Genomic DNA, 144,179 nt, shown 5'->3' on the forward strand with positions numbered 1-144,179 from the left:
GCTGAACCTCCACGGCAGCCCAGAGCAACGCGCCCAGACCGAGCGCCGCCTGCATCCGGTGCGGAGCTCCGCCCCTCCCCTCTGCTGCTCCCCCAGCATTAACTCCTTAACTGCTGCATGATGCTCTGATGTGGAATACCGGCATCAAAACCACAAAACCACAACATTCCACCCCTTATTCCACATCATCACATCATGCTTAACACATATCTATACATAACCAAACAGTAATAACATAAGTTACATAGAAACATATATATATATACATACATACACACGTAATTACAGACTGCATTCCCCCAGCATCAAATTCCCTTGTGGGACACACTGGACGTCCCCATTTTTATCCATTACCCACCAGGTGCACCCAGGTCCCTGCGCAAAAACGGTTCCACGGAGGGGTTTGCCCTTTCCAGAGGCTGGAAGGACCCACACCGCTTTTCCCAACATGCTCCTCACATGTACCACAGGGACCTTATCTCCCTCTATGGTCTGTAGGGAGCCGGACTGTGTAGGACCCTCTCGGTTGACTGATCCCCTAGTGTTGACCAGCCAGGTGGCTTCTGCCAGATGCTTCTCCCAGTGCTTGAATGTCCCACCACCCATTGCTCTCAACGTGGTTTTTAACAACCCGTTGTAGCGCTCGATCTTACCAGCAGCTGGTGCATGGTAGGGGATATGGTAGATCCATTCAATGCCGTGTTCTTTGGCCCAGATATCCACAAGAGAATTTTTGAAATGAGTCCCATTATCGGACTCAATTCTCTCTGGAGTGCCATGTCTCCATAGGACTTGTCTCTCGAGCCCTAAGATGGTGTTTCGGGCGGTAGCATGGGGTACTGCGTATGTCTCAAGCCACCCAGTGGTCGCCTCCACCATGGTGAGCACGTAACGCTTACCATCGCGAGTTCGTGGCAAGGTGATATAATCAACCTGCCACGCCTCCCCATATTTATACTTTTCCCATCGCCCTTCCTGCCAGAGGGGTTTCATCCTCTTGGCCTGTTTAATTATGGCACATGTGTCACAGTCATGGATAACCTGTGCAACGGCATCCATAGTTAAGTCCACCCCTCGGTCTCTAGCCCACTTATAGGTCGCATCCCTTCCTTGATGGCCTGAGGTCTCATGGGCCCACCGAGCCAAAAATAGCTCTCCTTTGTTCTGCCAGTCCAAATCGATCTGAGACACCTCAATTCTGGCAGCTCGATCTACCTGATGGTTATTTCTCTGCTCTTCAGTAGCTCGATTCTTGGGCACATGAGCATCTACGTGGCGCACCTTTACACCCAATCTTTTTGTTCGGGCAGCAATGTCTTTCCACAGTTCAGCAGCCCAAATAGGTTTACCCTTCCGCTGCCAGTTGTCCTGTTCCCACTGCTGCAACCACCCCCATAAAGCATTTGCCACCATCCAAGAGTCAGTATAAAGATATAGCATGGGCCACCTCTCCCGTTCAGCCACATCTAAGGCCAGCTGGACAGCCTTTACCTCCGCAAATTGGCTTGACTCTCCTTCTCCTTCGGTGGCCTCTGCAACTCGTCGTGTGGGGCTCCACACAGCAGCCTTCCATCTGCGATGCTTCCCAACAATACGACACGATCCATCAGTGAAGAGGGCATACGTCTTTTCATTCTCTAGTAGTTCGTTATATGGTGGGGCCTCTTTAGCACGTGGTATCTCCTCTGATGGGGATGTTCCAAGTTTCTTGCCTTCAGGCCAGTCCATGATCACCTCCAGGATTCCTGGACGGTTGAGGTTCCCCATCCGAGCTCGCTGTGTAATCAGTGCAATCCACTTACTCCAGGTGGCATCGGTAGCATGATGGGTGGGGGGAACCTTTCCTTTGAACATCCAATTCAGCACTGGCAGTCGAGGTGCCAGGAGGAGCTGTGTCTCAGTACCAATTACTTCAGAGGCAGCCCGAACCCCCTCGTATGCGGCCAAAATCTCCTTTTCAGTTGGAGTGTAGCACTCCTCTGAACCCCTGTACGCTCTGCTCCAAAATCCAAGGGGTCGGCCTCGGGTCTCCCCAGAGGCTCTTTGCCACAGACTCCAAGTGGGACCTTTCTCTCCAGCAGCAGTGTAGAGGATGTTTTTCACATCCTGTCCCAACCGAACTGGCCCCAGGGCCACAGCACGGGCTATCTCCTGCTTAATTTGCTCAAAGGCCTGCTGCTGTTCAGGACCCCATGCAAAATTATTCTTTTTCCGAGTCACTTGATAGAGGGGGCTTACTATGAGGCTGTAGTTTGGGATGTGCATCCTCCAAAAACCTACTACACCCAGAAAAGACTGTGTCTCTTTCTTGCTAGTGGGTGGTGACATACTGGTGATTTTGTCAATCACATCTCCTGGAATGTGATGACGTCCATCTTGCCATTTTACTCCCAGGAACTGAATTTCTTGGGCAGGTCCCTTCACTTTGTTCCGTTTAATAGCAAAACCAGCACCCAGAAGAATTTGGATTATTCGCTCTCCTTTTTTAAAAACTTCCTCTGCTGTATCACCCCACACAACAATGTCATCAATATACTGGAGGTGCTCAGGTGCCCCACCCTGTTCCAGTGTGGTTTGAATCAGCCCATGGCAGATGGTTGGGCTATGTTTCCACCCCTGGGGCAAACGGTTCCAGGTGTACTGAACACCCCTCCAGGTGAAAGCAAACTGTGGTCTGCACTCTGTGGCCAAAGGAATAGAAAAGAATGCATTGGCAATGTCTATAGTGGCATACCACTTGGCTGCTTTTGACTCCAGTTCATACTGCAGCTCCAACATATCTGGCACAGCAGCACTCAGTGGGGGTGTGACTTCATTCAGGCCACGGTAATCTACCGTCAGCCTCCATTCTCCACTGGCTTTACGCACCGGCCATATGGGGCTGTTAAAAGGTGAGTGAGTCTTGCTGATCACTCCCTGGCTCTCTAGCTGACGGATCAAGTTATGAATGGGGAGCAAGGAATCCCTGTTGGTGCGGTACTGCCGTCTGTGCACTGTTTTTGTAGCGATAGGTACCTGCTGCTCTTTCACTTTCAGTACCCCCACAACAGACGGATCTTCTGACAGGCCAGGTAAAACAGACAGCTGCTGAATGTTGTCTGCATCTACAGCAGCTATTCCAAAAGCCCATCGGTACCCCTTGGGATCCTTGAAATGTCCCCTTCTGAGATAGTCAATACCGAGTATGCATGGAGCCCCCTGTCCAGTCACTATGGGATGCTTCTGCCAGGTTTTACCGGTGAGGCTTATTTCTGCCTCCAACACAGACAGTTCCTGAGAACCCCCAGTCACTCCAGAAATATGAATCAACTCTGTCCCTTTATAACTCGAGGGCATCAGAGTGCACTGTGCACCAGTGTCCACCAGTGCCTTATATCTTTGTGGCTCTAATGTGCCAGGCCATCTAATCCACACAGTCCAATACACTCTGTTATCCCTTTCCCTCCCCTGGCTGAGGGCAGGGCCCCTCTATTGGTTACCTGCAGTGACGGGAGCAATTTCATTGGTGGCTGATCTCTGCTGTAGTTCTCTCACCCGTGCTCGCAGTGCAGGAGTGGGTTTTTTATGCCACTTCCTCATGTCCTCTCCGTTTTCTCGTAAGAAGCTCCACATGGCCACACGTGACATGATGTTACTGCTGTCATTTGCTCGTGCAGAGGGGCGGTTGCCTTTAGTGGCCGAGACTTTCAACAGTTTGATAAATTGCTTCATCAGATTCTTTGCGTCATGCTCGTCTTCATCAGGTGTTTCCAATACTGACACAGGTTCATCCCTATTCATCAGTAATGACAGTTCGTCCAGTATAGTTTTCTTTATCTCACCTACTTCTTCTGCTACTATAGCTGCAATGGAAGCACGTGATGGTGGAAACTGTTGTTCAAAGTTTTGGAGAGTAATAGTCAATTCATAAACTGGGAGTCTCCTGTCTTGACCCTCGAATCTATGGAACATTGCTACCAGTGTACTTGCGTACCTCTCTGGTGCTGTTTTTGAGAGCTTGCGATATACATCAGGTGTGCACCTTACTCTATCAGGATCACGGTCCTGGTGTGGATTGTTAGGGACGAAATTGGGATCATACAGCATCTCTACTACGGCTGTTTCTCTCAAAAACTGGATGCCTTTCTCCACGGTGTTCCATCTTTCCACTTTAGGCTCCAGATCATCTTTGTAAGGGTATCTATCCTTTACAGCCACTAGTACTCGTTCCCAGAGGGTAGCGACTCCATTCAGACATCTGCCAATTCCTCTGTCGATAGCTGGGTCTCGGGCAATGCTTGCCAGTTGGCGGGCTTCGCTGCCATCTAGGGACACACTGCTGGCACCGCTGTCCCAACACCGCAGCAACCAGGTGACAATAGATTCACCCGAGCGCCGTACAAACTCCTTTCTTGAACCTTGTATTTCAGTCATCTTTAGGGGCCGACGAGTAGTGGTAACAGTGACTCCATCATCATCGCTGTCTTCTCCATGTCTCTCACTTTTCTTAGTGGCCTTTTTAGGTGGTGGTGGTGGTGGTGGTGCTGAGGAGGGCCCCTCGCCTGGATCTTCCTTTTTTTTCTCTGTTTCTTCTTCTTTCCGTTCTAGGCGCGAAGATGGCCGTGTCCATTTCTGGCCTTCCACAGGGGCAACCGACACTGATACCGGTGCTTCCTGTGATTGGTCAGGTCTTACTTCGAGGTTTTCATTTTTGCTTTGGACCTTGGTTTGGAAACCATTTCTCTCAAGAACATCAATTATGGCTCGATAAGCACAAGCCAGACCCCAAACAATACATTCCTTCTCAGATCGTCCTGAGTCACATGACTCCTTACCTAAACACTCACTGAATTTCTCAGGGTCCCACAGGTGCTCAAGATCAAAATTGCATAACACCGGGGGTCCCCACGCTTCTAATTTCTTTCCTAATTTTTTCCACCTTCCCTGCCATTCAACACTCTCTGGTTTTGAGGAAAGCTTCCTCCACATGATGTAAATTACTATTGCAGAGAGTGCATTCAGAAAAACAGATAACACAGTTGCCGGGCTGACATCTTGAATATAGGTAAAGACCTGAAAAGAGTAATTGGAAACCGTTCCAAATGCCGCATAATCCGTCACGTTAGCCAGGGTGTTTAGGTAGGAGGCATGTAACCCCCTCAGCACACTAAAGTAGCTGTATATCCACACTACTCCGGTGCTGAACGCGAGGAGCTTAAAAAGACGCCAGCATGCTATGAGGTACATGAAAAACCTTAGTCCTCTCTGCACCAGATTTACAATGGAGTGCCAATACTGCACTGCCCGCATTCTCCACCAATAATTGTCACGGTGTTGTCCGTGACAGTGACCCAAGGGAAAACCGAGAAGGGAGAGGGGAGAGAAAAAGAAACTGCGTCAGTGGCCGCGCGGCCGCCCGAGCAGAGCCGCGCTCCGGGAGGGGGAGGGGGAAACGGCGGGAAGAGATGGGTCTACAAGAAAACAACGGCACGATCTGAGAAGGAGCGGTAACTTTACTAAATCTAATAAAATTGAACAATTGAAAGAGAGATAACAATTTCCAAACCAAAAGCTGTGAGCTTACGCTAAGGAGGACCCGCAGGGGAAGCACACGTGCTGAACCTCCACGGCAGCCCAGAGCAACGCGCCCAGACCGAGCGCCGCCTGCATCCGGTGCGGAGCTCCGCCCCTCCCCTCTGCTGCTCCCCCAGCATTAACTCCTTAACTGCTGCATGATGCTCTGATGTGGAATACCGGCATCAAAACCACAAAACCACAACAAGCCTTCAGCAGCGTTCTCAAGAACTGCTGTTTCCTCCAACCAGATCTACTCACCACGTAACAGACAGATGGGCTCTGCTGGCACACGGGACTGGCAGGGTGCTGCAGCTGAAGGACCATGGACACAGAAAAATTTCCCATTAAACCAATTCTTAACTTTGAGCCACAGCTTACGGACACATACTGATCACTGCTATCTCCATGGTTTCTCGTGCCTCTTTTGGATGCAGTAGCACTTTCTGGTCACCCTTCACCATCTCCTCTTGGGAAACAGCAAGGTGCATTTGCAGAACCTGGCCTGATAGCTAAACCTTCTGCCACAGGGCACAGCTCAGCCAACTCATTGCTCTACTCACTTTCCAAAGCCTCTGGGAAGCCTCAGGGAGATTAAATAATGCGAGAGCATCAAATGCTGAACCTACAACTCCTTTAACATCCCCACTCTGTTTTCAGCCTCATCACATGGTGGGGTGAAGAAGAGAGATGTGGTGTTGCTGAGGTTTGCCTTGCAGTTGTGCGTCAAGGCAAAAGGAACAGGAAAGTGCTCCAATGCATGGGCACCACGTCAGCAAAACCCATTTTCTTCTCCCTTCTTAGAGACCCAGAGCTCTCCCAGATCTGGGTATGTAATGCAACTACCTAGGAATAACTTGTTTGTACAAGGAACAAGAGCACTGGCAGGGGAAACCACAAAAGAGAGCCAGGAGAGGAATGTATTGCAGGCATCAAGGTGATCTGGGCTGCGGGTTTGCTCCTGTACCTTGCTACATTACTGTATGTATCAGTGGAAAAGAAAACCATGGCAACAGAAACTTCATTCGTACTTCAATTTATTGCCATTGAGATATTTGCCAAGTGCCAGCTCCCTGGGAAAAATGCATTTTTCATCAGCCCTGCACAGAAATTAGCATCAGAAGAATTAATGCACTTAATAACTGTCAAGAAACACTGAGAAATGTGCCTGAGACGTGAAGACAACTGTATTTATGAGTCCCTTCAACCTCTAGCAAACATCAGCTAACTGGATAAATGTCAGTGCAGGTTTGAATCATGATTTGGTGTCATTTTGAATTTAAGTGAAGCAAGAGTTTTCTTTATTTAGCTAACAGTGGAAGTGACATAATGAATAAAGGGCACAAAGCTCCAGTTTGTGCTGCAGATCTCTGCCTTACACCTAGAAGAAGATGAGGGCATTTTCCAAATGGGCCAAGACTTAAAGAAAAGTGCATTTTGAATCAAGTACCTGAATGTGTGGGCAGCCATAGGAGATGAAAGCCTGAGTGCTCCGAGCCCACTCCTTGTCCTAGCCCATGGTTCACCTCCTGCCATCTCACACCGCCAACAGCACAACTTCTCCACATTGCTAGTATCTCCATATCAAATCTTGCTAATCTGCAGTGATAGGAAACTAACGACAAGCTGCCCGGAGCATCTGCAGGCTTTGCAACCTTATCTCGAGAGAATCTGTGTCTTGGTTTTGGCTCAAGGACAGAAAGAAGTAACTTTTTTTCCCAACACTAATGGTGAATCATAGCTAATACATTAAATATACAGCACTCAACCTTCAAATACAATTAGAATCACTACAGGTAGCATCATCTCTCTATGATTTTTTTAAGGAACATCAATCTCCGGGTGTTCCTTTCTTTTTTTTTTCCCCCTTTAATTTAGCCTTGCCAACAGACAGCAACGCCTACTGTCAGACACGCAGCACAGAACCACGTCCTGGGTTTGCTTTCAGAGCCTACAGAGACTTTCTGAAACGTGGGTTGCAAGAGGCCTGTTTTCCCATCTGAAACAACAGCTTGTTCCTGAATATCTAGAGGATGGTGCTTTCAGATGCATCCTGGTTTGGAGCCAGACTTCCTTCTCCAAAGTGTCAAACACCATTTGCTGGCTCTTAAGGCTGCACTGCTGACATTCATGCCATGTGTCAGCCTGTGAGCTTGTAACAGACTGACCTCTTTGGGCTCATGGTTTGGAAGGGAACGTTATCTCAGTAAAACATTCAAAATGGCATCTTTAGTATGAGAAAAATAGAAACTGATTCATTGTTTAGCTGATGGGAGGAATTACTTCCACCAGGGCATGATTCAGCAGGATTCATCCTATGCCTGTAACCAAGGAGAAATCATTTAACATTACCTCTACGTACTGGGGAGTCCTGAACTAGCTGAAGCCACATGGCATTGCCATTGCTGAGGAAAGCCTCTGCTTTGTACACTTTGATGATGGACAAAAGCAAAACGTGAGGATGTATCAGAAACATACTTTACAGAGACAGATGGTGTTCCTTCATGCGAAGTTTGTCTTGGAAAGCCTTTCCAAGGGAAAAGATTGGAAAGAAGCAGGCTAAAGCAGGCGTGATCTTACAGAAATCACAGAGCACCATTTCTAATGGGATCCTGATCCAAAGTGCCTCATGTGACCACAAGACACAGTCTATTGTTCTCATGGCACAGCTGTGCCCAGAAAAAAGGGGCTTGCTGACACTGATCCAGTACAGGATGGATAGTGTGGTGTGGCACAAAGCAGGGCACATGCAGAGCAGCCCTATGGGATGCACCGCATTACAGATTCACAGAGTGAATACTCGGAAGCACTGTAATTGCTATCTGGGATGCATTATTGCCATATGGAGGTTTTAATAGAGAGTTAAGAGCAGCGCTGACCTTTAAATACCCTTACGCATTCTAAGGCTGCACTGGATGATTTTACACCAATTATTTATTAGCATTATAAGTAAATGAGTTATTATCATTCATGAATTCTGTAACAGTCAATTTGTTTCTCTGCCCAGAGCCTTGAAGTGCCTATTTCACAATTTCTTAGAGATGTAACCATAGGAACTAAGTGGTTGGCAACATAAACCTTCATAATTAATGATCATAAGCTTTCACCCTATTGAGTGATACTGAAATGCATACAGAGCCCATGGACCACACCTCAAGGGCCACGGGGCCCCGAAGGCAGCAGAACATCAGCTCACCGTATGTAACACTTGAGTGACTGCCTTGGCTCAGCTGTGCAGTTTCAAAACTCTCCCACAAAGATGCATTCTGTGAAAGGGAAGATCACGAAGGCAGATTTTCTGCCCTGGAAAGCAGCAATCCCTCTGAGCCGTAATGGAGAACAAAGCAGTGCCCTTGACCTTCTCGCTGAGTATCACAGAGGAATGGAAGCTGGCAAGGGACAGCAGTTACCTTGGGGATAGCCTGCCCCAGAAGCACTCAGCATGAAGTACTCAGGAGTTCTGTTGCAGGCTCTTCACGCAGGGCCAAGAGCAAGGCACTGCTTGAATAGCATCAGTGGGTATCCTTTCTGCAGCCCAACCAAGGTGCATCACTCACTTGCAAACTGGCTCAGCCATTACTACCGGTGGCCCACAATGTTCTTTGGGGAAAAAAAACAAAAAGGGGGAAGAAACCTATAGAGGTACCTGCAAGATTCCCAGCAGAGTTGTGAATTGTGAACAACTGAGAGCAAGGGGATGCCTGTGCTGATGGGAACAGCCCCACAAAGGATCAGAATAGAAGTTTTCCATCAGAATGTTTCCTGAGGGAAGCTTGACAACGGCCACAGCTTGCTTCCTTTCACCCACTACAGAAAAGTGCAGTGCTTTAGGAAAGAAGTGGTATAGGCTGTGTATACTTCCTCCCATAGATACACAGACCAATAAATATTCACCTAAACTTTCTCTATGCGGCACCTGGCAGTAAGGAGCCCCCATTTCACTGCTGTGGTGCAATAACCTTAACAACGGAGAAACACGCTTGGATATTTAATTACATTAAGTAATTTAATCCTTTAAGCAGGTTGCTGGTTATCTTGATCATCAGAAACACTCAGAATCCTCTGTGTCTAAATGTATCCACCTCCAATTCGGTACAGATACACAGGCACTAGCAGATAACATTGTCACACAAGATAATAGGCTCCTGCTGCTTGATAAACACTTAGAGGAAGATGCACATTTGAATTTTTATTCTGTTGGTTTTAATGAGATGCCATCAGCTGAAGTTTACCCCCATATTTAGATGTCATTAAGAGAAGCTCTTCATAATCATAACAATAAAAACGTTCCCAAGAATTTTTAGAGTAATTTCTACTGGAAATAGGTTTTCTTGCAGATATATTTCCTAGCAGACTTCAAACAGTACTGTACTGGTGAAGAAGGAACCAAAGGCAGCAAGGATGGGCGAGAGGGATCTCATAGAGCAGCCTGGGATGGTCACCTGCTGAGGTCAGGTGTCTCCCAGTCAAGCAGGGTGTAGCCTGTGCTCCCTTCATCATAAGATTGCAAGGAGACTTTAAATTAACAGTAACTGACCATCATATCCCAATGTTACACAAAACAACAGTGCAAGATCCTGCTCTGAATTGTCACAAACCATTTGCTCCTTGTCAATCAGCCCCCAACTAAACAGTTTCAGCCAACAAGAGCTGAGCTGCAAGCCCAGCCACTGTCACAAGGGGCAGCCAGTGGATCCTCTACTGCTCCCCAACAGCAGGAGCCCCCCGAAGCAAGAAAAGACTCAAATCAGCCAGGTTTACTGCTTCTCCTCTCTGTCTGCTCCATGCACTGCCAAATTCACATGCATCCAGCTCTGCATCCCTGGAACTTTGGTAAGATCTGTACATTTTAGGATCTCCAAATCTCATTTTCTCCTTCATATTCCAATAGGGATAACTCAGAGTAAATAATGATTTGTCCACATATATATTTTTCTATCACTTTACACTCTAAGCAACTGCCTGTGGGTACCAAAAACACATTTAAATGTATGTAAACCAAGTTAGCAAATGTCAGCTAGAGGTCCTAAGTACAAGCTGTGCCTCTCAGCCTCCAGGCTAGAAATCTAAATAAACAGATGTTCTTTGCACTGTGCCCTGAAGATTAAATTTAGCCTTTGTTAGACAAACAAAGGACGCTGGTATTCTTTTCTATATATGATAAGCATATGGCATATATAATCAAGGCTTGGACTATTTGATACATTTTAGGTTAATGACTTTAGCTGAGGAAAGGAAGTTTTAATACCTCCAGGAAAGGAGAAACAGTTTTACACATTTTCTAAGCACACAGCCTACTTTACGCATGTCTCCAAAGTCAATGCATGTTAGCAGGCTCCTAACACATATGTCAGCTTAAGCTGAAGATAGGAATGATAGAACTTTTCCAGACACTATTTTCCTCGTTACCTCAATATGGTGGTTACCTGGAAATGTATACCCAGCCAGGGCTGTGTCAGCTTGTTGCAGCACCCGTATCTCTCCTGAGCAACAGAGCTTGGCTTGCATCATGAGAATGTGGGTCCCAGAAGTTCATGTCCCTTCTGTGAGCTGCAGTCAGCGAGATGCACCTCTGCAGGCTCCAAAACATCCACACCTTTGAGAAAGGCAAAAATATCTCAACCACAGATTTGTAGAACCACAGAGGTTGGAAAAAGTGACATGTAGGCCAGCCACTGTTTTTCTGCATGTGCTCCTCACACCCAGGGGAACTGTTAAAATATCAGATAGGGAATAAAGAAGGCCTAAAGGCTTAGAGGTTCCTCTAGCTGGTGGAGGAATGGCTTACAGTCTAGTGCTTACCAAGAACGTGAAAGAAAATTTCTGAAATGATCTGTAGAGAAAACTGCCACACACCCACAAGCATAAAACTTGAGGAAGTTGGGGAGAGTCCCAGCCACTGTGTTGTTTTTCCCTGAAAATAGGAATACCAAATATACTGAAGGACTATTTGCTCCTACAGGTCTGTCAGCAGGGTTTCTGCTTGTTCTTGAGCTCCTTTTGGGCTTTGCAGTATGAAATCAAGGCACATGTTCATCTTACCATTTTTTTCCCCCTGAGTACTTGCATTTCCTCATATTTCTCTAGGCTGAGGCTGTTTAACTCTTGTCCTGCTCATGATTCTGTTGTGTTCTAATTTATCCTGCATGTCTTTGCATTCCTTATCTGCAAACTTCTAACCCAGGCACACAGATATTTTTTCCAGTTCAGCAATCAACAACATGAATACGAGCAGTCCATGTTCCTGCTGTAACATGCTGGTTGTTGTAGTGGTTGTCACCCACACTTGACTGCTTTAATTTACCCATTTTATTTCTCTTCACATAACTAAGTGAATTCTTTGTGTCCTTGGGCCACGTTTGGTGACCTGGGAGATTATTTTATTGTGTGGCTCTTTACAGAATGCTTCTAGTTCTGCTAAATTAGTTCCATATTTTCTCAAGGTCTCCTAAAGACATTCTTTTGCTATGTATTTCGCAAAGTGAGGAGTGTTGTTTTAAGCTGTGTGCAAGGTGGGAAATGAGAAACCCCTGGAAAACAGAGGGATGACTGAAAGGAATGATCCAGCATCTTCAGATGATTCATTTTGCTGCACGTTCAAGGACAGCAGATGCTACTTACAGGGGAAAAGCAGAGGAATGCGTTTGTTCTTTCCTTCAAATGCCTTTTCTCCTGTTCCTTTCAGCCTCAGGGAGACAGGAATGAGGTGGATGTAGTCTGCCTCTGCCCCAAGCCTCTCTGAGTGCTTTATGACATAGGAGCAAGGAACAATGTAGATTTAAAGGAGGTCAGAGAAGTAGAATACACAGCATACCACACCACCACCCATCATGAGGGACCCTGAGGCCAGAGGCTGAACAATGCTGCAAGAACAAGGGTCGCAGAGCCAGGAAAGCCATAAGAACAGTTATGTTCCTTGCAGCTTTGGAGTTACACATCATTAAGTAATCCAGAATGACTTTTAGGGCCCATTGTTATTCAGCAGAGGCCAATCAATAGAACTTTTTAATGTTTTGTCATGTTGTTTCAAGAATAATGGATTCGGGTGCAGAGACAAGGCCTTGTAAACCATCTGCAATAAGATACTTTATATTAGGAAAGTAGAGAACTATGATTGTTGATCATCTAATTAAATTTCAGGCTAAGTTTGCTGTAATTTGATTTACTGATGTGTTCTGAGTGAATCACAAACATTTTGAAATAAGAGGCTAGTATGACAACTGTGCACAATGATACAGAAAATAAAGGCTTTTTCCATGCCAATTGGAAATAAATCCACAGTTATTTAAATAAAGGCATGAATTATTTATAGAACTTCTGTGGCACAAAGATGCTGATGCAAACACTATCATAGCAGAGAATATAAAAGCAAAAGCTAAATGTGTGACTTAACTGCCAATGATTCTGTAACATGTCTAAAGAAATAGTACTTGGTTAACTACAGCAAGCTACATACATATATTAGGCAAGAGTTTTCCTATATTACGTTTGTGCAATCAACTGGAGTACATCAGTATCATCACACTAAGTAAATTTCTCCCAAAATGAAATCTTCATTAATGTTATTATATAGAGAATATATCTTTTGAAAACATTCAGCCAGACTTGCCCATTTTCACCAAAAGATCAATTTTTTAATGCTTTCCACTGAAAGGGAGCATTCTGCAAGATTAGGAAAAGTTGAAATCAGTTCAAAAATACATTTTCTGTAGGAATTAATTCTTGTGTCATGAGGATGATTACTCCTTTCAAAGCACTTCTTCCATGGTTCTGTTGGGAGTTGGGCTTAAGTAGGAAGTGATCTCATCATTTCCTCCTTTAAACATCTGTAAACAATATAAATGCAGCAGGACATTAGATCTGGATCAGAAATCTCTGCAAAAGTATTCATTGATATTTTGTGTAAATTAGAGCTAGCTCCATTTTGTGTATGATGCTATCTGAGCTCTTCACTCCCTGAAAACAATCTGGAGCTGCAGATATTTCTGCTAAATGGTGGCTTTAGGTCTCCCTTGAGCTTTGGGATCACAGCCCTCATGAGTTGCAGTGAAATATTGGTTCAAATCAGTAAATAAACCTTTCAGATTCAGAAAGCAGATTCAGAACAGAATCCATGGAAAAGGATGAGAACCACACTACACTGCTTCAGAGTCCCACTGCTAGGATTGTATTATTTCAATTATAAGCTGCCCTGCAGCTGTTAATAAAAGAAATGAAATGATAGCCTCGAGGTGTTGCACTTGCTGCATCTGTAGTATTAAGCAATGGTCTCGTCCCATCTGTAGCAGGGCATCACCTAAAGAATAACCTTTTTCTGCAACACAGGGCTTTTAAGAGAGAAAACTGATCCTCCAGTGCTCACACAAAGACAAAGCTGCTTCATAGGAGCACATCAGTGAAACATAATTTCCAGGGGAGCTCTTAATTGACTGCACTTGTGGAAGATGCATCAAAATGTCCCAAAATGAGCATGTTGTGGCTTTTTCAATTTGCTGACAGTTTGCCTGCAGGTAAACCTCCAGCACACTAATAGTTTTTCTTGGCCAACATAACCAATATAGATTTAGTATCTCTCTTTGCTAAATAAGAGGAACATTTACGATAGCTGCTGGCTAGAAAATTAACCAAGTGAACTCTTCAATTTCTCTGTCCCTCTCTGTCTCCCTCATTAATTTTTTATGGAAAGCAAAGACTAATTCTGTCTCTCTGCTTGTAATCACATTCAAAACATGTTCATGACTCAGTAATCTCCTTATGAACATTGCCGTACTCTGCAGTAACTCTGCAGACGCCCACATTTGGGGAGGTCTGAATGCACACACAGCTTGCGGTTGCCAAAAGGATTTTATTTTTCCTTATAGTTTTTGTCATTTTAGACTCTCCCTCCGTTATGAAAGCTAATGAGAGGAACAGGAAAGCCATCAAACCAAAGTTAGAAGTCATAAGAAGCTATTCACCATGCTGTAAAACTACGCTAAGCAATTTCTAATGGCTTTACTCAAAAAATGCAATTGCTGCTGGTGCCATATCAAAACGGAGCCCAGCCTGAAAGGACAGATGTGCAATCCCACACTCGTTCCCTCAATGCAAGGGAAGTCCGATCCAAATTTGATATTTTGGCTTGAGCAAATGCAAATAGTGCTGTTCCTCTGCATACAGAACATGCTGCGGATGAGGCTTCATTATGAAATTACACTAGATCCCAAGATGGTAACATTCTGAGCATCATAATTACTCCTCCAACAAGCAGCGGGTTGCTGTCATACAACAGGGCTGTCCAATGGAGCAGTAGCTTTGCTCGCAGTTGTTATTCCTCATTCTGTCCCAACAAAGGGCTTCTTGGGAGCAACTCTGAGCAGGTATCCACCTCACCTGCCCACCAGCTACTGGAATAAAAGATGACCGAGGTGAACTCATTTAATGGCAGCACCATAACTTGTGTGCCCCTCACAAACAGAACAAGCAGAAGGCAGTGAAACACAAGGGACAGCTTCGTGGGAGCACCAGGCGTGCAGCTGGGTTCGCCATGGTTGTTTGCATGGCTTAACAACCCTGCTAATTCTACCTAAGAGAGAAATGGTGAAGCAAAGAGATAATTATTCCCTGTTAAGCAAATGAGCTTTTAGTTACAGACAGATTTTAGACCACAAAAATAAAAGAGATGAGCACTGATCTTCTTTCCTCTTCTGATACGTAATCAGTAGAAATGCCTTCCCACATTTGAAATACGCACCAAAATCAGCTGTCTTGCACCCTAATCAATATGTCTATTGATTTACTGGGGGAATCTGTGGACATTTGCACTGCCAGGAGAGTCTGTAGCAAAAACGGAACATTTCTACTTCAATCCTTACTCTACACACAACAAACATACATGTATGTGTCGCACTGAGCTCGGGTGTTCTCTTGTGCTTCCTGCAATCACAGACCCCAAAGCATAATATTTTAGAAAATAATTTGTCGTATCATCAAAAGAAAACAAACACAGCCTCCCCAGCTCTGCTCACACAATAACGCACAAAAAAGGAAAGGATTTCTTTACCCTAAAGAATGACCCATGAGTTGCCTAAAAATAAGCATGTGAAAATAAACAACACAAATGTGAATGAGAGAGAATTCTAAATGAGACATTTGTTAGATCCAGGAAGGTGAAGAAATAAGGCAGCAACACATGCCTGCTTCTCAGAACTAATCCTGTTGGACGTGATGTGTTCATCATTGTGAGTTTACAGCTAGGCAGGGATTTGCTGGAAAGATATGGGCATGGGGACACACAAGTGGGTCAGAATGACACATTTCTGCATGCTGAATCCCATCATTTCTTAACAATCACCTCCTGGAGAAAGGGTAAGGACAAAAGCATTCTGCTGCCAGCTAAGCAAAAACTCTCCTGAAAGTTCTTGTGCAGAATGTACTGTACTTCTGCTTATTTACTGTTTGTTTTATTTTGCTAGCCACAGTATTTCCATATTAATGGAGAGCATGCTCATTTTGGGCTTTAAAACTGGGTCAGCACACCCAGAAAATTCACACCAAACTGAAGCTCCTGAGCACAGATAGGCAGAGTTGTCAAAATACTCTCATCACTGAGTAAATCTGTGCTGAGAGCAAAATCAACAGCCTGGAAAACACAAGTGCCCTGCAAGCTATCAATTAGCCCTTACATCAGGAGAAACTTGTGTCAAAATGAAATTACTTCCATCTTATGGGAAGAAATTCAACTCTGCTCTGACTTACAGAAACTGGCAGCTTAGGAAAGACTCCATTTGTTGGAAGAAAGGGAAAGGTCTGTGCTCTTTGCTGAGCTCTTATAGGGCACCTCCTATACCCACAGTGGGTACAGTTGTAGCTTACAGATTTTCTGAGATGCTGAAGATTTCCCCTCCTTCACCAAGACCACACAAAAGTGGTTTTAGGAGCTGTTTTCATAAAAACCATGAAGTCCAAAGTCTCACTGGGACAGCAATGTGTTGGACATTGGGCTCTCCTCTCAAACCCTTGGCACAAGTCAGTTGCAGTGAGGTCATAAAGCAGTTCTCCCAGACCCTATACCATTGCCTGGCCAGAGCTATTAACAGTTCAGGGGAATACACTGTCTTTTGGGGAACTGATTTTTCATAAAGAAAATACCTCTTCAAATCTCCAGACATCTTACTGCATGGGGTACATGCAGCACCTTCAGAAGAATCAGGGCAGCATCTCATCCCAGTGCATCCGTGTGGCTTCTGGGTGCAGTGTCAGGCAGGGTGACAAGTGTGGGAAAGCACAATTCAAAATGCACAAGGAAGACAATATTTTCAAAATTTGGGAAGTTTCACGTGCAATGGCTCGAATTGGACTTTTGGTCTTTTCTGAGCTGCTTTTACAGCCGATAATTAAAGAACTTATTTCATTTAGCTAACCCTCATGGAGACATATGCCTCAAAACCACAATGTTTCATTAACTTAAAGAAAATTGACATCTGTTTTCTTTTTTTTCCTGATAAACTCAGACAATTTGGAGCAGATCTAGGATAAGAAAATATTTGAAGCACTTTTATCCCAGGTTACACTTATCAGTTGTGCTTCCAAGCTCCATACCAAACACGGAGCCAGATGGTGTTTAGCAGGTGAACTTTTCTCTCCTGTGGATCTTTGTGCAGGCCTATGTAGGCAGTAATGAAGTCCACATAGAGTGCATGAATCCAATACTCAGTGGGTGTTTCAGTTGCAAAGATCAAACCTTCAAACTGAAGAGTGGGTAGAAAAGACTGTTTTATTACCCCTAGTTCTGGGAGGTGTGTTACTAAACTGCTGCAAGTTATGCTTAGGTAGGAAAAAGCATCCTGCTCATGACTGAGCTGCAAGAGTGAACTGCTGGACAGAAAAGTTCCATAGAAATCCACATAAAATGTCCCATAGGTCTGAGGGAAGTCAGGATTTCCTCCCAAACGACTCCCAGTTCTCTGCCTTCCTGCTCTGATGCTTTCCTGCTCTAGTCTTTTTCTCTTCTTTTACACAACATCCTCTAAGCTGAATTTTTCCCCTATTTACAATGGCACAATTACAGTACAATGACACTCTCTGCTTCTTCTCCTTTTTGCCTCTCAGCCTATGGAGTAACTGAAGAAAATAAACAAATAAGACATTACTGGATAGTACTTTCCCAGTCAAAGAAGGGAAGAGAAATCAAAACCCACCTCCCTTTCTGCAGCCAAGAACCTACCAACAGTTTCAGTCCTAAAATGTAACTGAAGTCACAGACATGAAATTTGCTCAGATGTATTTTCCCACTCCAGTCCTAATTTAGTGTTATTGGCTGTCTGTGACTCCCAGCCCCAGGTCAGGCTGTCCAGTCTCCCAACAGCCCCAAAACACATTTCTGGTTGAATGTCTTATGGACACTTTGCCTCAGGCCCAAGGGGATTTAATAAACAGGAAAATAACCCTTTTGAAACACACAATGGCTCTCAAGCTACTGGAAGGAGTAAATGTAAATTGAAGCATCAAGATCAATTGATTAAAAAACAAAAAACACCAAAATGATTTCAAGCAAGACATTTTCAAATAAGATATACATTCCCCCTTCTAGTTTCAGTATTGCAAGACAGGACTACATCTATCAGGATGGCACATGGGATGCACGGGTCAGAAGAGTTCAGCCTTAAATTTGTAGGAAAAATGATGCTGTATGTATTTTCCACTTCTTTTCTGCGTTAAACTCTCCACCTTGAGATATGCAACATTTACCAGCTTACACATCTGACATTTCCTGCAGTCCTTGCTTTGAGCTAATGCCCGTTCTCCTTTTGTTTTGGATTATTTCAGAGCATGTTAACAAGGAAAAAATAGAACTGGCCAGGAAAATAAATTACTTTTTGAAAAAGATCACAGCAGCTCAGGCATGTTTGTAAGTAACTGGATAGAAGAAGGCAACAGCAATTGCAAAGCACAGGCCCCAGAGTACCCAGACTAAGTGACTGTGCATTAGAAATTAGGCTTTATGTGCTTCCAAAGGCATCAATTTCTCTTGTGTTAATGGTTAATTCATGTCACCTATTTAACGTTTAAGAGATCACTGTAAGTTGCTTGCAAAAATACAATGTTGATGAGCTATTGTCACATCACAGTACTTTCAGGAAAGACTTGGCACTAAAGCTAGGAAACTGTCCCCTTACCTATGTCGACAGGGAAGGCTTGAAATACCAAGGTCTATTTTTCAGAGAAATGCTGGACAGGTAATAGCAATCCTGATATGGCATAGCATTGTGTTGTACCTTCATCAGAGCTTTGCAATGGACAGGAATGAGGTGCACATACAAAACGCATGCCATTAACTAAGGGCTTGCCCCATTTGAAGAGGCTGAGGCTGCTCAGCTCCACTGAAGAAAGCTTTTGTGCTGCCTCCAAGTGTACAAGTTTTTATTGGCAAATTTAAATTCTTCACTTTCCACTGTTCTGCAAAACAAGAATGGGCACTGCCCAATGCAAAGTAAACTGATTTTAAGGAAGCATTCAAACCTGGTGGAGCTGAGCCCCAGAGTTCCTTGACACCAGGGAGAGGGCTCAGGTGAAGGGTTTCCCTTCCTCAGCTCTTCTGCAGATCTGCTGGGTACAAATCACACTCACAGACTTCCTTCTTTGCTCCAGTTGCTCAGTTCACCCACCCACCTCCCCTAACTGGCTCTGCAAGAACACCAACAGCAACAGAAATAGAGAGAAATGGCCTCTCGGTGAAGAAAAATTTTCAAGAAGGAAAAGATTAATGTGGAACAGCTGTGCTGTGGAGTTTATGAATAATTTGCTGAAAATAAACTTTAATGGCAAATTAAGAACAGAGATTAGCTCTGCAGCTCTGTGCTCTCAGTGTGTAACTTGGTTGCACAGCTCGGCACCAGGAACAGCTCTGCTGGCAGCATCTCCTCGGGAGCAGACAGCAACATGGGAACTGCTTTCCCACAATCTGCTCAGCTCTGGGCAGGCTTTTGCTTTCAGAAACCCCAAATGCAGTGAGCCCATTCAGGAAGAAAAAAGGAAACAACAGCCAAGTGCATCAGCTCAGCTCTTCTTTTCCCCTCCACATCGCTCCCAAGGGGTAATATGATTTTTGGGCAGCTGTCAGATGCTATCACTCATGTCAGGAAAGTTGTGGGCTGCCCAGTTTAGCTGTTGCTTTACAAGATGGATTTGTTTTCCCCTGTCGCATTCAGGATGGCATCACCCCAGTCAGACCAATGCTGGGTTTCTCCAGTGATTTCAGCTTCCATCCCAGATACTGCAGGAAGCTGACAACTAACTGGCAGCGTGGACCCCATGGGCCATTTTGAATGCATTTTCTGAGCTTGTCAATACCCTGAACTCTACAGCTTGCATCTCCTATATATCCAGCAGCACTAACTCCAGCTTCGCATCCTGCTTCCTGCTCTGATCTCAGGTAAGGCAGTTTGCACCCTGCCATGCCTTGCCCTGCATGGAGCATCTCTTCTACATCCAGTGATGCCCATTTTTTGGCTCTATTCACTCAGAAAATCTCATCCTGCAGGAACCCATAGTTTTGGGTTCAGCACCACACACACACAGTGTGTCATCTTCCTCCCTGCCCAGGGAGTGGTGGGGTCACCATTCCTGGAGGTGCTCCAGGAGTATGGAGATGTGGCACTGAGGGACATTGTTGTGGACATGGTGGGGATGGGTTGGATGAGATGATCTTTTCCAACCTAAATGATACTACGATTCTGTTGCCAGGGCCTAAGTATATTGGAGGGGCTCCCACAGAAGCACTGGGTCCCTGGCCATGGGGAGTTTCCCTGCTGCACACTGTGTGAGTGGGATCTGTGAGTCAAACCCCTTCGTTCCATCATCAATTTCTCCCACAATGGCTGGGCACTGACAGGGAGAGGAATGAAAACACAGAGCTATTCTTTCTCCTCTGAAAGGATAAAGGCCAATAAAAAATGGGTATTGGCAGTCTGGCATGAATTACCACATGGACTGGTGTTCTGAAACATCCCAGCTTTGCCAACATGCCTGACTGCTTTGTGGACATTGAATAACACGACCCCAGACACAACAGGAACTGCTTGTGCCTACAGAAACGATGGCAATTCATTTTGTGGCTCATTCAGCCAGCTCCAATCACTGCTTCTGCTTCAGTTAAGAAAAGACATAAATCTGCCTAATTTTTCTCTCTGTAGTTCACATCAGATGATCTCCATTTACTGACTGTGATTGATAAATGAATTAATTGCATGGCATTCATTCCTGACACCAGTTCAGAATGCGTAAACTGGAAATAAGTCAGTGGGAACCTCTAAATCTGGAAAATAAATGATGGATTATTCAAGAAATTTTTTGAGCTCAATACCGAGAGATTTTCGGGCTCAGTACCAAGAGAGGATTGAAAGCCCATTTAACCTTGCAGAGTTCAAATCTTCCTCCTCTAACACCCTCAGCCATCATAAGGGATCACCAGAGTTGCATGGCCAAACATGAAAGCCCATTTGGATGTACATATTGCATCTGGCAGAAAAGATTTCCCACGTTGCTTCTTGTTTTTCTGACTTATACTGCCACTCCAAAGAAACAAAAGATCTTTTCCTTCCTTTTTAATATCCAGCCAGCAAGTAAAAAAAAATGCTTCCTCTTCAGCACTAAGCATTAATGGCTTTTTATGTCTAATTGCAGATTAAAAGAAAAAAGAATGAAGAATTAGAATATAAAAGAAGAGGTCACCATTGGGAAAAGGCAGTAGTGAAAGGCTCCCAATAAAACCAAGCTCATGAGGAGATGGCATTTGCTCCTTGACTAACTCAGAGGCACAGGACAAGTTGCAGTTGAGAAGCACCCTGATTAATGGAAAATGGTTCCTCAGAGCCAATGAGTCACTTATTATGAAACATGAAGCACATCCAGTTATCCCAAACTGGAGGACATATGCTAGCTGCTCAATAAGTGTTATTATGGTGTCTCCTACGAGTTTTATGTATGCAATCAAAACATCTACATCGAGTTCTGCAAGTTTTAAGCATCTCCATAAGGCAACATAATGACCTTCACACACGCACACAAAAAAAAAAGTTAATAAAGGCCAATAATAATCAAGTTTTGCGTCAGCGAGGTACAAATATTAACCATATGCAAATTGCACTGATAAATCTGAAGGGAGCAGGCAACAAGCAACACTTTGCATAGTCACTGAGGGTGTTAGGACCAAACAAAAGCATCAAGAAAGGCTCTGGATGCTACACTTCCAGGACAAGTCATAGGGTAAACACACATCTTGAGTGGGGAAACTAAATGTGTTCATAGGTCTCTGTAAAAACAAAACGAGCAGAGCTGTAATTCAAATGCCACTTAATTTTTATGACTTTAACAGCTGAACAAATGCCCTTTCCCATGATTGGTTAGAACTCCTCTAATGACACAGAATTAGGAAAGGTGTTTAATAAATCAGTGCCACCCCCAGCTCGCTGGGCTGACTGGTACCATCGTGCACGACCTTGCAAGCTATCCTGCTGGGAGCTGGGAGCATGCAGGGGTGCAGAAAAGTCAGGGCAAGGAGAGCAGCATGGGGACAACTGCTTGCTGCAGCACTGCCTCTGTCTTACTGCATGTTCCTACTGAACACTTGTTATGGGCTCTGGGCAAGAACATCAATCACTGGTAGGAAAGACTAGCAAAGTGCTCCCTTTTCCTTTTCTTTTTGGTCTCCTCTAAAGTGATCATATAAAGATGTACAGGTAATCTCAAAGCTCCTCTACGAAAACAAGATTTGATCTATCACTGCATTCACTGGATGTTTGCCACCAGCTAGCAAAGGGCCTGAAAGGTTTTAAACTAAAAGTGGGAAGATTCAGATAAGGTGTAAGGGAGAAATTTTTCACTGAGAGAGTGGTGAGGCCTCAGCACTGCTTCCCAGAGCTGTGGGTGCCCCATTTCTGGAGGAGCCATGGGCCATAGGTGGGGCAGTGGGCAGCCTGAGCTGGTGGGAGGTATCCAGCCCATAGCAGGAGTGGGACTGGATGGGTTTTGAAGTCCCATCCAACCTGAGCCCTCCAGTGATTCTTGTATTTTCATGTATTTAATACACAGGGCTTCTATCAGCAACATTTCAACTGGTTTTCTTTGAACTGTACTACTAGCTTTATAGAGTAGCAAGACCCACTTCTTTTGTAAATAAAGAAAACTGGAAGAAAAAAAATAAACAAAACCCAACATCTATAATTAAATGATTTTCCTCTTCTTTGTTCCCTCTTTCCCCTCCTGTGCTCCAAGGATGTAGATATCCCAGAGGAGGACCCTGGCTCTTGAACCAGCATGGAGATCAGTCAATGGAGAGAAATTTCAACAGCAGAAGCAAGGTCACAGTCATTCCTAGAACACGAGACCACAAGTTAGGTTTGACCTGCCTTATCTGGATATTCCTAGCCGTGCCACAGACCAACCAAGGATCACCCCAGAGCCAAGCTGCTCGATTCAAACAAGAAGAGGGATTTCATGAGTATGTTATCACATGCAGGATGACCCATAACTGGGACAAGACAACCAATCCATTATCTCTTCTCCCTGAATAGAAAAGGGAACCACACACCACACCCATGGAGAGGAGCCCTAGGCAGTTTCTATCCGTATGCCTTTGATGGTATCAGCAGAGCTATACAATTGGATGCTGACAGCTTGCACACAGGTTGTGGGCTGTAGCAACAGCCCAGTGGCATCAAACCTAGGTTTAAGACAACTCATTTCCTAGCCTGCCTGTAAATCTAGCCCTTGCTCCACTTTGAGCTGAGGGTGAGGTGACACTTTGGAGACACAGACTGAAATCAGTGCTTCCAGAGGCCAAGCTGCCTGCAACTGCAGCACAGCCATGATTGATTTTCCTTAGGGGTCTTCCAGGCTGCTATTCTGGGCCTATAATTACATCTCCAAACTAAGTTGCCTGTCAAGATCAAGTCTACTTTCCTGATGGTGCTGATTTCCTCTTCCTTTCATATTGAAAAATAACACATTTAGGATGGGGGAGAGCCTTTTTTCAGATTTTTCTTTTTCCATCTAGGCTGCATAATTTTAACCTCCAAACTAGGTCAGCACAGAGAAGGAGCATTTAACTTAATCTGTTACAGTGATTAACAAAGCTGTTGTATTGTTAGGGACTAAATATGAAGAGTTTATAGAAATATCAACTCCTTGGTGTAAATGGATCTTCGTTGGAGCCAGGAAGAAACAGACAAGATACAGAGGAAGAATAAAGAAAAGAGCCTGACAGAAGCCCTGGCATTCTGAGCATCCAATCACTCCTTGGGATCTGAAACATTGCTATCCCATCCATTAAGAAACTCAGCACACTCACAGCTCACACATCCCAGTGCAAATGATGATGTGTCAGAGGTAAGGAAAATCTTGAAAGACTCCAAGACTAAATACATCAGGCCTCAGTTTTTCTCTTGCTAGTCCTCTTTAAAAAAAAATATTTTAATTAATCATAAAACGTATCATGGAGCCCTTTAACATAAATAAAATTGGACACTAAATCTTTTGCTCTCTCCCTCTCTTTCTGTCACTTATGGTCACAACTGAGGATACCTCAGGGTGGGTTTGGGTGTTTCCAAATGAGTCCTTGCACCTATCCTTTGTCCATGAAGCATTAAGTGTAAGTACAAGACTACTGGCTGGAGATGTTTGAGCAGACACTCTCTCACTGCTCCAACCTGCTGTAATTCTGCTTTGGCATCATTTCCCCTTGGTTTGGCAGTCACTGCTCTATGGGCTTTTGGCCTTTTTTCTTATTTAACTCTTCAGTTGCTCTTGTTAAGAATCTCAGTATGGGGAAACAAGAAACAAGCACTCCTGTGCAAAGCCCACCAGTTGTACCAAGATCAGGGAGATGGTTGTAGCACCAAAGCCCTGGTGACTGTCCATTCTGTGCCCTCTATGACTGAGGTGCCAATTTGCTGCCAGGTCCCACTTGCTCTTCTGGCTCTCCTCATTGCCTCAACAACTCCAAAATGCTGGATGCTCCAAAATGCTCTGGATGGCAGAAAAAAGCCTGGAACTCACTCCAGCTTCCTGCAAAGCACAAACCTCCATCTACTTCCAAAGGAGAAGGAGCTGACCTTCAAACCTCACGCTGCGTTCTACCTGGAATAACTCAGAACTCTATTCATATAAAGAGTTTTGAGGATATTAATCACATACAACAAAGGACACAGTCTGTGTGTTTGTTCACTGCCTACTTATTTCCCCAAACCCCCAGTAAATAATCTCTTCTCACCTGCTGGTGCCTGGGGAACAGATACTCTGTAGGTGTAGCCTCGTTCCTTGCCATGTTTTACACCTTGCAATCAGGGATTTCACTGCCTTTGTAGATCTGTTCTGAAAAATCCGCGGCTCCTTTTAGGACTAAAATTAAGCCTACTTCACTGTGCATTTAATTAACTTTTATTTGCTTGACATTTCATTTTTATTATTTTTAAGCAGTCTGGGACTCTTGGCATTAGGAGTACATGTAAACTAATCCAACTGATAGACTATCTTTGAAAGATTGTTTTTTTTTTTTTTTTTTTTTTTTTTTTATCATGCCACTAGGAATATTTTTCTTGTAAGAGGAAATGGCTGCAAAAGTTCACCTTGATTACCTCAGTCAGACTGACACCATGCGAGGCAATAACAGGGCAGGAGGAAGCACCCTGCTGAGAGCACACGGACACTCAATCAGACACTTTGTGCTTCTGGTTTAGCTCCTCCAGGTACCAGTAAGGGAGAGGAGTGACTGCAGAATATTTATCTTACTGGAAACAACACATTTATTTCCTAAAGTGTTTTAAAACCTGCTTTTAGGCTGGCTCCCCGTGGGATCAAAGAGGAAGCAGTAGGTGAACTCTCCTGCCCAGTTATTTCCACGTTCCTCCTCCCTGACATGGTGAGTGGGTATGGTGAGGGTGGGCTGGCAGTTGGACTGGATGATCTTAGTGGTCTTTTCCAACCTTAATGACTCTGGGATTCCCTCTCTCCTCTCTCTTGGCACATGTTGGGAAAGGTCTGGTGCCTCTCAGATACAAAGCCTCTTCTATCTGGATGGAAATCAGTGGCCATGTGGGAGCATGACCACATCTTTGCTGTGAGCACTGCAGGAAGGGAGCAGGGAGAAGATCCCATCCCCCCCTCAGAGTTCACCGGAGAGGAAAATTCACTGCAACAACACCCCACAGTGCTCCCATCAGCTCCTTGCTCAGGTGTGACTGACCCAGCAGAAATAAAACAAAAAAACACAATTTATTAACATGAAGAGTAAGCTACTGGGAGTACAAAAGGCACTCTGTCCCACAGTCAACTTATTTTGATGATAACTTTATATATACCCATTTTATATACATATAAACTACATATATACTTAATAATCTGAGAAGAATAGTTTAGGAGAAATTATGTGTATCATGTTAAAAAAAATAATCTAATTAATAAATATTCTGAGCATTAATCAAGACATCAGCTTGATCCCAGGGATGGAACACCTCCCTAATAGAAGAGGATGAGAGCAGGGGCTGTGTAGCCTGGAGAAGAGAGGGCTCTGGGGAGACCTGAGAGCGATCTGTCAGTATCTAATGGGGGGTGGGTTATAAGAAGGAAGGGAACAGATTCTGCAGCAGGGTCTGTTGTGAGAGGACAAGGGGAAATGGTTTCAAAATAAAAGAGAGATATAGACTGGATATAAGGAAGGAGTTGGGTGTGGTTTTTTTTTTTTTTTTTTTTACAGTAAGGGTGGTGAGATGCTGGCATAGGTTACTCAGAGAGGTGGTGGTGCCCATCCATGGAGACACTCAAGTTTAGGGGATGGGGCTGTGAGCAACTGATGGGTTTGTGGGCATCTCTGCTCAGTGCAGAGGACTAGATGACCTTTAAGAGACCCAACTCAAAAGATTCTATGATTCCAAGAAGTGCCTTCATGAAAATCAAGAAAAATGACAGACCTTTTATGTTTATGGGCAATCTGAACCCACAGAGTTCCCTCATCCATTTTGAAGGTCTCATAATTCAGCAAAGAGGGGAAACCTGGCACTTACTGAGCATGAGATATTTTTGTAATGGCACAGTTGGTGTGCATTACTTCTTTTTAAATATTTTAAGAGTCTTTGGCTAATGGACTATTTAATTAAAGAGAAATAAACATTAGTTTTCAATTTATGGGTAAGGAATACCCTTACGGGGATGGGTTTCAGGATGTGATCCTCACTGCCTTTGCAGATTTATCACTTGTACCAGACACACAGAATATAAATAGCATCAGTCTTAGACTGGTGGCACCCACTCAGTCTTCTATACTTCATAATGTTCTACTGCAATATCAGTGCTCTCTGACAGCCTGGTGCTGAATAGCAAGCATCTTTTTCTCAGCCGAAACTAAAAATGGTTGGGAGATGAGCAATGAGGTGCAGTTGTCATTATTTAGACATACAGACTACATATTCAGTTTGGATGATGCTAAAACTGGCGTATTGCTTCCCAATAATAGAAAATAATGTTTAATAAACACTGAGTTTGTAATCATTGGTTTTAGTCGTGACTTTTAATTTCTATTTTGCTTCTATTTCCTATAATCTAGTGGATCCAAAGTGACAAATTCAATTTGTAAATCCCACCCTTTACTAAAAATTTATATTTCAATCTGCACGGGAGAGAAAAGGAATACAGTCACATGCATCACTATAGACACACCTGACAAATGAGCTCTTTAAAACTTCTGATGTCCACACCCCCACCAAAACCAAGCTATTAGGGGACAGCCAAACTTTTCCACAGCCTGACAGCAGTTTCAGTCTAAACTGAGAGGAGATACCTCAGAAATCAGGGATGCTTCCTGTATCTGGTGGAAGACAGAGCTGAGCTTTTCACAGAGAAGCTTCCACAAGCAAAATTGAGGATAACAGGTCACAAAGGGACTATGCTGGCCACTAATGGTAACTGAACACAAATGAGTACCTACACACGGTTCCCACAGCACGACCAGTTTGACATAGAGAAAGGATCTCTGAATGAGGTCTGAAGAAACTCAGGTATTCCCATGCAGAGAGTAGGAATGAGCCTGAGCCATTGCAGAGTGGATCCCATGCAATGTCACCATGGGCTCCTGGGGAGGGGGAAGAGGAGATGTCCCCACAAAGATGCATTCTTTTTGTCCTTCAGGAAGCACAAGTTTGCTCTGCTTTGGTCTCCAATGACAACAGATCACACATACTCTTCACTTTGATGGTGCATTCCAAAGATGGGAGCAGAAATCTCTCCCGGGGGACCCTCAAGCTTCAAGTATGCTACCCCAAGGTGTCATGGCCAGATTCTGAGGCCATTTGACATTTTTGTCACCTGCCTCTTGAAACACTCCATAACATTTCCACTTCTGCCCTTAAAGTTGAGGTTTTCTCCCACCTGCTGCACGGCTCAGGTGTCCACAGGTAACTTGGAGCCCTGTATCTGCAGTGCAAATTGTTCCTCCCCTCATTCAGCACCTTGCAATAGCCAACATTGATTTTCAGAGCTTACAGGACAGTGTTAACCAGGAGCTGGTTCTTTCTAGGGGATTTCTGCTGGTTGTTTTTCTTCTCCTTCTCTTTATTTTTCTCTCCTCAAACAGACCATTGGGATAGAGTGCTGCAGCACAGAAACACTTTGTTTGGGTGCCAAATCCTCATTGCAGCAGGGTGTAGCCAGGAGGCTCACATCCCTCTGCCAGAAAAAATCTTTGCTTTTCAGTAGCTCTCAACCCCCAGCATCCCTATAGTAAGGCAAAGGCAGGAAAGAATAACCTCATTCCCACTCTAAAAGCATTTGTTCCCTCCCACTCCTCTGCAAGCTGCGACTCTACAAGACTCTTTCCAGCTCACAGACATTACCCTGGCCCACATCTTCCCCCACAGAGCCTGAACAAAACCAGCCTCCTATTTCCCACCTTGGCTCTGAGCAAGGCTTTTTAAAGCAAAAACAAAGCCAAGGCATGGAAGGAGGACGAGCAACCACACAGCACAGCCATCCTGCCTGCTCCTCAGCACAGCTCCGAGGGAAATGAGGATCCTGCAATCCTTGCCAGCTTGCCTTCCTCCTTCAGAGCAGATTAGGGACCCAGAAACAGAAGAGACTTTTACTTGCTACTTCTCTAGAGAGCCCTTGAGTCTCTCTCTGAGCAGCACACATTTAAGAGCTGGACAAGGCAGCCATTTGATTTCTTCTTAAAGCAATCAGTAGCTGAGGCAATTTGAGAAAAGGGACGTAATTCTTGTAAAGGCAGTTTCTGCCTGGACAAATGCTGCTAATGGGAGAGGCACAATGAAAACTGGGAAAATAATCTTCTGCTTGTTAGGAGGGGTGAGGAGAGCAGAGGCTGCAGCAGCACTGCGCCCCACGGAGGAAGCATCTCGTCCAACAAACCCCACTGCATGCACATCCTCTCTCAGGAAGAAAGCTGATAGTTGCCTTTATTTCCTCCCTTTTTTCTTCATCACCACATTTTCCTGCTTTTCTTTCCCCAGCATGGAAATAAAACCACCACAGTCATGCACCAGCAGTGCAGATCAGAGTGCTTTACCCCTTGTACCAAAGACCATTTCCAATCACTGGTTGCTCAGACACCCTCAGGAACAGCAGGGCTGCACAGTCCCCAGGTCCTCTTCAAAGCACTCCTCTCAGAAACAAGAATTTCACAGAGCAATACAGCTCCATCTCTGCTCTCTAGTAGCACTTTCCTGCTTGGAGGTGAATAAGTTGCTCCTCATTTCCCATCCCTGTCCTCCATTTGCAATGCGCAGCTAGCTGACAGTCCAACACAGAATAATTGAGGTGGGAAAAGACTGCTGAAATCGTGCAGTCGAGCCATCAACCCACAACCACAAGCAGCTTGCTGGTGGAAAAAGTCTGAATGGAGCAAATAAGTAGGAGGAAATACATATATATATATGAGTATAGAATCACTCAGGTTGGAAATGACCTTCAAGTTCATCAAGTCCAACCACAAAATATTCTCAGCTTGCTCATCTTATCATGTTATTTTAAATGAATACCCATAAACATGTTGAAAAACAAGGAAAAGTAGAGGAAAAAAAGGAAAAAAAAAAAAAAGAAAGCTGCTGGAAGAGTTTGGTACAGGATTCATGAGACAAGACAGGAGCATGGGGCACAGCTAGAGGAGAGATGCAGCACCACAAGGAGCATGGTGCTCTGCAAGGTCTTCTGTGGGTCCCACAGAGCAGCAGCCAGTGCTGTAGCTTCTGGAAAGAGATTTATCAAGCGAAGAAATCTTTCATCAATGCATCCACCCAGGAAGGAGCAGGGCAGGAAAGAAAAATTGCCACTATGCCTTCATCACTTGGTAGTTGCTGTCTGTTGCTAATTTCAGCAAGTTAAAAAAGGCTCATCCTCCTTTCCCCTGCCAAGATGCCTGCCTCCTAAAAACTGACATAAAGAGCTGAGAAAATAAACCTCAGTGCACCAGGTGCAACTCTGATCTGTGCTATTCTGGATGAGAGCTCCGCCAACAGCAGTATAAATACAGTTTTGTAACAACGCATTTGTGGCAAAAAAATAAATTTATAAGTTCCCAGAAAAGCACTAAAACTGCTTAAATCACTGCCTCAAGTGCCCATGTTTTTAACGCTAATAGCTCAAAGAGCATCAGACAAAACCACGGGGCACACAAAGCCCAACAGTTTGGAGTTCCCCATTCTGAGGGTATTTGGAGATTGCACCTAGCAGAAAAGCTGGAAAATAAGCCTGACTGTGATGCTCTCTCTTTCTCCTTGAAATGCATGGCTCTGAGGATCCAAGGTGCTCTGATCCATCCAAAAATAGCAGAGGTTGCATGGCGGTTAGCAGAGCTGATGGAGGCACCAGCCCAGACTGCAGCCACCACTGGACTCTACCCCACATTGGTGAATGGGAAAATGGTGCAGACCTGACTCCTGTGTGTAGCAGATATACCCCTGAAACCACACTGGAATTTGGTGTTTGGACAGTGTTTCTTCTTCCATGTGACTACGGGAACAAGGTGTGTTTTGACAGTGAATTCGAGGGGGTTTTGCCTCTGCTTAGTGCCCCCATTACATCCATCAGTGAGTCCTCTCCTGAGCTCCACAGGGGTCGGGGTATTGACTTCTCACCAGGCTCTACCAAGCTGTACTAGTGCTGGAATGTTTTGAGAAAATATACCTCTTCAGCTGGCAAAATACAGGGCAATGACGTGTAGTGCCAGCATAACTGCCTTTGCCAATTGAGTTTATTCTGCTAGCTGAAACAGTTTTGGTGCTGCATTTGTGTTTTGCTACAGTGGCCAAACTTCTCAGCACAGACAATGCTGAATTCTCAGCTCTCAGTTCTGCTATGTCATGGGAGCAGATCTGGTCCTGCCACAGCCCCTCTGTCCCTCGGCGTCCCTACTCCCAGTGATGGGGAGAACTGACCTCCAGCACGTCCCTTTGAGAAATGTTCTTTCACGCAGCATATTTCACCCAGCTGTTGGCTTCAGGCTGCCCTTTCCTTCTTGCTCTTTCGAGAGCAAAAAATATTACCCAGCAAATGCAAACATGAATCCCTGTGTTAACACCATCTAAAAAACATTATCTTTTTACAGAGGACTTCAAAGTGAAAAAGGATTTTAGTTTTCCCAGCAAGGAGAGTTATAATCAATGTTAAGCAGTTGAGGATTTTTCCCCTAGCCCTCGATTAATGAGCATGAAATACCATTTACCTTATAAACTACTCTAAATATCTAAAATATGTTAAACCATCTTTTGGTTTCTTGTTTTCTGAAGCACAAAGCTTCAGTTGAATGCAATTTGTACCATCAGCAACCAGAGCTCTTCTGCAGCTGTCACTGTTAGCATTACATTCATTTGAACAGTAATGAGGTGACACTGACTTATGGAACTCCTTATAGTGTTCTAATACTGCAATCATTCAGGTGTTATGAACCTGTAGGAATGTTAAGGCAGTTAAACTGCTCTGCTCAGATTAAAAGGCAATACTGTTTCCAAGGCATTTTCGACCAGGTAAATTTAATCACAGTTTAAGCAACAGATGGTACTCCTGCACTTCCCCTTAGATCTTAGAGGTCTTTTCCAACCCTAATGGTTCAATGATTCTCTGTCCCAGGCACACGCAAAGGGCCAAGCATTTGGTTTGCATTACCCAGATGAAGCACCCTCACTAACAAAGGTGAGATTCCTGCAGTGCAGTTACAGTTTGGGCCTCCCATAGCATGCCCACAAAGGACTCTTGGTAAACTCCTGTCCCCCCTCCTGCACTGTCCTACAGTTCCCATGCCCCTATCTACACAGCAGCGGTAGCACGTAGTATTCCACTCCCAAATGTGCCAAAAAAAAGTCAAGAGAACTGTTTACTGAGAGACATAGATGTGTTCCAACACTGAACCAGTGGACAGGCTCTGCATGAACCTCCAGCCATGAGCACATCAAACACACACTGAGACGAACGGGGCCATTTTTAGACTTTGTGCCAAGAAGGAAATCTGTGCTTCCTTCTGACTAGAGGAGGATGTAAATATTCATGACAAAGCATGACCAAAAAACTACTAAATATTTTAATCAACTCAGTCGTCATGTGAGACAGAAGTAATTTTGCCTCTCGGGGCTGCATGGATGGGTGCACTCTTGCTGCCTGATGTAGCAGCAATCATCTATTTAGGCTGCTTTAGCTTAATAGCTAAAATTCTGCTCCTCCTCTGTTTAGGAAAGAAACTGATATACATTTTTAAAACCTTAAAATAGAAAGAAGCTAGTAACAGTCACAAATAGGGAAAAACAGAGCATTCAGAGCAAAGCACAGCCTAGGGTAATCCAACAGGTTTTAGAGCATTCCCCCTAATACTGCCCAATGCTTTCACTCATTTAAAATATCTCTTTGAAGATCCCTGCAGTCCTTCCTGATTTTTGTGTTACATACAGGATGCTTATATTATTCCCTCTCCAGATCATTAAAACAGGTGTTGAACAGCTTGGCACCCAAAGCAGGAATGCCAAGTCCTGGCTGCCAACCTTTGCCATGAGAAAAACAGCATCTATTTAACCTCAACCTTTTGACTGTGATTTCCTCCTGAATTTTTGATGTTCCTCTTTCACCTTGTGGGCTCTTTATTTCTCAAGCACTCTCTTGCAAGCAAAGCTAAACACCAGCCTCTGCCATAGTCCCTGCCTAACAGCAGCCCAGGGAACACTGCACCTTACAACTCCAGATATTTTCTTTTATAAACATTGGAGATGCTTCCCTACCATTCTTACTACTCTCACCTGTCTTTCTTTGCATTTATTTTCCATTTTCTATCATTTTCTCATCTGCCTTCCTACTGCCCTTGCTTCACCAAATAAAGAAGGGCAAGCAAAAACCCACCCCTCATTAAAATATCTCGATAGCAAAGAGCCTGAAAACAGATGGCCAATCCAATAACATAGTGCAGAACACTTCATTTTCATCATCTTTCAGACAAACCTCATTTGGCTCTTAATGGTAAATAATAATGATTAAATCCACAAAATAAGTTAAGCAACAGGGGAGAGCAGAGATAACAGAAGAAAAAGAAAAAAGAAAAAAAAAGCTACAACAACTGTATTTTCAGCTGCAATACAAAAAGACATAAAATATCCCCGAGCTCTGGGCTGCTTTCAGAGATGTGTACAGGGAAGCTGTCTCAGCTTAATTATTGCCCTGCTGCCTCCTCAAACTCCACTGACATCCCATAGCAGCCTGTAATGATGCCAAGATGGTTGGTATCACTTTTCCCCCCACTTCAAGGTTTCCCTTTCTTAAAGACAAATCCCCAACTTTACATTTTCTTGGCCAGAGCAGGAAAATTTCCATTGCAGAATCACAATTGCTGACAGCTTGAAGTGAGCTTCCACAGCCATAGGCAATTAGTAATCTTACAGTCATTACCAGGTTCATGATTTGTCACGTTTTTCCTTTTTTTTTTTTATTCTCTCCATATTTGTAGATTTGAGTGTGGATGAAAAGCTAGGAAAAACGTGCCACTGAAGGCTGGAATAATATAGAGTCAATAGAGAAGAATATTGTAGAGCAGAAAATACCTTTGGAGTCTGTAACCCAACCTCTGCTCAAAGCAGGGGCCAAATTCAGCACTGGACTAGTTTTCTCTGAGTTACATGCTCATACAGAACATTTCCATTGGAAACCCCATTTTGGACAATATTCAGGCAGCCATTTACAAATTTCAGGTCCAGCAGATGTGCTGCCAGTCCAAGCAGATTTTCAGCTTTACTACTTTGTTCTCAATCAGTTTCCATACAGCTTGAATAACAGAGTAGGGAGAAATATATGACTTTCATTAACTCAGACACTTGTTGCAAAGAAAAGTAAAATAAAACAACCATTAGAACTGTTTAAAAGGGGTCTTGCCACAGAGCATTTGCAAAACAGACCAAAAAAGTCCTAGGTACCAATGGGGACCACACTTAATGCCCATCTCCATAAAAATAAATGAACCTGAAGGCATAGGTAATTAATTTCCATGCAAATGAGACACAACATTAGCAAGTTTTGGCTCAGTCTCCCTAATCCTGAAGTCAGTCGGCACCTTGCCATTGGCATCATTGGCAGCAGGACCCAGTTCCCAGTTCAATGTGAGGCTCATTTCCATCCTGAAGAATGGGCTGTGCCATGGGTTGTGCACATGGGGATCCAAAGCTGCACTCAAAGTATGCAGAGCCCATGGGGACAGGGGTCAGTGTCACGCATAAGCATGCATCACAGATCACTGGTCCTTCTCCAGCACGGCTCAGAATCATCTGGTGCCGTCCAACCTTCCCTCTCTTATTTAGACTTTTTGGGGACAGAGCTCCAGCTGGGGGCCATGGGACCCCTGTAATCCCCTGCCTGGAAACACACCATTTTTGGTACCTACATCGCAAACCCCAAAACATGTTTGTTCCCATAGCAAAGCAAAACAGCATCTAGCTTCTGAAGTGAGTTTAGAGCTCAGAATCCTATTTCAGGTCTCTGTTCAAAATCCAACCATTCTTCAGACTGAGGTAAGGCAAAATAAGAAAATAAAGCAAGCAACCAATAAAAGCTAACAACAAATACCAACAACAAATACATCACTTTTTCCATAGTTGTTTCCCATTTCATTCTTTTTCACCAACACCTCCAATGTCAATTTTCCCTCTCAGATCTGCCAGCTCCCTCCAGCAGCAGCCAGACTTGCAACCCATCAACAAGGTGGCAACGAGCAAAACCGACCACTTTACTGCTTTCAGGTTTGCTGGGTTGCAAATTAACAAACAAATGAAATTAGTTGAATCAAATCTAGGGCTGTGTCTAGAATTGGATGTTTCTCTGGCAACATGGAGAACCTGGTAAACTCTATTTTACCTGTGAGAAGCACAGCCCCTAAATGGTAAAACTGCACAAGAGGATAAATCAGGCATATCCTCTCTAGGTGATCTGTCCCAGTTCTCACAGCACAGCTGGAAGGGGAACCATCTCCTGACCTGGACCTTTGTTAATGAGCCCCAGCTTCCCAAGGCACACAGTCAGAGGTGGCCAATGCGTATTTGGAGTCAGCATTCGCAGGGAAGAATGCATACAGTGAAGCCAAATTAATTAGAAAACGTAAAAACTGACACGATGAAATATTAGAAATGAACAAAAAGGGGTTCAAAACCATCCCTTTTGCTGCTTCTTACTGAAAATTCTTTTAGGATATCATTCTTCAATGCAATTTTAATCATCACCCGGTAGAACAATTATCCAACTAAAAGATTTAACCGTGATTAAAGACTATACAGTCTGCTGAACAAACACATGCTTGGCCTTGCTTGAACTGAATTTCAATTCTTCCCACGTTCGGTGCTTTACCTACACATTTTCCAACAATCAGTCTGGCAGGTGCTAGGCAGCATCTCATACCCTTTCACACCCAATTTACAATTTGTCACATCACTCCCAGGAGGACCAGCACAGGTTTCTTTGGCCTGGCCCAGCCCATACAATTAGCTCATACCACGCTTTATGTTCTCATTTAGACAATTTATTTCTTTCCCAGTACAAAATCCAAGGCAGCCTAAAACTACGTTGATACACGTACAACACAGCATCAGGGCACACCAGCTATGCCCCTTTGACATCATTATGAATACCTGTATTCAGCAGACTGAAATGGAGGCCAAGAGCACCGAATTTCCATTTTCAGACATACAGCAAGAGCAGCACATCTCAGCAGCACGCTCAGCTCTGCCTTCAGACCAGGGCAGCATCTCACAGCTGAGGGCTCGATGAGCTCTCACACCTGGGGCTGCATTGATATACATCCTGGTATGCTGATTGACCATTACTTCCATCTGCCCACAGAACAATGCTGATTGTTTGCTTTTGTTTTCTTTCCCTTTTTTTCCCCCTATTGTTATTATTTTTTTCCTCAGCATTTAGAAATTCATGAAACAACAACAGAAAATGTGAGTACGTGGAAAGGGAAAACTAAGCTCACCTTTGTGACAGGAAAAAGGAGATGGGAGTGAGCAGAAGCACAGCAAAGCACCCACGGCTTGGAAGGGCTTCTGAAAAGGATGCTTTGGGGACTCAGCCCTATTTGCACCACCTTCTTGGTGTCAAAAGTATCCCAAGTTCTTTCCTCAAACACCCTGAGGTTGAGGGCTCTCAGCAATATCAGTGAGAGAAAAGAAAGGGAGAGAAAAGAAAAGGAGAGAAAACAGAAGGTTTTTGTTGAAGTTCCTGTATTTAAATTGCAAAGGAGTGCCCTGGTTACAGTCGCACTCTGAGCACGTGGGGACTTTTTAAGTGACTGTTTCAATGAGGGGAGGGGGGAAGGTCCCTGTGTTTCAAGATGGAATCTCCATTTCAAGACAAAAACCAATTTTCTGATTAGAAAAGCTCTATAGATATTTTTAAGTCTTGCAATCACACAGAAAATTTATGTCTGTCTTTTTTAAAAATAAGTTTCTGTCACAGAAAACAGAAACTTCGATTTCATTTTGTTAGAAGAAATCATGTATTTATTTTAAACTGAAAGCGCACAACAGTTAGTGAAGGTAAGAGTTTGGATTTGCTTTAATCAAGCTCCTTAATGAACACAGTGTGAATCTGGGAGGCTTTGAGATGGGGCAGTGCTAATTGGATCAGAATGAAAATCACTACACCCACTTTACACGTTGCACATTACAGGATTCTTTCGTTATTGTGCTTGAGATTCAAACACCAACTCCATGTCTTGTAAGTCCCAGTTTGCTTTGAGGTCATCCCAGCATTCATTTACCAATATATTCAAGACTCCCATGCAAGTGCTCTGCTGTGTCTGGAAAAGATGAAAGAAGGATCAAATTTACCATAAGCATCCAAACTTAGCTTGCTATATTGTTAACAAGAGCCAAAACTATTCAAAGATCCTCACTCGTTGTGTTAATCCATGCACTCAAACAGGACACATGTGCAAGAGGTGCAGGTATGTATCCTGTATTCAATACCTAATTTTTATCTTTGTATTTTGCCACAATAGACAAATTATAGGGTGAAACACTGATAGGTAGACCCCTGCTATGTGCCAGCAAAAGATCAAATTTATATATGGCAAACTAATTGTGTAGATGTAACGAAGAGTATTATCATGTGAGTAGCAACTTTTTTTTTATCTCCCCTTAATTCATTGACTAAAGCAGCACTCGGGGTAGATGCATTAAATCTTCACGAAGGTCTTGTGCCCACAGGTATTTTGTACTTCATGCTGCAGAAAATTTAATCAGATCAGAGGATCAATGAGCTGACAACAGGAACGACTGGCTTAGACTTTTAGCTAGGTGATATCCAAGTTCTCCCTGACTTAACTGTACCTTTGACAGCTGATTTTTATTTTCTGCTATTCTATTCAATGCTTGCTTTATAATTCTTTTAATTTATTTGACGTTGAACAATTGATTAATACTACTGCATGAGAAACAACTTCTGAAAATGCGATGAATACATACAAAAAAATTTTGCCTGAATTTTCACCATCAACGATGATGAAATCCCAGTGAAGCTGTGAGACCATGGCACGCCCCAACAGGGTGGAGAACGGTGATGAGAAATCTCCATGTTTTGATACCACTGAGGTTACAACGAGGCACGGTTACAGTGCCATGAACTTAAACCTTGGACAGTACAGAAGTGCAGAGCCATTTCCCAGAGCTAAAGCCCTGTGCAAGGAGACAGTTTTAAGACCCTGTATGATAAATAGCATCCTGGAGGAGATGAGTGCCAGCTCTCCTCACCACGCACAGCCTCTCCCAGGTAGGCATCCATTGCTGACCTTTCAGTGGACAACTGGTGAACGGACCCACCGACTTACCCAAAATAAATGATAGAATGAATTAAATTATGAGCCCGTACAGCAGCAAAATGTCAACGTGCCAATAGGTCCTGAAGGCTTTCCATATGACTAAGCAACTCGTTCACATCCAGAAAATGTCAGTGTCTTGTGGCAAGAGTGATGGGCGTTCAAAGCACGGTTGGTTTAGGGACACGCAAACACACATCATCCCAGTCAACATTACCTGCAGCCACACATGCTTCTGCCTAGGCAAAGCCCAGCACAAGGTAGAGCTAATCCACTGGTGAGGACACTGAGAAGCACGAGTGCAATCTGGAGAAGTGCAGCACAGGGCTGTAACTTTGAAGTATTTCAGAAAATGCTCAAGTGGGCATAACAACGCAAGGCCGTGCCACAGTGCATCAGCTGAGAGCAGAGAAGATTAAACTGACAGTCTATATTCTGATTTATCACATAAAAATGGCAGGCTTTTTCTTCATTTGGCTTGATAAACAGCTCTTCTACTCGACTTTTTAATTAAATTGTGAAGACTATTTATTATACAATCATAATTTTTTTTGTATAACCAGTTATGTTATTGAGGGATCTGAGAGCAAAGGCCAAATAAAAGAAAAACTAATAAAAATGTATGTTTTTCTCCAAGAAATCAATAGTAATTTAAGTATGCTGGTGGTCACAATTCTATTTGGGGAAGATTGATCATCTCCCAGGTAGAATTTTTAAAGATTTGGCTGGCTCCTTCCATTTTCTTAGAACTGCCATCTTTTGGAAAACTGACAGCAAAATACTAAAACAAGTTGATTTTAAAATACCAGGCTTTGAAAATCACGGCTCAGGTAAGTGATGGGGAACACACATTTGAACAAAACTGCACCAAAACGTGATAAGAAAGGTGAAATGCAGGCAGACAACATACTGCATACATTCAGCAACAGCAGTGATCTGCAGTGCCTATTTCTGCACATGTGAATTCATTGCTGTGTAATGAAAATCAGTGCACGGTAGAAGTGGATCTGTACTCACATTTACACATCTGTAGCACTCGTACAAAATGTCCATTAGGGTGCAGTGATGTTGGGAGAGCTTTATGCTGGTTGGAGGAGAGCTGAATTGTGGAAAAATCCTGCAGAACAGAGCACTGGATGTAGAACCGAGTACAAGTGGCTTCCACACTTTTCTCCTCTGCCTTATAGATGTACAGATTATTATATTTTAGATATGTATCCCAGTACAGTAAAGAGAAGAGTGGGTATAAAAATATTAAAGTTAAGAAAAGAAAAAAGAAGAAATGACAGCAGCTGGGAATGACTCACTTTCCTTCAGCATACCCACACGTACGCAGGGCTCTTCCCCACAAGGACCACGTCTTGACAGACACAACAGATGAAACATAATTTCTTACTCATGCACACAAATAAGTACCAAATAGATCCAGAGGAAGCGTTACATCTTATGAAATATTGGGTGTGCCAGTGTAGGGCGTGCAGCTTACGGGGTCTTGGCTCATTTAGTCTTCATCTGGAACACTGAAATTATTGTCATACTCAAACCCTGGAAGCTGTGGCTTACAGGAACTATATTTGAAAGCAAATCAGCTCAGAGCAGTTCTCTTTCCCTGAACCCATTTCTTGAGCCTGCAGCCCAAAGGAGCAGCTGGGTCCCAGTGCACCGATGGTTAAAAGGAGATGCAGGAAGGCAGGATGCTTGGAGGTACCCAGGACTTGCAGCCATCCAACTGGCAAAGCAACAAGCAAGGCTCAGGCACCTTGGCAGAAGTTCTTAAATTAGTGCTATCAAAGGAGGACGTGTTTCATCCGAATATTGCCCTTCAGCTCTAACAGGAAGATACACAACAATAGTCTGATTTGCAACAAATCCTTCAACACAAAACGCTGAGCCAGCAGGGCTGTTTGCCTGGAAGGTTGTATGAAAGATTTGTACAAACAGCATCAAAGATGAAATGAAGTGTTAACTTCTGGATTATAATTAATCCCTCTGGAAATAATCATTTATTCAATCAACAAAATAAGATCAGTCACATTAACCTTGAAAGATCTACTAATAGCTGCTCTCCACGTTTCACATACAGATGATGAAGTTTAGCACCAACTGTTCCTAGAATCTGTTTCTTCACTCTATTTTCACCATGGAGCAGTAAGAAAATATCCTCAGGCCTTTTCAGTGTTTTGCTTACATGGAATGAAAGAATCTGGGAGCTAATTTTCTTCTCACATGGACACGTTTATCTCAGGCCCAACTTTTCAACTTCAGCAAAGCTGCTGTGACGCAAGTAAACATGGAGAGAAAGCACACAGGGAGGGGATTTCTCCACATGCCAATACAGAGATTTAGAAAGGCTAATTCAATGCACCTAGTGGAACTGAGTCCCGATCGGTGACCACCCCAGTGGTCTCAGTGTCTCCAATCACACAACTGGCACAGGTTTTGAACTCTCTTTGCCTTGAAAGACATCATGAGAGACAGACTCAGCATTTTCAGCATGTGCTGCTGGGCTGTGAAGCAGGGCAGTCGTTACTTTTTCTTTCTTTTTTCTCATCACCCATCAGGTAACTGTGTCTTTCATAGAATGATAGAATTGTCGAGGTTGGAAAAGAACACTATGATCCCCAAGTCCATCCCCAACCCACCCCACCATGCCCATAACCATAGCCCTCAGTGGCACATCCCAAGGTTCTGGAGCCCCTCTGGGGACAGTGACCTCACCAATCCCTGGGATGGTGTTCACAGTTCATGAAGAGCCAAGAGTGTTGAACTTCAGCACTGAAGCCATACAAATCCCAAAAGCTCAGCTCTTGGGTTTACAGTCCAGATCTGACTGAAACAAAAAAGAAATTTCATTCCTAAGCACTAAGGATCGAACTGCACTGATGTCTATATTTATAAACATATAAATATATAACTCATATATTTATAAATATATAAATATATAATTCATATTTCTGAAGGATTCATTTTGGGAGCTCTTGGAGAACAACTTCAGAAGAAAGCAGACTTGAAAAGAGAAAAGAGAGTTCAAGTCAATAACAGAGTATCTTTATCATCTATATATTAAACAACTGCAACTTTCTGTCATGTTTTTAAGAGATTACCTTCATTCGCCAGCTGTGCGTTTGTGAAACACCTTTACCCTTCAACCCCCTAGAAAAATTATTAAATTTAAGAGAATCCACCTATGTTCTAAGGCTGAGATTGCAAGTCCTTATGTTTAATAGAAACTACAGCTTATAAACAATAATGGTATTTAATTTGCATTCTGTTCACTATTAAACTGTAGCTTTATTAGAATAGCATTGCTGGCTGATGTTTTTATCTTTTAGAGTCGTCGTCATGATAAGAAAAACATGGAAAGCAGATGAAAAACAGAGAAAATATAAAAAGACAGAGCATAAGCAAAGTAGGCTGAATATTTGATTTGTGTTTGGGGAAAAAGCATCTCAGATCTCTGTAAAGCTCAAATCCCTGCTCTCCCTCTCTGTGAGATTCCAAGAAGTGAAAAGAAGACACTGGATGTTGCTGGTTCATTTCCACGCCTGTTAAACACCCATATGGCTCAGCAGAGACTGTCAGTGGGTGTACACACAGTGCTCCAACAAGCTGTGCCCATTGGCACTGGTGGAGAAGCTGCCTCGCAGCCCACCTGACTCCTCCATCCTGAGATGGTGGGACCATTCCTCCTCCTCTTCCTGCTCTCTCCTTCTCAGATCCAGCCAGGTTTGGTGGCTTGGGGCCAAATGTTTGTGTTTCATCAGCTCACATCCCCGACCAGGAGATCATGCTTCTGCACTGAGAGGGTCATCTTAAATTTCTGTTAATGAAACCAACACAAACATCAAGACACGAAGTTATAGCACTGGGCCCAACATAGCCAGAACATCTCGCAGAGGGGAAGCAGGGGTGACTGAGGATGGAGGTGGCTAGTAGGGTGGGTGAGCCACACAGCCCTCTGGAGCCCACAAACAGGATGACTCCAGTACTCACTGCAGCATGAGACAGCTGAAGTGCAACTTTTTTTAGGAGACTGGAGCATCCCAGTGGCATTCGCAGCTCGTTCATGCAGGATGATCCATGAGCCTGCAGATGAAAGACCATTCCTGTCCCGAATCAAGGTGCAGGAGTCTGTCTGAAACAGGAGGGAGACAACAGGAAGCATTGTGAAGTTACTCTTTGAATTAGAAAGGGACATGCTACTGAACAAGTGAGAAGTCATAAAGCAGCCTTATCAGTTCTGACTCTGCAGAATTTGTCATTAAATTCTCCTTCAGCTTTGACCATAGATGAAGATATGCTCGTATTCATTTAGTCATCTGTGTTGCTTGCTGGATGGAGTATGGAGCATTAGCTTACCTTTGCATAGATGTCACTGACTTCAGGGCCCTATGTAGCCATGGCAAGGAAAATGAAGCAAAGAAAATGTCTCTGTTTGCTAAGAAATCAGTTTGCACTGAGAGAAAACTATCATGATTTCTTCATCTTTCTGATGAATGATGGCCTGACTGGGAGACTGAAGTGTCCACTGAATTAGCATTTATGCCATCTGAGAATGGCTTTTCCAGTGGTTCCTCTGTGCCTAATCTAGAAAGATGAAATGTCTCTTAGGCCCTCCTTAAAACAAGTTCCAGCTTTTCTTGTCGGAAATACTAGAAAGAAATAAAACTCCTTGGTTCTTGCACTCTTTCTGGTGAGGACTGATGCCATCTCCCTTTCCCTTAGATCTGCAGCACAAGGTGGATCTGCTGAAGGGTTTTGCAGAACAGAACTTTATAGGATAATGACAGACCATGGTGCACAGCGGGTGCGCTCTCAGCCTTCACTTGGTAGCAAGAGCAAAAATGTTCCATCACCTTTTGAAATCTTCTTTTCAGCAGATCATATCATCTGCTCAGAGGCAAGCTGGTGCTTGGAAGTAGACCTAGTAGGAAATCATCATGGCAGAGAAATCACGTCTATACCTCATTATAACTTGATTAATTGATTTGCAACTAGCCAGTTGCGCTAGGGTCCCACAGGCCACCAGCAAGGTCGGATGAGCCATGCTGTGAGGATGATGCCTGGAAGAGTTGTTCCAATGCAGAAGACCACGTCCTGCCCCCTCCAAACCCTCGGATCACAGCAGCCTCTGCCAGGCTCCAGCTGTACTTTGCCCCTTTCCAGCAGTGCTCAGTAGTTGGTGCTCACTTCAAGGTGAGTTCTTCCTTCAGTTTTAATTTGACTGTGTCGGCATGTTTTTGTGCTCACATTTGAGTGAGGCTAATTTTACACGGCACCGTGCCAGTTCAGGAAACCAATACACAAATTCGTAATTATTCATGCATAATTCAGGAATTATTTGCATACAGTAAACAGACCATCATACTGATGAAGTGTCAAACGATATAAAGCGCTAATGAAAGAAAGGAGAATAGACAAGATCATGAGACTGAGAAAGAGGGAGTGTAAATCTATCCTCTAATGAACTTTAGAAAGTCTCTCCTGTGCCTGGCAAGTGACACCCAAGGCACCATTAAGCACAGCCCCAGTGCAGCACGAATATTCCCTGGGAGCAAAGATACGATTTCAGTCTGACCTGGGGTTCGTGTGGTACTCTTTCAATCTAACTAGAAATCAGCTCTTCCAAGACCCAGCAATTCCAAAGGCCCACCGTTGCCAGAGGTGAATGTTTCATTATTAAAGGGCTCCTGGGCTGTCTCAGGAGGGCACCTGTGCTTTCCTGGCCCCTCATTATGCATTATGGATGGGGAGAATCTTTTAATCCTGTCGCTGCAAGAGCAAACATTTCCCTGCCTCACCCGAGTCTCCACCTTGCCCTTATCCACAGCTTTATGAGTGAGACAAAGTTCCCATCTCTGGCAACAGTGAAAGTAGTCTACACTGCTATGAGTGCTCGTTAACAATGTGGTATTCAGCGAGGGAGGAAAGGAGAAATGGATTCACACTCTGATCCTGCAGCCCTGATTTATTCGCATTGTTTTACAGCGAGCACTGCAGTCAGAGGAGCGACCCAGTGCTTACCACGAGCACACTGTTCTCAAGGGAAAAACAATCAAGGTTTCAGCCAGCACTAAATTATTCCTTTTTAAGCAAGCAGGCTTCCCTATTATCACCTTGAGCTTTAAAATTTTCATCTTTCAGAAAAAAATGGCTTTTAGCTTTCAAGATTCAAAGTAAATCTGTCTTGTTTTTAATGTGCTTTCTTTTGTGTGTGTGCATAGATTAATATTTCGACCAAACTGTAGGCCTAAGCTATTTCAATATCCATCTTAATAAAATCCTTGGGGAATGTGTTGAAAATTGCAGTGATGTCTTTTTAAAGAAGTTCTGGTCTGGAAACTTTATTCTTTTTTTTATCGTCATTGTCAACGAGCAATTTTTCAGAGCAAGGAACTGTGCAGAAACCAATTAGAAAGTGCAGTTCCTGCACAGATTTACCAGGTACGACAACGCTGCTTTGTGCACATTAGAGTTTGCATGAGATTAAACAGATGTGATAATGGATTACCTCTGGTAGCAGCTCAGAGAAGCCCATTTGCAGTGCATGGGACCCACAGGTGCTGCTGGAATTTCTAGCCCTTCTATATACACACATTATTGGTTGATCTGTCATCGATTATGTTTCATAAAAGACCTGACTTGGCTATCTGCTTCTATTGAAGTGGAAATCAGTGGTATCTCCCCAGCCTTCATATGGATTTATTACACCTTCTCTGCACTGAAAACATACCTATTATTAACAGAGGGCCAGTTGACATTGTCACTACATAGAGGTACCAAAACATTCATTATCTCTAAGCGTTCTGATTATATTACAGTTTGCTCATTTCTACTCTCATACCAAGAGCAGCAAGCCTGCATTCAGAGGACAAAAGCAGAGACAGGCTTTCATTGTGTGCACTCCTCTTAGCTTGCTTGCTTTTTAAGCACGTAGGCTTTGTGGAGAGGCAATATTATTTACAATCTGTGCTTGTTGTTGTGTTGTTTTTCTGCCCATGAATGGACTGCCACGGGGAGCTGAGACTGGGAGATAAATACACAGGCTGCAGTAACTCCAGAGAAGAGCTGACAATCTGCGTGTCGCTCTGTTTCACGCAGTTGTATGCATGATAAAGAGGATCTTTTATGGTGAGGATGGGCTAGGAGAAAATGTTCTAAGCACAACGCATGGCAGAGGGAGAGAAGGAGATGAAGTCTGGAAGAGAAAGCACTTTGTACCACAAGAAAAGATTTCAGCTTGTCAGAATGAAAGACAGGCATTTTCAAAGCACGTAATTTCTGGAGAATTACATGGGATGTGGATGGCTTCAAGGCTACAGCTCTGCCACAGATAAGTTGCAAGGCCAGAGCCTAATTTTATCCTGCGATGTAACTGTCTGCCCAAGGCCATTAGCACCTCGGTTTCCTTGTCTCCCCAAAGCCGTGGACAGCACGAGAGCAGGGAGATTTGTGATTGCTCTGTGACTTTTCTCACTTTGGCCTCGTGAATTGTGTGGGTGACACGGTCACATTCACAAACATCGCTCCCAGCAGCAGCGCAGCGGTCGTCCAAGGCTTTTTAAGATGTGGTGAAGGTGATGAGGGGGAAGGAAGCAAAGCTGAACCTCCTGTGGCAGACACGAACAACGGCAACGACAGTAAAAGCCATTCTTTACAGTCATCCCAGAGAAGCTTCAGCTTGAAACCTAACCACTTCAGGGCAGAGCACAGAAGTGCAAGGAAAGGAGATAATGGGAGCAGTGGTTTTGTACTCATGAATTCAAGGTCACCCTCAGCTCATCTGTAATGTGTTTGGAATCGCTCTGGGAGAGCCATCGGGTTGAAATATGACTTCTGGCCAAATTACCCAAAATAAAGCAAAGAAAACAGCAATTACATGACAAACAGACAGGGAAGGGGAAAAGGAAAAGGGAAGGTGAAAAGGAAGAAGTCAAAATCCTCATAAATATATTTTTTTCACCACAAAACTAAACCTATGTATCACAAGAGCCACGTGGAACTGAGCATCATGTGTTGATGGGTTGGATTCACCACTGCTGCCTGGGGCCACTGCAGGAAATTTCAGGTTTGCTGTCACTGCTGTGTTTCAAAGTCAGCTCAAACCGAGGTTAAACAGAGAGGTAAATAGTGGGAGGGAGGGAGGGACAATCCCAGTGAAACTCGTGGTAGGATTTTTGTACCCTGCAAGCCCTTTCTCTTCTGTTTGTTAGCTTACCCATAGCAGTACTAAAGCAGTTTCCTACCAACAAGATCAGAGACTTGTCTACACAAGATCACTGCTAATTCCATCCACCAAAAGTATTGACTGCTGCTTGGATGGGGTCACGCCTGGAGCAGCCAGGCAACATTGTAAAAGACAAATTAAGTCTCTGCTGACACCAGCACAAAGAGAGCTTTTCCTCTCAGTGTAAGGCTTTGCAAGAGGCCGCTAGATTGAATAGGAAAACAACATACTGTGAACATGACCTTTGGGCAAAGGAAGAACCAAGGACAGAACTGCTGCATCCCATGGCCTGAGGAGGTATAGGGTGGGGCTGAGGACCCCTCTCACTTCCACAGTGTGGAGAAAAGAGACCAGCTCAAATTTAGAGCCCTAACAGAGCTGACATCATCCTCCAGCCCTGAGTTAGAAACCCAGGGCCAGCACATGCACTGAATCAGGTGTTGCCAATAAACCTTAAATTCTCTTCTGCAACATGAGGGCTTCACCATCTTTCCAAAGTAGCCTACACTTATTTTGCTTTGTACTTCAGCTTGTATTTAGCTATTCTAAAATCAGCTTATCTTACACTAGTCCAGTGCTGATGATTATAAATTATAAATCATGCTGCTGCTGATCATAAATTCTTCATGCTATTTTCAAAGTAGGAAACTTTCTCAAGGTGGGAGTCCTCTCCTATAATCCTTTTACCTTAATCAACCAAGCTTGTAAACATATTATAAAGCAAACAATCAGAAAACTGGTATCTAATCTGTCCGACAAGGTTATGTCGCCCTCTTTTAATATTTTACTGGTTATGAAGTAGGATTTAAAATAAATGCCTTCAAGGTACCTTCAACCCTAGCAGATGGCAGAAATTGCAAAGCAAGAGCTGTAATTGAAAAATTCAGTACCAAACTCATAATTTACTGCCTCCCATGTCAGCGTTGGAAAGAACGAGAGAGGTACCAGTAAGGGATGGTGAGGAAACCCATTTTCTAGGCTGACAAAGCTGATGGACAACTGCTCCTGTCTGAGAGGCCTCTGTGCAGAATGGTCACATCCCACTGCAGTGGTTTTGGAAGCCTCCAGTCTGCTCCATTGTTTCCAGGACTGTATCCAGGGGAGAAGAAGGAGCTAAACCATAAGGATCAGCCCTGCATCCTCCAGCTCTGCTCCTTGAGGTACCTACTCTCTAACAGCAACATGGACAGAGAAGGCATGAGCAGCACCTTACCAAGCTTGTCTGCAGGGGCTGGGAACAGCAAGCCTGGCTTGAAATAAAGGCAGAGGGACCTGGATCTGTATTTGGCTGCTGTGCATCTAGAGGCTCCTTCATCTTTGCTTTTGCAGCCATGTCCCATCTGCTGGCAGCCTCCAGCATGTCACACAGCAGGGCTGGAGTGTCAGGAAAGCAACTCCAGAAAAACGGTATTGGCAACTAAAGGAAGTGTCACGGGGGAGGTGACTGGGCAAGTGGTGCTGGGGAACAGGCAGCATTCAGGCAGGAGCAATTCTGGAAACATCCGCAGAGCGGGTAAATGCCAGGAAAGAGCATTTTCTTTTATTGGCCCCTTTATTTTTATTTTATTGCATCTGAAGTATGCAATAAAAAGAAAAACATTTGGGGCAATAAAACAGACACAAAGAAATAGGCTGGCATCTTCTGAAATACTGAAATACTGCCGGGAGTGGGACCTGTGCACTCTGAGGAAGGAGCAGGGTGCTGGCATGATGGAACAGAATCTGTGGGACCATGCCTGGCAAGCCCTGCAGCATCCCTCTGAATGAAAATCAGACACCGTTTACCCTTTGTCACTGTCCCAGTTCCACAGCCCTTGCCCACAGGTCCTCATGGTCAGTGAGGAACACCACATTGCCTGGGGAAACGGATGAGGGGTGACTGCTGGGAGCAGCCCCATGTGCTGCAAGTCCCAGCCATGAGCTCAGAGATAACCCAGCAGAGACTCTGTGCAACTGCACTGCAGCATCAGGAACCGAAACAGCAAAATTCCACCCCCGGAACAGTAACAGTTCATTAATATCAGCATCTTTACTGCACTAGAGAAAGTTTGGCCTCGCATCTGAAATACCCAGGGAAGTCTTTCTTATTATTCTTTCTTTATAGGAATTATTGAGGTACCAACAGATTGATGGTGCAGGAGTGCCACAGAGCCCAGTGAGGGTGTTTGGATCCCAGCTCCCATCCTGCACGGTGGCAGCACTCTGTGTCTTAGCAGGACCAGAAAGCTCTAGAAGTAAAAGGCTTCAGATGAGACTCTGTTTCAGAAAGAGCTCCATGCTGAGCTCAGTAACTACTTGCAAGAGCCTCATTTATAGGAAAGACATGAAAAGCAATTTCTGCCTATGCACATGGGACATGGCTGCGTGTAAGGCATACCTGTTATCTCCAGCTGGAACTGATACACCTTCTGCACAGATCATACACACTGCAGAGCTGTAAAAGCCTTTTGATTTGGGAAAATTAAAGCTTGGCTGCAGTGTGCTAATGATCAGTCATTACTTGAAGATCCCAGCATCAAAGCCAAGGGAGAGATCCTTCAGCAGGGTGAAAGCACAGAGGTATCAGGGAGAGGCATGATGACCTTTCCTGTGGAAGGAGAGAGCTCACATTCAAAGGCTGCTGTTCTGTGCCCTGGAAAGCAGCTGAAATGAAAGAGGTGATCAAACAAACTACTGATAGAGCTGCAGACTTGGGGATGGAGCTATGTCCCTGTGTTTCTGGCTCCCTGGCACAGCTCTGCCTTGTGCAGAGATGACGTTCATCAGCTCCAGGAATGGGAGCCAGCTGGACTGAGCAGGGGGATGTGATGGGAACTGGTGTCCATAAAGTTTGATCTTCTCCCTCCATGCAGTGCTACTTTCCCCTTATCTAGCCCATGCAGGCGCTTTCTGCCAGATTTTTCCAGCAGCACTTTCAACAACAGGCAGGTATCTGTTACCCAAACCTCCTTTTCTGTTCTGCCCTTGGGGTAATAAGGAGAAAATCTACCCCCATCAAAATAAATCTCAAGTGGGAAGCACAGGCTCTGCACCAGGTGCTTGTCTGAGGATTGCCTCCAGCTCCTGCTGAGCAATGCAAGGAAGGGAAGGCTGCAGCAGGACAGCCCTGCCCTGGGGCTGCAGGAGGTTTGAGAGAGCATGGAGGGGCTGCACAGGGGCCAGGCACCCCACTGGCAATGGCCACGTAGAGGGCAGGTTACTCACTCAGGCAATCTTCCACCTGCGTCATTGAATCCTGCTGATTTCTGCTGTAAAAAGACCTTCATAAATCCAACAGTGGAGCAAAGAACGTAATTAGCAAGCAAATTACACCTCACAACATGATGAAGAGTGAATAGAGGAGAGGTAACTCAGTGAGATGATCTATCTGCAAATATGTCTCCTGTAGGAGCAGGCTACGTAAACTGTTTCTCAGAAACCTATTGCATCCGTGTGAGTCAGAATGGGCTTGAAAGCAGCAAAAAGGTAAAAGTTCACCAAATCCTAATTGGCAGCAAACATTTGATCAGGCTCAGTTCTACTGTTGTAACTACAGTGTCATTAACAATGCTGCCTTTCTTGTGGACTGGGTAGAAAAATGTGAAATAACATCCTCTGCCATCTTTAATTTGACCAGACAGTGTACAAGACCAACTCAAAATGCTGATCTCCAGTAACCACACATCAGTAACCAAGAACGTGAAAGAACCAGTAAGAATATTTAATTACACTAATGGCTGTCCAGCCAGCAACACCTAATTGAAGTAAAACTATGCATATGCAATTAGAAGGCACAACCTCAGGGCCATGGTATCATCAGACACTGCATGTCAGGCTTTTGTGTGAGACACAGCTGATGGCACTCACTTGTGTATGGCACCAAGGAACTGCCAGAGCTGGAATCACAGTTTTCACTTCCAGCAGCTCTTGCTGTTTATGATAGCCCTGATCTTTTTGTCATACGTTTGCAGATCCCACTGCTGCGTGCAGATATGGCACTAAATCCATCAGAAAGCATTACACAGTATAGCTCTTGGCAACTCCCCATCACATCGACCAGCCAAATCAGAGCTCTAAATGAGAACAACTCGGATCATATGTTTCACTAATTATGCACAGGAAGATGTAAACAAGCTCCGTTAAGATTATTATGCACGAGCTCATGTTTGTGCACAAATCACAAATTACCTATAGCTGCTTTTCTTGGATAAATAATGTTGGAACAATAAAGCTGACATCTTATGCCCAAGCCTATGAGTTCATTGTGGCTTTCAGAGAAATTACCCTTAGATTTATGATCTTATTAACCCGTGACCCTGAAAGATGTCTAATGAGACCTGTTTATCACCCTGGTCTGGAGGCTGAAAACAGTCCTGTTCTTGATCCAGATGACTCAGTGCAGAAGCATTACGAACTGAATCCTTAACGAGGTGGCCTGAATAAAAAAGTCCCATATTTATATCCCTGTGGATGATCCCGTGTTGCCCAGGAGAAAAGCTCTGTCTCAGGAGAGAGCACAGTGGGTCACCTTTCCTTTTCCTCTAACAGTGCCCAAACAGATCAGGACAGATTTGTGACTTACTAATTAACTGTAACATCATTTTGATACTATTTTCTTCTGGACTCTTAGATAACAACTATTTATCCCCATGTCACACTGCAAACTGCTTTAATTTGCTCCTACAAAGCACTCCTCCATCTTCCTAACCCAGCCATTGCAAAAACATGCAACTGCAGCACCACTGAGTGCCCAGTGACAGGAGGGCCTGGGTGCTAACCCCAAACCAACCCACACCACCATGAGCCGCCAATGCTGTTGAGTCAGAACAAGCATGCTCCTCCCTACAGATGTGTTCAGGCACTCATCATTCAGTTCTGGCTAGAGTAATATTCTCAGAAAGAATGGTGATGCCAGCGGGGGGGGGGGGGGGGGTAGGGTCACTGTTCCTAGAGGTGTTTAAGGAAAGGGTAAATGTAGTGCTTGGGAACATGGCTTTGTGCACAACTTTGGTGACAGGTGGACTAGAAGACCTTAGAGGTCTTTTCTAACAATTCTATCATTTGCAAGTGGCACTGGTGTTCTCCTTGACCATGACATTCATGGCCTTTTAACTATATTTTAGAATGATATTAATGTCTCTGCTATTAGGTAAGGCAGAGTTCTATTCCATTTAATCTTACTCATCCATCATCTATTTAACTTTGCATATTGTCATTCAAAGCAAGTATTTTAAAATCAAGGCTCCATTAAATCTATTCAATTATCTGTTGTTATGGGTGACTGTTATCACCGGCTCCAATAGCTTTTAATAACTGAAAAAGAACACTATGAAAATAAAAATACAATTGTTAACCTTGGAGTATCCCTAGGCCCTCATTTTAAAGCAGCTCAGGCATTAATTCTGCGGCTTATAAATAAATGATTATTAAAAAAAAGACCCAGAAAAGTTGTAGAAACAGACAACTAAGCAATGTCTTCCATCATTGATTTTGCTTTTTTAAGCAGGTAGGTCTTTTTTTCCACGCAGTGCACAGAATGGCTTTGATGTTTTATGTAATGCTGTCACTCATTGAAAGGCAACTTGAAGTTCAGCATAAAATTCAGACTGCTCAGAGCCCAACCTCCCAGCCTCCGTGCTCCTATTTAGGAAGTGTTTTATACTTAAGAGTATTAATATTACTTGAAAACTGTTCAGAGGATACACAATTGTGGTGACTCAGTCTTAATCACTTTGCAATTAGATTTGGCTTTAGCAACTTCAAAGTAAGGGGAAATATTGGTCTATTTCCTTATTATTCTTACTCCAAGTCACGCTTGTAAAAACTTCAAAGAGTTTTAAAAAACAGCCTGATTTCATACGTAATTAGCTAAGGAACTGATACTTCCAAACAGAAGCCTAAAACAATAGTGACTCCCTTTCAGACATCTGGCAAGGAACACAATGAGGCACAGACAACAGCACGAATTAGCTGATACCAAAGTCACCTCCCATTTCTCCTGAGAGGGAAAGCTTGGGGGCAGACACCATGCTGGCCACACTTCTTCAGGCTTCTCACGTATGCCAGGAGGTCAGAGGGATGGGAAACGGTCACGAGATAGGTGGCTAGACACAGAAACACATTTTAAACAGGGAGATGCAGGAAAAAAAGCACGCTCTGGAGGAGGATACTCTCAAGCCTTCTCTCTGGAGGCCAAGGGTACAGCATCGTACAGCAGAGCTGATTACAAGGCTGACTGGAACGTGATGCTTAGATACAGTGGGTGATTTTTTTCTGTGGGAGAAGTACAAACCCAGGACTTGCTATCACTTCTTTTCATCATGCTGGTCCATGCCACTCCACCCAAACAGCCCCAGCTGCTCTCCCGTGGCTGGCAGTGGCTGCACAGCACAACCTCCATCACCTCAGCTGTTCTCTAGTACAGGAATGAATGCCAAATTCTATTAAAGCCTATTTTCCCGTGGTTTCTCCATCCCACGGTGCAGAGAAGAAAAAATAGCATTGGAGAAGATGCACACGTGAGATGAGATGAACTAGGGACGATGTGAACAACGTGAAGCCAGGTCCTGACTAACCTTCCTGCTCACAGCGATTACTGCAGAGTGCAGCAGAGGTGCTGCTGTCCCCTGAGTACCTGCAGTCACATCTCATTGCCCTCCAGCCAGATCAGCCTGCAAGAAGCTCTTCAATCACACAACCTATACAAAACAATTTGGTTCCACAATGGTGATGGATCTGTCCTCTGACTAACCTTATTACTTTACCCCCTTGCCGTGAGAACACCTGGACTGGACAGCTTCAGATTTATCCATACACCCTCAGTATTTCATTAATCACTCTATTGCTTTATTGATGTTCCCATATCAGACAATTACCTCCGTCCAAAGAACACTTTCTAATTGTCAATACGTGTGAGGCTGGGCATTTGTGATAAATCTAATTAAGAGGACAGCACCTCTGTTGCTCTACCTGAGCATAATAATCATCTGCAACACAGCAAGAGGGGGAAACAACGTGGAAAGCAGAATCAAATCCCATATCTTTTCATCTACGGAAATCAGGCCAGACTGAGAGTGCATCATTCCTTATAAGAGAATTGGAGTATACATACCTGCCCTCATCTATCCAGAGCGTGGCAGTCAGTGAAATTTCTCTGTAGGATTCACAGCTCTGAGGTGAAGCAGTTGGGAATGGAGAGTGGGAACAGCTCTGTGGGGTCAGCATTACCGGAGGGAACAATCCCATGTGTGTCCACTAAAGCCTGCTGGCCCAAGAAGCAGCTGTGATGTTTGAGGAATGCGTCAGGCTCACGCTCAAGACAATCGCTGTCATACAAAGCAAGATGTAAGATGAAGTGGATGAGGTGTAGAACTGCACTGTACAATTAGGATTTGCTTTTCTTTTTAACCTCCAAACTGCTGAACCGAGGGCCGGAGGAATGGGGGTGATACTGGAGGGACTGACAGAGCTGAAGGGTGTGCTGAGAAGAGACGTGGCCCCACATTGGGTTGGTAATTTGGTAATTACTGCCCCATGCCCCTGGGAAGGGAAGTAATAAGAAAAACGTGTTTCATCTCCTGAAGAATGAAGATCTGCAAAAAAGAAAAATGTAATCAACGATGCAATTTGTTCCTAATTCAGAAACTTTCGAGGTCTGCTGCTGCAAGATAGATTTTAATGAAGCAATTTCTACCACCACGCTGAAGAGCAGAGACATATGGGCCAGGAACAAATTGAAAACCACTCCACCAATATCACCCACCACAAAGAGCCATTGGTATCGCTGCTGAAGTGTCTCCAATGCGCACAGCTCAGCATTTATTATCCACGACGATGCTGTGCTAACCAGCCCAGCGTGGTCAGAGCAGTGCTGGCTCATTGCATAGTGCTGAGCCCGAGGGCCCAGATGCCATCTGAGCTCCTCCATGCAAGGAGATACACAAGACATGGAGTTTGAGCTGCTCCCATTTGCCTCCGAGAAAAACTTGGTGTCTAAATAATCATGCAGTGGAGGAAAATAGGGGGTTTTATCACACCAGCTGTCTGCAAGGGCTCTGAGAGCAGAAGGCTGCAGGATTCATTTGGCTCAGCCACGGTATCACTGGGGTACCACCAGTCCCTGCTGGGAGCAGACAGAGCTGCCCAGCCCCGCTCGTCACCACACACCTCTGGCAGAGGGATCTGCTCATCAGGAGCTACACAGGGAGAAAATCAGGTGCTGTTTTTAACTAAAGAACACCATGATTTTTTAACTGCATATAATGTGATTTTCAATGAAGATCAGAAAGAGAAAAGTACGACAAAGCAGCACATAAACAGATATTAACTGAAGCATTTTTACTGGGACCTCAAGCACAAAGAAGTTTTTATAAATATCTATGGAAAAATTACTGTTATTCTGGACCAGCTGTAGAATCAGCATCAAGCAGCAGATTTTGCTGAGCATCCACTCTTCTGGAAATGTTTCCCAGGATAGAAAGCAAAACTCCCCAACTTCTCAGCACGCTGAAATCGCCAATTTTGCCCAAAGAAATCTACACTTTCCTCCAGCACTTTCCTACGTTGGTCAGGTGATCGAAATATAATAGCTAAGTCCATTAAAGCATTGCCTTTAGCAGGTTTATGTCCCAGCCATTTATTTGCTATTTTTGGTGCCTGCACGGACTCAATCAGCACCTTGATTCTTCTAAAACAAAGAGAAATGTTAAATTTTTATCTGTTTTAAGAAATCCAAATCACAGCGGGCTCCATGCAGAAGAGGAGAGCGATACAGAGAAAGATATAAAACCTAATTAACGACCCTTGGCTGATGCAGAATTGAAAACCAATTAAAAGCTTCTTTTTCCTAGAGAAGTCCCAAAAGAAATCCCTACATCTTAATTTGCTTCACTCCTTATCTCCGTGGTGACAGGTCTCTGAAGCAGGAGGATAAGTGAGGGGTGGGCACGAGGGCTGCCTTCCCCTCCGCAGGCAGAGGCCGAAGCACGAGCTTTAATTACAGAGTGCCATCAGATAGAAAGCACTCTTAAAACCAGACTGCTATTTCTAATACACACGCTTGGATACCATGATGTTAAGTATAGCTTTGTGGCTAACGAAGGATGACATTCAGTGCAGTCCATGCCCTAAGTCCAGCTCCTTGTGCCTACAGCTTCAGCTGTCCCCACCTTGGGCCACACTGGGTCTACCAGCAGCACAACAAGGACATAAACCCACACATTCAGCTTTATTCTGAAAACAAAAACACTGTAAAAATGAGTTCACTTCTATCCTGCTGCTTGGGGATCGTGTCTCAGCGTTTTGCCAGGCTCTTGGTAGTACTTTGGTTTATTACTGCAGAGAATTGTGGAGGAGAAAGGCTGGGAGAGCTCAGACTTTTTACTTTTTACAGGTTTATATTTAATTTAAGAATCCAATTTAATTCCTCCATAGCTTGCCTTCTTCTTCTTCTTCTTTCCCCTTCTTTTTTTTTTTTTTTTTTTTTTTTTTTAGGGGGGGAGGTTTGGGGGAAGGTGGTGGGTTAAATTAGATCTTAATTCCTTCCAAACTCTTTGAATGAATTTATATCCATGGCTATCCAGAGAAGATGAGATTGGAAATTACAGTTCTGGAGACACCAACCAGCACAGAGGTAATTAGAAACCCTTTCTTCTTTTTCTTTTTTTTTTCTTTTTTTCTTTTTTGTCATTTATTAATTTTGACACTTATTAATTTTATTTAATACTACCTTCTGTTCTGCGTGACTATCTCATTACAGCACGGATTCAAGAAGTCACCACCACAACAAAATGCAGAGACATGAGGGAACTCACAGTCCCATGCTCTTCTTCCTTTGAGTGCTCCCTTATTTCCTATTCCTGCATTCCTTTATCCTCCACAATTTCACCTCTCCAGCATAATTTTCTCCCCAGCCAAAACACCCAACCTTCCCAAGCTGAGCTAAGATCCACGGCCAGGTCATAGAACCACGGACCTGTTGGAGTTGGAATGGACCCTTAAAGGACACCTGGTTGTGCACTGAGCAGGGACACCCGCAGCTCCACCAGGTGCTCAGAGCCCTGTTCAGACTCACTTTGGTGTCTCCAGGGATGGGGCACCACCACTTCTCTGGTCTGTTCCCCACACGGGCACTGGTTAATCATGAAGAAATAACACAGTGGCGCTAGTTACTAGTACCTATATTAACCAAATGTTTTCCTCTTGCCTTTACCTGATGGACATCCCATATTAAACAGCTGGAATCAATACAGGAATACAAGTACCAGACAAGGATCTTCCACACCATACGTGGGGTTTCTGCTCACTGCCTTGCCACTGTCAGGGAAGGGTGACACAGACAGCATTAATGTGCATGCAGAGCTCACTGTGCAAACGAGATCAGCAGCACAGTGCTGCTGTCGGAGATGTAAAGACTGCAAATCCTCACTGAGCAAGTGCTGCTGTTACAGTGTTAGCCATCAGCAAGCTGTGACCCTGAGGTCTCACCCTCTGGTGTGCGGGGCAGTGTGCTGCAGTGGTCATTTTGCTTCGGATGGGTATATCTGGAACAAGTCCACAGGGGTCATTTCCAGCAACCAGGCTGAGGAGCACTCTGATCAGCAAGCTTGCTGCACTTATTACACAAAAAAGGCAGCTTAAAATTGGGGAAGGCAGCTTTAATCCTACTTGAGGAGGAAAGCCATCAGGAGTTCATTTAGTGTGGTCCGAGGGAGCTCTACATGAGAGCTCTCATGAGGTCAGGCAACAGAGAGCCATTTCCAGTTGGAAATAAACCCATTTTACAGTTACTGCTAAACGCCTGGGTTTAATTATTTTAAAGGAAGGATTTTTAAAGGCCTCTTTTTTTTTTTTTTCATAGACCTCCCAGTCTCTAAGCAGGTCTGTTTCCACAGTGACAATTCAGGACCTTCTCCAAAGTAGGTCAGGTTCAGAGCTCAAGGGCCCAACACCACCAGACCATCCAGGCACACCAAGACCACCAGCCTCAGGGGCTCTTTGCACATCGAAAGAGCCTTTTTAAAACCTCCTAAGTTAATTTTCCTTTGTGCTGAGCCTTTGTTCCTGCACAATAGATTGTCCTGAGAGAAGGATGGAGAGGCTCTGCCTACAGATTTGTGCATTGTAAGGTCACAGCAGGCTTTCTTTCCCTGTCTAAGGCACTAATAGCATAGCCAGACAAACTAAACAACATAAAAAGTCTGGAGTGGACAATTAAATACAATTTCAAAGTGATACTTATCCTCCTTGGGAAGAGTGCTGGATTTACAATGCCTAATCCTGTGCATTACATCTGTACGTTGTATCAGGATATTTAATGTAGCCACACCTCCACTCGGTGGTCTGGTTAGTCAATCTTTTTGCTAAAAATACCCTCGGTTCATCTCTGGGAAGACAGTTGTTCTCATTAGGAAATCATGCTTGGCCTTATCTAGTGAAACAGCACAGACTAATACATGAAAGACATCAAAGAAATTGAACGAGGACTTCACGCCTTTCTGAGTGGGATCCATTATTTTGGATCCGAGCACCTGATGGAGTGACCCCACTCAACGCAGGAGCTGGGCTCGCTGGCCTTTAAGGATCTCTTCTAACTCAAACACAGCCATGATTTCCTTTTTAGAACTTATTAGCTAAAATACCCACAGCACTACATGATGCAAAAGCCATCAACAATTTCATGCGTGTTCAGGTTACACTGCACCCCTCACTGAGCTCAAACCATGGCAGCTCACGGAGGTCCTGCAGCCACGTGGATCTGGCAGGGTTACATGCCAGCTGGGAACAACACAAAGCGCTCCACTTCTACACCAAATTCGCTTGGGGTTCTTCATTTGCAGCTTCCCAACATTTCTCCAGTAGAAGATCCTGTCTCTGAACCACTGGCAGCTGCTGGGTGAGTTTCCCCAAAGGGTTCGTTCCTTTCACGTCATCACTGCAGAGATTCCAGTCTGGGGAAACAGCACAAGCTCCGTGCAGCCCTTTCAAACAATGCCTTCGTTTGCAAGAGGGTACATTATAGAGGAGTTTTATTTAATGGAAGAGTTAAGGAAACCCAGGTGTATCACACTCTCATGACATCACCTAGTCCAAGCAGGAACCCACCCCTACCACCCCATAACCTCGTCTCCCACCAGGACAGCCCCTCACCTCAGCTCATGGGCTCTGCTCAGCATTAACCCATTTCCAGGGGACAGGAGCGAGATGAACACAGGGTTTGATGTTCATGCAAACCCAATGCTGTGCGGAGCATGGGGTGGAAAACTCAAGACTGTGGGTCCCTATAAAAGGCAAATTCTCTAATTTTTAACTTGTTTACTAACTGACAGACTCATTTTATACTGCTCGAAATAGCAACTATTTCATTTTGCTTCAGCCAGTGATACTGAAGCTGGAATTTGTCCCAGCGACCATATGGCAAGCATCATCTCTATCGAGTTAGCTAGATCCCAGAACATCCATATTTATATAGATACAAATATGGAATATGAAAGCAAAATGTGATTCCTTAAGAAGTCTTTTTTTCTGGAGTTATCCTAAGCCACAAGATGCATGGCTTCTCACGCCATATGGTGTTAACACAAGACTAAAAAATTCATCTTGATTGGGAATAGACAGCAAAAATGAGGAGGGAAAGAACAGATCTCTGTAAAACTCCCAGATCTAATGTTCTAACACGAACATGTTTACAAACAGGATGAGTTTTCTTCGGGGAGGAAGCAAGGAAGGAGGGAGCAAACAGGGCTGCATCTTTTTTTTCCTCATCAGCAGTGCTACAGAGGACATATGCTTAGTGACATGAGGAGGTCACAGTCATATTCTCAATGCTCGGCCTCTGTGTGCCCCAGCCTGCTTGGAGTAAGACAAAATGATGTAAAATATTTAGCAGCTGAGCAGGAACTGGAGAGAAAATCTGATCTGCTCCAAAATCAGTGACTGAAGAGCACAAACACAGTATGGTTTGGCCTAGAAATCCTCTCACACGCAAACACTGAGCTGAAGTCCAGCCTATGTTTCAGAGAGCCAAGATTCAAATGATTCCTATGAACAAATGAGGATTAAAATAAATGAAACCTCTCTCCCGGGGAGCTGAAGGGATTTGCAGAACCAAGCCCTGCTTGCTCCTGCTCACACAGGGCAGGCACAGCTGCCACTGGGGCTTCCTGCACTCCTCCCTCCACCGACTCCATCTCCCTGAGGCTGAGGAAGAGGAGGCTGCACAACAGCCATGGGCATCACAGAGCTGCTCCCACAGACACAAAGAGCACAGTAACGCTATGTCAATAGTGCTGGCAGAGCACATTCTCAGATACAAGATCCTATTTTTCAACAGTCATCACCATGAGCTGTGCAATTTCATCAGCAACAAACAAGAGCTGCACGCCACCACTGATGCCGTGGGCCAACAGAATAAAATGAGAGGCATTACTTTTGGAACAGACCATACATATCTCCTCCCAGTCAGTAGCTGATATTTCCTTTTCTTCCATAACTGCAGGCAGCTGGCAGGATAAATCCCAATCCCTACTACCTGCTTTTATCCAGATACTTCCCTGATTCAGGTACTGCAAAATGAAAGTGAACATCTTGAGATCTGAGAAGGAAGCAGCTGCTTATTGTCCACACTGCTGGCACGAGATACCACAGTGGGCTTATTCTTCATCCAAACTAAAGGAGACACCACCATACATCCGTATATCTGCAGCCATAGACTCAGACATAGAAGTTCTGTTGTGGTACAGTCAAAAAACATCACAAGCAAAACCATTTTATACAGCTTTACAGAAGAAAACAGCATTATTTGGTGAACCTTTGGTGTCTGCTTTCCAAACCAAGCGAGCAGACATTGACTAATGTAATTATGAACATAAACTCAGGGGGAGATATGAGAAAAACCCAAATGGAATATAGATTTCAAGGTTCTAAGCTGCAGCCTCTAAAACCCTGTAAGTGAATGAGGAGAGGGATGAGTACAAGAGAACAACATTTTGATACCTGGTGCTTTGCACTCAAAGAGCATCCTTAGGGCCACGAGCACTGCCTGGCTGCACCCCAGTCCCACCAGTTTTGCACTTCCACCTGCAATGATCTCGCACAGCTACACAGAATTCAGTTTTATTTTTCTTCTTGTTTTTTTTTTTTTTTATTAAGAGGAAGAACTGCTTTTGATTTTAACCAAAACAGTTATTAAAACCTAGGGCTTACACATACATTTTGGTAGTGATCATAACTGGTAAACTGCATTAAGAATAAATATCAATAGTTCAAAAACTGACACTGTAATACTGCTGCTTGATTCATCAAGCAAAGGACAAAATACAAACAGCATACTCCCAACAAGTCTATTAAGCTTTACATGGTTATCAGTAATACGCAGCACAATAAAATAAGCAGATTTAAACAATTTTCCCCAGATGATGCCCCTATGACCGTGTTCATTAGGAAAAACACTTGTAACACGATGGGAAGTTCAGGAAAAACATGATGTTATTAGCCTCAGGGAAGCACTCAGCTACCATTTATCAGCAGTGCACTGTATTCTGGAGCAGATAAAAGACTCCATACAACTTGCACGGCTGCACGCAATCAGTAGTTGTCCAAGGAAAGAATTAGGACAATTTTTGTGGGGTTCCCCCCCCCCCCCATAGTCCTCAACGATAAAATGGACACGTCAGGCCAAAATAGGTTCTTAAAAGTAGGTCAAAAATACCCAGTCACGATCGCTTCTGCATTGGTTTCCTAGCAAATTAATCTACCCACGCAGATATACGTAATGCGTATCCTGGTGACGGTGAGGCAGAGGAAGAAAACCAAGTACATTCATGAGGTAGCTTAGACTGAATAACTGCAGTTAAAAGTTTTATTGAACAAACGAAGGTAAAACGTGGTAGTCCAAGTTCACTGAGCAAAAGCAGCTCTCCTGCTGAAGCTGCACGTTGTGCTGAATAACCCTATGAACAGAGACTATACAGAGGACACGTTATGCAAGTCGTCTCAACAGTGAAGGAGAAAAGGTAGACTCAATTTCAACTGATGGAACAGTTTGGTCAAATTCAGTGGCTTAAGTGAACGTTTCTAGCCCTTATCCACCTATATTCAGTACAGATGTACAACAGAACATACAGCTGCACCGAATTTCCATTAGTTACAGCGTGTGCTCCCACACAAGCAGAAGCCAATTCCTGAAGAGACTCAAAAACACCCAAGTATTTTTAACCCGTTGCTCGAAGCATCACTTAACTGACTCAGGAAAAACCTCTCCTTATGTTATAAAAAACTCCTGACCCCTACAAGGTCTGCTTCCTGTATAGTACTAATGTTTAAAATTCTTTATTTCTTCCCTCTGCCTAAGAAACTTCATATGCTCTGAAAGAACCCACAGATTCAGGTGGGTCAACAGATACGTCAGAAATGCTCTGAAAAGAGGGAGGTAGCTCAGGTCCCTTGGCCACCTTGGGACAGTTCACACTGATGCAGTCTACCTCCCTTTGTAATTTGCAGTCAAAAATGAACAGGGAAAGGATTTCAATGATGAAATTTAGTGAAAGAATGCATTCAATACAAGACTCTTCAAATTTGACTCACTGGGTTTCCAAATTCAGTTGCGAGGTACCTCACACCCAATGCACAGTAGTAATAACGTACCCAATTCACACATTTTACCCACAGTATCTTCTCATTCGTTAAACGCTTCGCTTGGGTGAGTACAGGTGTTTTTCTGTTAACCACTTGACAAACATCCTAGGCCAAACAAACAGCACAAGAAATGTCAACATCGGGTTTTTTTTTTTCCCAGTAATTGTACCAAATGCTGTAGGCTAAGCCTAACAGAAACTACTGAAGAAAAGTACTAGACTCCATGATGCAGTGCAAAGGTGTTACTACAACACTGTAAGTCAAGGGATGCTCCTAAGGTGCTGAAAGAGGAGATTCTCTGGATGGTGACCCCGTATTGTCCTCTGGTGGGAAAACAGTAAGAGTGCAGGCTCGAATGCCACCGAGAGATTCTGGAAGGTCAAATACTTTATGCCACTCATCTTTTTCTGGATCGTATTTCTGAACTATTTCCACCATACAGCGGTTATTCCAAGAATATCCTCCAACTACATAGATTTTATTTTCAAAGACAGCAACCCCAACATCACTTTGCCCACGTAACATGGCAGCAATTGGAGTCCACTGGTCTAGAGTTGTTGAGTAATATTCACAGCTTAGAACATCATCATAATCACTTGTTCCTCTAAAGTGATTTCCACCTATAACATAGAGCTTGTCTCCTACAGTACACATGCAGTGCAGACCTCTGACTGTCGTCATCGGAGCTTTCTGAGTCCATTTGTCTGTGTCAGGGTCAAAACACATAAGTTCCTTCTGGAAAGTATCATGGGTAATTCCCCCTAAAAAAGAATTAGACATATTAGAATAGTGCTTACCATAACAACTAATAATTAACTGCAACAGCATTTATATTATTAATTCCATCTTAGCTAAAATTCCTTCACATGGGCTTAGATTAGTACCACATGCAAACTCCATTTCTAATTACATTTTAATGTACTTTCTTCCTTCAAATCTGAATACAGGAACCATACCTTCTGCAGTACTTCATAATATAATAAGATTGTGGCAGATTAGAAGAGAAACTCGTTACCCATTCTTCATTCTGGTGAAAGTATTTGTTCAGCTTGCTAATATTCTTTCACACCGTGAAGACAGAAGACCATTTCTCTTCCAAGTTTTGATTCAATGATACTACATCTTAAGAGGTCTTTACCACAGACAGAAACCTTCCAACAATTTAAACCGAGGAGAGGACATTTCAGATATCCTCACAGTAGTAAGTGCCTACGGTTCTGTATATTTTCACCTTCTTAGTGGTTCCCTGCAAAGGCTGCTGGAGAGGCTTCCAAGGAAATCGTGGGCTGATTTCCCATCAGCAGATGAAGTGTCTCCACCCTCCTGCATTCTGACCTGCCTACTGATCATGCAATCAAAGTTGGTAGGCATACTGGCTATGGCTCGTTTCAGACTGTAATACAACTAGCTGAGGTGCTAAAAATGCACACAATGCTGCCACTGAACAACCTCCTGCTGTGCTAACCATTCAGCATTGAATTACGATCCCTGGATTAACTGACAGATCACACAGTGTTTACAGGCACCACGTAAGGAGGTACTTGGAGAGTAAAATAACTTCAGGAGAAACAGAGGGACTGCAAAGCCCTGACACTTCTTGACAGCCGTGGTAGTGACAGGGCTTGGTGGCCTGTCAGAGAGCAGAGGCCTTAACGTCATGATGAAGAAATGACAAAGAATCAGATCTTCATGTTTTCATCCCTTACGTGTCTCAACTCATGGAGATAACTGAGGGTTATAGGAAGAGGGAAAGAAAAATGTGGGAAATCTATAGCATTTATAGGAACAGTCACATCAGGGAGGCACACACACACGCTCTGCCTGCAGTAAGACAAGCAGAACAAGAAAAGAGCACAAACAGCAGAACAGTGATTACAAGCTAGCTTGATGGATTTAAGCACAGAAACACAAGTGTGAAGCTGTACCTTATGGTAAATTTTGAAATAAATTCCTCCTTCTCTACTAGCACAAAGCCCCTTCCATGCAAATTATCTGGAGAATCAGCTGGCCTCAGTGCACCACGTCACAGCTGTCTACAGATGGATAATCTTTCCCATTTCCTGCCCAGAATTTCAGCTTAGAAATTAGAGGATACCCCTTAAAACAGCAACAGACCATACAGAGGACTACATTCTTCTTTCACCTTCTGTGATCACAGAAAGGACCTGTGGATGACACCAGACACTAACCTACAGGATCTAGTTTTTCCCATTAGCAGTGAAAAACATCTCTACTAGCCTTGCTCCAACTTGACCACCAAGTCTGAGACTGAACCTTCCTTAAGAGAGCACATACGAGACTTTCAGAAACCCTACTCCTCCAGTTTTAGTGAAGAACAAAGTGAAGCTACAACCTGGGTGATATGAGACTAAGTCTTTTACACTGAAAGCATAGATAACCTTGGTAAACTGTGATTACTGTCAGAACTTATCCCATTGTGTCAGCTCAATAAAGGCAGTCTTCAAAACACCAAGATATCCAATCCTTTCAAATCATATCAATAAGGATGTGTTTAGTGGTCATTTGTTTAATGGTTATTGTATCTTTCTGTGGCACTAACGTGGCATTCTGATAGCAACGTGATAGCTAAGTGAATAATTGCATTGCAATTTGAAGCTGTTATTATCTAAATGTGAAACATTATCGGAAATCACTCTCTGGGACTCTGCACTATAGATGTCATTTGTTCAGCTTCATACAAATGTGTGTCACCATTTGTATCATGGCAAACACACTGCAAAAAGACATTAATTCACCATTTTCCATGAAACAGGAAAAGTCAGATAAGCAATTGTTTCATGGAAATAACACGATCCCATGGAATTACCTGAAATATACATTAAACCTCCATACACAGTTCCAGCATGACCATAGTGGGGTTCGTTCATTTTTGCAACGTAGCTCCATTCGTTCATTCTGGGATTGTAGCATTCCACAGTGGCTGTTTAAAACAAATGAGAATATGAATGTTGAATCTAACATGGTAATTTGGCTTTCAATACAGTCGCAGTGGCATTAATATATTCATAAATGCAGGAAGTATTAATAGGAAACATTGTATAGCTGACAGTTAAGGGAATTACTGAATATTATGTATAGAGACAATACAAAAAAGCCTCAAGCATCGTCCTGGGGGAACAAAAAGGAAGGAAATCTTGCATTCTTGCCTTCCATTCATCCCTCTCCCAATCCTATGTGATACAAAACCTGCCCCAGAGCTAAAGAACCCTGTCAGAAGCAGAGCTGTGGGACAGTGCCCAAGCTGGGTGCATCCAGCTGCTCCACTTCTGCCTCTTGGATAGCTTCCTTCAGCATCTGCTGGGGGAGTGACAGAGAACCTGAGCAAGCTGTAGAGATTAGCAGCTTGGATATTACCATATGACCACACGAGGATCCTGAAGAACCTGTAATACAGTGACCTTCCAGGCACTAAGCAATTACCAATGATTGTGTTAACCTAGAATTATTCAAATCTCTTTAAATAATTAAAATTAAGAATCAGATGCTAAAGCTTATTAAATAACACTTGAGAGAGGTGTTTGTGGACTATGCACACAAAATACAATCTGTGGCATTTTACTTGCTTCAGAACAAGCTTTCATTCAATCAAGTCCCAGGCAGCTATATAGAATCAGCAATGGTGACTGACAGTGCAGGGTTTCCTATCAACAGAGAACACAGAAGCTGATCATCTTGATGTTATAAAAGCAGAAACTCATTACAGCATCGCTACAAGGCTGCAGTGGTAGTGAAGCACAGCAATCAGGTCAATAACACTGATACAGTGACTACAAGGTACCTTGCCCTAAACTGCTGATCTGCCTTTAAGAAATCCTTTGGAGAGTTTCGGAAGAGATAAATTAAACCACAGCCTCAGATTACCTCCAAAAGAACCCTGGTCAAGGAAAAATTAGTAAAGCCTGTGTTACAGTGGTCTTCTGAATCACCTTTTGATCCTTTTAAAATGCATAGCCTCCTTACTGCTGCAGAACAGGGTACTCTGCATCTCCATACAGTTAGCACCCCAAGGAGACCACACGCTCCAACTCAAAGCTTCCAGTTCAAGTGTCAGGAACACCATCTGAGAACTGCTTTGGCACTGAGCAAGATTAAAAAAAAATGACACTGCTCAAGAGAATTGTTAAGCTGCTCCAGCACTCCGGGCTTTTTCAGCTGTCCCTCCCAAAGGAGCTGAAATTTAAATGTGCAAGATGGACAAAAAAAAATACAGAAGTGATATAAAGTAAGTGAAGTGTCCCTGTGCACTACTTCAACGACCTGTCCAGGGGGTGGTCAGGTTTCCAGGTTCACTCTGAGGGGTCTCTCCCTCTCTGAACTCTCCTCCTGCCACCCAAGCCTTCTTACACAACAGCCCCATCTCAGCCATTGGAAATACATCTTTCATACTACGTACACAGAGACAGTGAAAAACATGCAGGAGAAAAGAAAAAGCATTCAAGCATTCTCCTGCAAATAAAAGCTTCAAGTCACCCTTTATTTTCACTTGAAGTCCAAAGTCTCTCCTTACAAAGCTTGTTGTTTTTTTCCCCATTTAATATCCTGCAGACTTGTTACACCCATCAGGGATTTACACTGGCATAACATTAGTAGTGCAGGAGACAGAACCTTACCCAGTTGAAAGTACATACACAAAACCAATTCCATAAGTTGGTTATAAACCCAATATCTCAATCCAAACTGTGTTTGAGTAGTGGGATCCCAGTACTGTGCACAGTATCTGCCCAGCTCTCAAAGGCTTCCAAGATCTTTGTGTTAACATACTCATCCCCTCCAATACTCGTTTTCTGAAGAGGAAAGCTCCTTTCTACTCTGTTCTACTTTGCAATCAGAAAAGCAAAGATATGCAGAAATTTCAAGAACAGAAGATCAGATGTGAGTAATTATAGGTGTCCCAGTTGCACCCCGACAGCAGACCCTCCCGACCTCCTGCTAGCTGCCATAGTGCACCAAAATCATCACTTGCTTTCACAGAAACAAAGGCATCCTCTTTCCCACAGTGCTTACACTTTGCACTGAGGTGAGGAACTTACATTTCTAATGCAGTACAGAAGCAGGAAAAGCACAGCATGTACAAAAATCACTAAGCCATCAGCAACCAGAACATGACAGTGTAATAAGGCATTCAGCAGTGGGCAACTGTTTCTCTCAAACTGCTCTACGGGCCCTAATTGAGAGAATCTTTAGTCAGAAGGCCACTATGAGACACAAGGAGAAGACACCTTGCAAAAATGGGTACACATCACTCAGCTGGCATTGCTACTGCCACACCGTGAAGACATCAGCTCTCTAAGGAAAGATGCTGTTGAGCTCAAGACCCCTTACTTCTGACGAGGCTTCAAAATTCTCCTGAACACCACTACACATCAAGCTCTGCTTGACAGAATTTCAGACAAACCATCCGAACTCCAATCTCACATCCACCGTGCTATAAACCACGCTAATTACTTCTGAGCTGAGAAAAGCCTACTGTTCTGCTTGGGTTTTCTGCACTGTCGTGCTGCTGCTTCCCAGCAAGGTCATTCCATCTTTGCTTTAACACAACATCCTGAAAGGGAAAAAAAAAAAAACACCCTCCAGCATTGCTTAAAGGTGCTGTTATTTTAAGAAGCAATTCTGTATATCACCTCTGGATTGAACACAGTTCACAGAGCAGTTCACTCAAAAGAACTATGTTATTGAACCAAAGTGCATATATTTTTATAGGATGAGACAGATGGTTTCACCTCCCAAGAGCATGAATTATTCAAATCAGATTTTATTTATGTTCTAACAGTGAAACTCCTGCTCTGGTCATTACCAATAACACAGGGAAGACAGGTCTCATTTTAAAAGACACAAAGCTTTGGCAGTCCCAGAGGATGCTCAGTCTGCCCTCACTTTATTTTGCCATCTGTGATGCTATATTTGAGGAGTATATAGATATTGACCACTTTGGCCTGTAGTTTCTTAAGGGTCTTGAGGTTTATTACAGCTGCACACTCAGCAACTGTGCACAGTATCCAAAAACTTGGAATTTTCAAGTTATATTTCCTACAACATGGGTTGCTGCTGTAGAACTCAAAGCTCACTTTGTTAAGCAGAGCCCTAAGTAATTTGGCTCCTAGCATGGTGAGAAGTCACTCTGAAATGAGCTTTTACACGAGGTCCTTTGGTTCTCAATTTGGTCTGATATTTACAGGACTACACAGGCAGCAAACAGCCCAACAGGGTCACAATGCAGATTTTTTTTCTTACTCAACAACATACATACAAATATGTATTATATATATATATATGCATTTACACTGTGTTTATTATTACAAAAAATCAAGACACTGCTTGAAACTCAGAGTTAAGCATCACAGGGGCTACCTGGAAAATAAATGCCTTCCCTGTTACTGGGCAAGGGGTCAGGACAACACATAGCCAAATCTCCCTAAACTATGAGTAGTCTTCTGCCTTTATTGCAGCATGATGAATCTGTGGTTCAAACACAGCCCAGCATCCTCCAAAGCACTCAGGAGAATCTCACAGTGAATGCCAAACTTCAGTCAAGTCAGACAACAGCAGAGACAACAGCAGAAACATCAGGAAAACAACTAACTGCAAAGTTCCCTATGCAAGGGGCAGTCTCCACCAGCATCAGGCACAACTGAGCTCTTCCAGAAATAAAAACATACTAAAGCATCCACTTATTACTGCTAAAGCACACAATACTGAAGTAGGAAGTGATATTTAAAACATCCTCAGAAGACCGATCATTTGAGAACTGTTTGGGGAAGACTTGCTGTAGAGTCTCAAATAAATATATAATCTTTATTGCATGACTTTGTCAGGAGGAGGGGGAAAAAAAAGAAATTCGTTTTGGTAACTTGAATCCTTTGGCCCTCTTCCGTAAGAGGTGATCTTCTGGAAAGCTGGATTGAGGTTTCTGTAATTTTTCTTCTTACAACAGATTGAAATTAGTTTGAACCCAAGGGCAAGTTCCTTAATACCTGTCCAACACACACCTGACCTTCTCTTGTATGAAAGCTTGAAGTTTTTCTGCTCTGATGAGAATGGAAAGTTTAAGCTGGATTTCATCTTCCAGCTGTCAAGGTTTATGAAAGAAACATGAAAATGAAAAGTGACTTGCCTCACAATTAACAAGAAAAGAAACCGAAGCCCTGAATCAAAGCATGAGACAGCTACAATACTTAGCATTTATGGAGCTCTTCCCACAATGATCCAATGACATTTCCCAGCTCTGTGAGGAAATCGCTGCAGTATTTTAATGATATCTTTACAGAATCCTTTTAAACAAGTGAAAGATTTTGTGTTTTAAAGTTGCAGAAGAGTTGAGGTCAGCAGACTGATACTGCTTGATCTGATTTAAGAGAAACACTGCACTAAAAGCTTGCTTTAAGCACTGCTTGCAATGGCTCAGTAACAGCCAAGCAACTTTTTCCACCAACATTCTTACAATCCTATTCTACACCATCAGTACAATACATAAGGTGAGTAATCTGACTGGCTGATATTAATTAATATCAGCAGAAAACAGCCCAATGAATGTCAGGATTTCTGACATTCAAGGCAAGGAGAAATACACATGAGCTTACACAACTCTTACAGGGTACTGAACTTGTTTCAGGTAGATAAAGGGACCTGTATGAGAACCTCCTGATTTGCATAGGAATACTGGTAAAGAAAATGAGTTTTTGCCGACTAGTTTCCAATGAATGTTTTTGGAAAGCATTTTAAAATCTCATTTCAAGGAGATTGGATTTTAAACCTCAAGCAGAACTAGTTCTGCATTGGGTCATACTAGCAGAATGCATTGATTCCTAAAAGCTTGCCATAAGATCACAAAGCAGCATTCATCTGAACAGATGAGATGCATTAGTTGAAAATTACAAGCTGCTACAGAACAAATTCACTTCTGCAGTGCTTCAAGTAAATACTTATTTACTGGTATTTATAAGAAGGAGGGCTTAGCAGCTACTAAAGAAATAAGGCAGCTGAGTATTGGGATAAAGCAGCAAACAGAATAAGGAAACATTATACCCATATTAGATACATTACTATGCTAAATGCCAAGCATAATCACTGTAACATTTCAATTCTGTAGCATTGAGACAAATTCACAAGAGTGTACAGTCCCAGATTTGGGTGTAAACTTTTAACACTTTTGTTTTGGAAGACTCAGTGGGTTCACAGGGGCCATCCACTATTGATATTTTAATTTAAAAGTTACCATGAAATTGTTTAATTTAAACTTTGAGGTGTAATATTAAGAACCATTTGACAAGGAGTGAGATGAAGGAGGGGAAAAAACAGTCATTCATGCTAATGGTACATTACCTGCGTAGTCACAAGAAAAAAAATAACATTTTAAGTGGTTTAAGAAGCACAGAATGTCAAGACATCCAAAACTCATTAGTCTGCATTAAAAGACAGCCCAACTAGCATTTCAAAATGACTGCTCCAGGAAATGTGCTCCTTTTAAAGCACAACCTTCCCACAACAGTGAGTTTCAGTTGGAACCTTTCAGAGGAAGTTGCATCTTCCTCAAGAGTGAAGAGGGTTGGGTTGGTTTCTCAGCTCAACTAGTGATTTTTTTACATAGCTGTGCATACACAGCTCATACGTACTACTATAGATGCAGATACACTGATGACAAAGTTGAAGGGATTGGATATTTTCCATCAGGACGTGAGATGCAGATATCTTTAATTTCTCTTTGTATGGAATTCCTTCTCAAACAGCTAGCAGCATCCAGACAAATGCATCTATGCACTTCCAGAAAGAAGCTGCATGCCAACAAGCTCTGCCTTCTCCCCCTCATTCACGGGGCAGCGGATTACTTCAAGGACTAAAAAGAAAGGCAAGGAGTCACGGTTCAAGACAAGTGCTTACCCAGCTCACCCGCTGCATTTCGACCACCAACTGCATACAAATGTCCTTTGAGAGCACTTAGGTGGAAGAAGGTGCGCTTCTCATTTAAGGACGCGACCTGCATCCACTTGTTGTAGCGGGGATCGAATCTGAAGACTGTGTCAACTGCTGTCTTTCCTTTGGTGTCGTAATTGCTCTGGCCGCCAACGACATAAAGAAAGTTTCCAATGACAGCAATGCCATGCTGGTACCTTGGTGCATCCATGGGAGCTAATGATTTCCACTCGTGGGCTTTTTCGTCATACATCCGTAGCTCTTTGCTGACAACCAGCTGCTGCCTCAGCACTCCCCCCAACGTTACCAAGTGAGTGCTGTCTGATCGAATGGCAGTTCTCTCTGACTGCATAACTGGTTGCATGTATGGCATCATTTGGTAGTTACTGGCTTCCAACAGCAAGTTTACACAGGTATTGTCAGTTCTCATGAAGTCCACTGTTTGAACGTAGTTAATGAGATCCTGGGGTGTCATCAAAGGAAATCTAATGTTCTTCATTAGCTTTGCAGCATATTCCATTCGAGGCTCTTCAAACCGCAGCCAGCGACAAGCTGCCTTGAAGAGTTCAAGTTCAGTGCAGTGCTTAAGGCTATTACTTGAAAGCACAAAGGCAAGACGTTCGAAGGGGAGTTTCACAAATTCACCAGTACTTAATAACGCAGGGAAGTTCTTTAGGATGAAATTATTAACATATTTATCCACTTCTGTGAGATTGTATGTGTTGGCGATTCGCCCAACCTCAACACAATTTTCCAAGGAAACCTAATAAGTAAACAGAAAGAGGAATCAAAACAGATCCTTAATTTGGTGTCTAAATGATGATGCTGAATTGAATGAATTCTATGGAATCAGCAGTATTTTCATCATTTCACAACGCTCCGGGTGATTTTCACATGAGCAAATAAATATTCAATTGATGTATATATTCATGACCGCAAGGGGAGAGCCAATGTCAGATGCATTACGCAACGATGATACATAGCAATTATACAGCACTTCACCTTTGAAATGCTGTGCAAATGTCTTTATAAGAAAGAAACATGGAAAATACAGTTAAAGGAGAGTTGATTAGCCTAAGGTTGCAGAAAATTATGGAAAAAGTAGGGCTTGCTTCAACCTTATTAAACTTCTACTGTCATAATCCCTTCTCCCATGAAAGGCTGGGATCTTCTGAGGTCCCTTCCAACCTGCAAAGTACTCTATGATGCAGCTGAACAGAAAGGCACGGTTACCTCTACAATGCTGTGTATTATGGACAATTTATTTACAGGCTTAAATCCCATAAATATAATCCTCAGAAATTAATAAAACTGCAACTTTACATGTCTGGTCAACGAAGACTGACTGAGTCTTACATGCTGTTCAAATTACAGATGTAACAATCAAAAATAACACAAAGCTAGCAATCTTTTAGATAACTAGCATAGGATTTCCCCTAGAAATAACCAATGCACAAAGTTCTCTGGTGTGGATCATACCCTGATTGGATTCAATACTCAAATGACCATATCTTGGTATTCACACCTTTTCCAGTGCTGCTGAATCTGCCTTTCTTACATCCTTCTTACACTTCAAGATTCAAGACAAAGGGAGGAAAAGATGGCAGGGATGGAAAAGAACAAAGACATTAGCAAATTCACTCATTCCAGTTCTGCAAGACCTACATTACATATGCCAAGCAAGTCCGTTCCCAGACACTTCTTGCCAAGAAGTGCACCTTGTTTTTGCATTCAATATTCTACCCCAAACTTCTTTCACACACGCTTCACAGTCTCCTTGCAGAGGCAAGCCAACATCATGTCCAACTCCACTCAATGCTGACACTTCAGGACAGCTTTAGGATCATCTTACTTGTAATTCCAGAAGAATTTAAGCTTCCAAATCTTGCAGTTACTAAAAGAATGATTGTGACTCAAAAACATTCAAACATGTTCTGGTCACGACAGATTACATATTAGCACTACATTACTTCAATCTATCATTAACCTTTAACAATAGGCAATTCCAAAAGTTAATGAGTATGGGAAAAGCAGACTTCTTTATTCACAGGAAACTCATCTAACTTATCCTAGAATTGATATCTGCAGTCACAGTCTTATTCACAACTCTGACACACCTTCCTAGAACCAAAGGTTCCAGTATCTTATTCTTATCTCATTCTTATCTCCAATACAAATCAATCAAGTCCTGTCTGCAAGATGAATGTGTGGCAGTCTGTCCGGATTTTTATTATACAACATACACAAATTATTACTGAAGTAGGAGACCACACTGTTTATATCAAAACAATCAGCTAGCAATACTAACAAAACATTCTGTTACTCAATAAACACTTTGGTCTGTCTTCCAGCTGTTACTGAGAGACAGTACCAAATCACTGTGCATTTCCTTTAAGGCCCTTATAACACATATAAATAGAAGTAACAGCATAATGCGAATTAAGCAAATGAAACTGGAGAACCCTACTCCTAAAATTTCATTCAAGATGGATAATAAAAATAAACCATTAGAAAAAAGCCCTTAAACTGATTACATACTATATCATAACTTTTACTCCTTCCGTAACGTTACGCCATTTAAAAACTTACTTTGAAAATACACCTACTGGCACCCAACTATAGAGACAGCAAGCTTTCCACATCAAGGTAAGTAGAAACATTACTGCATATTCAGAAAAGACATACTTGAAGGAGGAAGAACAAGCAAAAAAGAGGACAGAATTGCATAGCACTGGTACCAGGCATTCAGTTAGCAGTGGAAAATTTACATGTTGCAGAATGCACATCCATTTTCAAGTGCCCAATATTCAAGACTATTTTAGGCTTGTCCCAGTGCTTGCATCCCAATTGATACATCATAACCAAGCTACGTGATAGATCTATGCAATTGAATATATTCCTGGAATGCCTGCACTTGAGAAATTTATTGACATATCACATGCCATTAATGACAGATGAAAATCACATCAGCATTTCCCAGTGCCCCCTGACTTCTCATAAAATCTATGCTATACTGCTTTAATTAACCTAATGGGATTGGACAGTAATCAGGGATCCTTTTTGCATTGCACTTACAAGCCCTCCCCATTATACTTATGAAATTAGGTATTTTTTAGCTTATTCTCACTAAAGCTACCACTCAAATCTGGTATTATTTAGTATTTAGTATCTCAAAGTTCACTTTCCTCACCAAAAGAACACTATTATCAGCTTCACTCCACTCTGTGATACCAAGGCATCCCACTAATTCATACTGCAAAAACATTTACAGTAAAAAAAAATATACTAGAAATTCCAAAGTCCTGAGTCGAAATCTTTCAGAACAAAATGCAATAGTTACTCACACAAATATACAGAATTGGACAGGTTAAGTTACAATAAAGGTATTTGAAGAAATTACTTGATTGTTCATTTTCCAGAAGTGTGACTTATGCTATGATACTTATGAGAGGTGCAGAAGTTGTTCTCTGCAGGAGTCAGTCAAACAGGAGCTCATCAAGAAACAGAAGGAACTGCTACTGCTGGCCATCCTACTGAAGTGAATGGGAGGAAGGGAAACACCAAAGAATGCAACTGTTTGTACAGTCTATCCAGTAAATAGAAAAGGTAATCACATAGAAACAGCTAAAAAACCATAACTGAACAAACACCGAAACGACGCTGTACGGTGTTGAGAACTTTGGGTAGATCGTATTTTTCCCAGGCATTGGCTACTGTGCAGAGCCACTTGGTCACGTTACCCATTGTTAATTGCTCACTATACAGCAGAAATTCCAGAAAATACTTAAAATGTCAACTCAGTACTATATCATTATAGCCTGAAAAAAAACTAATGCAAAAGTGCCCTTAGAAACAAGCTGACTTAATTCTTTGGAATTTCAGAACAGTCACTTCTCAAGCTCCTGTAAAAACTTAACTGATGATAAAATACTACAGAAATGGATATGGAGCAAAATGATTTGAAGTCCAAGCACCCCACAGAACAACTCCATTTTCTTTGCAACATCACCCCAAGTTCTCAAGTCACATACCACAAAATATTTACATATCTTTTCACTTCAATAACTTTTAAGCACCACATTAAAGGCTGCATAAAGAATAAGTTTACTTAAACTTGCATTCCTCTGAAATACCAAATTTTTCTGTGAACTCCCACATATGCAAGTGGAAAACTAACAGTACAGAAATTAGACCAGCTCTGAAAATGGAATTTATCATATTCCCACATTAGGAAAGGCCAGTTTCTGGTGCCTGGCAGAAACAGCCCCAGTGTCAGGTCCCACTCTCCCACAGAATGGGGACGATCCTGCAAGCAGACAAATGAGGAAGGTTGTTCAAAGAGCCCTACAATACTACATCACCTCAAATGAAAACACGTTTTTTGAAACAGAAGGATATAGAAACATTTATATCGGGCTGGAAGAGCTGAAATCCCCTCAGATATCAGTATACATCAAAGTATTTAAGAAAATACTGCAAGATCAAAGACCACGTCAACATCCTAAGTGAAGGAACCTTCAGAAAACTAGCATTCAAACAATGAAAAATGTCCTAAACAATTGCAATTTAAGATCAAAGCAGCTCTTTCCCTAAGAAAGCAAACTCACAGGCACTGCCCTGCCCCGACAGTGCAAAGAGCCAAAGAACAAAGTGAAAACAGGTCAGAGCAGAAAGCAGTGAAGAAGCCCTGGAATCCAAGAATTAGCTGTGGCACAGCTCCCATCAAAGGGGGGCTGCACCAAGTCACTAATTTGAACCTATAAACACCAAGCCCTTAATCCAACTTGGTGTTTTATAGAAATGTAAGCCCAACAGAGGCACACTGCCTCATTTTGGAAGGTAAAAAGAAAAAAAAAAATGATGCAGAATAGATCGCATGGGATTGAAAAGTATTAATGAAACAGTATGGCAACTCTAAGAACTGGGCAACTAGAAAGTATGCCAAAACTAAACACAAAATAGTTGTGTTATAGAACCTAGATGCATCTTATACTTCTCCCATGAAGCAGGTTTCTTTTAGCAGTGTTTTTCAGCCCTCCTATTTACATGCTCTCAGGAGAGATCACATTTTTGAATCCATACTAAATTAATGATTCTTAGTTTCTTATTATGGATTACAAGAGATTCAGCCAGCAGTACAATTCACGTAGAACATGGTATGTTGTCATTCAGATAGAAGGATGGGGCATTTTCTCATCATATCTTTCCCTGTCCATGAAGACAGAACTCTGGACAAAATTTGCATGAGAAGGTTAGCACTTCAGGAGATGAATCTAAAAGCTGTCATGTTCTTGTAGCAAGAAAAGAGGTTTTTGTTCATATAATATAGAGAAAACTGCAAGAACTGCTCAGATGTTCAGCCTGAATAAAGCACAGCACTCCTCAAAGCACAGACGTGAAACAGAGGATGTTGTTTCTGAAAGAAGGTTGTTACCAGTGTCCCTCCCACATCAGGGGCATGACTTGAGATTTGAATCTCTGTAATAAACAATACGATACCAAACTGTAAAAATTGTGTTGCACTGTAACTGCAGCATGCTAGTTTGAACGGTAAACTTTTTGTCTGTTTCAACTGCAGAAAAGCATCCATGCTACAAGCCTCAAAATATTCCTCTTTTAACAAACACTGACAGTAAATGAAGAGATGATTGCTGCTTTGGAGTCTGTCCTCTGCATACCAAAGCACTTTATTTGTTAGATGTCCCAATAGCCATACAAGGCCATTTTCAATTCTAGCATAACATGGAAATGAACATAAAATTCTGGTATCTGTCTATTATAATTATTTCTGTAGCATCTTTGTATTAAAATATACCCTCTAAAGGGATTACTAAGAGGACAGACCAAGTCCAATGGTTTACAAGAATAATAGCGTAGAAGACTCCATGACAGTTGCTACTATCATAAGCACCACCCCACAAAAACAAAAAGGTTTCAAGAAATTACACTAACAAGACCACAACAGCCAGCTCTACTTTTTGAGTTCAGTTTAATTCAGCAAGACTTTTTTTTTTTAATGGAAGGATATAGAATATGAGGACAAGAACTAAGAAATAAAGTAAGGAACCAGGGAACTGAAATTAATATCTGCACCTACATTAAAATCCTTCTATTAGTTACAGTAATAGAAGTATTTATACCAAGCTCATACTAAAAAACAATACACAAAGCTTGCAATAAAGCATAGAAATAGTTCTGTGAATTCAAGTTATAAACAATGGTGAAACAGTTTAACTACTACCATGTCACTGTTTTTAATTTAAAATGTAAGCAGGTTTTTATAAGTGTGAACTGCAAGTAGTAAGTCTTACCCCAGAGATAAGGAACACTTTACAGAAGTCCAAAACAGGTAAAATCTGCAAAAAACTGGCAGCTTCCAGAGTGTCCTGAAGGTTGTCCATATTAAGGGAAAGCTTTGCAGTATAAATGAAATCTATGATCTTCTTCAGACCTATTTTGTTGACACCATGAAGCTTAATGCACATTAGGTCCTGTTCCTTCATTCCTCCTAAGAAAGACACATAGGAATGTTTGTAAAATTGTTTTGATAGCATTTGAGTGATTCCAAAAACATGTACAAATTTCAAAGCAACATAAAAAAATCACCTGTGAACATCGCCTTGAAGTAATCACTTGCAGAAGCCATCATTGCTCTGTGGACAGGAAACACCTCATCACCATCTCCTGGAACAAGGGTCACATCACAAAGCAAACCTTCCACTCGCAGTTGGTCAAAACCCTGCAAGGAGAGCACAATGCAAAGCATCCGTTTGATTTGAGAGGGGAGTGGGAATTTGTTTCTCTTTTCTTTATGTAAAGACTAGTTTTTATTTCATTTGCATACGTATTGTAGTACCAAGAAGTCATTGAGGAATAAGCTGTCGTTTTACAATAATTACATCTAATATATTCAATGAGAATTATTCATTGAAGGCTTAACCAGAACATTTTCTATAAGTGGCTGAAGAATACAAAGTACCCTGCACCTCAGAAAGTTGCTTTATTCAGTTAATTAAGTTATTTCCAGGAAGGAATTTGTTTGAAAACATACATTTCAGCAATTATTTGAAGGCAGGCACTTGTATTATTTTTTTTTTTTAACCTATCCAGTCCAGCTACATGTGCACTCTAGATACAAATCTGTTCCCTGCCACTTTTAAGTGCTGCACAAATTAAGAGGCTGTAAAATAGCAAGACTTGAAAGGAAAGCTGCTGTCTGGTTCACTGCCTATCAAATTTATTAGCAAAGTTTACAAGGCAAAACTATAAAAAGAGCTGTCTATTCTAAACTATTTATAATAGCTAACTGTAGTAGAAAAGGAAGCCATCTGCAGCAGCACCTTAAAGTAAGATTTTCCTCTAAAGACATTCCCAGCTGAGCACAGTAGAAGATGCATGGAACGCTGGCCTCCTTCACACACTACAGAACAGAAGCTCCAGCAAAATGATTCCCTTCAACCAAGCATGTCATCAGACATTTTTTCCCTCACACTAACAAGAAGGTGAACACTGTCTTTTTAGATTTAATGCCTGGAGAAGTCTTGGCCTCTCATCTCATGTAATTTAAGAGTTGAGACCTCTTAAGGAAAGTCCGTATCTTTAGAATTACAAAGGTCCACAGTCTGCTCAAGAAGTCTGCTTGTAGCATATACTTAGACTATGAAAATAGAGTAGACACTAAAGATTCCTAAAACTGGAACCTTTAACTTGCAGGAAAAGAAATTACAAGCGTGCTTGCTCACAAGAATTGCCAGCACAGCACACCAACACAATCTGAGACTTCTGAGGAATTACAAATACAGGGAAGGTTGCTGAGTACAGGTATCAGAGTATCCCAAATACTCAGTACGTATTTATAATGATGCAGATATTCAATTACCTGTAACACCACGGAACTGTGAGTATTGCTGGTGAAAAATCTTGTGGTCCCTGTCTTTGAAGACTGCAGATGGGCAGAGACGCCCATATCGCTACTACCAAGAGAAACTTTCATATGAGGATCCTCCTCTTCCACCAGAGATCTAAGAAAATGAGAAGAAAAATCTTACGATCAAACTCATTTTCATTAAGTGCTCTTTTGCATTAAAACCACAGTGTTCTGGGATGACAAGTAACAGAACAGAAGCTATAGGTCAAGAAAACCAGAAGGCAACGGAATCTATTCTTTTCGGCTCTCTTCAGCTAATCTAAGGAAGCAAAGTACCTACACCACATCATTTCAAAAACTTCATTTACTGGCAATAAATCCTGGCTCCCTCCCCCAGATAAAGAGCCTTGCACACTTATATGCATGTCTGCTCCAAGTACTTCAGGATGCTTGCAGGAGTCTCATTCCATTTTCAAAATCAACTACTGCATCAGACAGCAGAGGAAAGCTAGAAGATTCAAACATTAAATGTGACTTTAAAGTTCAGTGAATTCCTTCTTGTGGCGTACATCATCTTGCTCACGCATGAATAATAGCAAATAACTAGTAGAGTCTCAGCTGAAAGCTCCTTTTAGAAACACAAGAAATCCTTCAGGACACAATACTCAGTTTCGCTACTAGAGGCAACCACTTCATAACCTTAATTTAAAATTAGCTTGTGCAAAGTTTGTCACACGTTGATCCCAAGCAATTACTGCCCAAATTCAGATGGAAAGGGCTAATTTAGGTGGAACTGTTACGAATTACCGCTCCATTATTAGCCTTCCACTTGCAACTTGAGATGTAAATTGGATTTACATAGAGATATGCATATGAGATTCTAATTATCCTAACCTGTAATTATTATAAAACGTAAATAAATTTCCTCTCCAGAAATGTTGCTAGTCCCACGAATTCTGTAAGCTAATACATATTACCTATTAGCATGCACACCACTCTAATGCATATATACACAATATTAATTAGCAAAGAAAACTCTCCCGCCTGTAGATTAGTGGCTTAATTATTAATAAAGATTCCATGTTTCAACACATACTCAACAGCAACTTAAAGTAAATGCTGCAAATCTCAGATACAAAACACTCACCAGATTTTAAGCATGCAGGTAAAAACATCGGCCTCTGAGCTAGTTTCAGAAATCACTTTTCAGTGACAGGAATGTGTTTCAGTTATTTGGGTTTGGGGTCTTTTCCCCACTGACCGGGATCGCTGTGTAAGGATGACATGAGAGTCTGCAGTTTGAAAACCAGTGTTTTTTCTTCAGAAAGTGCTTGGTTTCTTTTTGAACAACTATTTCACCCCCAACAACTTTTTTTTGGTCACGTTGCCTACAGAGAGCAGTTTCTGAAACTGCAGAGCAATTCTGATAGCAAGCACTGTGCTTTGCTCAAACCCATGGTTACTCGGGTCAGATATAGAAACATATTCATACCAATTCACCATTCAACAGTGCCCATGGGTTTGAAACAGGGAGATTTTATGCATACAGACAAAACAGACTGCAGGAAAAAGGGCACACTGAGATTAGCTTTGACTTGAAGTGTAGCAACCCAGTAGTGAGACATCTAAAGAAATTAAGCAGCACAGATGTACTGCAGCAAGCAACACAGTCCTGTTTGAAACCGAGCCACTGTATTTGTAAAACAAATCCAGAGTGTGATTTAGAAAATTACGTGTGTCTTAACTGGAAGTGCTCTCCAAGCTCCTTTCCATGCAATAAATGCATAGAACAGCAACAGCAAAGCAGTCTCTCATGACCTAAATTCACTTTGTTCTACAATGTTCTGTTTTGCTTTTTTTTTTTTTAAAGCTTGACTACAGTCTCATCAAGGAAACGCTAACAATTTCAAGGGACATCTAGTCTTTGAATTTGGATGTCTTTCCAAGAGAAGAAATATAAAGTCACATTGGGAGATGTCAGAGCGTGGGTGCAGATGGACCACAGTCACCTGACATGAATGTCACAGTATTTGCTCTTGAAAGACCTCCCAGAAATGTCACGTAAGATAGCTGTCCTATGAAGGGGCTTTAAAAGCCTTGTTCTAAACTTGGAAGACAACAATGCACACATTTCATGTAAATCTCTGAAAGGAAGTAATATAAAACTTCCACTGCTTTGTCCAAATGAGGTTTGTTATAGCATGTGATGTCTTCCTACTGCTGCATAACCAACAGAGGGCATACAATCTATGCAGCACTCCAAGAGATCCATCCAACACTCCGGAGTTGTGGCCATATCCTTTCCTTACCTGATTTTCAACACAGTGTCATTGTCTGATATCTATAACCTTTTGTCTGAGTCAATCACAGCACTGTGTTCTTTTCTGGAAGGTTCTACAACTTCAGACAAAACCATGGATACAATTACATGGTTGGGTTTTGCTTGCTGTTTATCTTTGTTTTAAGAACTCCTCTTCTTCCTGATGCAATAAAAAACAACTGGCTTCCTGTTGATTTGGCTGTTTGTTTTTTACTCGTTCCTTTTTAATTTAAGCACACACCATTTTCATCTCTGGTTTGTTTAACAGTTTGGAAAGGCTCAGCACTCCCCCATTATGCAGGAAGTGACATTTGGGAGCTCATTTTAGCAAAAGTTATAACACAAGTCAGCAATTCATCAGGCAGCAGTGCCCTGATCCCCTGAATCCAAGTCCTGTGACATTCATGGGTAAGAAAGAGCCCTCCCAAAGAGACCAGAAATTCAGAGCATGTCATTGGCATTACACCAGTGTTAACATTTATCCGCACATGAGACCAGAAATCCATCTTTATGAGACAAAGTAAAAATGCAAGAGCTCTTCCATACTGCATAACACCAACATACAAAACAGCAGAAAGGGGTCCTGCCTCACATACAAGACAAATTTAAAACTGCTCTGCAGAGAAATTTCGAACGATTCAGAACATAACTTTGGTTTTGGGACTATAAATTGAATCCTCAGAAATATCTCCACCATTCACACACAGAACACACAGGTAACATCGTTCATATCTGACTGAATTCCCAATTAAAAGAGTACATCTGCCACATTTGGATGCTGCTACCAAAGGCATTATTTATATTCATTAACATAGGTCTGCTAAGTACTATAATTAATTAGATCATAATGAATGCAAATATATTGATTGGTACTTTATTGCAAGCACAGTATATCACAATAAAGCATACCACCAAAAAAAGAAAGCTAATTCATTTTCTAATTAATTCTATTGTTCTGATCAATAGAAGTCATTAAACGAGAACAGCTGTAGCATTCTTAATTTGAGTTAAAAAGAAAGTTGAGGGAGGCAGCTACCACTACAACAAGACGTACTGACAATGCAACAACTGCTGTAAACGTGGACATCACATCACTTTCAACGCATGCAACTGCTCTGGATGGGCTTTTCAATTTTAAGCGTTAAGAACAAGGGGATGCTGGAGTTCAGCACACAGTATCAGCATTGCAATAGCAAAGCAGAGCAGCTTCGCGACTTGCTGCAGCCTCTCAGCAGTTTAGGGAAAGCCACAGGAGGTTAATTAGTTGCTATCACAGAAGAAGCTGTCATTCAGGAGTTTCATTTCAACCTCACGCCAACTCTTTCAAGTTTTTTTTCCTATGCCAGTGTAACCAAGTGTGCTTTGCTTTCTCATCACTCCAAGTGAATCCCCCAACTGATAACTATGTAGCAATGAAATACGCAAAGCAGTGTGCATTGGATGGATGTTATTTAGCTTAATTTCATTGCCCCTGTCAATTTGAATGACAATAGCTTTGCTTCTCACCATATTATATAAGTAACAAGATCTAGACTGCCCACTAAATCCATTTATTACATATAAAGGTATCTTTTTCATCTGGTAAAAGGTGTGAAATTATAACTAAATACTCCAGTTGTGCAATCAGCAACTGGAAAGATGACTAAGCCAAATGTTAAGCTACAGAAGAAATACTGGTAAGGCTCTTGAACTACTGCAAACAGACAAAGCCACAATGACTACTTCATAGTGCAGTATGCTTTTTCTGTGCAATCACTGCTAATCACCACCTCAGTGGAGGAAAAGTTTAAATCCCATAGTATTATTTAATCACAGGATCAAAGTGGAGGCTTGCTGAGGGCTGAGTGCATCCCCAGCATCCATGTCTTCCTTTCAAAGGTGCTAGTTTCCAGCACCCCAATAGAGTATTTCTGAACAAGCTTCAGTGACAACGTGATTCAGAGGGAATAGGCAAATGGCTTTCTAAAGCATTCCACAAATATCAACCTGTTGAAACAGCAGAGTCATCCAAGTGACTTATGGTAAGCAGAAATCAGCGGCACCTATGGTAAGTTAGACAGGAGTGTTTTAGCCTAGAGAAAAGAGCTACCACTTGGTGCAGCACTCAACAATGTGAATAACCATTTCTTAAAGCATCCTGAAAGAAATATTGAGTCACTCTCACATGCACGACAAGAAACAGCGACTACAATGTTACTGGGAATGTTTCCACCGGTTTCAAGCAGATGAATGATTTGCTGATACGAAGTACAGGGCATGGTTAGGAAAAGTCAGGAGAGAGGTTACTTAGGGCTCTCCAATTGAAACTCACAATTATTGAGGAACCGAGGAGAAGCTTTCCAAGCTTATTGCCCACACAGTGCTTCCTTTAAGTGGTGAAGCTCCATGGTTTGTTTTTGAAAGGATTATAATCTCATTTTCTCTGTCAAATTACCATCCAGCAGGCCATGACTGCAGTGTTCTGGTCAGTGGTAAATGGCAGCCCCAGAAATCACTTCTGGCACATGCCAGGAACGTGGTATTTGGCAACAAAACTTTGTACTACTCCATTATAAGATATCTATCTAAGATATGGAGTGGTACAGGGCTGCTCTGCATGCAGCTGTGCGTGTATTTTGCTAATAAACCAATGAATGAGAAGCCTAATAAATACAACGAAACTCTACGATACTATATCGTAATTCTTTGTTTTATATGCATAGTCCATCAAAAAAGCTTGAGCATCACCAGTCTTACTGACTTCCCATTACAAACAGATGCTCTAGCTCCCTAAGTAATGAATGCAGGAGTTACCCAACAAGTTCCACACCACTGAGGAGCCCGATGATATGGTAGCACTGTATAAGATCACCTCACAACACTTCCATTTAGAAATTCTAAAAAAATCAGTATAACAAAGAGGAACAAGTTATACAGTCATTATTCTTCACATTTCTTCCCCTCAATCCTCTAACAACACAACTCCAGGACATCCTTTACTCTGGTAAATACACAACTTTCGCACTTGTGCCCCCAATACATTTCATCTTTTTACTGTTTTTAAACAAGAGTTTCTAACTTCATTCCTTCATGGTATCAGTAACCCTGTAAAGCTAATCCACCTCATCAGATGGCAAGGATTTCTTACCAGACAATATTACAAAGGATATCATAAGGAATGCAAGCGTATGTTTAGCATGACCTCAACCAGAAGAGGAAGACAAGGCAATTTTGGGGGGGTTCAGGTTGGCAAACCAACCAGAATGTTCAAATTTCTGTTCCTGCTTTAAGGGCCTACAGGGACTGGCACAGGGCAATTGGTGTCATATTCTGTACACTCTGCTGCAGCTGAACACCTAGGAGCAGGATAAACACAACAGCACTGGAAGGATGACCTGCCATGCGTGTTTAAAAGCCATCATTTTAATGGATGAGTTAGAGGCTGATAATGTAACAAGGAACACTTGTACTTATCCAGTTACCATAATTTCTTAAAACCCCATTTTCATGCTGCTCACCCAAAAGGGGCTGCTGCAATCAGAACGTGCAGACCTTTACCCCAAGTGAATTAGCACCACGCTGTCACTGCTATAGCTGCAGTTTTCAAAAGCAGCTACAGCAGTTAGTGCAGCACCACTCACCTTGGGCATATGTTCCAATATCTAAGTTTTCACACCTGACCTTTATAGGTTATAAGGGCATTAACAGCTGAACACTTTAATATTTGCTCAGTACTATGCTGGGTCCTTTGAAATCTACAGTCAAGGGGCAAAGGTACAAAGCTTATAGTTTCTTGAATTAAACAAACTGGTGCTCCTGCATCCATTTCTCCTCCTTCCTTTTAAAATCAGATTGCTCTCTAATATTCTACAATACTGCTCAATGAGGGCAGAAAAACAGCTTCTGTGCAGCAAAACAAGCCATGGGAAGTTGCATATTACTCTCAGTAGGCTCTAAGGCTGCCAGAAGAAGTGGATAAAGGATTCCAAACCCACCAAAATCAGCAAAGAATGACAAGGATAGCTCACGGATACAAGCTGAGGGGCAGTAAGCAGAGGTGGGTGGATTCCTGGCTCTAACTGCAGCTTGGGCACAGTTATGCATGAAATAATCATAGCAATGAGCAGCTCCTGCTCCCAACCTAGCTGCAACAGTGAGAGTACACTGATTCAATCTGCAGTGGACCTTGCTCCTTCTGCACACCAGGTCTTTGCAGAGAGGAAAAGATGTGGGGATAACTGCCTGAGAAAGCAAGTTATATTTACTAAAGCTTTTTCCTTGCCATCATACATACAAGAGCAAACCTATAATGTGAATAGTGAATCAGTCTTATAGAAAGAGAAGTTACATTTTTAGAAAAATCAAATCCTCCCTGGAAGATATGCATTACATGTTTTACAACATGAGTTGAACATTTTCACCACGGATTTAGACCACTCAAACAGAGAAGCAAAGCAGCCTGCACAGTTCTGCAAGCACAAGAAGTACAAGACCACCCAGAACAGCACCGACAGGACCTCATGGGACCAGGCAGGCTCAGGAGAACCTACTTAAGATATACTAAAAATAAAACTTTAAATAAAGTTTTGGCGACAAAAAAAGCATAAAAAGTCAAGCCATTCCCAATCTTCCTGTTTAAAAAAACCAAAATGCACATCAGTCAGTACCACTTTGACTCCGACACATCTCACCATCACCCTGATATAATGCACAAGCACATGACATCAGCAGGAACCAAGAAAAGCACAGGGAGCACTGAGGCAATGAAAGCTGCCAAGTACCAGTGGAACCAAGCAGGACAGGGGACACAAAAGTAAGGGTAATCCCACCATCACTTGGGACATTTTTGTGTTATTTGACATGAGGCCAAGCTGGAGTCAAAGGCCAGCACTGAATTAGGTCCTGCAAAGAGCCAAGCAACATCCATTGCTTAGGTCTCCTTTCCCAAGATGCATACACACACTGAAAACATTCTCCACAAAATTATTTCTTAAACAACTAAAAACTATCCGAGCTCTCAAGCTGTTTGTTGCATAATTACAGCCCACTCGTTAAATCAAATATGTTTTCCACAGAAACAAAGCAATATTTGGCTCAGTCGCTGCTATAAAGCTTTTGTTCCTCGCAGTATGCAGTCTCTCCGGGAGCCTTCGTACCACATCCACATTTATCTATCTGACAAAGGGTTTGCGTTCATTGAGCCATTTAGAGCTTAAATTTGCAGACTGATTGTTTAACGACGCTAAATTACAAGGGGCTCTCTAATGACATTTTGCCAAAGTTGGTGTTAGCGCATTGATTCCTACCATTAAAAACAGAAAGCAAGGCAGATAGGCACGCTTTGTAGTTGTTCTGAAGAACTATTCTATGCCCTTCATGATCAAAACTGCAGAATGCAGTCACTCAGAGGCTTCATATTTTACACTGGACTGACACATCCTGCTCTCTGCCCTTCATATTCGGTCTTAAGCATCAGAAAGGTAAGCCCTAATTCTGGCTGAGCAGCTTAATGCTTCCTGCACATTACAGGAAACACTGAGAATATTTTGCATGCACCAAGAGATTACAGTTCTGCCTGATGTCGTTAAATTTAGTTTTCATATACACAGAAATCATTAAATTAGCAGAAGGCTTCCTCAGAATGAGAGCAAAGCTAATGGACTAAAAACCCATTTATATTTACAGTAGCACCTGCACATTCAAGCTTTGGTGATAAATACCTATTCCTCCATACTCTTGCAACAACTTAATCCCACACTCATTCTTCGTTGCAGAACAGTTGTTCTCCTATATGCTACAGAGGATAAATCTAAGTGCTTAAAGGTCAGCAAATTAATACCTGATATTCTGACATCACAGTTTGGCAATTAACCCTTGCTCTTTCTGCCTAGGACCTTCTATCATTCCTCTTGCTGCCAATTCTCACAGTGGTTTAATATTCCCTACGTCCCCCTGGAAAGACTGGAGCTTTTTGTGTTTGGTTGGTCTGGTGTTGTTTTTCATTTGTTTTAAGGTTTTAGTTGTGAATTAAGCACATCAGATAACAGATGCGTGATAAAAACTCATTTTTGCAGCCAATACTGCAACAGTCTCCATGACTGCTGGACTAAGCATGACAGTGATTCTATGAATATGCACTTCCATTTTAGTGCTCTAACTATACTTGATCACTAAACAATCCCCACTAATCTCAATTAGAACTCTATTTTTAAGACTCCAGTATTCCCCATGTGCTCTCTACAGAAACATAGATATTTCCATCCAAACTTAACAGAAACTACTGCACAACACTACAGCAAGTATAAAGCAACTGCACAATAAGGTTTTCCCACAACAACAACTAAATTAGGGCAAAAATGACAAAGTGGCAGATGCAGTATTCTGGCTGAATAGGTCAAGTCATATATTCAAGATAATTCAATGGAAGTGATTGATTTAGTATGGCACAGCACAAAGTCATTATTGCAAGATTACACGGAAGGAGAAGGCAACTGAGAACCCAAAGTCATGCAATCACCTCTGAAGGTCTGACTAGGAAAAAAGAAAATCAATAACATGAGGACATCTCACGACAACCAATTTCTCTTTTGCTTTGCCAGTTTATTATTACAATGAAGTTTTACATTTCAATCTTAGAATAGCTTATTGAAAAATCCATTTAAAAAGCAAAAATAAGATCAACAGGCATAAATAAGAAGTCTGCCTACTGGGCCTAAAAGTAGTCTTCAATTTACAAAACAAACCTCTTCCAAACCCTACCTCCCCTCTTCAATTGCAGGCATGCATTGCCAGATTACTTTTAAGAAGTATTTGGGGTGAGCGGACTTTGATTTTTCAACACATTGAAATGCAGAACAGCCAGGAAACAATCGCTTTGAGTGGAAACCTTGCCAAAGGTGAGTCTGCTTTGGTGTGAATGGAGCACATCTGCCAAACCTAGACAAGAGCCCAACAGAAGGGCTTGCTGTGAATGCCCAGCCGAGGCAGTAGATGCACAAAGTGGTCACAAAAGACACCCATCAATACAGCTGCTCTCTGAATCCCACACGCACACCTTGCCCTGTTTCAGTATATCGTTGTATAGCACAGATTCACAGAGCTCACTGTAGAGCAAATCAGAGATTTGGAAAAAACACAAAAAGCATTAACCTACATAAGCAGCTAAAACCAGTGCTGATTACTCCCGAGTATTAAGAATTCATTCTACTTCTCTGCACGCTGATTTCCATCGCTGCACTGCACATCCAATCGGTCATATTTCAAAACCAGATCACTTGGGATGGATATACTGTGTCACAAACCTTCTGATAAGGATATATTTGGACCTCTCTTTATTTCTCATACCATTAGTCATTGATGGAAATGCATTCAAAGAACAGCCTCCATTTGAAAATATCAAAACGCTGCTCAACATAAAAGGATAGATGACACTAAATTTAGACACAGATTATTCCACACGGAGATTCTTTTAATTCAATTTCACTTATTTTTAAACATGGCGTGTCGAGGACAAAGAACACTTAAATCAATGTTTAGCTTTCCAGAAAATGTTTTGACTCAAAATAGGATTAGAGAGGTTCTCAATATCAATATCTTTGTTTTTAGTACTGCTTTTTTATTTTTTTTGCTATTTTTGCCATTGAAATGTTGCTATTGAATTAGTAGGTGCATATCACAGCACTCTGAACTCCAGGCTTTCTGCAAACATTTCTTCCATTCCTGTTAAAAGGAAGACGTGCCCAACTTGGAAAAACAACCTAAATGACATTCCTACTGTGAATAAGAACATTCTCCGTAAGTCCCTCACGTAGGAGATGACATTAGGTGGTGAGATCATGAATAATTTCATGAGTATATTCCATCACAACTTAAAACTGCTATACATACCCACACCGACCTGCCCTTTAATTCAGCGCTTCCACTCTTTAACTTCTGCTTGCTTCAATCTACATTTTGTTGTTGGATTTTGTTTTACCAATTACCTGTTTTTTAAAACACGGCCATCAATAAATCCCTGCAATTCTGAGAAAGCCTCCATTTCCATTTCAGCAACATTCACTGCCTCCTTTCCTCTGGTTTACTTGCTGGAACTGCTCGCCTGCCTCCACCAACACCAAACCACCTGTGCCCGTCCCCACACAGCCAGCACAACAGCTAACACAAATGCTTCCACCAGCAGGGCATACACTTGTTCTAAGAGCTTTTGCACTCATTTCAACCCACTGAGTGCATTCTAAGTTCCATGGAAGAAAATGCAGAACAGCTTGATGAAAGCACAAACCTGCATGTATGTCTGCACACTGACAAGTTGTATTATACCTATGTATGCCAGTCACATTCCAGCGGTCCATTTCTAATGCAGAACATCCCTGGATCTCACGGTGGACTTGGGGCAGTCTCAAGTCCTATTTAGGATCACTATCACCAAGAGACAAGTTGCCTGTGTTTCTCCTCGGAGGGATCCTGCTCCCTGTAAATAACATGAGGGTTTTCTCAAAGCGTTCTTAAAACTGCAGCTGTACCTGTAGCAACGGGAAACCAACCAGCCAAGCAGCAGTGATTCGTTGCTTCTCCTTTCCACTGCCAGAAAAGCAGTACCAGACCCAGTGCAAACAGCAGACTTCCCCAAAAAGAACCATGTATTTGCCTACAAATCCATTAGCTCAACTTCAGCAGGTCCCTTATTTCATATACTACCTGGACACAAGTTTCCTGCAGCAGAGGACTCTCTCGGGTAAGCTCTTTGCATGCATTCTGCACCTTGGGAACAAACTTTTAAAGCAGAAACTGCAGTTAGACTTATTCAGCTGCACAGCTCGCAGGACAATTAACTGTTTTACAGGGGTACTTTGTACAGAGATGCCTGCTTCATCCAAGCACCAAACGTGCTCAAGAGCCACAGCTCAGCATTCCAGTACGGGAAACTAAGGCAGAGTTCAGGTATCAGGTACACAGACCTCATAAAATCTGCGAGTCACGACAATGGGCTTACTCTCTAGATAAGTTACTTATAAATCAGAAGTAGGATGAAGCTTCTAAAGCTAAGGCCAACTTTAACTCAAGGAAAAGCCTGAAGAATTAGAATTTCATTGTAAGCCATATTTTACACTAACAGACACACTGTTTTACATGTCACTTCTGAGTATGTACTTAAAAGAAGCCCTCTGCCAGCATGCAGAGCATTACTTGTGGGAGAAAACCTATAGCAGTGAAAGAAATGTATCACAAAGCACTTAGCAAATTTAGCATCATCTCTGCAACGAAAAGGATGATTCAATCACTGATGTTACCAGCCAATCTAAGTCACAAGGTTGGTTATGCCAGTCCACACCTACTATCTAATCAAATAGGTGCCATTTTGTAACATTTCTTTTTCTTATGAAGTGCGTGAATAATTGGGAGGCTGCATTTGAGAGTCCTGTTGGTGTCAGGGCAGTGAATAAATGTCTCCATAAGCATTCAGATACACGGAATCATTCTGAAAACGATTAAGGCTGCTGCTCACATATTTCCCATGCTCCAGATAAGCTCAGCATCATATAGTTATGTATGATCACTAAACCTGTTCGCATACTTTCAACACATTGAGGTAATCAGCTATACGATCCCTGCCATAAAAGCTGAAGCACACACAGAGCTAGATTAACAACTTAAAGGCGACACACAAAAGCGCTCCATCTGAGCAGCAGATGGATCAGACCATGCTATTCCTGATGTTGCTTGAATTTAGCAAGTACTATAGTTTTAAAAATGCATCAGACAAGACCAGAGACACTACCGTGAAATAGATCCCAAAGCTTCACGACTCAGCATTTTGCATTTAGTAATTAAAAAACACTTATGGTCAGCAACAATTTATTGGAAATAGCTGGCAGCCTTAGGCATAGTGGAGGTACTCTGTGAGAGAGATGCTTTAAGCCTTCCCATGAAAACTCATCCTAAAACAGGAGCATTCCCTGCTCAGGCTCCATGCAGGCAGGTTGGCTCAGCAGTGCTCTCCTTCCCAGTCAGAGTGATGGTAACCCCGCACACACCGTGCATCCCGCACGGCTTTGGGTCAGCTGCTTTCCAACACAGTGCTCAGCAACAAGCAAGAAGCATTTAGAGAACCCTCTAAACACCCATTTCTTCTAGCACATCCCTATGGCAGCTGCAGCAAAGAAATAAAAGCTGGGAAGTGCTAATCCTGTCGTATTTCAGCATAACAGCTATCGGAAAGTCGGTTTTTACAGTGATTTCCCAAATACAGAAGTCATCTGCACAGCCACTTCTGCATTTTGAAGCAACTCAGATGAGAGAGATGCTTCCTTAAAGGCAGGAGCAGTTTTCTACCTGACGCTTAGCTTTATTTCACAGGAGGAAACAAAGCCACCTGTATATGCTAACAGGGAACTCGCAGCAGCAAAAGGTGAACAAAAGCTCCACCAAGATTTGGCAAGGCAAACAAAGCATGCTGCTATCGTGGCTATTGAAACAGGCGTTTATGTAAAGCTACTTTACACCAACAAACTGAGTAACTATGTCAGCATTCAGGTACCAATGATTCCTATTTCTCCTTTAAAGCTTTTAACTTTTTAAAAAATAAAGGCATTCAATTTGTATTAAGGCTACGGCTTGCAAGGATAAAAGACCAAAGCAAGATGATTTATTTCACAGAAGAACATGAACAGAAGTGCACTACAACAGAGCAGGTGATTCCACGTTCAGTTTTTAATCAGGAGGAAACGTTAGCATATACACTGCAAATTAAGCCTGCCTCACACCTTAACTTCTCCATTCAGCTCTGCAAATTAACATCAACATGAACTTTTCAAAAGAACATTTACGATATTAGGAACACGGCTTAATCTGCACAATTTCTCTACGTTTCAACAAAGAGGGAAAGACTCGACACGACATCCATCACGAAACATCCAGGAGAAAAATCTCAGGGTCTACATACAAAACAAGGTAAAATTCTGGGTGCCAATGTCATTCAATACATAACAAGGTACTTTGCCACAGGGTAGTCTCACGAAAGAATTCCCACCTTAATATCCTCATTTCTCTCACTTACATGTATGCTGGAGAAAGTGGCGATGACCTGGATGTTTTAAGCACAGGAACTGGGAATTTCCAGATAGCAGGAGAGCTCGTTTTCCATTTCAATGGCATGTTGTCACCACGGTACTACAATAACAGTAAACAGCGTTTCCATAACAGACTACCAACTAGGACTTCCATTCCACACACTACTGACACAGCAGTGGCTGCTGCTAAGAACAAGGAAATGATTCTGCCAATGCCCTTAAACCGATGCTTCCAATCTGTAAGACGGGGCTGCAAGGCATCTCCTTTTAAATCCTGCTGTCCCCTAAAGCAATACGATGATTCTATCTTCTAACTCAACAATAGTGCCACCTCGTTAGGGAAGCGCTGACTGCAGTATATGTATAAAAAAAGAGAGAAAGACTGCACCGTGCACACCAGCACAATGCAGCTTTAAAAATTAGTTGCTTTTCTTAAATAAAGAACTATTTCTGATGCTATTGTTCTACCTTAACAGGGACACTGCAGCACTGTACTATATTCTCTTCCTATTAACCTCGTTTCTGACCAATGAAAGCAGAAAAATGGGTTTCATATAAAAATGAAACAACGTACCTACTCAGAATACACTTGTCATCCTCTGAACATTCTTCTTTTGAGCTGCAACAATACAAATGGGATATAAATCTCAGCATAGCCTTAGGCCACGGCTAATAGAGATCAGTGACTAAATTCAGCAGCCTGTTTTCCTCCTGTGCAAGCTCTGACCAAACAATACAAGAAAGCCATTATGGAAAAAGCCCATTGCAGAAATCAGTCCTTCTAATCCATAGCTAGGAAGACAAAATAAAGCATAAATCGCTGTAGGTTTCTGCATGCTCTTCTAATAGCTTCTGCTTCAGGATGCTCTCATTTTCCTATTCTCATTTCCAGGGAGGATGAGCAAAATCTCATGCATTTTACAACATGCTACGGGAACAGAAATACCACTCTGCTTTCCGCAGCACAGAAGCTGAGAGCAGCGTGCTGTTAATAGCAGTCCTCATAGGGACGCTATCAACAACCTAATCCTGAACGTCCCCCAGCCCCCCCAGCCCCGCAGCTCACGCATTGCCTGGAGAAGCAGGGGGGCAGCCAGGCACGCAGGTGTCCATCAGGGACCACTCTGCAACTCCGCGCTCTGCTCCGTGACCTCCCGGGGCTGACGACAGCAGGGAGTTTAGAAGGCAAGCTATTAAAAATATGGAGAATTTAATAGCACATTGTGCCTAAGCTGATCGGGTTTCTACGAAGAAAAGGGAAAGCTTCGACTGCATTGATTACCTCCTTGAAGGAAAAAAAAGAAAAAAATCAAATTCCACTTATGGCCACTGTAGACACCATCAACGCTATTCCAGACTTTTATTCTGCAGATTTCAGAACAGTCTTTGTGCAGTGTGACGATGTTGCTGTTCATCAGGACAGCTTAATCCCATCACAAAAAAGCCAACACCCTATCACACCGCTCAGCAATAGAGAAATGGAACAAAGAGCAGGATTCCTACAAATTTTTAAAGCATTTTAACAGTGCTTAGTAACACTCTGATGGGTTTTTCAGAGGTGAAACCTACATTGTTAAGTTCATTTGAGGGATGAAGTCACCGAGCAGTAATTGCTGCTTCTGATTGTTATTATTGAAAGTGTTTCCCCAAAATAGTTTTGTGCATTTTAAACTGTTACCATAGCCACAGGCAAGGAACTAAAATAATCCAGGAAGATAATATCTCAGGATGAATTCAAGACTAGATACACTTACTGAGCGAACCCAGTTCTTTGGGATTCTTAATTACAAATAAGCAGCATTAAGACTGGAAACATTTCACAGGAGCTGCTACCCAAAGAGTGCAGCATAGACACGAGTTGTACAGTGCAAAGGATTTAAATGCTGTTAAGTATTAACAGTCACCCCACAAATAGCGAAGTGCAGTTTTAGCATCAAGGAGCCTTACACTTTCAGTACAGTGTATGCACTTACATGACAGCATCCACATGTGTGTGCCCACAAATTACTTGTGCCCCAGTATGTAGCAGCTCAGTAGGTCATCCTGCTCTGCACTGTTACACTGAAGGCCTAAAACTTCATTTGAAAGGCATCAGATTGCATGTCCTGTAACCACACAGAGAGCCTGAAGATATTGAACTTGTATGCAAATTCACTTTTGCATTTACTGTCACATACAAACTGCCTTATAACAAGCAAATGATGCTGCTCTCTTTCTTCATCTTAATTAAGCTCATGCCACCACCTGCTAGCCATCTTAAGTCTGCATCACCTTCACAGAAGTAGCTGTGTTAATATTTTTGGTATCTGCTTTTAAGGGAAAAAAAGCTGACCTCAGCAGTGCAGCCATTGCTACACAAACTAGTAGCAAGCCAACCAACACACATCCAGAAAGCAGTTGCATTCCTCAGTTCTGAAACCAACAAGATCACTCTGTACAGAGTGCAGTATCTGTGCTCAAATACCTCCTCTCCTTAGTATGCTGCCCAGGTTTGTTTTTCCACCTAGTTGATAAGCAATCTAATTAAAACCTTCACAGGAAAAAAAAAAAAGAAATCAATAACAGTAAATTTAGCATTTTTAAAAGCATATAAAACCAGAGCACCCAATTTAATCTACTTCCAATATTCTGCACACTGCTGATCAAACAATCAAGAAAGCACAAAGCCAAAGGAAGAAGCAGTGCCAGGTACTCCACAACCAAAGAAATGCCTTTCACTTCCAAGACAAACCACGTGAGAAACAAATCCTCTATCTGCTCATCACAGTAAATCAAATGTCTTCCCAATGCTCCCAAATCAGTTAAGCACTCCCTGAGAAAACACCACCTAATGGGCTTCACCTGAACAAGTCCCATCAGAAGATCACAGCATATTATTCTGTTATTTTAATTAAGCCTCCAGAATTTAGTATGCATACATAGTACACATTTTAAAAGGTGGAAAAAACAACTGGTCCCTCAGCATGCACTGCAGCCACTGTGAACACTGCCTTTTCTGTCCTCATACTACATTGCTTTTCCATTCATCCCCAAACTTATTGGTCCTGAAGGCCAAAAGCAACACTACAGCACCATGCAGATTTCCATTTGCTGAGGAAACAGGTATTCCTGGATGCATGCTACGAAAGCACTACATTAGAGCACACTACATTAGAGCAGCAAACTGGGGACCTGCTTTGCTTCAGCATTTAGAAGAACTTTACACCTGAGGAGTCAGACAACTGCTCAGACTGAGCAGCTCCTTGGGACCATTCCCTCATTTAAGGAGCATGACTTTAAGCAAACTCACTTTCCAGTTAAATATTAGATACTTTCAGACTTTCTTGAAGTTACATCCTACTTACTATCCAAGTGTCTTGCTGATGTTTTATGTTGCATACAAAAAAAAAAAACAAGAAAGAAGGAACAAATAAAGAGGTTCAAAGCCTTTTTGCATTCTAGAAATGGCTATAGCCTTTTAAAAATGATTTTAACCCCACTACAATTTGCTTCAGGTTGAAGATAGAAGCTCCATTTCAGGTAGGAAGGAATGCTCTGGTCCTCTGTCCATCTTACAACTACCAACACATTAAACTGATGCGTGCTGCTACACGAGGCCACTTTAATACGGAGGAAGATTAAAATACAACTGCAAAACTCCAGTAAAACATTTTCAATACCATAAAACTCAAACAATCATTTCCCGACCAAATCAAATCTCAGCACTCTAAATGCAGTTCAGGGCTTGGTCCTAGAAAATGAATAGGAGCAAATAATGCACAGCTCTCCTCCTCAGGATCTATAAGAAAAGCATACAGAAGGAGAGTTGCATTAGCACAGCATTCCCTCCAGGAGATACAGTGCATTCCTCACATACTGAAGTAGGGAAGAAAGCTGGTCATGTGCATCTGTGAGTACTTCACTTGAAACTATCATTTTTTTTCCTAAAGAAACTTCAGAAGTCTTCCTTACAATTAAATTTTCTAAAATACGTTAATAACTTATAGAAGAGATAAAGACAGTTCTGAATTACACTGCACTCTGACTCACTATCCATCACACTGCAAAGTCAGCTGGATGTGTTTTGGGATTGAGGCCATTGTCTTGTTGTTGGTTGGGAGTTTTGTCTTTCTACATACAGCTAATAGCAAAAAGCCCCCAGATACAAGACATATTACAGCAGCACCTGGAAGCAATTGCATCACAGAAGATGCACACAGCTCCCAGAATGGAAACAAGTTGCTTAGAAAGTATTAAAAAAATATATTTAATTTTAAACCTCTAATGTTATTCTTGAGATGACAGTTCAAGAAGGAACAAGGAATAGTAATTCAGTTTCAGGTACACGTTGTGATAGTGCAGAAATAGCAAATACAACACTAAGTGTGTATTCCTGGCCTTGAAGGTAGCTTTTATTTCACTCCACTTCTAGAGGTGCTGCACAGACTCTTGAAGAGGGTCTAAAAATGGAGGTAAGATTTGTAGTGGGAATCACTTCCAAGAGTAAAAGATGCAACTTTAACTTGATGTCAAGCTACAGGTAACAGTAAGGAAAAAAAAAAAAACCAACACAAGATTCAACTGAACAAATGACCTGAAAGTATTAGGTCAGAGGAGTTTTAAACCCTTTTAATAGGAGTTAAAACCAATTTGAGTTAATGGAGATTTCCAGATTTTGCTCTGAGCCCATGTACTCTGCTGACAACACACTGCTCTGAAGAAATGGTTTTGAATTAACACTGATTTAGTCAGAAAACTCTGCTCACCTTCCCCAGGTGATTATAGTTAGTGAATCACCACAGATCTGGATGCACAGGCACAGCAGCCAGACTGACCCTCCTGAAAACAACTGGTCCAAGGCAACAGATTGTTATTACATTAATCTGTAGGCTACAGAGAATTTATTTCTAAGCAAATCTCACACAGCTGCTAGGGTTGGTTGGCTGCACAATTTGTTTCAGTAAAGTATGCACAAGCACATTTTCACGCTGGATGATATGACACCAACATATTAAACAGTTCTGTAATTAAAAGGAGGATAGGACAGAGGACGTGTCCCTGACAACACATCCAATGCACCAGACAGCAAGCTGCAAGTCACATCACTGATGTGTCTATTGATGCCTTTAAGAAATATTCTTAAAGAGAAGTGTGCAGGCTTTTCATTGTCTTTATACAGAAGCTATTAGTCATTTTGCATTCCCTAAACCTTACTGCCTTTAATCAGGAGTGGTTTTTGTCCTCCTGCACAAATGCAACACAGTCTGTGCTCAGAAGGGCAGGCATGGGGAAGCAAGAATAAAGCACACTGAGTCACTATAGAAACACACAGTAAGAGCAGTGATCAATTTCTTTAAGAGACAAAAAGATCAACTTTCTGAGCACAGCAACTCCTGCTGTGTTGTCACCACTGATGGATCCAGTCTGCTGACCCACAATCCAGCACAGCCAACATGGGCAGGCTCAAGTCCTTAAACCAAAGCCAAAGTCTCTCAGGGAAGACTGACACAGGCACTGAAAAGGTTCAGAGAAAGATGCTGATGCTTCAGGCCATTACAAGTCATTATGTATAACCCGTGAGCCAAGAAAAAACATCAAGAAAACAGTGGGAGCACTCATTCTAGGCAAGTCTTGAAGCCATTATGCTATGCTGCACGTGCTACTTCACTGCTACTTGCTGGTTTGCTTGAAGTCACAAAAGAAATGACAATTAAATGATACAATCAATTTTGTCATTAGTCTGTCTTACATGAGATATAAATTTTAATAAAATAACTCAAGCTTCAAAGTTCAGCTCGCCTCCACACAAAAGCACATGAAAGGTTATGAGGCAAAAAGATGTGCGAGATTTCTTACAGCCATCAGCACTTGCCCCATTGAGTGTAAAAAAGAAAAATGGAACAGCCTCTCCATCATAGAGACTTGAAGATGGAATGAAGAACAGCAGAACCAGGACTGCAGCTGGACCAGCTGAGTCAGACCCAGTACGACACAAAATGCCCATCATAAAAATCTTTCTTCCTTCACATGAGCCATAGGTGGCCAGGAATCAACTCCTCCCATTTGACAAAGTCAGGTGGAGTCCAAAGACTTCTTTCCAAAAGTTACATGAGGGATCCTCCCTGGGATATTTGCTCAGGACCCTCCCTTCCTTAGGGGCTAAGCCAGCAATCACCTGTACACTACCTATTTGAAAAGGAAAGCACAACCAAACAACTTGGTTTCTCTACTTGCTTTGATGCTCTTCTATTCAGAAGAAAGCACAGTCTTCATAGTTAAGACTGATGAAAACACAGGACTCCAGAAGATAAAAGACTGAGCATAAAAATGATTGCAAAGTTGTGATAGAAATATACTTACACTATAAATTCATCATCAAATGCCAAAATCCCTGCTTAATAACTATAGAAAGGAACATACCAATTGCACTTGGGCTTGGAATTGATGAGAATATAAATTAAAGCAAGCTGAACTTTTGAAACCCTGCCTAGGAAAAGGTGCCCAATATTTATCTCATTCAAGTTTGTTACAGTGGGTAGATGTTCCAACTATGAATTTGCTTCCAGAAGCAAACCTAAAATGACATCTTTAGGATATTCACTTAGAGGGAACATCTCTGCAGCTATAACATCCCAATCTAGTAACAACAAACATAACTGTTCAGATCATTCAGGACCAAGCCAGGGCATACATCATAGAAAACTGCACAGCAAAAGCTGTTTTTAGAAAGATGCAGTGTTAACCTTGTTTGGAATTCAAAAACAATGAAGTATTCAAACCAAAGAGTTTAGTCTCCCACTTACAAACCTTCATTTCCTGACACTTTCAGACATATTTTATAACACAGAAGAGTGTCACGATGAACTTTGGATGCACAGAACATCTCATCCCTAAGGAAAACTGGAGGTCAGTGCTTTCAGGAGCCTCCATGCAGCAGCTCCTACAGCAGATGCTTTCCAACAGAAGTGTCTTTTGATATATAAGCACACAACACCAAACAACTGCATGAGCTTTGAACCAGGGCTGGCCTTTGAAATAAAAGCTCAAAGCAGTTGTAATTCAGGTGTTTGTCTGCCAGAGGGAGCTGAAGCCAAGAGGAAAAAAGCACCATGTAAAGCAATAACTTCCAAAGTTCTGGGCTAGGTTAGCACAACACGAAATCATTTTTGCTATTCAGACAAAGCACATCCTGCTGTGAAACCACCACCCAACTCTGGCACAAAGCAGTGCCTGTCCCACACACAGCACACCATTCCCCTCGCCACCAAACCTTGCTGATCGTGCCCAACGTGCTCCCTCTGTCAGCAGGTCCCTTCATACTCTGAATCAGAACACTTACCTTTAGGATATGTTCAACGTTTGAGATCCACACCACAGCTGCTCTAAAGATAAGCTTCTCTGACTAACAGTGCAAGCACCATGTCCAGCGTTATCTAATGCCTTATCACATCATGCTTTTCTCACTTGCTGCATGGTAACACTGTGCAAAGATTAAGTACCCAGTTTGACAGACAAAAAATAAACAAAAATCTGTTTCCAGCATGATGCATAAATGCTTCTGGCCTTCCCCTCCCCCACCAAAAAATAATCCCACTTTCCACTTACTGCTTCTAGAACCCTGGAAGTGCTATTGCATACATCTGAACTGCATTCATTTGTTCTGGGTAAAGCAGTTCACCTGAAGAGCTTAAAACAGGCAGGAATTGGCTTCTTCTTGACAATAAGTAGAGCCAAATGTTTTCAGGGTATTTTTTTTAGACAAGATTCAGAAACACCTTGGACAAGAATTCCCCTATACATAATGGACGAGTACTTTCCAGCCTGCACTTTAAAGTGCTTCCAGCTTCACAAACTTTTACATCTAAAGCCAGCATTAATCCCACCAGAGTTCTCACATTCTGAGAAAAAACAGGATGTATAGAGCTTTAAATAGATCCTAAACTTTGAAAGCCAACCCTCCTCAGACCAACATTTGACCAACAGCTTTAACATGAGCTCAGTAGCATCCTGTGCATTCCTCACACTTAAACCAGCTTTAGGAAAATCAATTATGCCACCTTCTGGCATTCATAAGAACTGCTCTGCAAGACAAATGCTGTTTTCACAAATCCCAGTTTTTAAATGGGAAGAACAGGACACCCAGAAAACTCACTCCATCCAGGTAAGATATTGATGCAGAATGATTTTATTTGGTTAATTTGTACACTGCCTCCTATTTGGGCCAGCCAGTCTCAGTATCCCTAGATCTGTCTCCCCTTCCTTTCCAGTGGTGCAACCACATTACACAGTCTGAGGCACAACCTATTCTGCCACCCGTGCCCATCTCAATAGCACAGGAACTGGAAGGCAGAGCCAAAATGAGAAGCAAGAATGGCTTCCTGAGCGAGGAACAGCTGTAGGCCGGGTGTAACAGCAGGGAAGACAGGAAGAAACACATAACAGTTTAAAGTGTCACAAAGTGCACGACAACGAAGAACAGGGAGTAATCACTCCCCAGCTCTAACAGAAATAGGAAGTTTTGCATGAAACTAACAGATGTCTGGTGGAAAAAAAGAGGAAGCCTCACACAACACGTGCTTCAGTTGTGACACTACCAGCTTTTCAGTAACTGCTTCTTCTCGCTATGCAAAAATCCAAAGAAGCAAACATGAAACGTTAAAATTAGAGCTACCAAAGGAGATGCTCCCCTTCAGTTGGGAAGGCCCCTGAGCACAGACTGCCACGGGATACCAACTACACTACTACTGCAGCAGGACCAACTTAAAGAGGGATTTTGATGGTTGATCCCTCTGTCTGTCTTGTATCTGGATCTGTCCAACAACTTACACTGCTAAGCACACAATAAAGGATGAATTTCAGCCATGAACACATTTCAAGAAACTTTTGATTATTCCTGAGTCTTCCGTGTAGAATCATTTCTAGCCTATGAACTTCCACACACAATTTCTCTGCCAAAAAGCAGTGCAGCTCCCATAGAGGAAGGAAATGGGTATGGCAATGGCTATGAGACAATGCTAACAGAGAACCTGCACAACCAACTGCAGGCATGCCAACTCTGTGTGATCTGTGCTAGGTCTGCATCTGGTGAGCACCACCAATCTCTGTCTGACTTTGATCCACAAGTTAATTAACACTGGAAAAATATCGCCAGAAGTCTGAACCACACAAGTTCAATTACATGGATTTCAAGAGTAAATGGAAAGTTTGTTGTTGTCAGCATCAGATAAACCCAAGCCCATGTTCAGGCACTTAATAAGCACAGGTAACTGAACCAGCATGAGACACAGATGAGCATCCCCAATTGCTCACACACCCTCCCATAAGCCTGCACATATTCTTTAAGACTATATGTATATATATTCAGCTCCTCACAATGTGTCTCTTACTGCATAATTATTTCTGTACCTCCAAACAAACACGTTAAAACTTTGCTCTGACGTGTTCTCACAATTCTTGTCTTTTACTTATTCTGAACTTCAGCATTTTGGTTTCTGAAGATGCAGTAATGATTCAGCCTACAAGCTGCAAAACGCACACAGCATGAGAAGTACAAAGCATTACTTTCTTTTACAAGCACCACCAGATTGTGCTGCGATGGCAGTTTGTTTACCTGAAGGACATACCAAGAACCAGAGAGATAACAGAGCACTGTGACTGAACCTGAAAACCTTGGGAGAACTAAGATGGGTAACTGCAGCCAGGTATGATGTGACTGAAGCCACCTGAACACAGCGATGCTGAGTACTGCCTGAAGCACTGCCTGGAAATGCAATGCCATCATTCCACATCATGAAGTGTTAAGACAATGTCTAAAAAAAGCAGGCACCATCAGTCATGCCTGAGCTGTCCCTCCCTGCCCATGTATTTACAGACATCTAGAACTACTACAAACTAGATGCATTTTCATAGTTCAGCACAGTGTTTCTTCACTCACTTGGAATGCTGATTCTAAATCTGACCTCAGACTAAAAGCAGACTTGGTGTCTACTGATTCAAAGGCAATTTCAAATGAACTCAGCGCTTTCATGACTTTAAATCCTTGAAAGCTGAAGCTTTTGAGGCCTTTGAATAGTGTGTGCTGCAAGCATGAAAAGAAGGCAAAATTAATTCTGGAGGCACCTGGGAAAACTCTGCTGAGCCAGCAGTACGCTACCCCAGATCTCAAAGCACAGGATACAGCAGCCAGATTAGGGAGGGAGGAAGGCAGGGCAGTATGCCAGGTATTTATTCAATAGGGTCAGCACTGAACTCAGAGGAGAATTAAGTTGGGAGCTCAAGATAAGATGAACGTCAGCCACAGAAGTCTCCGTAAATGCTGAATTAAAAACTGGCTATTCAATAATAAGTCTCCACGGAGAAACCAAGAGTTACAGCAATTACTGGACCACAGGAGTTTTACATAAGCAACGTTACAGAGCAGCACCCTTTTAGTGCTTCACATCAGATTTCTGCTAACTTATTCTGGCTCATGTCCTGAATCAAGCAACAACACGCACAAACATACCTTTTTTTGTTTGATTCCTTACCTGATGTAGAAAAATAAGCAAGTTACCAACATCTCACTGCATAAAAAGTAGCTGCTAGAAAGAAAGGCTATACAGTAAGTCATATACTCCATTGGGAAAAAAAGAAAAAAGTAAAAATAGGTACAATTATTGAGCCTTGTCTTTCAGCTGTCAAACCCATTCTTTCTAACAGCAAAATCCAGTAACGTGGTTCAGTCCATTCACTCTCACTTTCACACCCTTTGCCCCCCATTTCTGGGCAGCAAGTCTAATAACCCATTAACTGCCTAGAGAACAAGGCAATTCCTGTTCTCAAACAACACTCATCACTCCTAGGCCACGCATAGCACAGTTGGCCAGTCTAACTTCAGATAAAGCCAACATGCATCATGTAATTATCACCCAGTGCCTTTGTCACGTCCCAATGAAAGGGATATCCTGTTTACAATGACAGACCAGTGATGCCCTGGCAAAGCCTGCGAGCAAAAATACAAGAAAGACAACTACATAATTTACTACACAGACTCAGTTCTAATTACCTGAAAACTGAACTCAACAACCACATTGGCTCTCTCGTCACTGGAGGGACAGAACAAGAAGGGAACAAACCTTACTCTAAGCGCTGATAGGAACCCAAACAACAGCCAGTGATGCTGTGCCAGAAGGAGAGACAGCTTTACAAAGCACACAAATTCCTCTGCTTCTGTTCTTGTGTTCTGCTTTACTCCCACACAGCTCTGACTCACCCAAGTCATGTCAATCCATGTCTAAGCAACTGCAAAGGCAGTTTTTCTGTCCTCATCCAGCTGGGGCACTGAGGAGCTTGACGACTTGTTGGTACATGATACCCGCACTCTTTGAGAGCATCTGAAGATTCAACACATTTACACCAAGTGAAGTTTCCCTTCCAGATCTTGGGTTGACACACCTCCACCCACCTGGCTGTCAGGTATGATTCCAATAGCCTGGAGCAGGTGTACTGGTGCAGAAAAGTGAGACTAAGTCGGGAACTTGGAACGGGGCAGTCACAAGCTGGAAACATTTGGGATCCGAAACAGAGCTGATGTGATAACATCACTTGGAAGGATGGAAGGATACTAGCAAAATGCTCAGATTTCAAAAGTGTCATGGGTACACATGTTACAGTGTTGTGCGTGTATTCAAGGCAGAACAACTATTTCTACTATAATAGAAAGTTCTCTGTGACAGATGTGCTTCTGCTGCTAAATTTACTGTTACCTGCAGAAATTATACTGCTATCTGTTCTTCAGGTTACAGTATGCATTTATTTATGGGACTGGTAACCACCAGGCCAAAGGACAACACAGTACCTGAAAAAGCAAGCTGATGTCCCTCAGCAGCCTTCCCTGGTCCTACAGGATGCTTCTGCACATCAGAAGATCACATGATAGCTCATTAGTTGCTTCAGTTTTCACTGTTCAAGGCAGGACACTAATGAAAGTAACTTAATACTTCCCATTTTTACAAAGTATATTTAATAGTGTTACCAAGCCTAAAGTGCAGCACATTAAAACAAATCAGAGATCCAAATGCCCAAAAGTGAGTATTTTGTTTCCCAGCAAAGCCCCAAGCACTGCATGACTATTCTCTAAAATGTGCTGGATTCTGAACTAAAACCTGAATCACTGACACATCCTGGATGTCCAAAGGCAATGGGCAGAAGTATTAACAAGCTGCACACATGAGAGGAGAATAAGAGCACTATGGATTTTTGTTTGGCTTGTTATTCTCTTTTAATAATGTCTTTTTGGTATTTGGATGTGGGCTGTTCTTCCCTTCAAGAGAAATGTTTTACAAAACCGATTTTTTAATGTAGGAAGTAATAGCAAGCTGTTGAGTACCCACCAGGAAAGGTACACTGCCCTTTTCAAAATGAATTTGCTTTACTTATCAGACAAATGAAAAGCAATTTCAAAATGAAGTTGCTTTACTTATCAGACAAATGAACTAAACAGATCCAATCCAACAACAGGAACATTTGGCATTTTCTTCTCCTTCCATTTATGAATCAGTAACATCTAATTGATTTCATATTTGACTACATGAGAGATTATAGGTGAAAGTTAACAGCAAAAAAAACCAAACATTTCCTGGGAGTAAGGAACCTGAGAACATGTTTATTTATCAACAGATGGCATCCTTGAACAGACTACAAGAGGAATTTAAAGACAGCATCGTCACTTTAGGAGATGACAACCTTTATTCCAAAGCATTTGTTCAGATGATCAGCTGCTAGCTACAGCAGACTGAACTGTGCACTAAACTGTGCACTAAAATGACTCATTTCCAAAACAGCTCCTTAAGTTCTCCAAGTTTCTGCGCATTATCAGTCATTATCAGTTTAATAACCATGCCAGTGTGTACCCAGAAGTGACATGCAGCTTAAATACAGGGCCACGACAGCAAAAAGGTGCAGTAAAGCCCCATTCTCCCCCAGGGGGAAAATGCTACAGTTGCAGTTAAAGCAGACTGTTTCAGATTTAGGGCTCTAACCACCTTAGCACAACACGAGAAGTTGTTTTGGATAAAGCCTCTTGAAATTTGATGTATTCCAGCAAACACTAAACTACACAGGAAAAAACTACTCATACTACACCCACCCAACAGTTGCCATCAAGAGATGAGTTTGAACAAATACGTATCCAGCCAAGTGACAGAAGACAGAGAGATGAAAACAAAAGGGAAAACAGCAATCCGCATGCCATTATGTTATACGACTAACAAAGTCACCAGTTGGAGAAGTTCCCCATCTGGTACTTCCAGCAAGAAGACTTCATACAGTACTGAGCACAGTACAAAGCAGCTCATCTCCAAGCACAGAATGAGCCATGCCACTGAGGTTAGTGACTTCCCTGCTGGCTGACAGCAATAACATGCAATGCTTTGTTTCCGATGAGAGCCAACAAGCTGAGGTGTGCTTTACACAGTAGAACAAAGTTGTAGCCAATACTGCCAAAATTCTGTGGAGTCCATCTGATATTTTGATGAGAAACTGTGCCTTTTTCTTTGAAGAAAGAAAACAAGTTGCAAGAAGTTACAAAACAGATGAGACATCTTGAAATTTATATTCAGGCATGTCATCATCTGCGTGCAGTCCTTCCCAATGCTCTCTTCTGAGCTTTTTAAAGGAGTAGGTAAAGGCCGCTGAGACCAACAGCAAATAAACAACGTAAGAATAAACTCCAACTGAAAATTCTGAAGCTAAAGGACAAAGACAGCAACAAGAAGAACTGATCCTCCATGAAAAACCTTATCCCAACCACATAAATCTAATGCATGCAAGAATTAACTGCTCAGCTGGGTTGTGTACTCTCTTCACCACCATAAGGTTCCACTAGTCCTCTTCTGCTTGTGAAGCGTGGATCTGATCTAGGATGCTTCTTACTGATTGACACATCTCATTCATGAGTACATTATAAACACAAGGAGAACACTTATGAGGTTGTCAAGATTTCCAACATGGAAAATACAGTTCTAGAGACAATGGGGGGTACCCTCTTCATAGAGATGTGTTTGGTTTTCCTTTATTTCATTAAAATCTTTCCTGAAGAGACTATGAACTGAATAAATTCATTCCCAATGAAAACACAGCATCTATAAATACCTAAGGAGCAGGAGGCAAAGGAACAAGGCCGGACTCTTCTCAGCATTGTTTGGTGACAGGATGAGGGGAAATGGCCACAAACTGAAGCATAGGAAGTTCTGCACTGATGTGCATGGGAACTTCTTCCTAGTGCAGTGATGGAGCACTGGAGCTGCACACAGAGGTGGTGGATCTCCTTCTCTGGGGATATTCAAGACCCACCTGGATGCCTACCTGTGCAATCTGGGCTGGGAGCTGCTTTGGCAGAGGGGTTGGACTCAATGATCTCTGGAGGTCCCTTTCAACCCCTACAGTTCTGTGATTCTGTAACATTAAGTCACTTTCATCACCACAAAGCATCCTGGATTATGAAAACATTCTGTATATGAAAACACCATGCTGAACTTTAGTAGTTCTCTTTGCCATAAAACATCAAAGATGAAGATGAAACTCAAAGCTGAACTGGGTCCTCAGGCTTTTAATATTATAAAGCCTCAGGTGAATGTGACAACACTTGAATTAAAATAATCATTTTGGTTGTTCTTCTCTACCCATATATTACTTGGAGTCTTTGGATAGTCTGCATTTATGCTTTTCATCTTGACTGTAGTACTGTATCATTAAGGATGTGCAGTTTTGGTAATTTGTTTGCAAGATAGGGGGGGGCAGGGAAAAGAGTATGTTTGCAGGAACTTTTCCCCTGGCAAGGGAGTGAACATACAGGAAACTTGAAGAGGTGCTGTTTCTCTGAAGAAACTGATTCATGCAAGCAAGACTCTTCAATGCATTCTGTGTATTAAGTGACTTATCAGTCCATACCATCAAGTCCATTAGGATCAGCAGAAGAAGCCAACTTCCACTAGTGTGTCTGTAGAAGGAGCTCCTGTCTAGTAGGCAACTTTTTGAGAAGCATTTGTACAGCCTCTTCAAGAGGAAACCTATATCCCCTTGTGATATATCCCAATAAAATTCAACATTAGATATTTCTAGTTTCAGGACAACTCCACTTTTCTGAAGCCTTTGAAACTCTACTGAAACATCTTCCTGCCTCATCCCTTCAACCACAATTTTTATTGCAGTGCATTCACCCAATACTCCTGCTTCTCTCACCACATCAAGCATGAAAAGCTGCTTTTTAAATGACCTTAAGGGCTCAGCTTTGCTGTATTTGCAACATTTGCTCCCCTTAATTAGATCAACCTTTGGCAAACTGTCCAACAAGCAACTCTGGTTTCTTTTATGTGATTATACACAAAGGTGCCTTAAAAAAAAAAAGCAGTGATAATTCCCCCTTCAAAACGACCAGAAGTATGACACATGGCACCAGACATCAGTTGCAATGACTATCTTCTTCCAAGCCATTCGGTTTCATTTGCTAAAGATCCCCCACCTGTACTCCCCCTTACTTTGCACTAAAATGTAAGAGTTTTAGTACACCAGCAGTGCTGGTCAGATGAGTATGCAAACAATATACTGCCTAAAGAGGGCTTCTGCAACGTAGACATTGAGCTGTACTTTCCACTGGAAAGAAGTTACAAAGCTGCCACTGCATTAAAGAAGTCAGTATATTCTCTCCAAGGCTATTCAGCTTTGGCTCCCTGGAGCAAAAGCAAGTGATCATTGTTTAAACCAATTTCATGCAACCATGTGAGGTTTAAAATAAGACACTAGTTCTGAAGAAAAAAAATAAAGCACACAAAAACACCAAATACTGCATAGGGGAGTTCATCACAATTCATGCAGGATCAGCTCAGACTTTCTGAAATATCATTTACAGACAGTATGCTGAATACACTAAGAAGGAAGTGAAGCTGTTTGACAGAACAGGATCCACTGTGCTGAACTCTGCAGTACACCATATTTAAAGTCAGTGCAAGCAATTCTTGTTTTATGTAAACCATTCTACTGAGAAACTTGCTTCTATAGCAGACAATGTATAAACATTTAGCTCGTAAAAATATACTCCAACATAAAGAAGAACTGAGAATGAAATAGTACCAGTGTGCACACTACAAAGCTGCAGAAGATCTACTGCCTTCTCCTTTTATCACCCTAGAATATATCCTAAGATGGCCCAGGAGTACATCCACGCACAAACGAGTGCTCAGCATAGCTACTGCAACCTTTAATGATGTTGTACAGACAGCAAAAGAAGCCCCTAGAGATGTTACAGGGGAAAAGAACAACCTTTACGTTGGTTTGACAGCATTAAGACTAATCTCAAAACCATTCAGGCATTTCAGCCTGTGCATAGCACTTACAGGGGCACAATCATGCTTCTATGCTCCTGAGCTAAAGCAGGATTATTTCAGCACTAAGCACTCATCAGCTGTGCCCTAACAGATCCCTGCTTCAGAGAACCCACACAGGGCAGTCTCAGGCCTCAGAATTTGAGCTAATGAATGGAAGACAGCAAGGACTCAGACTCACACCCTTGTACTTAACCCAGCACCTCAGGCCTGGCTGCTATGGCTGTGCAGCTGACAGCCTCAGCCAGAGAAAAGGCAAAGAGCTCCTCCCCACTACTTCATATCCTGTACAGATCAGACAGGACAGGGATCCAATGCTCACCTGTTCCTACAGCTGTGTGACACCACATCAGGGCACCGTGCAAGGACAGAGCAACTCACTGCACTGAGTTGCAAGTAGCAGAAAGTTTTTGCAAGTGAGGAATTACCAAAGCACTGCTATAAATGGGATACTCTACACACAAGTCAGACAGTCATTTGACATCATGCCTGGATTTGCATAAAAAAAACAAGTTTTAATTCTCATTTACGGCAAGATGACTCAAAAGGCTATCAAGCTTCTCAGTTGGCCACCAAATAAAGTGATTTGGAAGTGCTGGAAAAACATTCCACTCTCATGTCCTGTATAGGACTCACATCTCGCCCTTTTCCAGATCAAGTCCTTTGTCACCATGATTTCAGTTCTCAGCATCCATACTTAATCAGTGCTGGTGAAACAGAATCCCCCAGAGTTTGATTAGGTGAGCACTGCATTCAAAACACAGCAAACAAAAAGCACACAACAGAATATCTAGCAAATATGATACAAGAAGAAACCGTATGATTTCCACTAAGACAATAGAACATTTGGGTCTTACTTTCTCACTAGCAGCAGAATAAAAAACAGTAACAACACAGCTGCTGACTGCCAGTTATTTCAAGAGCACAAAGGTTTACATCATTACTGAAATCAGGGAAAGCTATGGAATGTATCAGCCCATTCTCCACGGAGGGGAAGAGCACAGATGGAGCATGTCCCTTCAGTGCCCAGCTTGTCACATACAGCTCCGAGCTACTGATTACCAAGGGCACAGCTCAAGTACCTATTACCACTGTACAAATTAGACTTCCTCAGCCACAAAGAGATGTCAAGTAGAACAAGGCACCCTCCTTCAGCCTGTCAGGCTCAAAGAGCAAAATCAACATAGCAACAGGCTGTGAATCTCTGGATTTTGGTCGAAGACACTTCCTTAAAACAATTTCAAGTTAAATGTTATCCAATATATTTATGACTTAATTTTTGAGGTTAACATAAAACTCGATACTGCTAAATGAAAAACTCGTTTCACGCTCTTACTTTATTAGCAAATTCACACTATAACTGAAGTTGCAGTATGTCTTTTAAGCCCTTGAAAGTTTGCTGCTTGAGCATTCAAAGGTGGAACACTTTCCACATTTAAGCAGAAATCCTACACATTGAAAACTGAATGGTAATAATCGCAATTAAAGATATCAGCAACAAGGAAATAGCAATTTTCCTTATGCATCTCACGGACTTCATAAAGCTGCAAGCATCACTCACTGCTGCACAGAGGTTAAAGTCAAGGTTATGACTGAACAGAATTGAGAACTCAGTGCCTGCACCTCCAGCCTGAAACAAGGTCTCAGCTATTCAATTCACAACTTAGCCCATTAATCTTACCAAATTCAACCTTGCAGGAATCAAGTCAAAGTTAACGAATCTAATCAGCTATTCATCACCTCTTACTGCAGCTATTAATGCTGACACGAGTCTTAATATCAGCAGATCCAGAACCACTGTTCACAGTGAATGTCACTGGCTGTAAGCCTCACCCATTCTCCTAAATATCAGAGCACAACCAAACCCAACCATATGTTGAAGACAGTGAAAAGCTGATTGCTCTGAAGCTAAAAGGTCCATAGCTGCAACCAGCTACACAAACTAAACACTAGCCCTAAAAGTTAACCCTTGTAATGGATTTATTTCTTAAAAGAGGAGTTTTCAGAGCTCTATACAGCAATATCCAGTGGGAGAGCAAATAAAACTGTGTCTGTTTAAAGCACTTCAAAATAGACTGCTCCAGACCAGTACAGATCTGACCAGTACACCACCTCTACTCCCCTCCTTCACATTTAAATTTGCTGTAAAGCCACATAAAACCTTAAAAGTGTCCACGAATTCGAGATTTCTATTGTTCAAACATAAGGAGTTACAGACAATTTCTTTTGTCATGGGGGAATATAGAAAGTTGAAATGAGATTATGTACCAAGCCAAGTCTTTAGTCATATCCCCTCACTCTTAAGTACTAAGCTAAGCAGCAGGGACAGCTGTGGTGAGGTTTGGAGAACATAAGCATGGGCAGCTTTAAGAACAGCATCCCTCACCGCAGGATTACACAAGCCTAAGGAAGCAGCAGGCCCTGAGCAGCTGCTACCCGCCTTACCAGGTCATGTGTAGGGCTGCCAGGAGATCACTGAGGCAGAACAAAGCAGTTCAAAGTGCGGCAGGAACAAGCTCAGCCCAGGGTACATAACCAAGGGACACCACAAGCCCTCACCCAAATGTGAGAGCAATGAGAACATGTGCCATGAATGTTGAGATCATCCACTGCTCCAGTACCAGCAAAGGGCATCACAGAAAGTAATACAGATCAAAACCATTATTACTGTTAGAAGTAATATCAACAAATAGTATTCCAGGACAAGGGGAACTGTTTTAAACTGGAAGAAGGTAGCTTTAGACTAGATATTAGGAATTCTTTTCTGTGAGGGCAGGGAGACACTGGCACAGGTTGCCCAGCCAGGCTGTGGGTGCCCCTTCCCTGGCAGGGTTCAAGGCTAGGCTGGATGTCTGAGGCTGTGAGCAACCTGGGCTGCAGGGAGGTGTCCCTGCTATAGCAGTGGGTTGGAACTACATGACCTTACAGGTCCCATCCAACCTCAACCATTCTGTGATTCTACGATTCCATATTATTACTACTTTCAGCCAACACTGACATGATCTTCAAAGGACTTTGGCCAGAAGTCACACTGACTCCTGGGTAAGTCAGGTGGATCAGCACAAGGATTTCTCCTGCTGCTACATAAAGGAGCCACCACGTCAGGTCTGGCAACAAATCCTCCTACAGCCTTCCAAATCCTCCAACAACCATCCTGAAACAGGAAGCAGAGGCTGGAAGAAGCCAAGAGACAAATGACAAGCAGCCAGTACTATACTGAGGCAGAATTTCTTCCAATTGAAAGTAAGACAGAATACCAGCCACTATTTGTGTTTTATGCATCTCACATCCCAGAACAAGGAAATTAAGCATTAATTCCTCACCACCACTATCTCATTAAACTACAAAACCTTATCTATGAAAGTATGCAAAGTGCTGCAGTATGAAGGAAGCACAGAAACAATTCTTAGATCTAGATTAAAAAAAGCAAATATGTAAGAATGCAGAATGATTTCTGAGTTTAATGTTTTGCTATTCCATTGTAAGAAAAGGAGATCATTTTTCCCCAATTAAAACCTCTTGTGTAGCACTAATAATACAGCTGCAAAATATTAAGACTTCAAGGTACCTGAAGTAACAGCTATTCTTCTAACTTGAGTTGTAACTGTTCAGCACCAAGAAAAGCACTGAAGTTGTCCACACATGCACTATTCCCCTATACAATTATCACCTGAACAAAGTCGCAGACCCAGAGGATAAAAGCTTATGCTTAAAAGAAACCATTCAAGACCAAATCGCTCAATGTTAAACTTAAAAAGCCTGAAAGTAATCATAGAAAATCCTGAAATATTTTAATTCTCAACTGTTACTGGATACATGGCAGAAGAAGTAAATGCTTTAAGTACTTATTTAGGCACGGTTATATTCTGTCAGAGGTTCTTCCTTTCCTATCACATTTTGGGAACACAGTTGAGCTGCATGTTATCAGAACACTGCTATACTGCAGCAGACAAACCAAAAGCATCCAAGAAAGCTTTTATACACCTCTCCTGCTCCATCTTCTTCAGATGAAGCATATCAGACTACCAATCAAAATTAGACAAGGACAATAAAGCATGAATAACCAAGTCACATACAACAGGTAGTGCCCTAACCACAGAAGAAGCACTTCTGAGCACTTTGTTAACCCTGATAAAGGTTGCCCACAGAGCACACATCAGAGATTCTTACCAATATCCAGAAAATATTCAACAGCCAACAGAGAAAGCCTTTGGTAGGCTGATCATTGTAGAAAAGTCAGGTATGACAGTTAATCATTTGATTCCACTGCTCAGTCCTCTAGCACTTAATTTTGACACTGAGCTTTTGTCTACACTTCCCACAAAGGACTCTATAGTCACAGCTTTCAGAACCAAATGAAAACTCCAGACAGGCAGCAGTTACTCTAAAACAGGAAGGAAACACTCCCATAATATTTAGGGCTTCTTAGGAAACCCGTTTGTTACTCACAAAGCGTCTCTCCACATCATCTCTGATGAGCAGAACTATCTCCTCAGTTCTTCATGCACCTGCAGTCAAACAGAACAGCATTAAAGTAGAAAGTTGCAGACAAACAGTCACAAAGAGCATCATGCCACTCAGACCCCATGCATTTTCACAAAACAAACCAAGATTTATACTAAACAATCACACACTATGACTTTTTCCCCATCCAACTTCCTACAGTAAAATGACAGGCAGAGAAGAGCAAGAAAACAGCCTCCTGCTTGCATGTACTATACTGCTCCTTGCTGCAGAAAAAAAGGGTGAATTATGAAAACTAATCAAGTGAACTGAGAGAGCACATGCCCTAGATTTTTCAAATAATCTCCTGGTTTAACCCAGTTGTTCCTGAGCCTGCCTATCCCATGAACACGTACTAAAATGGAAACCACAACACATTAAAGCCACTCTTTATTTTAAGGGTGAGAGACTGCTCAAATGATTTACATACAAGACAATCGCTTTAAAATTTCAGCCTCTTCTGTGCAAATTTAATGAGTTCCATTTTTGAGATCTAATATAGTTGATCAAAGAGTGACAGCCTTGTTAGTTGGTTTTTTAATGTCTCATGGGTACGATATCTTACAGCTATTAATCAGAATGAAAGGCTGTAGCCTATCTGTAAGTCTATGAACTCACTTCTAATTGAGGATACAGCGATAACGCTGTAATATCTAAATTTGCTGACATCCTTTAGCAGTAAGCACTGCAAATTATAAGCTATGCAAAGCCCACAAAAAAGCCACAATTGGATTTTCATTCTTCTGTAAATTTTGCATTGTTAAGCACAAGCGAGTGGTAAGTTGTAGCTGGAGGAATTGAGTACTTCTTTAAAACAACTCACTACTCCTTCACAGCCCTGTCCTCAACAGGACTGTTTATCTGTGTGTATTAACTCCACACTCACTCCAGATTGATTGAAGATTAGGGAAAAAGTCTGACCTTTCCATTACAAATTAAAAAATAAAACTAACTGCCTCCATCCTTTCTTTTCACATCTTCCCCTAAATAGGTTACTACAAGTCAACTGAGCTGCACGTTGGTTAAAGTTGGTTTCAGAGCAAAGCATGCTAACAGTGCACAGCAATCTTGCAGTGTGCCTGCTGAAACTCGACCTAAATTCCTGAAAACACAGGTTCTCCCTTCTTCCAGAAAGGGTCTAATACTACAGAGCACCAAACTGCTGTCAGTAGTACTTCTACTACCCTCAAGCCTGCTGCCTGGCTTCAAACCAAAAGCCATGCTGACTTTTTGCCAGCGAAACCCCTGCATTTCTCTTCCCCTCACCCACAGATTTCTTTGGGACAAGATCTGAGCTTTTCTGTGATCTGCTCCTACTGCTCTGCTGGTGAAAGGATGCCAAGCCAGCTACATTGTGAGGTGAAAGCTGAATTTTTGCTTTTGAATGTGAGGCTTTTTCTTAATGAAGTGCTGAGAGAACAGAAACAGCTCCTCAGTTGGAGCTGTTTGGCTGGCACACAACAAAAATCAGACAATGTCACACTGTCTTCCTGCACACAGTAGAAAACTATAGATCACAGAAGAGAACAGTACAGTGCAGGGTGTGGAAACTGATGCACACAGGTGTTGAAACTGAAAACTGAAACCTGCCTCTAATTGCCAATCTCATTACCACAGAAATTCAGACAGTTCAAGCTACACATGAGTGTTTTTCCTCCATCCTTGGCGAGGCTTGTTTTCAACTTCAACAGAGCTGCTACCACCTTTATGTCCTCACCAATGATCCTCCTCAGCTAGCACAAACAGGAGGAATTCACACCTCTGCTTGCAACCTGACAGCTACTCCCTGCAAGCACAGAAAGGAAAACTGATCAGCAACATGAACTGCTGCCCAAGAAGAGCGTATCGTTTTTAAACAATTGTCCTCACAAAGCCAAACAAGAACCATGCATTTTGCCATCATCTTTTCAGATACACAAAAGCAAGTACACGTGTACAAATATTTTTTTCCTATATAACCAATTACATTTATTAACAACCTTCATCACAAGTTGAGGAATGCTATTTTTAGGAACACTGTGGTTAAGACCCATGTAAAATTGATGAGCATTTTACAGCCAAGTTCAACGACTTCCCATGCTGACCAAGCACAATAAACTAGGGCACGCGTGGCAGACACCCTGTGAAATGGTTCCACTTTCATGCATGTATTTTCCATCCCTGCTAGAAGGCTCTGAAATCTTCCAAGTTGATAGATGAGGCTCCTGGGGGTCACTTGCTTCAGAAGCCAGCTCTTTAGAGACAGCAGGTGAGTGATGCAAGGCACATCAAATGCACCAAAGGCACAGAATAAGAAGCCATGACATGGGAAAGGCCACACATTCTCAATGGACAAACGTGAGCATACAAAGCATGGAGTGAACATGAAAAATACACTTTACATGCTTAAGGTCCATCCTCTGACCTGACATCTCTATAGAAGTTGGCTTCAAATGATGTTCAGAAGTTGTAAAGCCAGAAGATGCTCAGATTTAGCCTGCCCTGCAGCAGAACAGCAGTCCATAGAAGCACAACAGAACAGACTGCTGAAAAACACAGAACAATTAAACACTGAGAGATTGGCTGAACTCTATCTTGGGAACATTAATAAGGACACAGTTCCACATTAAACTCAGTCTGACTTAACTGCTCACTCAATTTGCACCAAATGTAACAGATGAACCAACTCCATAATTCACAGAAAACCACTGCCCAGTACAAATAACTGCTTCCCATCAGACAAGCTGGTCCCACTTACCTGGCACCAGCTGCACCTTCCATGCACACACTGCAGGTAGGCAAGGAGCAGAGGTAGAAAGCAGCACTGTGCCTTTTAGCAGCAGCTGATCAAATCTGACACTGAACTATGTCCTTAAGCATAGAACAACTTTAATCTCCAAGTTACAGATAATTTCAAGAGGCTCTCTCTAAATAAATAGAAACCCATGCCTAAAAAGGCAATAGTGTACGATGTAGAACAGTTTCACTTAAGGAGATTTCACAGCAACAGGTTCCAGAGTTCCATTACTCAAGTGACATTAACACATATCACATACCACCTGATAATCAATAATTAACAAGTAGATCTATTTTCCACCTACAAATTGCAAGTACACACAAAATTTCAAGAAAAAAGAATCTAGTCCACTCACAGAAGATGCTCTCATGCCTTACACTACAGAGCATCCAACTGAAGTTATTTACTGCAGTCAAACGAGGCACACTACTCTGAAAACCTCACGATTATGACCAGAGGAAGGTTTTTAACCCTCCAAAAAGCCCTGAAAGCACAGTTACTAACTTATAATCTGCACGGATTACTTTCTTTGCCACAGATTTACTACTCAGGAAGGGTTAATCCAAAAGCCACTTTCACTACAGACTGAAAACAAGTGGTTGTAAGAGGAGCTCAGGCCCTGTGAAGCCTCCTAGCAAAACAAAGCATGCTTCAGTAGTCTAAAGTCTTGCAGCTCTCAAAAGCTTTTCAAGAAGCCAATACTCTTATCTAACAAAAGAAAAAAGGCTCAGAACATAAGAACCTATTTCCCCATTCTTCTGCTGTAAAAGCTTTCCCTGCTACATTAAAACCTCCTCTGCTACATTATATACCAGAGTATCAGAGCCACTTGCTTCCCAGAGAAATTAAACCCCCTGGTATTTCCTCAAGCTGCCACTAAAGTCCCCATGTGTCAAGGCACCTTGGAATCACTTCTCACCCAACACAGCCTTCCCACCTGTTGTTGCTTTATTCAGCCACATCCTTTACCTGCAGGCTTCACCTAATCCACATCCGTGAAGTTATCTACAGATGCAAATAAAGGTCTGGGAAAAACGCTTTGGGACGACATTAGTCAGCATGATTTCAATCGCTGCCTGGAAGCTAATTAATTCTGGAGTGCTGTTAATGAGCAAAGCAGAAAGTATGTACTAGAGGGTGCTGGAATGAGATGACCTTTGAGGTCCCTTCCAACCCAAGCCATTCCAAGATACAACATCAAATTGCAGACCAACTCAAAGGTATTACATGTCTTTGGCTCCTAACAGTATTTTGAACATACCTCAAGAAGAGAGCCATCAAACTGACACAATTTCAGGCACCACCAGGGCACAGGACTATCCACAGCACAACACAGCACACCCACTGGCTTATCACAAGCCAATGATGCGAGAACTGAGATAAAAGAAAGTATCTGTATGGCACTTAGCTAATAAGTAACACTAACACTGAAGGATTAACATTGGAGACACAGATTTTTTTAATGCTACTTGTTCCAGGAATAGAATATTCTGGATCTCCCAAGCACAAGGATGTTGGACACCAGCACAACACCATTCAGCAATTCCAGCCCCAGTAACCACCCAAAGAAGAGCCAGAGGTACAAGAATCACTTCCATCCTTATATTTCTTCTCAACTCCACAACACAGGCATCACTACTTGCCCTTTTCAGCCTTCTGCAAAGGCTGAGGGCAGTCAGCTCTAACAACACCTCCTTGTGCAGCACACGCAGCTTTGTGCATACAGAAAGCTAACATCTGACAGATGATCTAATCTACTTAATTTGATCCAAAACTTTGCTTTAGTAGTTGCAGAATTTTACTGAAGGAAATTTCTGGTATTTTTTCAAGATATTAAAGCATTTCTAACACGTTAACCAACTTCTGGAGGCCTTGCATTAAGAACTGCTCTCAGGAACAAACTAAGAACGATGTGGTCGGAGCTCTACAAGTGAAATATTTTTCATCTGAACACCAGCATTTAAACTGCTGTGAGGAGTAATGATACAAAGGCTGCTTATTTCCAATTGATTACAACCAATTCATGATATTCACAGTATCAAAGCCTTCTAGTTCCTGTCCCAGTGAAGGCTGCCAGACAATGTCAACAGCACCAAACTCAGCTGAAATTTACACTTCACAAGCACACTTCTCACCCACACAGTCTCTCATAAATCACCTGTTTTGTACTGGGAAAAATCCAGCAGAATAATTCCCTGTGCATCAATTTACAGATGTCTATTGCAACATAGGAAGGAGACTACATAAAGAAAATAGAGCATGTACGCACAAATATTTACTTACACATCCTTCAAAATGAAGTTTCAGACTACCAACACCACAAAAATATCTGAATCTTTTCATCAGCACTCAAGATGATCTTTAAAGATGCTTGCTTTCTCAGATACAGAAGCCATATAATCAACTGCTACTAGATGTTTCAAGCAAGGAAAATACCTTTCAGAAGTCAGATATGAAAGGCCAGACCAAAAACCCATTGAACCAAGCTACCTGACCATAGCAGGCAGCTCCCAAGCAGCACAAGTAGCAACTAACACAGCTCAGCATTCTTAACAGCCTTTATCAGCTGGTGTTTTAGGGTCCCTCTCACACCAAATGCATTCAGAGTGCAGTTTTCACCACCCCATAATTCACTTTTCCCCTCCGTTAATTAGTCTAATCACATTTCAAACTCATTTGTGTTTATGATATTGCATGACAGTGGAGCATTACAGCCACCACATCCCATCTCATGAAGCAGCAGTACAGCAGCCCTCCCAGCTCCAGAGCCCTCCCCCACCAACCCCATACCTGATTCATCTGTACTACTACTTTCACTGCATGAGAAGCTGGGAGCACATCTCCCCTAAGCTATAACAATACATTGCCTAGTTATGTTAATTGAACAGGAGCACTTTTGCTGGGGTATAGCCATTTAAATCAAATTAGTTGCATACACAAAGCATCTCAACTTTCTTACTGTTCATGGCAGGATCCCAGGGCTATGTTTCGCCATTCCCAAGTAGTCCAGGTTAATTTTGACATCTAGAATAAGGTTCAGGAAGAGAAAAAAGAATAGTCACACACATTTGCACACTATTATTCACTGTAGATGTTATTTTAAAGAACTGCAGGGTACAGTATCTCCAACAGAGCTAACTATTGGTTTCTGCAGTGTTTTGAGCTGTCTCCACTGTGAGTGGAAAATTGGACAGCCCCTGTTCTTGCCTGCAGGGAAAGTTGATCTAACTTGCTACTGCCATGTCCTCCTCTTCTTCCACATATACAGAATATCTCATACACAATTCTGCAAGACAACAGCTCCTAATAAAAATCAATTCCAATAGTATCGTTGAATAAAAACATCAGAGCAAATTTTCACTTCAGCTCGCCAGTCTCGAGATCAGAAGCACAGCCACCATTTTATATAAACCACTGAATGCACAGAAGCCCCAGGAGGTATGGAAGTCCTAACAGAAGTAATGCCTTGCATCGTGCCACTAAACCAAGCATGCTCTTATAAATTCAGCTCACAGTTGCTGTCGCAGCAGGAAGCTATCTGGCTGGGCTTACAAAAACACTACAAGTTACAACTGAGCTGAAACAGGATAAAGTTACAGTGAAAGGTTTCACAGCCGTTTGAAAGTCATCTTTCTGTGCGGAAGGAACAACTGGAGAGCAGGAGAGGAGAGGAGACACTGCTTTTCTTTGTAACACTGCAAAGCCAGTGCACCAACTGCCAATGGAAAGCAGCCAGCCACCTCTACATGCAAAGAGCACTCAGTAGCACTGTTATTTGCAACGGCAGTCTTTATTTTTTTTTGTTCTTTCTAATGCAGAGTGTGGAAACACTGGTAACAGCACTGCCTGCTTCTGCTCCCACAGCGTTTCCTCTCAAAAAAATTAAAGCATTACACGTGGCAACCTGCACGCTCATATTCAGCTAGCACCAATATGTTACTGGCACTTCTACAAATCAGTGAAAGGATTGGGACATTTTCTCCAATTCCAAGCCCTCCCCAGAGTGAAACTGTGTACCTACCTATGCAAAACAATGAAGCTAACAAAAAATAACAGTAAATACTTTGTTAAACAACAGTTTAACCAAAACAGAGGAGTTACCTGAAGATCAGATAGATTACTGCAGTTTAGTTTCATAAAGTTCTCCTCCTGTTGATATTCCTCAAACGCACCAAGTTACTTTACTTCTTATAGATACCCATTTACATACAGCAGTCAGAAAGACTCGTGTTTCAGAACTGAACAAATATTCATGTGCCAGGAATGACACAACTCAACACAAAGTCTGTTTCATGGTTCATTTTGGTGAAGAAAGCCAGGAAGAAGCAATCAAAAAGCAAGTTTCTGCTGGCAAGAAGCCCTCTAGGAACTGGGCATACGATCCAGGCTTCCCACCACCCTGTCTGAGTATCCCATATAAATCTCCATCTATGCAAAGCAGTGTCAGGCTGCTCCAGTGACACACACAAGCATTACAGTGGAGGTCTTTATGAAAGGCCTTCAGCAATGAAAAACTAGAACAACATCAGACTTGTTAGACACATCTGGGATGGCACTGAGACAATGAAGTCAACACAAAGATAGCGTTTTTCCTCCAGCCCACCCCTTTTTGCCTCCTCCCCATTCCTTTCTCCACCATTATTCATGCTTGACTCAGGAACATGAAGTGCTGCCATGCAAACTCTTCTCTTGCAGTCATTTTCTGGGCTAACTCCCTCCTACTATTATTTTTACTAATGAATAGACAATCTAAACTACAGAAGGGAGCTGATTAGAACCATAGTGTTGCCATAGTGTTGATTCTCTTTTGGGGGCATGCAAGGAAGACAGGACACAGCAGCACAGAACCCGACAACGTGCCCCACAGCATCCCCAACCTGGAAGCACAGTAAAAGCACCTTGGTTATCACCCTGCAACCCAATAAGCCGTGCCCACATCTCACTTTTTACCCATGTTTCTGCCCATCAAGCACTCTTCTAGCTTGTGAACCCCAACCCTGGATTTGGATCTCCTCCTGGACACAGCTGTGCCCTGGAGGAGCTCTTCACCCTCAGCTGCTTGTCACTGCTCTGCCAGAAGGCCACCAGCTGAGCTGCCCTTAAGTACTTTCTAACCTATTTACTTAGGATCAACCAATACAAAGGCTGATTATTTGTGCTATTCAAACCACCCCAGCTTCTTGTAGCTGTCATGTCACAGAAGAGCTCACACAACTGTCTCAGCTGCTAGAGGTAAGGTTAACAGCCCCCTTAGCAAAACATTTACCTCTTCCAAACCTGGGAATGGCATCCAAGAGTAAATTGAGACACGATATCCCTATTGGCAGCCAACAAGAAAGTAGGGCTCTTGCACATTCGTCACTATCCAAGGATTTCACTTTAAAAGGAAGGCAAGTCTTGCTTCTATTTGCTCAGCCCTTTCCAAGGAAGCACTCTCACCCAACTCCCAGAGCTCTACCCACAAGGACAGCCATGTGTGCTGTGTATTAACACTGCACACACAAGCTTCTATCCTTGAAGACAGACAACCATCAGGTTGCCTTAGGGCTACAAGTACAAAAATGACACCATCCTATGCTAAAGTTAGACTACATGCTTAGTAACATATTGCCTACCATGCTAACTACTTCATTATTCACCTGTGTCCACCCCACCCACAAAGCCTACAAAAATAACAGGTGAAAAACTGTAAGTAAGAACAGTAAGAACAGAAACTGCCTTTGTTTTGTGTATGCAAAGCAGAGAATTCAAGGTCTTGGTCTATTTGGCTCTTAAATATACCATCAATCTTACAGGGTAAAAAAAAAAGTAACATCCTAAGTCAGAGGTACTCCTCAAAAGTCACGAAGCACAGCTATCCATTAGTAATTAAAATATTATCTTAGGAAAGGTGTATTTAAGCCTAGAATTTAACACCAACCAAGCATAGCATGAACTTCTAGAAAGCCTGCCACCAGATACATAGGTTAGAAGTGCACTTTATTAATAAAAAGCAAGGCATTACAGTGGGAAGCCTCAACACCTTGAGGTTGCCATCTTTAGCAAAAAGGAGATGCTGGGGAGCTGTACCAAGGTCCAGTTAGAGCCTGACAGCAAAGTCCTCCATGAACTCAGCTTAATTTAAGTTATTGAACCACTCCTGACCAAGATTAGCCTACCTGCAAAGATTCACTGCAGACTCACAGCGAGTGCTACCACCAGCATCACTAAGATAACTGCTTGAGTTGACAACACTTCAACTCTAACACAGCAGATACCATCATTATATCATTACAGATCTCCTTTAAATGACAAAACTCCTGGTTTGGATATGAAGGACAATCTCCAGGGAAAATATGGTGGTAAGACCCACTTGGATTACCAAACAGCCCAGAGTAGCCCTCCTATCATTAGAGACACCAGTGGTTTACACTGCCCACGTGTAAACAAGAAGAGTCAGTGAACACCCACACACTTACCATTACTCCCCCACAACAAGTACCCACAAGAGACTGCTCTGGTTTGCAAATCCACTGAGGGAGTAAATGCAAGGCAGCTTGAGCAGTCCAGCAAATCAGATATTGTTGACTTGGCTAGATTTAGCCTTCAGTCCTCTCATAGCTCAACTGTTTGAAGCAGAGTTTCCCATTTGAACGTAGAAGCTCTCCAAGTCTTGAGTTTATACAAAATACCTTACAGGTGATGGGCCCTGATGGAAATTAACTCTATTTAACACTGTATACTAATAAGCTCAGAATGTTGGGCACAAAAGCCCAGCTTAATTTTCATTTTAGATTTTTATATCACTGGTAAATTACAAGCACAATCTTAAGGAAAGCAAGCTAGTTACGTTATCTTCCCACTAATAACTTTCAAAATAAGCATAAAATAGCATTATTAATGCATTACAGAGTTTTGTAACTTCCAGTTGCTACTACAGAAGTTATTCACAAGCGATGTATAGAAAGTTGACTGGGGAGGGGACGTGGAGGAATGAACTATTAATGACTTCTACAACTCTGGCCCCCTCAGTAGATAACTGGCTATAAAAACACACAGACCATGTGCCAAAGTGTGTAGGATTCCAGTGCCACTCGTGGCTTTCTTTAAATAACAGACATGCTACTCACTTCCTCAGTTCTATTCAAAACTTGTGGGCAGCCAGAAGCTTGCCCAGAACCGTGCCTGTTTTGTAACAGCACAACTACTTGAAAGCTGGGCACTGAGATGCTCAAGTTAACAAGGCAAAGAGCAGCCCACCTCCCCACGGCCAACATCTGTGAGCAGGACACAGCCCAGCACTCGAATTCCATCACAAAAGCTTTCCCTCTGCTTTATCTTAGTGCAGAATTCACTCTCATATCAATTCAAGACTCCAGCAAAATACCTGTGTGGTTCACCTGGCCCCTGTGCAGGCAAACAACTAGCTGGAGAAGATCTAAAAGGCACCTGAAAGCATGAAACGTTTGAAGCATGAGGATCACATCTCTCTGTGTGTGCTGGGAGGAGCGGGCTGCCTCCCCTCACATCATTCCTGCCTCAACTTGTGAGAGCAACAGCAAGGTGTAACCACGGGGTGAGAGCCAGAGCGAAACAGCACTGAGTGGGCTCACTTCCCAGGAGATAAGCAGCATGAAAGATAACTCCACTGATCAGCTTTTAACGGACACGTGGATGAAGTTGAGCATTTCGAAGAAAGAAAACACCACATTTTATTTCTTAAAAGAATTACGTCAATATACAGAATACTCTACAACATTCAGCAGAAATAGAGCTTTAACTTCAGAGAGCTGGATGCTGTGCCAGCACAGAAGCAGCCTGCTGCATAGCTCAGATCATCATCTCACCATACTGCTGGGTAACACACATCAGCATTATCAGAGAAGGTCACTTTCTCTAAGGAACTGAAGCTCCCACAATGCTAAATGAAGAGCATATGGAATACACTCAACTTGAAAAGAGAAAAGACCACTCATATGAGATCTTAGACCACTGTACACCTTAACTCTATTTTTTGCCCTCGTGATGTGAAACCTAACCCTTCCTTTTAGCAAGTTTATTCTTGACCAGAAGGAAGTAGAATCAAGCTTGTTTACAATGTACAACAGCTTTCATCTGTCACCTTGCTAAAGTGAAGTCTGCAATTTTCCAATGGTACAGACTGATAAAATTGGTCTTCTGTTTGTTTTCCCCACCAGGAACAAAGGAACAAAATTCCTTCACTGCAAAGACAGAAACATGCATTCACAGAAACCAGCAGATTGCAATGCTGAGCAACACAGTAACTTAAAACATTTACTTCTAAGCCATCAGAACTGGAGCAGGTACTTAAATCATCCCATCCCTAGGTTCAACCATAAGACGTGTGCAAGACACTCCCACAGCCTTGTGCTGACAGCTGTTCCATAAGCAAGATAGGACATCCTGCACATGGAGAAGGTCTCTACCCTAAAGTGGTTTCTTAACTTCCACCTTCATCCAAATGAAGAGACTTCAGACAGACAGGACAAACAGGTACACACACCAGTAGGAAGGAGGAGACAAAGGAGTCCAATGCTATGGGTAAACAGCCTTGCTATTTTGATGACTGAGAGCACATTGTGCTTCTGGCCCCATCCTCACTTGGGGGAAAACTTCAGCATGCATGCCTTGCCCAGAGCCTCTGGTGTGCATCAAACCCAGGGAGCAGGGTCCCTCAGAAGGAAAAGCAGAGCACACGATTCATACATTTGAACAAGCATGGAGCACCTGGTAGGGCTGATAATCTGAAGTATGGAAATGGAAGAACACCTCAAGGGTCTGCAGAATGTAGGCAACTACAAGACAGGGCAAAAGATGAGAACTTCTGATAGCAGAACTCCTGCGTACATTTATTCCCACGTCTGCTTTCACCTGTACACAAGTATTCTCACACTGGAAACGTTTCCTACTAAAACCAAGCGGAACAGCTTTCAAAATGGAAAGTACACTGGCATTGCCAAGTAAATCTCATGTATTTCACAACTATGGAATACAGCACCAAGCAGCTGCATCAATTACAAGCATCTTAAAACAAAAGCCTCAAGAAATCATATGACCAGCATCATTAGTATTTACAATGAAGCTCTGTTTCCACAAAGGGAAACAAAAAGATATCCCCTGCAGTGAGTTTAAAGGAAAACCACTGACTAACAACAATCCATCAATGCTGCATCCTCAAAAAAAAATACACCTGATTCATTTAAAAGTGCCTCTCAAAATAGGCATCGAGATATCAAATTCTAAGGCAGCAATCGTGGGATATCTTCTGAATTTTCTCTGGATGAGCCTTCTGGGACACAGAAGTCAAGGGGATCCACTAAGCTCTGTCCCAGCTCATAAGCTAGTGTATAGAACTAATGGAAACAAAATAAGCACATCTTATATCCACTGAAATAGGATCTCTTCTTCCAGAGACTACTATCTAACCTTGCCTGGTTATTCAAAACACTTCACTTAGCAAATGGATTTTAACAATGTCTTCCACACTAAGTTTCTGGTGATATTTACACAACCCTAACCTCTCAATTTCAAGAAACCTTTTAGCTAAAAGGAAACATAGAAGTGCTTCCATTCAGTTCCCTGCAATACAGCTGTGGGAATTTGAGAAAGCTCAAAGCATATCACCCTGAAAGGAAAAGCAGAACACATTGCCCCATCTATTTAAGCTCTTACCTACCTCCCACTCACACTGACAACCACATACACTGTGCCAGAGTTGTGATAAAGGCATCTACCCATGTGAACTTAGCCTGAGGCCATCGAAGTCAGCTTTCCTAAGCCATTAGGAAGTCTATAGGAAAGTCGTGCTATTGATACAGTGCAACAGGCACACACTGAAGCCTCTCTCAGAGGCAGCTGGCTCTTAGAACAAACGGCTCCATTTGTTCAGTCACACCACGCTGCAGTACCTCTAAGTTTTGCCAGCACAGATGCATCAACAGCGAGCAAAGAAAAAAAGCCACATACTAAGAATCACAGCAACATCAGCACAACAATGGAAAAGAGCATTTTTGACACAAGCTTAGCTTGTATTCTTTGTGTAAGTGATACAGCAATGCCAGTAAAAGCACTTCCAGCAGAACACACTGCAAACTCATCCGGAGTCTCAACCAGCAAGTGGCATTAGCAGCACTGAGTAATTACTCCTTTCTAACAGCTGGACCACACTATGAACACAGAGCCCTCGGTGTAACAGTGAGGGAACTGCCAACTCCAAAGGCAGATGTTATGCCTTTAGATCAAGGTCTCCCCGGGCTTGACCACCACTATCAAAGAAACAGCCACGAATACATTACACTGAGATGCACTGTACATGAGACAGTTTAGTGCAAGGCTTTTTTTGTTTGTTTCTTTAAAGACACTTACCTCGATGCAAATCAGAAATTATCCTTCAGTTTACCAGAATCCAGGGGCAAGGAAAGCAAAGCTGCACTCCGCACCCACAGGGCTGGCTCCTTACAGCCAATCCACACACCAGAACCACAGCCTCACACCATTTGCACTTTGGTGAACCTTTAACGGAACAAAAACCCTACAAGCCACTTCAGCTCCTTTCTGACACCTGGTATCAAGCCAACGCTCCCTAGAAACAGAGCTGCACCTTTGAAGCCCAGCAGCACGCCGGCAGCTTTGAACTTGAGAAGCAAAGGGAAACGTTTAGAAGCACAATCCTGAAAAACACGGAATCAAAGAGCTCAGGAGCAGCGCGTTCAGCCCAAGTCGCTAACCCAAACTTCTCCTATCAGCACGGGCTTCGCCGTGGAAGAAGCAAAGCAGGAGTGCCCTAAACTTCCCACCAGTGCATTCTCCGCGTGCAGCCCGCTGGCAAGAGAATAAGGACCGCTCCTCGGCGGCTCCGTATCACAGCCCCCGGGCTGCATTTACACGAGCCGGGCGGCACTCCGGGTGCCGGCTCCTCGCAGGTCCACGCCGGCATTAACACACCCAGCGCCGATGCGCGGAATCACAACGCGGAGCGCCAGAACCTCCCAAGTTAACTCCGCACTTCTCCCACGGAGACGAGAAGCCCTTAAGAGGGTTTAAACACAGCACAGCCCGGCCTCAATTACGGCGAGGACGGAGAAGAGATGAGCGAGGTAACCGCGACCCGCACCCCCCCGCTCCTAATGGCCGCGCCCCAGAAACAGCCCCGGGACTCCTCCGCCCCACTTACAGAGCACAGCACAACCAACAGCCACGGGCCGAGGATCCGAACCGAGCAGCGGCCGCGGGCCCCCGCTCCGGAGCGCTCCCGAAGTACCGAGCGCGGCCCCGCGCCCGCCGCCTGGCCCCGCCTCCCGGGCAGCGCGCGTCACCGCGCCAACATGGCGGGCTCGCGCATGCGCACGGAGCGGCGGTGATAGGAAGGCGTGCTGGGGGGTGGGGCATAAGGCGGGGAGAGAGAAAGAGGCGGGGACTGCGGAGAGAAGGGGGCGTGGTTTGAGTGTTGTGGGCGGGGTCCGTGAGTTGAGTGGGCGTGGTTTAGCCCTGGAGGCGGGGATTAGGAGACGGAGGGCGGGGCTAGGATGGGGAGCGGGGCTGGAGACTGGGGAGCAGCGTTGTTAGGGCAGGTTAAGCGAGGCCGCACCGTGTGCATCCCCCGACGCACCTGCCAGACTCCACGCAGGTCGCTCCAGAAGTAATGCCTCCCATTTATTTCCTTGTGAACTGCGCAGATACAAAGAGCGCAGCAGCACTACTTGATAGAGAGCTGCAAAACTGTTCTTCAGCGTAGGCAGATCATACAAAGGGAACCACACCCGTTAAGAATATTTCCCATTCAAAAATTTTTACCTGATTTTATCTAAAAAGAAAAAAAGAATTTATACGTGCCATGTGAGCTGTCACCAACTCATCCTGAACGCTCTTCATAACAGGATCTATTACAAAACTGAATGCAGAACTTGAGTAGAAGAGGAACTAAGCTCTACTCTGCTTCAATTGCATGTGACAAAGTACATCCACTACTTGCAGACCTGCAGGTATTCTCTGCTGAACTTTGCTGGAGCGTCTCAGTGGTCCCAATTGGAGCACCCACATGTGTGCTCCCAGCAGCATTCCCCAGCTGCTCTGATTTGCTTTGCCTGCAAAGGGAACCCAGCTACCCACGACCCCTTCTAGGAGTGCTCCAGGAGCAATGCCAGAGGCATCCACCTGCTGCTGGCTCTTGGAGTGAGCTCAGGGATTCTGCAAGCACTGCTCCTGCCTCCCTGTTCCTCTTGGCTTTTCTGTGTGTCGCAGTTTGGAAAGTAATCACTTTCAGGATCAATCTTTGTGTTATCTAAACTGAAAATGTTCTATGTTCAATAGATATTCATATTTGTGTTACAGTAACAGCCTGGAAAACTCCAGAAAACAATTATTCTCTGGAAAAGTGGTGATGCCCAGAGAGTAGTGGGGTCACCATCCCTGGAGGTGCTCCAGAACCATGGGATGTGGCACTGAGGGATGTGGTTATAGGCCTTGTGGGGTGGGCTAGGGTTGGACTTGGGGGATCTTAGCAGTCTTTTCCAACCTGAATGATTCTATGATTCTGTGATCTGCTCCTGTTCCAAGAAGCTGTAAGGGCAGACATACATTGTCCTGTGCTCCATCCCCATTTCCAGGCACTTCCCAGGAAGCCCAGCAAGGCAGTGCCTCTCCCACTTCCCAGATATTTCCTATGAAGAGATGCCAGTTCCCAGTGCAGCAGCACACACATGTGGTGCCCAGTGTGGGAAAATGGAAATGCCAATCTTCCAACCTGGTTCTTTGGGGGTGGGAAATAGAAGTTTTGCCTCTCCTTTTTCTCTCCCACAGTGGAAATGACAACTACAGGGACAGCAGAGAACCACACCATTGTGACAGTCTTATTTTCCAGGCAAAAAAATGCAACAGAGCAAGGAACAGATCAGCACAAACATCACTGCTACTCTTGGGAAAACATTTCCAATGTAAATTGAGTGTTTCACTGGAGAGAAACAGTCAGAATATTAAAATATGTAGAAAGGGGGGGATTATTTTGGACACTGAGCATTAAAATTCATCAGGTGTTAAAAAGAAAAAAACCTAAATAGAGCAAAAGCATTCAGACCTGAGGGGTTTGGAAGGATAAATGAGATGTGAAAGGAGTGAAAGAAGGATGGGAAAAGCAGAGTAGTGTGCTTCAGTGAGTGCAGTCAGTGTCATGTAGCAGAGGAGGACATCCTGTGCAGTTGGAGGTTTGAGTGCCTCGGGAATGTGGAGTGGTTGCAAAATTTAACATAGCAGCTACAAAGGCAGTATCTGACCTAAATACACCACTTGCATCCCTATATTGTCTGGGGCTATCATTTCCTTTCATCACCAGAGGTCCGCTGCCCAGAGGATAAGTTTTAGACACGTTTTAGACCGTGACATTTACATTTGTAGTGAGGAGCTCCTCATCTTTAGGCACTGACACATAACCAACCCTTTCCAACTGCAGTCTGCCAGTCCCAGCCCATGCCCTTCACCTTTCAGGATTTCACCCACAGTAGACACCCAGCAGTGAATGTTATTCATTTTGCAGCTCATCCTGTTTTTCCTCCAGCTGATCTCCATGAAGTTTTAGGGATTTTAGATGTGGAGGAACAGTTGTTTATCAAACAGACTTCTATATGCTGTTGAAATATCAGCACTTGTCAAATGACTTTCCTTAAGCCTAGAGCCACTGGGGAGCTGTGTGCATCTGTGGGCAGTGCCCAAGGATGCAGCCAAACAATTGTTCGTCAATGAAAGTTTTTTTTTTTACCACAGCATTTATTTGCAAGTCACATTGTTTGTTTCATATGAGTTCATTTTTGTAAAGCCTTTCCTTGCTGTCTACCTTTGAGATGTATTTTTATGAAGAGTATGGGGGCTCCTGAATTTCTGAGTTGTATTATTTCTCTGCATGGCTCTATTTCTTCCTTTCTGAGCCAGTAGGGAGAGGGGCAGCAATGTGAAGTTTGAATCACAGATTTTCAGCAAGCCCGAATTCTCACTTATCTGATTTCTTTTTAATCCACTGGATCTTCATCCTATCTTTTCCAGCACTTTTCTTTCTACCTGGATTTCAGTGTGTTTGAAATAAAAAAGAATAGCCATATACAGGTTTCTTTTGTTGTTGCTGCACCATAAGTGAAGCAGTACAAGTGAGGGTATGCTAAAAAAAATTTCAAAGAGAAAATACAATACTCAGATTCCACTGTACGTCTCTAAAACATGCAATCTGTTTTTTAACACCATTCCCATCTATGTCTCTTCTTACAGTTTGCTACTTCCTGCACCCACAAGTGGAGATGGATGAGGAACAAGCTCTGCTCCACCCAACACAGCTCAACACGATGAAGGAGGAGTGACCTGCACCAAATATGGCACTTCTGTATATATAATTCTGCTCTCAAAACAAGATACAGACTTCTGTCACATCCCATTTGTTGTATCACAAGAAAATGATTAAAAGCAAGTTTTTGCCTGTCTGTTGGGAATCCTCACGCTGATTTCTGAAGCGCTGCTGCAAAACATCTGATCAAAGCTGGTTATGACGTGTTCTGGCAGAGGACCTCCTGTTACCTCTCACAGAAGCAGCACAAGTATAGTGCTGTGTGTCCCTGTTTTCCAGAATGGAAGCTCAATCTTTGTGCAGCAATTGATAGCTCTTAGATCCAAACAATCCATCTTCCAGCTAATTTCCAACAAAGATCACAGTGGATATAAAATAAATTATTGATTGCTGCCAGGAAATGCATTAACAAATCTGTCTCAAGCTCAGTGGTTCCAAGTGGAGCAAATTTAGTAACTGTCAGTGATGGGGAAGTCCTCAGTAATCAGCTGAGCTGACCCAGAAGGAAAGGAGCTTAGTGCACAGTGAGCTGAGCCTGAATCGGGTCAGTGGGACAAAATGGGACAGTACAGCATCTGCTTCCAAAGGGAATGCTTCAGAAAGAAGCTTCTGTCTGCCACAGGGCAAAATGTAGCATCTCATTTTCCCAATCACAATAAACACAGCACATGTTAAACTCATGAACTCTCCCAGCCCAAGGCAAAAAAGAGTGATGGATTTGGGTACAGCTTCCAGGAGCTGCAGCAAAGTGTGAAAAGTTATTTCTTCAGAGATGAAGGAATTACCATGAAACGTGCTTGCTCTGCTGAGACACCACAGTGTGAGCACAGGATGAGCAGAACCTCATGGAGTGGGTGTAGCTCACCACAAGGTATTTTTCTGCAGAAGCTGTGCAGATATAAATCCTTCACTGCACTCCAAGTCCGTGTCCTTGCCTTGCTGGCCAGTAGAAGTGTACTGACTGCAGAGGGAAAACAAAGCAGCCTGACGTGTTAGCAATAAGGGGACATTTCAGTTATTGCCCGTGGAATTAGCCTGACTGAGATCAGAGAGGAAAGAGGTGAATTTTAGAGATCCTTTCTTGAGCCAACATGAATGGCATAAGGTGAAATTCACAAACAAAAATACAACCTAACAGATATCAGAGACCACCCCCAACCCCACTCAGGGCTCTCTGTTCTGAGCAGAGGTTTGCTTTCTGTATGACCTGTGGAGCACATCTGACAATAAATAGCTGCAATCAGTCCATAGCAGTTCCGCTGTGTCCAATATCCCATAATGTGTGTGGATGTAAAGAAAGCAAGAGCAAAACTCCTATGTACATGAGCCCTGTACCCATCACTGGGACAAAACATGGCAGAGGATCCCTGACAAGCTGCTCAGCAGGTACACCTCTTGCCCATTGGTTGTGACCTTTATTTACATACATGTCCAGCTCCTGCCCTCCTCAGAGCTGTGTAAAAGCTCTTTTTTATTGATGAGAAAAAGGAGGAACAGCAAAGGCTGCCAACACTTGTAGGAATCCTGATGCTCTGGTCCTATTCTCCATGCCCCAGGGCTGTAGAGCACCTGCTTGCTTTACTTCCAGGGGGATATCCTTTCAGTTTAAAGGATTTGATTCTCTGTGTTTTGGCAGAAGTTCTCAGCAGCCCACAATTTTCTCTTCAGTGAGACAAAATGAATTAGAGTGAAATGGGGGCTGTAAATTACAGGTCATCAGTATCGGCAGGGAAATCATAGGTCCTCAGCAGCACAATAAATACCAGAGGTGAATGCAGCCAATTGTTTTAGAAACTCATTATTTATAAAACTGACCACAGTTTCAGGGCCATAAATAGTGCTTCTGAGCATTGGGATGTGCATCCCACAGAAGTCTGCACATAAAGTCTGCCCAGAGTGTACAGGGGCAAGCCCCATGAAATTAGTATCAGAAATGAAACGAACGCATGGGATGGGTGGCTCAATGAAGCTGTTCTTCATTCAGTTCAGCATTTTCCTGAAAATCGTTTCCACTAACCTATAGAGCAAGCATCTTTAAAATGTCTCTGGAAAGCTTCTGGAGACAGCTGCAAGTGCACAGCCAGCACCCATTTTCATGCCATTGCAATCAGAGGGCAGAAGCAAGCCCTGACTGTCTTTGTGCAGAGTTCTGTTGTCTGCACTCTTACAGTCTTTTTTTGTGTGACTGGAGCCTGCACAGCTGGGAATGATGAGACAGATCCCCCTTTCCTTCCAGGCATCCTGCACACCTGCTCTCCAGCAATCCCTGCAGCACCAGGGTAGCTCTAATGCAGGTGGTCTGGGAAAGGGGTGTGGGGGGAAAGGAAATTGTTCTTAACATTTTCCCTCAGGAGCACAGGTTGCAGTGTTCAGCCCCTCGTTACACCCTGTCCTGCTTGTGTGTATCACATCATCTCCGTTCATAACAACCAGCCCCCATCCAGACGGGGGCTCCTGCTGCAGAAGTCATTTCTCCTCTCCACCTGCGGCCAGATGTGGCCAGATGTGCACCCAGGGGACATCAGCTTCTGCTGTGCATGGTTTCCATCCTGCTCAGATGCTCAGGATCATGCTGTGCCATGTAGGGCTGCCTGAACACTCAGGTTCTTTTCAGGATTAAAAAAGAAAAGGGAGACACTGAGACAATGAGCTACTTCAGGTTCTTGCTTTCATGAACAGATTCAAAAGGACGCATTTCTGACAGCAGAAACTTCCCTTGGCAAGGAAGCCTGAAAGGAGAAATCACTGCCCCTGCCTCAGTGCATCCCTCCTCCCTGGTGCTCAGAGGGGCAGGTGGTGCCCTGGGTGCTTCTGTGCTTTTTGTTCCGAAGCTCCTGAGGAGCTGTAAGGAATCACATTTCAGTATGTCTGGAAGTTAGCTGAACTGTAGCCTACAGCTAAGCAAAAAGACATTAAAATCAAACCTCAGGATTTCACTGCATCGCTGATGTTCCACCATACCTCTGAAATAATTGTCTTTCTGTACACCAGAAGGACTGCTCTGTCTCTTTGCTTCCTCTCATTGCACAGTAGTGGGACCACAAGTATTCTCTCCATTTGTTACCTCTTAAATTCGGGTACAATAATGCTTTATTATAACATCACCTGTGAAGACAGACAGGGAGAGGACTGCACATCTGGACACTGCACTGATGCCAGCACACTGCCTTTCTTCACTGTGGCTCTGAGAACCCCTTCCAGCAGCCCACCATGTCCTCCCAGGCAGACTGTGTAACATGCACTGTGCCAAACCTCTGCCTGATGCCAGCGGGGCTGGGCTGCACGTATTTCCCATACAGACCATGCTTCAATAAAGGCAGCTGTAAGGACAAGGTACTATAGATGATTCCTGAATATAAACAGGGTTTGTGGCTGTGGAACCTGAATCTGTATGAAACACAGAGCACAGAGACGCACGCACTGTGGTTGCAGAAAGCTCCTAAGGAAACCAAACAGATACATATAGAGAAAGATGTTAATGGCATAATAAAAACATAGTACAGACCACTTCAAAACTATACAAGTCGCCATGTATGTTGTAGCTATCCCAAATCAGTCACTCTTTGAACATGATTCAGTGGTGGCTGCAGTGCCATTTGGTTTGGACCACATTGGCCCACTTCATTCATCGTGCCTGGGTTTTGCAGCTGGGTGATAATAAACAAAAAGTGGGTGTCAGAAACAAGAACAAAAGTATTAGGAACACTATCAGTGCTCCTGTGCATGTCTCTGGAATCAAAGTGATCGAAAGATCTCATAGCTCTTGTTTTCAATAGGAAAAGTGTTGCACTGTCAGAAGAGACTTCTCCAGTGTTCAGGAGAAGAAGGAAGCAAGAGGGAGGTGGAAATCTTTTCTGGTACAGAGAAAAGGAGGTTTGAAGCTAGGGGCTATAAGAAATGGTATTAAAGAACAAAACTCTTGTGGTAACTCCCACTTCACCTATGGGAGGGCAACACTTCTCCTCCCTGCCCAGCTCTGCAGATCCCACCCTGTAACCTCCACTAATACCTGGCATCATTCCATTTTGTGTATTTTATGACTCAGTCAACATACATGGCACAGATGAACAGCCAGGAGGACGCGTGCCAGTTCTCTGAAATGCTGCCATTTGGAACTTATTATTTATGGAAAAGGAAGACGTGATATTCCAAAGAGCCAGAAAGCCCCCAGGGAGCAGAGGGTTGGGGCAATGAGAGGGGGTGTGAGGCCCTTCTGCCACTTCCAGCAGTGGGGTTCCCAGTGGGGGTGTCCACCAATGGGACGTTCAGGGGCTGTCTGTGAGGACAAGGCCATCCACTCCCTTTCCTGCTCTGCTTTCTGCCCCAGCAATGAGCTGTGCTTGCTGCCTGCATGCTGCTCATATGCACTGCTCTCCCGGCCTGGGCGTGTGCCTGTTGCTGCCGCAGCACTGTGCTGTCCTGGGGATGCCAGGCAGCGTCCTGTGAGTTGTATGAATTTGCAAACCACAGGAGGAACAGCTGATGCTGATGCTGAAATGCAGCCAAGACAAGCAGCCACGCAACAGAGGGGGTATTGCTTGCATGCGAGTGAAGGAGGACTTCAGAAAGCTGCTCTCTTGCAATGCAGTATCTCACTGGGAAAGTCAGAAATGAAGAAAGACCAGATGGGAGAGAACACAACCACCTGTGAAAAGGAAATATGAAGGGAGAGATGCACAGAATGCAGAAGGCAGAGGACAACAGCAGTCCTGGGACAGCTCCTGCAGACAGCTGAGCAACGTGGTCTGCAAGACATAGCACTGACAGTCTGGAAAGAGACATTTGGGTGAGGGAGCACACAGAGAGGAAATGCAGGTTGATCATATGCACACAGAGACAGAAAGCATATGACTTTCCACACCAGAGCTTCAGCTTTTGAGAAGACAGTCCCAGGGAGCACCAGGAGGAGCAAGCCCTTTGCCTCTCCCATCATCCTCCTACAGAGATCCACCTGCACGTACACAGGCTGCCACACAAGGGAATTGTATTTACAAGCACAAACACACCGCAGCAGTTTGGCTTGTTATTTCCAGGGGTTTTTGCTTGCTTAATGCTTCATAGTTATTGTCTGCAGACGAGACAAAGCTATTGCTCTGCTCTCAGTCACAGCTATTTATATCTTGCAAGAATGCTCCTCGGGAAACAAAGAAAGATATGAAACCAATATTGTAAAATTAGGACAAAGACAAAACCTTCAGGGCTGTTCTGCTCCAAAGCTGCCACTAACACTACCACTTCACTTTTGCTTTCTCTGCTGGGTTGCTCCCTCCAATCCCTATGGTACAAGCTCTTTATTGCTGTCTTCTTAAGCTTAATTCAAACCCAAAGGAGCCCATGACTTTGGGGGAAGCAGTCCCACATCCAGCACTGGATTGTACCACTGAAGAAATTGTACCTGAGAAGAAATTTTTCCTAGCATCCCACCTGAACCTCCCGTGGTTCAACCTAACACCACAGCCTCTCATCCTGTTTCACTGCATATACTTCGTGCCTAATTGTATTTAAATGCTTTTCAAGTCATTTCCCTCACTCTTTAGCCCCTCTGCTATACTGTCACAAACATAACATCAGAGGCCCCACTCCTTCAAAGAAACTCTTGAAAGTGATTCATGCAACCAGATGTGCCACAGAGTGCTGTGTGTACCCGGGGGTATGTTTATCCCTCACTGCTTTCCTCACTGGGTAAAGCTGTTATCACATAATGCAGCACTTCAAAACTGCTGCTGAGCTCTGCACTGCAGCACAGTGCTCCATCACTACAAGTCTTTGAGGTGTTGGAGTGTGCCCAGGGAAGAGCAATGAAACTGCAAAGGGTCTGGAGCATCGGTCTTACGGGGAGTGGGGGATGGAGCTGGGATGGTTTGGACTGAAAAAGACTCAGGGGGACATTATGGTGCACTCCAGATCTTTGCAGGGAGGTTGTGTTGTGGTGGAGGTTGACCTCTGCTCCTGGCTATAGGATGAGAGGTGACAGCCTCAAGCTGTGCTACAGGAGGTTCGGGTGGGATATCAGGTAAAATGTTGTTTCTGTAAGTGATGATGCAGTGGCACAGCTGCGCAGGGAGTGGTGGGGTCACCATCCCTGGAGGCACTCCAGAAGTATGGGGATGTGGCACTGAGGGACGTGGTGATGGGCATGGTGGGGTGGGCTGGGGTTGATGATCTTAGTGGTCTTTTCCAACCTGAAGAATTCTGATTCTGCGATCCTACCTCACACAGCAGTGTCAGTGTTGCCCACTGGCAGTGTGTGTCAGCCCTTGAGAACAGCACTGTAGGGTTGGGATGCATTGCCTGTGGAGCAGTGGGACACAGATTGAGCCCTCCCGCTTTCCCCTGCATTCTTACTGATAGAATTTTTACATGGCTTCTGAAAAATGTCAACGACTTGCTAAGAATATCAGAAAAAAATACCCACATCAGTTTAGAAAACCCAGCTATTGTGTAAGGCCTTCAGAAAAGCACTTCCAAATAAAAGCAGTCCATATTCCAAACTCCAGCCCCTCTGACTGAGAAGCGATGAGTGCACAAGTGCTGAGTGTTGCCTGGTGTGTGAAAGGAGCATGTTCCAGTCTGGTGATCCACTCCCAGAGTCACCACAGGATTTGGTTTCTCCCATTACCTCGGAGCTGCTGTGTCAGCACCGGCAGAGGGAAAAGTGTGTGTTTAGATAACGAACAGGACTTCTTCAGCAAACATTTGCCTAGAAATCTAGCTGGCATAGCTGAGATACCCATCTGCTACCAAAAAAAAACAAACAAAAAAAGGCTTTTGAGGAGTTAAGTTACACCCTTTCTACGTCATAGACCCAGTTATAATTTAGCTCCCCTCTGGGAATTAACATAGATGCTAATCATTCTGTAAACTGTGGGATGTATGGGAAATTGTCTCATATCAGTACCAACGTTACCCCTGGGAATGGGAGGGCTCCAATAGTGTGCCAGCTCTTCCCTGCAGCCCTGCTGCCTGCTGCAGGGGGTTTGGGGGATGGGGGGAGGCAGCGGGGGTGGAAAAAAGATGCAAGGGGTGGTGATGGCTGCCTGAAAGCCTCCTGGAGCCTCACAGCTGGTTCTGGAGGATGGCCACCCCCAAGGGCAGGTAACCCACACCCAGCACTGCTGGAACATCTGCAGTCCCCAGGGCAGAGCAGAGATAAGGGTGAGTCATTCCCCACCCAACAGCAGCTCCACGCTGCCAGGCAGGCAGGGTTTCCTTCAGTGAACTTGATTTTTTTTGCTTGATCTGGAAACTGAGGGAGCACAAAACGAATCTACATGTGTCTGACAAGGTGGTGCAGCTCCATTCTTAGCAGTCCCTGAGAAGCCACTGCACCTGCACATTGCCAGCAGGACTCTGCTGACTAATTGAACATTTTTAGGAAGTAATGTGACATATGCAAACTCTATTTTCTACTGGAACATTGTGGCTCTGCTGAAACACTTCTTTCCAACCAAGAAGCAAAATGTTCTGTTTTGTTTGAGCCAGTTTTTCGAGGTTTGCATTCCCTCCCTCCCTCCCTCCCTCCCTCCCTCCCTCCCTCCCTCCCTCCCTCCCTCCCTCCCTCCCTCCCTCCCTCCCTCCCTCCCTCCCTCCCTCCCTCCCTCTCTCCCTCCCCTTCCTCCCTCCCTTCTTCCCTCCCTTCTTCCCTCCCTCCCTCCCTCCCTCCCTCCCTCCCTCCCTCCCTCCCTCCCTTCCCTTCTCCCCTTCTCTTCTTCCCTCCCCAACTTTGCATTTAACAGATTTGGTACATGCACACTGTGTCTTGATCCAGTCCCATGTCCTGCAACAAAACACAAGCTGCTGGCTGCTCCCCAGTCCTCTCCCCCATCCCAGTGACATTTGCTGAACAAAGTACTCCCTGAACACGGTGTCCCTGACAGTGGCTGGCATGAGGCTGAAAGTGCACACAGGGGCTGCAGTTCTGCTGGCGGACAGAGCAGCCCAAGGGGTGGCTGCACCAGGGACTGATTGGTATCAGCTCTTCAAGGCTTTTGGAAGAGGACATGGGCACTTTTCGATGTTGTAAGGTTACAGAAAGTCTATGGAACATGCTTCCTCTGCTTTCTTTCTGCTTAGATTCCTGAAGTCACTCTGCAGAGTTGACTCTGCCTTTTCTCCAGCCAGGTACATTTTGTGGTTTCTTACTGCTAGTGTTGGCCCATGGTGAACAAGCAGCAAGAGTGTCATTAGCATTTTCCCACAATAGTCTCCTTGAGTGCCAGGGCTGTGGTGTTATCTGCGTCAGAGAAGCACTGAGTCCCTGAAACCAGAGCCCAACGTTCCCTTTGATTAGGACCGTGATATCCAGCCCCCATGAAACTCTTTCATGGCCATCACCCATGCAGCAGCCTGCCAGCCTGTTAATTAAACACTTATTCAAACAGCTTCACTGAAGTGGGACCTGAACTCGGCGCCAAGGAACAGGGAGGTGAACAACTCCTTTCTGTTGCTGCTTTGCCCCACCAGAGTTGGCACCGAGGGGTCTGCACTCAGTGCCCACTGACAGCTGCACACTACAGCTTCCACCATCAGTGCTTCCCACTCTACAAAAATAACAAACACAATAGCTACCCAGGCCTGATTTCCCTCCTTCTAGCTGAAGCTGAGCCCAAATGAATTAAATCTGCTTGCTCCCTTTTGGTTGTGAACTTGAGGTTGATGAAAGTGAACTATTTTTAGTGCTAGCTGGAGGCACAAGCAAACGGCTGGCACAGCACTGAGCACGCTTCCCTGCCCTGCCAGTGCATCTAGCTGGGATCTGCACTGCAAAGAGTGCCACGAGCCTCAGTGCTGCCATGCAGCCGTGCTCAGCCGTGCCCCTGCTCCTTTAGAGAGCATCAGTGTGCAGGGACCGTGTGCTCCTCCAAGTGCTCCTCGAGCTGCTGCTGCTTTCAGCTTTACTTATTGTAATGTGTCCTTTGCTGTGGTCATTTGTCTTGCTCTTTAAAGGCTGCTGTCTGACATTTGTTTTGGGCTGGATTTAGCATTGCTCGTGAGCGTAAAGGTTCTATCTGCATAAAGAAAGTTTTATCCCAGGTGCTATTTGCAAGTTTTTTTTTCTCCCTTCTCACCAAAATGTCAGCATTTGCTTTACTGTGAGGAGGCTGCCCCACACTGGCTCAGCTTCTCCATCTGGGCTGCTTCCCTTATCTCATCTTGGTAGCCACTCACTGGGCTTTTCACACACAGATGTCACCTCTTTAAGAGTTTTCTTCTGTTCTGTGATGTATTTCTTTGTGCTGCACACACAGAGCACATCTGCCTGGGGATGCATATGCTGTCCCAGAAAGGGCAAGTCTCTTTCTATGGGCTGGACAGAGTAAGATGCTCATTTTGCTGTTGTAAAAACAGATGAGAAGGCAAAATCAGCAAGGCAGCAGGATCCTGCCTTGTGTTTCCAAGCACCACATCAGCCACACACAGCCAGCAGAGGACTGGAGGCAGCACAGTCCCAATGGGCAAAGGGAGCAGCACGATGAGGGATGTCTCCTACTGCTGCAGTGCTATCTGGAAGCCATGATGATTGTAAGGCTGTTTGCTGGGATTTTAACTTGCTGCCATTAATGACAACAGCTGCTAAAAATGCAGTTGTTAAATGAAGGCATCTGGAGGATGTCACAGAGCGCTCCTGCAGTTCAGCCCACTTCCCTTATCCCTGGAAATCCTCCCAGGATTTACTACACTGTGACAGTGCCCATTCTCCCAACCCAGCACTGACCTCAGAGCACTGTACCAGGCAGGATCAGCCTTCCAGGGCTCTGCAAGCTACCTTCCAGACTGGGTTCTTGGACTGAAACTCAGTGCTGGTGTGTCAAATGGGAAATTCTAAGGGGAGATAAGCTCAGCCAGCAATAAGCAATGCAGCAAGCTGCTTCCAACAGACCCTGCCCTGTGCTGAGACCTGTGCTTGGTGCCATGATGCAGTGTCCCAGAGATCTCAAGAAACCAGATGTCTTTAATTCTATGGTATTCAGGATACAGAGCTAAACTCCTAAGACTTTAACTGATTTTGTCTTTCAGCCTTTCTGAAATGCCTGTGCAGGAGAGCCTGTGGGCTTCCTGTATTTCTGAGTTAGGAAAGCACAGCCAAGGCAAATTGTGCATGGGGCAATGGGGACCAGAGCTTGCCTTACCACAGCCATGCTGAATCTGCTATTTCAGTTGGTACCTAAGCACCAAACTGCTCAAAATGGGCTGGAAAAAAAGCCACCAAGGTCCTACACTCTGCAGTAAATAGAGAGGATCAAATTAACCCTTGAGAGCTGCCACATCAATGAACAAGTGGATGGATCTTGAAAGAGAGAGCATATCCAAGCTCATCTCTCATGGGGAGGTTCCAATTTCATTGCTTTTCCCATTTGAGAAAGACAAAGCTTTTCCCATCCCCTGGAGGAAGGCATGATCCATGTTTTTTCCCTTAAGGATGGACCGAGCTATCTGGTACTATTCAGTACCGGTTTGGTACTCCTATAGGAGGTTTGAACGCAGCAGGGCTTCAAACTGGAGTCCCATCACTACAGATCTGTGCTTGTTTGCTGGGGGCTGCCTCTGAGCCCCACCACATCCAGCTGCTGTCTGCAGCATCAGTGAGCTGCACTGCTTTGAAGCAAACCCAAGGTTGTTTCTGCCAGGCAAAACACTCTCTGCATTTATTTTTTTAATCTGTAACTGTGATCCTCTGCTGTTGTGGGTTGTTTTGGTTTTGTTTGTTTTTTTTCACTATAACCCAGTTTATTTTTTGCCTCTCTGATAGTTCCTTGCTCTGGGGAATCCTGCACAGACCTCTGAGCACTGGGAGCAGTGGGAAGGAAGAGAGGGAGGGAGGGAAAGAGGGAGGGAGGGAGGGAGGGAGGGAGGGAGGGAGGGAGGGAGGGAGGGAGGGAGGGAGGGAGGGGGAAGGGAAAAAAGAATGATAAGAAGAGAAAAGGAAAAAGAGAAGGGAAAAGGGAAGGAAAAAGGGAAGGGAAAAGGAAAGGGAAAAAAGAATGGAAAGAAAAGGTAAAAAAGAAGGGAAAAGGAAAGGAAAAAGGAAGGAGAAAAGCAAAACGGAGAAAAACAGAGAAGAGAAAAGGAAAGGGAAACAGGAGAAAAAGAAAGGCAAAAAAGGAGAAAAAGAAGAAAGGGACAGGGACAGGGACAGGGAAAGGGAAAGGGAAAGGGAAAGGGAAAGGGAAAGGGAAAGGGAAAGGGAAAGGGAAAGGGAAAGGGAAAGGGAAAGGGAAAGGGAAAGGGAAAGGGAAAGGGAAAGGGAAAGGGAAAGGGAAAGGGAAAGGGAAAGGGAAAGGGAAAAAGAGGGGACGGAAAAAGTCCAAAAATTAAAAATACAAATCCGGGCAGCACACAGCCGCGTCTGCCTTCCCACGGCCCCACTCCACGCGTGCAGCCGGCGCGCAGCCCGAGCTCTGCCCGCTGCGCTCCGCGGGGCCCCAGCGCCACCGCCTGGGGACGCGCCCGTCCCCCTCCGCCGCCCTTCACCCTCCGCTGCCTCCTCCAGCCCCGCTGCTTTGTGCGCTGCGGCGGTGGGCAGCCGAGCCCCGAGCATCCCGCGGCTGTGCGTGCGGGGCCGCTGCGAAGCGCTGACCGCTTTGCTGCGCTGGGCTGGGGCTGTTCCAAGCCCTCTGCGGGGACAGTGACGCAGATCAGGCTGGCACGGTGATGGCACGCTGCAGCCCTGCTCTGCCAGCACCACACACGGCTGCTGGCTGTGCAGCAGTGCCGAGACCTGGTGCTCAGCGTCCTAGTGCCAAGGCGCAGCATGCACGAAGCACGCAGGGCCGGCAGAGCATCGTGCCACAGGGCTGCCATTTATCTCGTACAAACCACTGTGTAACAAAACGCTGTATAACTTCAGTAACACGCCACGGATGTGAGTACTTGATATCTGCTTCTATCTTTCCCCTTCTTATCTATTATCCCTTCTAGGGTTCGCTGAGGAAGGAAATAGGAAATCTTACTGTCTGGCAGTGTGGCTGAGATGCTGAGGAGGACAAGGGGCTGGGACCGCTGTAGAGCAGCACTTTCCAGCCAGCGTTTCTATTTGCATTACATCAGGAGGGCCCATGCCGTGCATCCCTGTGCAACCCTCCCTGCAACAGGGCAGCACCTTTCTGCTGACCACTGGTGGGGAAGGTCAGTGCTAGGACAGAGGAGGCCATGAAAATCCCCACTGCTCCTGGGGTGAGAGTTGAAAGCCAAACCGGAGCATCGCTGCACTTCTTCTATAGCTGCCAACCACTGCCCAGCTGCGCCACACTGTCCACAAAAGCTAGCAGTGATGTGTCACTGCTGTCCCACGGGGTCACATCGAGAAGAGGGCCAAGCACGCAACCTTCCTACAGAAGAAGGTATTTCCCTCCCATACTAAATATAGGAGCAGACAGAAGTGGCTGTCTTGCTCTTCTCAAGGCCATCAGGGCACAGGAAGGCTTGGAGGAGGCTCTTCCTTCACCTCCAGTCCCAGCCACCTCCCCGACCCTGCTGGCAGGGCAGTGGTAGGGGCTCAGCACCCACTGCCTGGGGGTTTTAGATTTTCCCCTAAACTTGAGAACACACACTGCCTCTGGGCTGGCACAACAACACCCATCAGGTCCAAGCATCCTCCCTGGGTCACACCCCAAACTCCAAGCAGCCCCTGGTCACAGCTGCTTCTTTCCAGCAGAAAGATGGCTCTAAAATAAGTGACACTGCCTTCATTGTTTCTTGGCTTCGGCCTTGAAAAGTCCAAACTGTTTTTGTTATTCCTGGTGTTAGTCACGCACACAATCGGGAGCCCAACCTGTAATTCTGGCTTTGCTGCTGCTATAAAACATTCACACTGTGCTCTTCTCAACCAGGAGCAGAAACCTTTAATTTAGTTCCACCAGAGGAGTTTAATCTAGGGCTATGACATTTCAATTACTTAGTAATACACATTTAACATTTAGCTGTACACGTCTAAAATTAAACAGAGAGGAGGAAAAATGTTATATATAAGCAACTGAAAGGATTTAATTTAAAGCTGGTAAAAGCCATAAAATTAGAACAAAGTTCTAAACAAAGACATTTAAAGTAAACTGTCCAGCCTGTTAGGTTGCATGATTTATGGATCTCTGTTCAAAATGGAATAGCTGAGACTTCCATTTCTCCCTGCTTCGGAATTTTTGGCTGAATGAAGGACAGAAAAGTTCAAAACATTGAAAGTTTCCTGTGGATGGGAAAACCATTTCTGCAGCACAGTGGTCCCAGCCTGGAGCACACAGATGTTCCTCATCTCCAGGGTTCGGTGCAGCGATACAGGAAACCAATGGGGTTTGTCTGCATCACTGCCAAGAGCCAGGTGTGCTGCTTTTCAGCCTAGCAGTCTGTAAAATAATGGGGTAAGGAATACGCTGCTACTTCTGCCTCTCACACAGAGAACACAGGCTCATTGTTCCCAGATTTGGCTTTGTCTCCTGGTGTCTGTAGGGGCCCCTCTTGCTTTACAGTGGGGCTGGGAGCTCTCTAGGGCAGGGTTTGGATCCCTGTTTGGATGCAGCATTGAGAGACGTGGTCAGTGGGAATGGTGGAGATGGGTTGGGGTGGGAGCAGATGATCTTAGTGATCTTTTCCAACCTTAACGATTCTACAATTCCGTGCCCTGTGCTGGTGGGATGCTGGCCCAGAGAAGCAACATATCCAGAGTGCTGTGGTACCCAAGTTCTTGACACTTTGGTATTTTCAATCTTGATAAAGTTTGGCTTTCTCAAATGTTGTCACTAAGAAGTATCTCCAGTCTGATGCTCTCTAACGTTGCTGTTTTCCAGCATCCCCAGAGAAGGCTGTTTATTGCACGCTGCCAGAGAAGTTTCTGCTGCTCTGTAGCATAAGCACAATAAATCAGGTTCTTTTCAGCACAGCCTCAAGAGTTCCCTGGGCAGTTTCAGTCCTGCAGGCCCACAGCAGGACTCAAAACAGCAAATGTATAGCCATGCTTTCCCAGGCAACTTCTGTTTCTACCCAGAAGTTACCGATTATTCGATTCCATTTCCATGGTGGTTGGTACTCGAGATCTCCGGCCTCAAGGGTAGCCTCTCTGGGCAGAGCTTTGCAAGGCAAGCAGAGGCAGTGCTGGCAGGCTGCGGGGTGCAAGAGTTCATGAACAGCACAGGAAGCCCAGGGAGAAAGGAAGAAATCCCACTGTGCTGCTGCAGCAGTTTGGAAGCAGCTCCATGCAGGCAGCTGTTAGGGTGGGAAATGGAGTTTCCCCACTTGGGTTTGCTCAAACACGTTGGCCCCCATGGGCAGGATACAGCTGGCTTTCTGCACTTCCTAAATATCTTTGGGTTTATTATTAGTTTTTAATTGAAGCAAAGTTGCAGGAAATTAAGATAGGTGAGAATGAAAGCGCAGG

General features: G+C 43.3%; 1 protein-coding gene across 3 annotated transcripts; it reads right to left on the minus strand.

Moving 5' to 3' along the window:
- Positions 1-60,002: 60,002 nt before the first annotated feature.
- On the minus strand, positions 60,003-118,517 carry KLHL13 (kelch like family member 13). 3 transcript variants are annotated; one of them, XM_065729393.1, is made up of 8 exons: positions 118,451-118,517; positions 112,662-112,720; positions 78,520-78,661; positions 77,247-77,379; positions 76,952-77,148; positions 70,608-71,403; positions 64,537-64,650; positions 60,003-62,470 (listed from the first exon to the last, which is right to left on the minus strand). In XM_065729393.1, exons 2-8 carry the CDS (start codon positions 112,679-112,681, stop codon positions 61,983-61,985), a joined length of 1,890 nt encoding a protein of 629 aa, XP_065585465.1. In that variant the 5' UTR covers positions 112,682-112,720; positions 118,451-118,517; the 3' UTR covers positions 60,003-61,982. The 3 variants fall into 3 exon arrangements, with proteins under 3 accessions (XP_065585465.1, XP_065585466.1, XP_065585467.1); XM_065729394.1 differs by lacking the exon at positions 118,451-118,517 and adding an exon at positions 115,120-115,198; XM_065729395.1 differs by lacking the exons at positions 112,662-112,720; positions 118,451-118,517 and adding an exon at positions 92,450-92,529.
- Between the last annotated feature and the right edge of the window lie 25,662 nt (positions 118,518-144,179).

This window comes from Cyrtonyx montezumae, unplaced genomic scaffold (assembly GCF_038088225.1).
Source record: "Cyrtonyx montezumae isolate F1298 unplaced genomic scaffold, pur_monq_1.0 scaffold_11, whole genome shotgun sequence".
Taxonomy (NCBI): domain Eukaryota; kingdom Metazoa; phylum Chordata; class Aves; order Galliformes; family Odontophoridae; genus Cyrtonyx; species Cyrtonyx montezumae.

What these genes read in the sequence shown, in the direction of transcription:
- KLHL13 (XM_065729395.1), bottom strand. Translation starts at nt 92,529, where the DNA reads ATGCTGAGATTTATATCCCATTTGTATTGTTGCAGCTCAAAAGAAGAA. An exon ending in GACAAGTGTATTCTGAGTAG is followed by an intron (nt 78,662 to 92,449) that starts GTACGTTGTTTC and finishes TCATTTTCTTAG; the next exon opens with ATCTCTGGTGGAAGAGGAGG. An exon ending in CTTCAAGGCGATGTTCACAG is followed by an intron (nt 77,149 to 77,246) that starts GTGATTTTTTTA and finishes TGTCTTTCTTAG; the next exon opens with GAGGAATGAAGGAACAGGAC.